The following is a 144,179-nucleotide window of genomic DNA, read 5'->3' on the forward strand; positions in this document are numbered from 1 at the left end:
TTCGATAATAGATCAGATATCCGATCTAGGATCGGATATCCGATATAGGATCGGATATCCGATATAGGAAGAGGACATTTGGGGGGAAAACTTGCTAAGGTTTCCCTCCTTTGCCACAATAATATTAATATTATGAAAATATTTGGAGGCAAACGACTTCAATTTATAACTAAGTTAATAGTATATTAGTATTAGTATAAAATATCAATAATATTAATATAAAATAGTATTAATATACCTATAGTATCAATATTATTATTATACCTATAATAGTATTAATATAGATATAATAGTGTAAATATATAGTGTTTATCTATATTAAGCTACAATATATAGTATTAATATATATTATTATTATAGCTATAATAGTATTATTATTATTACTATACATATAATAATATTAATATTTAGTGTTTATTTATATAATAATTATTATCCTAAAATAGTATAAATAGTATATCCTAAAATATTACGTTATATATACTAAAATATTACGTTATTATATAGATATATTAATAACATATATATTAATATAATAATATTTATAATATATATTATATTTAATAAAAATATTACGTTGTTATATATATATATATATTATATTATTATACATATTAATATAATAATATATAATACAAAGAGGGTCGTCATTTAATGGGTCAAAGGGGGTCATAGGTAACCCTATGACCCCCTTTGACCCATATGTACAATTCGAATATGTCCCTAGGGGTCCTAAGACCCCTAGAGACATATGTCGTCATTTAAAGGGTCAAAGAGGGTCATAGGTTACCCTATGACCCCATTTGACCCATATTACCCATTCAAATATGTCCCTAGGGGTCCTACGACCCCTAAAGACATATGTCGTCGTTTAATGCATCAAAGGGGGTCATAGGTCACCCTATGACCCCTTTTACATATCTTGTCGTTTAATGGGTCAAAGAGGGTCATAGGTCACCCTATGACCCCCTTTGACCCATATGAACGATTGGAATATGTCCCTAGGGTCTTAGGACCCCTAGGGACATATGTCATCGTTTAATGGGTCAAAGAGGGTCATAGGTCACCCTATGACCCCATTTGACCCATATTACCCATTCGAATATGTCCCTTGGGGTTCGTGGACCCCTAGGGACATATGTCATCGTTTAATGGGTCAAAGAGGGTCATAGGTCACCCTATGACCCACCTTGACCCATATTACCCATTCGAATATGTCCTTAGGGGTCCTAGGACCCCTAGAGACATATATCGTCATTTAATGCGTCAAGAGGGTCATAGGTCACCCTATGACCCCCTTTGACCCATATGAATGATTCGAATATGTCCCTAGGGGTCCTAGGACCCCTAAAGACATATGTCATCGTTGACCTATGACCCCCTTTGACCCATATGAATGATTCGAATATGTCCCTAGGGGTCCTAGGACCCCTAAAGACATATGTCATCGTTTAATGGGTCAAAGAGTGTCATAGGTTACCCTGTGACCCCATTTGACCCATATTACCCATTCGAATATGTCCCTAGGGGTCCTAGGACCCTTAGGGACATATGTCATCATTTAATAGGTCAAAGAGGGTTATAGGTCACCCTATGACCCTTTTTGACCCATATTATCCATTCGAATATGTCCCTAGGGGTCCGAGGACCCCTAGAGACATATATAATGTTTAATGGGTCAAGAGGCTCATAAGGTGACCTATGACCCCCTTTGACCCATATGAACGATTCGAATATGTCCCTAGGGGTCCTAGGACCCCTAGAGACATATGTCATCGTTTAATGGGTCAAAGAGGGTGATAGGTTACCCTATGACCCCATTTGACCCATATTACCCATTCGAATATGTCCCTAGGGGTCCTAGGACCCCTAGGGACATATGTCGTCATTTAATGGGTCAAAGGGGGTCATAGGTCACCCTATGACCCCCTTTGAATCATATGAACGATTCAAATATGTCCCTAGGGGTCCTAGGACCCCTAGGGACATATGTTGTCATTTAATGGGTCAAAGGGGGTCATAGGTCACCCTATGACCCCTTTTGACCCATATGAACGATTGGAATATGTCCCTAGGGTCCTAGGACCCCTAGGGACATATGTCGTCGTTTAATGGGTCAAAGGGGGTCATAGGGTGACCTATGACCCCATTTGACCCATATTACCCATTTGAATATGTCCCTTGGGGTCTGAGGACCCCTAGGGACATATGTCATCGTTTAATCGGTCAAAGAGGTTCATTGGTCACCCTATGACCCCCTTTGACCCATATTACCCATTCGAATATTTCTCTACGGGTCCTAGGACCCCTAGAGACATATATCGTCGTTTAATGCGTCAAGAGGGTCGTAGGTCACCCTATGACCCCCTTTGACCCATATGAACGATTCAAATATGTCCTTAGGGGTCCTAGGAACCCTAGAGACATATGTCATCGTTTAATGGGTCAAAGAGGGTCATAGGTTACCCTATGACCCCATTTGACCCATATTACCCATTCGAATATGTCCGTAGGGGTCTTAGGACCATTAGGGACATATGTCATCGTTTAATGGGTCAAAGAGGGTCATAGGTCACCCTATGACCCCCTTTGACCCATATTACACATTCGAATATGTCCTTAGGGGTCCGAGGACCCCTAGAGACATATATCATCATTTAATGGGTCAAGAGGGTCATAGGTCACCCTATGACCCCCTATGACCCATATGAACGATTCAAATATGTCCCTAGGGGTCCTAGGACCCCTAGAGTCATATGTCATCGTTTAATGGGTCAAAGAGGGTCATAGGTTACCCTATGACCCCATTTGACCCATATTACCCATTCGAATATGTCCCTAGGGATCCTAGGATCCCTAGGGACATATGTCATCGTCTAATGGGTCAAACGGGGTCATAGGTCACCCTATGACCCCCTTTTGACTCATATGAACGATTCAAATATGTCCCTAGGGGTTCTAGGACCCTTAGGGACATTTGTCGTCGTATAATGGGCCAAAGGGGGTCATAGGTCACCCTATGACCCCCTTTGACCGATATGAACCATTCGAATATGTCCCTAGGGTCTTAGGACCCCTAGGGATATATGTCTTCGTTTAATGGGTCAAAGAGGGTCATAGGTCATCCTATGACCCCCTTTGACCCATATTACCCATTCGAATATGTCCCTAGGGGTCCTAGGACCCCTAGGGACATATGTCATCGTTTAATGGGTCAAAGAGGGTCACAGGTCACCCTATGACCCCCTTTGACCCATATTACCCATTCAAATATGTCCCTAGGGCTCCTAGGACCCCTAGAGACATATATCATCGTTTAATGGGTCAAGAGGGTCATAGGTCACCCTATGACCCCCTTTGACCCATATGAATGATTCGAATATGTCACTAGGGGTCCTAGGACCCCTAGAGACATATGTCGTCATTTAATGGGTCAAAGAGGGTCATAGGTTACCCTATGCCACCATTTGACCCATATTACCCATTCGAATATGTCCTTAGGGGTCCTGGACATATGTCGTCGTTTAATGGGTCAAAGGGGGTCATAGGTCACCCTACGACCCCTTTTGACTCATATGAACGATTCAAATATGTCCCTAGGGGTCCTAGGACCCCTAGGGAGATATGTCATCGTTTAATGAGTCAAAGGGGGTCATAGGGTGACCTATGACCCCCTTTGACCCATATGAACGATTCAAATATGTCCTTAGGGTCCTAGGACCCCTAGGGACATATGTCGTCGTTTAATGGGTCAAAGAGGGTCATAGTTCATCCTATGACCCCCTTTGACGCATAATACCTATTCGAATATGTCCCTTGGGGTCCGAGGACCCCTAGGGACATATGTCATCATTTAATGGGTCAAAGAGGACCTATGACCCCATTTGACCCATATTACCCATTCGAATATGTCCTTAGGGGTCCTAGGACCCCTAGAGACATATATCATCGTTTAATGGGTCAAGAGGGTCATAGGTCACCCTATGACCCCCTTTGACCCATATGAACGATTCAAATATGTCCCTAGGGGTCCTAGGACCTCTAGAGACATATGTCATCGTTTAATAGGTCAAAGAGGGTCATAGGTTACCCTATGACCCCATTTGACCCATATTACCCATTCGAATATGTCCCTAGGGGTCCTAGGACCCCTAGGGACATGTCATCATTTAATTGGTCAAAGGGGGTCATAGGTCACCCTATGACTCCCTTTGACCCATATGAACAATTCGAATATATCCCTAGGGTCCTAGGACCCCTAGGGACATATGTCATCGTTTAATGGGTCAAAGAGGGTCATAGGTCACCCTATGACCCCCTTTGACCCATATTACCCATTCGAATATCTCTCTTGGGTTCCAAGGACCCCTAGGGACATATGTCATCATTTAATGGGTCAAAGAGGGTCATAGGGTGACCTATGACCCCCTTTAACCCATATTACCCTTTCGAATATGTCCCTAGGAGTCTTAGAGACATATATCGTTGTTTAATGGGTGAAGAGGGTCATAGGTCACCCTATGACCCCCTTTGACCCATATGTACGATTCAAATATGTCCCTAGGGGTCCTAGGACCCCTAAGGACATATGTCATCGTTTAATGGGTCAAAGAGGGTCATAGGTCACCCTATGACCCCCTTTGACCCATATGAACGATTCGAATATGTCCCTACCCCTAGGGACATATGTCGTCGTTTAATCGGTCAAAGAGGTATGAACGATTCGAATATGTCCCTAGGGGTCTGAGGACCCCTAGGGACATATGTCATCGTTTAATGGGTCAAAGAGGGTCATAGGTTAGCCTAATACCCCATTTGACCCATATTACCCATTCGAATATGTCCCTAAGGGTCCTAGGATCCCTAGGGACATATGTCGTCATTTAATGGGTCAAAGGGGGTCATAGGTCACCCTATGACCCCCTTTGACCCATATGAACAATTCGAATATGTCCCTAGGGTCCTAGGACCCCTAGGGACATATGTCATCGTTTTATGGGTCAAAGAGGGTCATAGGTCACCCTATGACCCCCTTTAACCCATATTACCCATTCGAATATGTCTCTTGGGGTCCAAGGACCCCTAGGGACATATGTCATCGTTTAATGGGTCAAAGAGGGTCATAGGTCACCCTATGACCCCCTTTGACCCATATTACCCTTTCAAATATGTCCCTAGGAGTCCTAGAGACATATATGTTGGGCCCACTTGCCATTGCACCAAAAGCCATGACTGTTAGTGAACATAGAACACCACATAATTAACCACCTGTGGGCAGGGGAGCGCGTCGCATCACCCAGCAATCTCCCCCTCGACGCGCAGACCAGGTGCTTACGCAGGTCGGGATGGCACTGGGGAGATTTGAACCCATGACCAGGCCAAAACCAGGCTCTGATACCAATTGTTGGGCCCACTTGCCGTTGCACCAAAAGCCATGACTGTTAGTGAACATGGAACATCACATAATTAACCACATGTGGGCAAGGGAGCGCGTCGCATCACCCAACAATATATCGTCGTTTAATGGGTCAAGAACCTATGACCCCCTTTGACCCATATGTACGATTCGAATATGTCCTTAGGGGTCCTAGGACCCTGGGGACATATGTCATCGTTTAATGGGTCAAAGAGGGTCATAGGTCACCCTATGACCCCGTTTGACCCATATGAACGCTTCAAATATGTCCCTACCCCTAGGGACATATGTCGTCATTTAATCGGTCAAAGAGGGTCATAGGTCACCCTATGACCCTCTTTGACTCATATGAACGATTCGAATATGTCTCTAAGGGTCTGAGGACCCCTATGGACATATGTCATCATTTAATGGGTCAAAGAGGGTCATATGTTACCCTAATACCCCATTTAACCCATATTACCCATTCGAATATGTCCCTAGGGGTCCTAGGACCCCTAGGGACATATGTCATCGTTTAATATGTCAAAGGGGGTCATAGGTCACCCTATGACCCCCTTTGACCCATATGAACAATTCGAATATGTCCCTAGGGGTCCAAGGACCCCTAGAGAAATACGTCATCGTTTAATGAGTCAGAGAGGGTCATAGGTCACCCTATGACCCCCTTTGACCCATATTACCCATTCGAATATGTCCCTAGGGGTCCTAGGACCCCTAGAGACATATATCGTCGTTTAATCGGTCAAAGAGGGTCATAGGTCACCCTATGACCCCCTTTGACCCATATGAACGATTGGAATATGTCCCTAGGGGTCCTAGGACCCCTAGGGACATATGTCGTCGTTTAATGAGTCAAAGAGGGTCATAGGTCACCCTATGACCCCCTTTGACCCATATTACCCATTCGAATATGTCCCTAGAGGTCCTAGGACCCCTAGGGACATATGTCGTCGTTTAATGGGTCAAAGGGGGTCATAGGTCACCCTATGACCCCCTTTGACCCATATGAATGATTCGACTATGTCTCTGGGGGTCTTAGGACCCCTAGGAACATATGTCGTCATTTAATGGGTCAAAGGGGGTCATAGGTCACCCTATGAGCCCCTTTGACCCATATGAATGATTCGACTATGTCCCTAGGGGTCCTAGGACCCCTAGGGACATATGTCATCGTTTAATGGGTCAAAGAGGGTCATAGGTCACCCTATGACCCCCTTTGACTCATAATACCCATTCGAATATGTCTGTAGGGGTCCTAGGACCCCTAGAGACATATGTCGTCGTTTAATGAGTCAACCGATATGAACGATTCGACTATGTCCCTGGGGGTCCTAGGGACATATGTCGTCATTTAATGGGTCTAAGGGACCCCCTTTGACCCATTAAAGGACGACATATGTCCCTAGGGCTCTTAGGACCCCTAGAGACATATATCGTCATTTAATGGGTCAAAGAGGGTTATAGGTCACCCTATGACCCCCTTTGACTCTTATATATTAATAATATACATACATATATATATATATATATATATAGATACATATACATGTTACATTATTATATTTAATGAAAATATTACGTTATTATATAAATATATTAATAACATACATATTATTATAATAATATTGATAATATATATTATATTTAATAAAAATATTACGTTGTTATATAAATATTATATTATTATACATATTAATATAAGAATATATAATGCATATTACATTTAATGAAAATATTACGTTATTGTATATATTAATAACATACATATTAATATAATAATATATAATACGTATTTTATATATATATATATATTACGTTATTATATTTAGTAAAAATAATAATAATATATATTATATTTATAGATTGTAATAAGATTAACATAAGATATTATTATATATTACTAGATTATATCTTGTATGTTTACATTACGTTATTATATATATATAATATATTAAAATATGCTTTTACATATTAATATAAGTGAAATAATTTAAAAATAAAAAACTAGAACGTTTAAATCGAATTTCCCTCCAAAATTTGAAGATTTTTGGAATTTGACTACTGAGCCATATCGGATATCCGATCAGGCTTGGTATTTACCAAGCCTGCCCGGTCAACCCCAAAGACGTGTTTATAGAGAGTTTTAGTGATACTTAGACTTCAGGTAGCCGTCTGACAATGTTACTTTGATCGAAATTGAATGAAACGAAATAAGTTTTTTAATATCGCTCTCTAGATTCCATCAATATAATTTCTGTCAAATTCTGAGTTCGATAAGTATTTATTAGTTAATTATCAATGAAGATTATTGTAAAGTGCTGATTGACATACTGAATGAAAAATAGCTATAACTTTCAAACAGTATAACATTTTTTAAATCTAAAAGTTGCGTCACATTCTATACTTCGCCTAGTATAAGAAAAAAATAAAAAAAGAAAAATTTGATCAAATTTTCTATTAGTTAGGGTGGTCAGACATAGGACTTTTTTTAATCCGAAAAAGTTTTGGTAGAAAATTCATATTTAATTATTTATTTAGAATAAAAATATCAAAAAATATGCATCACATCCGGGCATGAGTCTAGTTTTCATATCTATAATTATATTAAAAAAATATTATGATTTGATTTTGATTAAGGTGGTCAAACATTCACCTACTTTTTATTTTTGCCCTGAAATTTTCTTAGTACTGCATTAAAATTCAAACTTTTGACCAATCAATTATTTTTTTCTCCTGATAAGGCCTAGTATTTTAGAAACTAAATTCAATTTTCTACAAATTATTTTCTTACAACTTTTTTATATAAAGTCTATAACCACTTCAAAATTATGTGTCAAGTTGACATAAACCTGATTTGCTAATTTTTCACCGCCACTTAAGGCCATAGTTTGGTACACCATGATCTTGCACATACCCAATCTAAGTTCTCTAAATAGGTATTGAAAACACAAACATACATTTAATTAAATTATATAAGTACATATATATAAATAATACAATAAAGAAAAAACTTACATGTGTTTGAGTTAAATGTAGTCATCCATTGTACCATCTACATCCTCTCTCTTTTGCAATGCATCTATGATTGTCTCATGCTCATCCATTGAAATTGTCCATAATACCTTATTGGTGGGTCTCCCTTTGTATCTTTCTAATTTGATATTTGTTGCCACAACCGAATGAGAATAGTGTAAAATCTTCTTTTCGGTTTAGTAGTCTTCAAATGTTGGCAAACCATTTCTTCTTGTTAGGTACCTACATAGCCAGGTGCCAACTACAATGACAAACCAAATTGGATACTCAAAACCATCATCATCTACTTGATGACATGTCAATTTTTCCTTAGGTTCCACACATCTAGCTAGCCAATACTTAGTCTATTTATTGTTATACTAGGTGCAATAATAGCATAAACATGTCCTACAAGATAAGATAAAGTACAAAAATAGTTTAATCACATGAGTGTACATATATAGATTATATAAATTGAAGCATGAGATCACAACAAAATCTAATTAAATTGTGCATACTAGGTTCTATGAGGTTTGAAATACGATCATAGTCTTCTAATGCAAAAGTAACATTCTAGCCTTCATTTACTATATCATCTTCAAAATGCATGTCAGTAGGTGCTAATGATCTTTGTTGCCAATCTTCAACCCATTCTGTATTTTCACATTCTTCCCATTCACCTACAAGACAAAATTGACAAAAACAAGCAAGCTCTCTAGTCCATATAGTCCAAGTGTTAGAATTTGAACTCCTAAATGAATGCCATTTAGCTGAACCACTAATTGTATCACAATCATATCTTGTAAGGGTTTTTTTTCTTCAACTAGGTAGAAGAAATATTTGATTGTAGAGTTCTGACTTGATCCCATGTATAAATATTTGTTACACCATTCAACAATCTCATGTGCATTTTTGAATTTAGCTTTTTCTTCAAATTTTAATTGCTCTCTACTAAGGGCTCCCTTTACTCATGCACCAACACCATCATGTTCTCCTTTACCATGTCCAACCTGAAAAAAACTCCACACATGCTGGATGTTAGTTTGCCTATGTGTCCTACTCAACCAATAGAACATTCTAGCATTTTTGAATTGTCTTGTACAATTATCTAACCATATCCAATGTTTTGTCATTTGAATTTGTCTCTCTTTTAAATTATCATAAAAGACCTTGAAACAATATTGGACAAACTCAAATGAATGGAGTTTATTATCACTCATATAAAAATGGTACTCTCTCAATATTTTTTGATCCTCCTCTATACTATTAGGTGCATGCCTATAAACTATATGAACATAAATTGCTACTTGCATTGAATTGTAATATTGTGGTTGTACCTCTTCTTATGGTGCAAGCGTGTAGTTCTTTGCAAAGTTAACAACTAAAAGTATAGTACCAATTGAAAATGTATTCTTACATATGTGAATTGTCCATCAAGCCATCTAGAATATTGAGAGTGTTTAACATATTTTTGTATGATCACACTCTTAAACTCATCTATAAATGCATGACAACTAACTTTAGCTATAACTAGATCACACCTTCTTCCAATCTTTCCATCCTTCAATGGATATTCAATAGTTTTGAATCTTTTTACCTCAACTAATTGTTGTCCAAAAGTAGTCAAAGCATTTTCATGCAAACATTCATCTAAAAAAGAAAGATTGCCACACATATCATATGTACCAGAAAGACATGCATTGAAAAGAAAGTATTGATCATTAGGTGGCTTACAAAACAAACTTGATATAAAATATTTTATAGTTTGAGGTGGTATTTTTATACCACATTCCCACAACATTTCTTTACTATGCATGGTACCATGTATAGATCAAAATACATCATAATGGTAACAAAATTGAATATGAGTTTTACAACATGTGATTTTTCCTTGTTAATCCTTACATACCATGGTTTACACATTTCAAAAGATCTTTGACTAATGGTAATATTTAATACCTTACCATCTACAATTTTTTTAAATAATTTAGTTTGAGTCATGTCCAAAAGGTGTTTAGGATGTGGATCACGTATTTTTGACCATATTCTCAATTTAAGAACATCTCTTAAATTAGGTGATACTCTTGTATTATCATGCTAAAAATTTTCAATCAAACTTTTGACTTCACTAGTAAGTTTCATATAACATCTCGGGAGTCTACCACTAGAAGTCCATAAAATATTTGCAGGATCACATTCAAAGTTAACCCTTCTCTTTACAACTCTTTCTAAAGTCTTATGATTTACATTAAGATATCCACTTATGTTGTTAATCAATCTTTTGTCAGATGTTGATTTGTTAACTAAAGCTGTTGTTATTGCTTGTCGTGTTGCATTCTTATCTTTAGACCGACTTCTCTTTCTGATAACATCAAAGGAACTAGCAATAGTGGATACAACTTGTTTTAAAGACTCATTTTTATTCTTGGGTTTTGCATACATTCCCAACCTTCTCATTAATTTTGACATTTTAGACATTCTAATTAGTTGCAACATTAACTGACATTGAAACCCAAATGTCTTATTATAAAAGAAATGCCTATACAATCTATTAGCATGTGTCCTAATTTGTCTGCATGAAACGAATCCCTCAAGATTATCTAACACATCATTAGGAATATGAAAATTCTATTCAGACACTTTACTATCATTCTGACATGTTTGTTCAGTAGTTGGTGTTTCTATGTCTACATTCATGCAATTTTTATTTTCAGACACTTTACTATTTTCATTGTTATTTGGGATTTGAATATCATTTTCAATTTTTCTTGGTATTTCTTTTAGGGCATGCATTTCAATTGGAGATTTTTGTGCATGATCATTTGACAATTGCTTCTCATGAAGAAAATCTAAATTGTTTAAATTGTAACCTGCTTCTAAAAAATCACCAATTTCATCATGAGAGAAAATTTGAGGGTTTGGAGACACACCTGTATTGAATGCATGATTAGAATGTGCACCTAAATTTTCTTGTATTGGGTTCTCTTCTTTGACCTCTTCATCCATCGTGGTATCCTCAATGTCTTTCTCCTTTGAAACATTGGTCAAGTCTCTAATTCTCTGTCTTCTCTCTTGTTGATGTCGTACTTCATTCTCTTTATTTGTTGCAATCTCCTCATCTATCAGAACTTTTGCTTTCTTCTTTCTCCTTTGTTTTGATCCCATGTTTGCACCAATTTTGAAATTGAATCAGTAGTTTGCAAATTGTATAAGAGGACAAGAAAATAGAATAACTATGACAGAATTTGCTGTTGTAGATCAAAATTATTATTCAATCATTTCAATCATTGAAAGTCAGTTTGTGGGGCAACTTTTAGGTCCCAATGGGTACATTAGAAATGGGTACATGATTTCTTAAAAATTAGATACTTGTTTACAAATTGGGTACCAAATTTTAAAAAGAACCGGGTACTCAATTTTTAAATAATTGCGTATAATGGTTGAAAGCAATCAGGCACCCAATTTTTGAATTGCAAATCAGGTGCCTGATTCTTGAGACATGGGCAGGAATTTGGTATGGCACCTAACTTTTGTATGGGGTGTTGCCTTGGGGAAAGGTATAGCATAGGCTTGGTCCCACCAAGCCATGCCTTTATGATCTTTTTTCTTGTAAGGCATTTAATCGACAATTTCTAGTATTGTCGTAATTTTTTTATAGTTGTCCCCATTGAATTTTTTGATGAAACAAAAACCCATTATAGCTCTTACTATTCTGTTCCAAAAATGTAAATTTTATAGTGTTATTAGTTTATTTTCTATTTTTCAATTATTTATTAATCAAAACTATCTCCTAAATGTTAAAAAGTGACATTCACTAAAACTTTAATAAATTTTTTATTTTATAATTTTTCTTAAATTAATTTATATGTCCTCAATCTAAATACAATTCTTTTGAGGTTAAAAAAAAATTGAAAAAAGTGAGATTTTGATGAACTTATGTGGTCCATACATGAGAGGTTTTAAAATTTATCTTTATAGCCAATTAATAATTAATAATAAAAAAATTATTCAATAAAAAATTAAGGAAAAATATTATCATCAATCTTAGATGTATTAGTGTTAAAAAAAATAATATTGAAATGAACTAAAATTAAAAGAATTATCAATTAATCCAAGAGAGTTTGTGAAAATAGTTACCATAAACTTGGATCCAACGAGAGAGAGTGAAAGAATGAACAATCACCAATGAATCAACAAGAGGAGACAAATATTTGAAAGGGGAAAGCAAAGAAAACCCCTTGTGAATAATATGAATGAGGCAAATGCCTAAAGAATGAAAGAAGGAGAGAGAAGAGAGAAAATGGAGCCACTGGCTCATTACAAGAACTACATAGTGATTGTGTGTTGTGAATGAGAGAGAAGCATCTCTTATAAAGAGATGAGAAGAGGAGTTATTTGTAATTCCCAAGTGAATGATTGCCACATTCATAAGTGTGTGCATAACAAGTGTCATAATCCTGTTAAGGAGGAATAACTATTTTCCTTAATAAAGGAATTACAAAATAGACTTGTCCTCACATGTGGACTAGAGGACAAACAACATAAGGGATACCTTGGTTTATCCCATTTAATAAATACAACCAAGGAAAGATTACCAATTCTAACACCCCCCTTTAATCTTTACTTGGGGAAATTACATCAAAGGGTATTAAACCCAGATTTTTACAATGAAACTCTAAGTAGCAACAACTTGAACTTTGAGAAGTCTTCATTTATGCAAAAGGTCTCCTGTGAGTGTAGGTAGATCTTCATAGAGCCAAGAGAGAAGTGGATAGGTTATTTGAATGTACACCAAATAAGTCTGTCTTGTATGTGCTTGGATGGATTCCCTGAAAAACATAGACACAAGAAGCAAGAAAACTATCCACAAAGAGTATTTCATTTTATATTCAAATTAGAAATCCTTTTAAATAAGGATAAGAAAATTTTCATAGAGAAATAGAGGAAAATAAAACATGTTACCACAAAACAATGGAGATAACCTGATATCAAAATGAAGTATATGCTGAAAATATTATCAAAAAGTTTGATCAGAATTCTAATGAACGAGATATTATACTAATGTACTAATGACCACAGACAAGGCCAACTAATGATACATGCATCAACATTGCATCAATCATGTGGATATAGACAGTCCACTTAATGAATCATCCCACTGCAAGTTAATGGGTGATCAATCCATAACATGCATGACTCATGATCTAAGCAATAAAGTATGCAGATCATTATCACATTAATATATGAAAATAAAGTAAAAAAGAGAGACATGCTGATCAAATTAGAATTATCATGATTTGTTAGGATACTCAAACGAATGGATTATGAGGGTGTAACAACATATTGCCTTCAAATTAGAAATCCATCTTGGACAAGTAACTTCATTGCCACGAGGAAAAAAAAAATCATGGGTCAAAACAACTTTCTCAAATAGAGTCTCCAATATTGGAGTGCTCCAAGATATGGTAGCCTCGTCACGTATACACTCAAAAATGAGCAAGGTGTAGGAAGTCATACCATGACTAAATCAAAACTAGGAGCATACACTAAGGAGATTTGAAATGGGAAATCCCCATAAAATATCATCCTCGCATTGAGGAACAAAATGGAACAACATGGAGATAAACTCCACAAATATCAACCTTTCAAAGTAGAGCATATAGAATCAAATGGAGGGAAACTCCATATAAATATTAATCTTTCAAAGTGGAACCAATAGAACCAAATGGAGGGAAACTCCACATTAAATGAGTGCACACCAATATAGGATGAAGGTATACTCCATGGGCCAGATAAGGAAACTATGTATCAGTTATACTAAGGGGACCTACATAGTTATCCTTGAAAAAATTGGCTCCCTATGCAACTCAAAACAAATATCATATAAATCATGTATATCAATGGTATAAAACCATAAAGTGCCAACATGGGAATAGAATGATCAAAATATCATAATAAAGTCGAAGGAAAATGTGTAAGATAACTCATAATCCAATCAAAATGAATTAAACTTTATTTTCAAAATGCAGAGATCCAAGGATGATCAAAATAAACAAAATATGTATATCAGGTATAAAACTCCATTGAGGGCAAACATGAGTACTTAATTCATTTTGAGGTATAAATCAATTTCTAAATTATTATAGTCATAAAATTATATATTTATCTGGGTATATATGTGTGCACCCATATATACTTAAATAAATATATGTAAATGATAAGTCATAATATTGAGAGGATCCTTCTAAAAAATATATATATCAAATAGAAATGAACATTTTGAATAAAGACAAAATCTCTTATTAATTTTTTGATAAATGTGAAATAAAAAAAACTAATCACAATAATTAGTAATGACTGCCAAAGAAAAATAGAGCACTCTTTTTTGTTTAAAAAAAAAAACTAAATTTTTAGAATGATGAAAGCCGAAAAAGCATCTTACATGAACAACTAAACAAAACTCTTAATTTTGTGCATACATGAATAGAGATGTTAAAGCAATGATTAGAAAAATTTAGTAGTTACAAAAGAATATAACTAGAATAGATAGTTGCAAGTAAGCCAAAAAAGAATCCGCTCACATGCATTGGGCAGTCAAAAATGTAATCGAATAGAAAAGAAAAAAACTTCTATAAGATGCAAACAAAGAGAATGAAGTAGAGAGAAGCATTTAGAGTTTTACTCAAAAAAAAACTTCAGTCGAGCTGATTCTGGGTGAAGGTAAAGCATACAAAAGTAGTGCATGCAAAAGTATCTTTTTGTCATGAAAAAAAAACTTATATTCCTTATGTATTTTTAATGCAGGTTGCAGAGAGGAAATAGATCACAAAGTGTTGAATCTCTGATTGATGATTCCCATTTTAGCATGAGAATTTTTGCTGGAGTCAACATACCTGAGAGGAGATTTTGATGAACTATTTCAAGCAATGCCTGGAGAGGTGGAGCATGCAATAAGGAGCATAATAGGAGATGGGGTGTTGAGGCCAAGAGCACCACGACCTATTTATCAAACACAATTATTGTCCATATTGTACTCAAACATATATGATATTTTACCTGAGTATAGGATGATGATGAAGATAGAAGAGGTTTGTATTAATCCACCTTTTGTGAATGCAACCATACTAGATGAGGCAATCAGTGGATATTGCATGGTTCAAAGGCATGGGTGGGAGGAATAATTTCCATCAAGAAGTTTGATGAGGATAAGGTACGAATGACTCTTTTGGATACAATGAGGATAGGTCTGAAGCTAAGGAATCGCTTGTATTTTGAAAGGGAAATGATTCATATTGCAGGGCTACTGCTAGAGGACATGGTGGGTAGGGCATTTGCATTATTTGATGCAATCTTAGTTGTGGTTCGATATTGTGAAAATCGAAGGGTTTATCCTCAGATGAGGGCCTCTTTTGGGGATGACAACATAGGGATTATAGTGGAGTCGGTGGGTTCTACTAATCAGGTGTAGGGGGTTGGGCCTAGAGGAGAGGGTTAAAAAAAAAGTAAGGCATGCAATAGGTTTAGGTTTCATCATGATAGCAAGAGAGAGAAAGAACATAAACATTTATGTACTCATTTTATTTGAAATAGACTTACTGAATACATTGTCTACATGAATTCATTTTAACATAGAAAAAAAATGTTGCGACATTGTTAATTTGCAACAACTTTCTTGTTAGTAATGATTTCTCTTTATCAGGAAATGCTGCAAACGAAAGTTTTGGTTATGATAATTATTCTTCCCTTATGAGACTTTGAATAATATTCCAAAAATTTAATCAAGAGTTATAAAAAACTTGTCAGAGAATAACAACTTAGAATAGTTGTTGTAACAGGTGAATAATAATGCAATCCTGCAAGAAAACGTTAGAGGAATAATAATCCTGCAACATGCAGAACTGTTACTAAGGAATCTGCAAATATCCTTAAAATAGAAGGTTAAAAATAGATTTTTCAGATGTATCTAACTAATACAAATTATAATTATTAAAGTCAAACGTACAAGTTATAAATGAATTTCACAACGTAATAATTTATAACTTAAAAAAAAATTAAACTACAGTAGATAACCAAACTTATAAATTAGAGCTTTAAATGTGATCAAAAGCCATATAGAGGTTATAAATTAGTTTTATAACCTACAATATGACCATTTGAAAAATTTAATAAAAGAAAAGAAAATATAAGATTAATACTACAACTTGATTAATAAAAGAATTACTCAAGGTTTATTAATAAAAAAAACTTTGGATTAAAGTTGGCTTAAAAAAAGATAAACAAAAAATATAGCTATATTAAACTTTATGAGCACAAAAAAAATTATCTTTGAAAAAATTTATATTAAATATTATAATTTATAATTTGAAATTATTTATATAACCATTCTAAAATACTTAGAAATGAATTAAATATATATTTTTTTTAAATGACAAATGAAAAACTTTATTTAAATTCAAACATTAAACCTTAGTATGATTAATAATGAATAAAAAAAACTTAAAACAACCAAACTTATATATTATAAATTAATTTTATAACTTATAATTAATTTTATAACTTATAAGTTATAACCAAATTTTACGTCTTGAGAATCTTAAATAATGTTTTTGAAACAGTTCAAAATATGAGAATGTCAAAGGTAAAGTTATAAATCAATTTTATAACTTACACTATGACCACTCTAAGAAGCTTAAAAAGAAGCTTACTTAATAAAATAATAAATAAAATGTCATATTAAATTTTGGTTATGGTTCAAACCTTAAAGCATTATAGCAAACCTAACCATTGTTAATGACAAAAAAAAATTTGTTTAAAAAAACATCACTCTATTAAAAAAAAACTTTATATTAAACCTTGAAAACTATTATATTAAAGTTTGCTTTGAATAATAAAAAAACTTATAAAAAAGTCAACTAAAGTCTAAGAAAAAGTGAAAAAAAAAAAACTACTCACGCATGTAAAGGAAGGAGAGAATGCAGCGAAAAAACAAAACAAGCAAGCAGACAGATTCATCTGTCAACAAATTTCTTAAACCCTTGCTGCAAAATCTCCTATAATGGTGAAGGACGAGGACTGTAAAGCTTCAAATGATTCGTTTCACGTTTGGAGCTTTCCAAAGCTCTGCAACGCCTGTAGAATTACGAGCTGTTTGCTGTACTGTAAGGCGGATTCTGCTTATTTGTGCATGGATTGCGATTTGAAGGTTCACGGCGCAAATAAACTGGCCTCAAGGCAAAGACAATTGTTTCGATTGATTCAGATTCATCTGCCGTCCATAGTTCTGAGGCAAACAGAGTTAAATAAGGAGAAAAAAGAAGGCTTTCCAGGGCGCAGACAAGGCGCGAACAACTGATTTGCCGGGGGGAACATATGACAAAATCTACATGTGAATTTGCGCTGCTCATAGTCTTAAGACACAGACACTTTATGAAACCATTGCATGATTGGAGGGTCCTGCCTGCGGCTAGTCATGATCTGTGGAATGGTGAGACGCCTTTCTTCTCTGGAAACTGTGATCGGTGAGCATTTCGTGGTAATGGAAGATGAAAATGCATGAGAGAAAGGAGGTAGAGGGGTTTGAAACAATAACAACCACCTCACACCCATAGCTAAAAAAAATCCACGAAGGAGAGGTAAGAAAAAATCAAGGACTAATAAAAGAAAATGTAGACCAAAGAAACAAACGTTACTTTCAAAAAGAAATGCAACGCAAAGAAAAAAAATGCAACCAAGAAGAAATCAACTAAATATATATATATATATATGATTTATTTAATTGAAGTTAATGAATAAAATCATAAATAAGATTTGAAAGTAATTGAGAATTTCTAAAAAGAATATAGATATTAAATTTTTATTTTTTTAAAAAATAGATGAGAGAAAATAATAATAATATGAATAGAAGTAAATCTAATTGACTATAATGTAAGTATTAACTAATATTATTTAAGTGTTCCCTACAATCAAATGTTAGGGAAATAATAATGTAATTTTAAAATTAAAAAAATTAAACTCAAATTAATAAATGGTACTAAGAGTAGAAAAAATAATTTTTAAATAGAGTTACCTAAGTCGAAATAAGGTGAGCTTCAATCACAAAACTCAAAACAAGGGTTAGTTTGCTCTGATACCATGTTAGAAATAATAATATTGAAATGAACTAAAATTAAAAGAATTATCAATTAATCCAAGAGAGTTTGTGAAAATAGTTACCATAAACTTGGATCCAACGAGAGAGAGTGAAAGAATGAACAATCACCAATGAATCAACAAGAGGAGACAAAGATTTGAAAGGGGAAAGCAAAGAAAACCCCTTGTAAATAATATGAATGAGGCAAATGCCTAAAGAATGAAAGAAGGAGAGAGAAGAGAGAAAATGGAGCCACTGGCTCATTACAAGAACTACATAGTGATTGTGTGTTGTGAATGAGAGAGAAGCATCTCTTATAAAGAGATGAGAAGAGGAGTTATTTGTAATTCCCAAGTGAATGATTGCCACATTCATAAGTGTGTGCATAACAAGTGTCATAATCCTGTTAAGGAGGAATAACTATTTTCCTTAATAAAGGAATTACAAAATAGACTTGTCCTCACATGTGGACTAGAGGACAAACAACATAAGGGATACCTTGGTTTATCCCATTTAATAAATACAACCAAAGAAATATTACCAATTCTAACAATTAGGCAACTCCTTTTAAAAGGATTTGCAAAAATTTATTTATTTGTGTCAAATTATGGTGTTTGTACACAAGCATGGTATGGTCCGGAAATAGGCATTTTGAAAAGGTGATTTTTAAAGATTCATATAAAAAAAAAGAATCTATCATATCGCTAGACAAATAAATTACATATTCAAAAACTAGATTCCGAGCATTAAAATTTATATTTCTGGAGTTTTTTTATATTCAATCTGTAAATGCCTCAAATTTTGACATCAATTGACAAAAAAATTCAAAAACAAAAACACTTCCACTTTTTGGCCAAAAGTGAGACCCAACTTCTTGCACTGGCCCAAAATAAATAAAAGGATATGTCTGAGAATTACATTTGAAATGAATTCCCTAGTAAATAATCTACATAATATCAAGATCACATACTCAAAACTATAATAGGAAAGAATGTGAAACATATATGACACATTATGGTTAGAAAAGATAATCTTATAAATGCATCATAATTGAGCACTAACTAAAAACATATCCCTAAACTTTAACTTGAAATTATAGCATCCTAACCCTGACACCTGTCTCATTGGCCATAAAAGAAAAAATAAATTTTAGTGTTTTGCCTTGCAGAATTTTGGGCATGACACTTGGTTTGTAATAGGCATCATACATGTTCATTTTCATGGTTATGATATGGTATTTCATCTTCTTATCGAGTCTAACTTCTTCTTTTATTAGTATTTTTCGAAAGACTACATACTATTGTAATGAGTTTCTCTTAACTCATTCTTAAAAATCTTTATTTCCATCAATTACTATTCAGAATTTTTTCTTTTCTATTTTTTTGAAAAATATTCTAAAGTTAACATGTTAATTTTTTAAATTATTAAATGATCAAAATCATTTATCTTAGTAATGATTGGCTAATAGATTTAACGTCTTATACACAAATTTCACAGAACAAGCCAATATTTTAGGAGGTACTACCACATTTTTAGAACATATCATTTTTAAAAATTTATTAATATTAAGAACACGTGTTATTGTACACAAACATATTTTATATTTTTCTTAAATCATTTAATAAATATAATGTATTTGTATTTTTCTCTTTTAATTCTTTTACTTAGTCTAAAATTATTTTGAACATTTTAAATTATATTAAAACAATACTAAAATTAACTTTAAACTTAATAGAGATTTAATTTGACATTCAATTCATTTAATAAATAGTTATTTCACTATATTATAAATAAAATAATATGTATAAATATATAATTTTAATTTTTAATCTTTGGTAATTTTACATTGTAATTATATATATTATGTTAAATAATCATTATTTATAAAATATAATATTTTTAAAATAAATATATAAATTAATTAATTTAATTTAAATTATTAATTGTAAATTTATTCTATTATTACTAAATTAGTTTTTATTAGAACTACAATAAAGTATTAGGCAAATACTAGCCACTACGTGGCACTTGTTATAATTATTCTCTGCACTACATTATTTATGAGATTTTTTTTTTGAAGAACATACAAAGCAAATAGGGTTTTAGTTTGTCAAAGAGGTGTTAGTGGGAGTAGTAATTTATTTATACTTTCTAGCTATAGGTATGTTTTTGTTCACCTTTCCTGAAATATTGAAGCAATAAAAATATTGTGGGCTAGTTGTTTCAAAATGAATTTAGTAAGAATGTTTACAATTATTTGAAATAAGTCTTCTTTCTTTGTCTTTCAAAAGAGAATTTTAGCAAAGTTTTTTTGTGTTTCTCCATGGATTGAGAATGGTTGAGAAGGATAGTTATTTCATTTATTTTGGTTATCAATTATGGTTTGCGTAACCAATATAATGTTGGGAATTTTGTTTTCTTCTATGAAAGTTTTGATGGGATTTCTTCATGATTACCATAGAAGTTATCATGGTACATTAAGAATGTTTATTTTTTAAGCAAGTAACAGTTTGTTCTAGAAATAGTTTTTCTATCAACCTTAACTATGGGTTTTGATTTAGTTTGTGAAGTTATTAGATATTGAAATTAAAACAATTTCATTCATTTTTATCAAGGAATTTAAATGGAAAGGAATAGTTTATGAAGTCATTTGTGTACTTCTACTATTTGTGAAGATCATTCAAAGACAATATTTTTTAACCTTTTTTTTTTTTTTTTTTTGGGGTAAACGCTTTGACCTGGAGCTATGAACTAGTGAGGCCACAAACGGGGGACCTCATCCCCATGAGATTTGAACCTTGATGGCAAGGATAACAACTCAACAACTTAACCATCACAACATGCCACTATTGGCAATATTTTTTAACCTTGTCTTTAAGGGTCTGTTTATATAAATTATTATCAGTTTTATAACTTAATGCTATTTCAAGTGAATGCAAATATTTCAAAGTATGTCCCTATGTAAGGGAGTATGGATGTGTAAAAATAAGATGTAGAACCGAAACACATATTCATATTGCCTTTTATGTGGATTGTTTGGTTAAATTATTTAGAGAAAAAATAAGAAATTATATATACATACATATACATATATACAGACACACACACACACACACACACACACACACCCACATACATACATACATACATACGTATATATATGTATGTATGTATGTATATATGTATGTATATATATATGTATGTATGTATATATATATATATGTATATATATATATGTATATATATATATATGTATATATATATGTATATATATATGTATATATATATGTATATATATATGTATATATATACATATATATATATATATGTATATATATACATATATATATATATATATGTATATATGTATATGTATGTTTATATATATGTATGTATATATGTATGTATACACACACACACACACACACAGAGGCATGTTTACACAAAACATACAATTATGTATATAAATTATTTTTGAAGAAATTCATTGTAAAAGAAGAAAATGGTTGAATCCCAAGATGTTTTAGTTGATATTGTAAAGATGAATTGTTGCTCATTAAAGATGAAAGGTTCTATCACAATGGTTTTTCCCCCTATGATAAAATTGAAAGGTTTTGAGGGTTCCCCACTCAACACAAAATATTTTCCCTCTCTTTTGTGAGTTTTTAAATCTTATTTGATATCTTGCACTTTGATTTTTTCATGTTTAGTTTAAATATTCATAGTTTTATTTAAGTTAAATGTGCATAAATTTAAATAAAGTTTGAAAAAGGTCATTAAATAATCTATTATGTTTCACCTTTCCCTCTCAGAGTAGTGATTACTTTCAATAAGAAATACTTCCCTAGAAGAAGAGATGACCAAAATATAGAAGGAACATGCAAGTGAAACCATTAGAATGACTAAACTACTTGAGAGAATGACAACAACTAAAAGAGCCAAAGAAATGCTTAAAACAAAAAAGAGAAACACTGAACAAACTATCAAAGACAAGGATGCAATTATTTAAATAATACAACTTGAGAATAAAAAATTGAATGAAATAGGTGATGAGAACATGAAGATACTTAATGATAATGAAAATATGAGGCAAGAGGTTGAGAAAATGAAGAATAGTTTGAACATTGAGAAGTAAGTCAGTAAGAGATTCACAAGGTTTGAAAAAAGCATGAAAAAAGTTGATGACTAACTAAAGAATCAAAGAAGACCTAAAGACACAACTGGCCTAGGATACACCAGTGATAGAAAATTTAAAGTTGGAGAATAATCCAAATTTGGAGCTAAGAACCTATCATATAAGCCTAAGGAACCTAACAACACATAAGGTAAGAAACCTACCAAGCCTAATTTTATAACTATGGAAAGTTGGTCCATACATCAAATGTTTGTAGAAGAAGATCGACTAATATTCTAAGACATGTACCATTTAATGGATATTGTTAAATTTGCAACAAGTTTCAAAACCAATCATATGGATTTAGATCAAGATCTAATAATAGATCAACCAACTTAGAATTTTTGTAGGTTATCTACACATGTAATCATTATGGGTACAAAGCTAAACAATGTAGATCAAGAGTTTTATTGATAATAATACCAAACAAACTAATAAGTATATTGAGAGAAAAAGATAATAATATTTCTATGTGTACTATTTATGGAAATTTAGGACATGTGAAAATGAGAAAATAATTGATGATCAACCTATTGTAGTAGTTAAGGTTGAAATTGGCAAACTAAAATCATTGGGAGGAAACATTGTTGAAACTTGAACCTATTAGAAAAGAAGAACAAGAAGTCAAACCAAAAATTCACTTACTAGTAAAAGAAAAAAAAATTTGAAGATGATGAAGTAAGAACTGACTCAAAAAAATAAGTTATCAGTCTGGGTAAGAAGAATGGAAAGAAAACATTCAAGTTGCCCAAGACAGTTATGGGGATAAAAGTAAGCACAAGAGAAAATAGATTTATAGGAATAACACGTAGTACTAGATTTTCTATACTATTTGATGATGAGAAGAAATTGATTGAAAATGTATCTATATCACATTTAAATGAGTTCAAGAAAAACTCTAGTGACATTAAGGGTAAGATTCCCAAAGAGTAATTTGAACTATTGAAAGGCATCTTCCTATCAATATGAGGAGCAACATAGAATGAAGATTCTAAAGAAAATAATGTCAACCATGTCTACTAATGATGTTATGGTAGCCATGGACAAGTATAAAGATAAATTTAGAGGTAAAAGCATCAATGATATGCTACTTTCTGATCTCAAATAAAAAATGGAAGAAGAAATGGTTGAGATATAGAAAATGATATTTAACATTGATCAACCACAAATATATGATGGATATGGACCATCCATTGTAGATGAAAGACTTAATATAAATGAGTTAGTTGGATATACAAGTTTATATAACATGTAAGAGATGAATTGGACCTTCTGAGGATAAAATTGAAGAAGTCATAGAGAAGGCCATTACAAATTCAAATATCATAGAATTTGAAGATGAAACTCTAAAAATGCCACTAAATCCTATAGATAGAGAAGAAGACAATAAAGACACTGACATCAACAAAGGAAAAGAAATAATTGGAATGGAGACAACAAGAAGTTTGAAGAACCTAACATTTAAACTATGGAATTGAATGAGCCACAATTACAAAGTAGATAATAGGTTACATAAGAAATTAATAATAGTCTAAAGGGACTTATGATGAAGTCAAAGACATGGATCGAAAAAATAATGATTTAAAAGCTAAAAATTAGTAGCACCAATAAGAACAGAATAAGGAAGAGAGAAAGAATAGGAAACATAGGAGAAGGACATAGGCGAATACAATAGATACGATCAGGACAAAGTAACATAATCACAGGTCCTAAGTGATGTGCAACTGGTGCCACTATGCATAAGAAAATAAAGAGGTAGATACTGAAAAAGAAAAATCAGAGGAGAAACATGAAGTAAAAAAATATAAAGGAGAGATTACTAAATATGCTACACCAAGTAGTCCATAGGTAGCATAGAGGATCGAGATAATAATAAAAAGAGGAAAAGAAAAGATGAAGAAGAATTTGATATTCTAAAAAGAGTTCCCAAAAAGATGCAATACAAGGATAAATTATTATATTTGGAATAATTGAAGAAGAAGGATTAGGAAGATGAGTTAAAGAGGAAGAAAATGAAGAGGGTACTTAGGAAGGCCTTGACATATTATCTAATTTAATAGTGGATTTTACAGTTTATGAAGAAGAATGTTTAATTGATCAATTGAAAACTTATATTGATTACATTAACATCTCTTATCATGAATTAGAAATAGAATTAGAAAAGAAAGCTTAAAAGAGTTTGGAGAAAGAGATGGAGAAATTATTGCAAAAGATGGCTTTAATCAACGTAGAATTATTTGAAATCACCAAGGAAATGTAAGAATCAATAAGTGCAGATGGAAAGTTGTATGGAAAATTGTGTATGCTTACTCACTTCAATCCAAATATTGAGGACAATATTGCAACACTTCACCATGAGATGTCATTGCATATATTCAATCTACTCCTCAAGCTCACAAATGATGGATTATACATCGAAGATGAGGGAGATTATGTTAAGAGAATATAAATTACAAGAATAAGAGGCAAGGATAAAGATGAGAATACTAGAATTACAAGGCATAGTCACTCTGTATGTGGATGTCATGCAATCCTACCTGAAGTGAGTAGAGGAGTTGGTACAAAAACCAAAGCTAAGCACCATAGATAGTATGGATGAATTTACATCTAACCTACAGGTTCATATAGTTATATTGAAATCTTTTAAGGTCTCATAGGAACACCTTTGAATAGTTCAATTGATAGTTATAAGTTTATTTTTGATGAACCGTAAGAAGTAATAACCCCTATGTACATACACATTCTACTATCTTTAACATTGTTGCCAAAAAAGGGGTTAGAATATAGGGGAATTTATATCAAATAAGAATATAGTACATTTATTAGCTCAAGGGGAGAACACATATTTTGAACTTGGAAACTTTTGAAACAATGTAAAAAATTGGTAAATAGAATTCCTATTTTGAAATATTATGAAAGTTTTGGCCCATCAATGCCAAAAGGGGAGTTTGTTAACAAGAAAATTATATATTGGTTACTGACAATGATTTTTGTGATAAGTATAATGCTCGTACCTACCTAAGCATTTATTCATGTTTAGTTCAAAGGTTTAGCTCAATTTTTTTGGTTGGTATACCTTTGGATTTCAGTATAAATTATGTATAAGTTGAGATTTACCTAGATAATATAATAATTAATCAACATTAGTAACTAGTACTAACATTAATATGGATTGAGATTATATTCCTTGAAAAAAAAATATTAATGCTATAATGCTATGAAATAATTAGAATGGGATATTTAATAGTGTTTTTGCCTAATAGGTACCTCCTCTACTTCTTCTTTACCATCTTTTGGAATTACAACAAAACACATAACCTCAAGCTTCAGACCTTGGAGAAGCTCTTTTCTATCAACAAAACATATTTTGGTAGCACTACATACCTTTTCTTCTTTCTCCTTAAATGACTTAAACTTATGTTTCGCTCCATTCTTTGTCAGAGTGTAGCCTACCTTGATATGTATGACATATGGCTATATGCATGATATCACATAACACCTCATCCCAGTGGCTTCTAATCTTGAACTTCACTAAGAATTTCTCATTACCCATGAGATTTTGGTCATCTTGTACTCAAGAAATATGGTATGGATGTGGGTGTTTCTACCTCTTCAGCTTCAACTTCATGATCATATTTTCTAAGACTAGATTACTAGTGCTACCACCATCAATGATCACATCACATCACTTATCTTCACATTTTCACTTGGTGGGAAACAAACTCCTCCTTTGATCAACTTCATTCTCTCCACTAAGAAAGACTCCTATTAACTAGGACTTCTCTTTCAGCATCTTTAGAATGAGATGATTTGGCATCTTCATCAAAATGTACAACTCTAGCCTAGCCTTCTACTCTCTAATTTTTCCTTCCTTGGTGTTGAGAAAATTCAAATTCTTTATGCCCTTATTCTCTACAATGAAAGCATTGTCCACAAAAACTTCCTCTTCTAGATCCTTTCCCTCTGCCTCTTCCTCTCTAATCTCTATTGTTTTCATCGTGGAAATGATTGGAATTATTTTCCCTCTAGTTCAAACTACTAATACTTGACTGATTATTATTCTTTTCAACATCATTTTGGTCTCCATAAGATCATCTATTAGATCTTTCACCATGACCTCTTCTACTATTCTTGTTATAAAAAATTTCACTCCACTTTTCCTCAACTTTAAGGGAAAATTGGTATGCCTCCTAGTTATTGGTCATTTGAACCAAAATAAACTCCTCTCAAATGCTTGGCCTTAACTGATTAAGATAACGACCAACTTTCTCCTTATCAATATCTGCACGATTGATTCTAACGAGAACTTAGTGGAACTCTTCAACACACTCTTGACCAAATCTTCCTGCTTCCTTTAACTCTTGCATTTTCTTGAACAAATCAGGCTCATAATCCATGGGAATGAATTGTCTCTTCAATTTAGCTATCATTTGGTCTCATCTGGTGATTTTGTCCTTTCCTCTTCTATTTCACTTCAACTAAATCTCCTACCACTAGATGTATGTATGTCCCTTAAGTTTTTCCTTCACAAACTTTACCCTATCAAGATCCTCAATATCTTCTTACTCAAAGTAATCTTCTAATTCATTGATCCAATCGATCAATTCCTCTAGCTCAAGATTTCCCAAAAAAGTGAGAATATCAAACTTCAATCCTTTTCCAATCTTAGAAATGACCTTAAATGTTTTTTCCTCTTCTGGGTTCAAAACTTCATCTTCTACTATTTGATCAACATTTTTGTAATGCCCATATAAATGAATGACATATAAATCCAACTCAATGGTGTATGACAAGGATGACCATACAAAGCATGATAAGATTCCATCCCAATAGAGCTGTGATATCAATTATTATAAGTAAAATCAACTAGATAAAGAAAATCCTCCAAAAGAGTCTATCTATCCATGATATACATCCCCCCTCTAGAACCTGATTCACTCTCTTGGTCTGACCATCTATCTCTAGGTGATAAGTTGAGCTAAAGTTCAACTATGCTCCATAATCATGTTGCAAGGATGTCCAAAATGTAGATGTGAATAGAGGATCCCTATTTGAAATAATATTTCAAGGAATACCATGCAGTCTCATGATATCATACATGAAGACATTAGCTACTAAAGTTTCTATGTAGGATGACCTCATCAGTGAAAAGTGTGCCACCTTATTCAACTAATCAATGGTGACCATGATAGCATCATGTCGATGAGAAGTTATAGGAAATCCTATAATGAAATCTATAGAGATAATATCCCACTTCCATTAATGAATTAGACTAGGCTATAAAAGCCCTACTTGATGCTAGTGCTCTAGCTTGAATCTTTGACACTCAAGACACCTAGCCAAAAAATTAGAAATATCATACTTCATTTCTATCCAAAAGTATAGACTATTGGAAATATTAAGAAAGGAAAGTTACTAAGAGGGGAGGGGTCAATTAGTAACTCTTAAACTTTTTAACTTCAATCACCCAATTAATCCTTCACATATATTTTGATCTAATTGCATGCATAAGAAACTAAAAACATGAAAGCACACATAATACTTTAACACATAGATTTGGTGACCCAGAAACATTCCAAATAGAAAGTAAAATCAGGGTGGGGATGATACCCACAAGGTTTAGTACTGTAGTATAAATTTGGCTAGTCAAGGCTTACATTGATTGCTTTTGATGATTTGTTCTATTAGGAGCAATAAGGACTACTAGGTCCACCTTGTTAAAGGATTTACAAACATACAATGAAGTATGTACTCGGTAAAAAGATTTACATAAGACTATTAGGTCTACCTCGTTAAAGGATTTGATTGATCCACTTGTTAGGATGAAGCAATATCTAATCTTTGATCTACAACTTGGTTTTCTTTGTGAGATTTCTTTGTGTGTATAAATCACCTTACTATCACTAGTAAATTTGAACTTAATTTTTGATGAATTTTGGTCAAAATTTTGATGCAGGTTGGTCAAAATTTTGACCAAGCAGTTCATGGTAATTTTTCTCATTGGAATTTTGACCAACTTGCACATTGCTCAAAATTTTGACCAATACATTTGTCGAAAAATTTAAATTTTTGTTAGCTCTAATTTGTCATTGTTGGTTGAAATTTCCACCAATGTTTGGTCAAACTTTTTTTAGAATTGGTAGAAATTTTAACCGATTCTTGGTAGAAAACTATCAAGAATTTTTTCACCCATGTTTGGTCAAATATTTTTTATAATTGGTGGAAATTTTGACCAAGTCTTGGTAGAAAACTATCAAGAATTGGTGGAAATTTTGATCAATTCTTGGTAGAAAACTATCAAGAATTGGTCAAAATTTCCACCAATGTTTGGTCAATTTTTTTTTTATATTGTATCAAGAAATTGTTTCTTATCCAAGCCATTTAATTTGCAACCTTTTAAATATCTGCAAAGATAAAGTTGGAGTAGGAGAATGTTTCTTCACAAAGGTGTCCTCTGATTGTAAAACAAAGAAGAACATAAACATATAACATGGACATGTATTCTTTGAAATGAAAGCATCCAAAAATGTAAGAAAAAGCATAACTATTGAAGTGTAACATGCCTCATTATCCACTCTTGGTATTGCCAAAGTTGACAGAAATGATTTCAACTGTGAATAATGATATATTATATAATCAAAGTAACAAAGGAATTTCATATTCATGAAAGTTGGTTTTCAAAGTACAGTACAATATATTATAGTACACAAGTTGAAGAAGAAAATTATCCTAAACTAAACACCACTATATGAAAATTATGCATTTTATCCCACAAGAACTTCAACACTAGAACAACTACTTTTGAAGTTTACAATAGTGCATAACATTTATATAGAAAAGAGGTAACAAAATTTCATTAAAATATAGCATATGCCCTGTTGTGTGTGTTGACCATAGATGTTTCTATGCTTTGCTCTATAAGATGACCTATAGCATTTAACTATGAGTAAATCTAAAATAAAAAGTTTCCAAAACTATGCAATCTACTTGGCATTTGCTAATAACAATAGTTATAAGAAATATCTTTTTTTCACTGTTCTATGAAATTTTGGATAAATATCCTTAGTATTTTGTCATTCTTCACTTTTCAAGTTGGATTAGATAGATTGTTAAAGATGTGACTGCATGTCTAAGCTTTTCCTTGAAAACTAGACTCCCAAACATGGATCTAAAGACAATTTTTTCTACATGGTCAATCTATAATGTAGCATCCTCACATAATTTTATAAATTTAAGTCAATAAAATTTTAAGTTCGTGAAGAAAACTGGAAAATAATAAGATCTCTATCTCTCTATACTAAAAACTTTGCATAAATATCCTTTAGTATTCTATCATTCTTCCCTTCCCAAGATGGATGAGATAGATTGATACAGATGTGACTCCATGTCTAAAATTTTAGTTGATGACTAGACTCCCAAGCATGGATCTAAAAATAAAATTTTGTCTATAGTGTGAATCTATAATGTAGCATCCTTACTTAATTCTATAAATTTATGCAAATAAAATTTGAAGTTTGTGAAGAAAACTAGAAAATAGTAAAATGACCGTGTCCATGCTTGGAATTCATGATAATCACAGTTTCAATAGAAAAAACCAAATGAAGAACTCGCCTATAAAATACTAGCTAGACCAATTTGAATTATCAATTGAATAGAAAATTAATCTTAAGATAAATCTTTTGCTATTTTCATTTATATTTTACAGTAACCTCCTTCCAAGTAAGGGAGTGCTTAAATACCTCTAATTGGGCAAGTTCAACTTGCAGAGATGAACATGGAGAAGATGACTCAAATCTGTCTAACTACAAAATATGATTGCTATATAAAAGTACGTCAAAATAAAATCTAGTATATGATAACCAACATACAATCAAAATCATTCTTTGGATAATTATATTTGACATTAAGACAATTAACAAAAAAGACCTTGATATCAAGCATACAATTGAAAATAGCCATTAATTTTGAGTATTCATTTGCACATAATCAAATAATCAACCTTAATCCATAGTTTCCATCAAGTTATGGCATTTTCTATAAAAATAAAAAGTCTGGATGTGACAAAAATGTGTAAGAGAATCCATATGGTAGATAAGCCAGATAGCATCTCATAGACTTGACCAAAAACACAAAATGGTGCTCTTCAGATTTTCCTATCAATGTCTTATAACAAATTCCAAGAATTGTAAGTTTCTCCTTGTTGAATTTATCTAAAAATTGAAGGTTTTATATGTAGAAAATTTCTAATGCCTAGAAGTCTCTAACGTAAAAAGTACATTATCTAAGTTTTTGTTTAACCTAATTAACCACTTTGAAATATTGCCTCATCTTGATGATGACTTATGTAGTTTGATCTGAAATATTGATTTGAAAAAGTCCACACTGTTTCAAGTTGTAAAAGAAGCGTGCTAATTCAAAATTAGATATTTAAAAATCCATCTACCCTATAACCAATGAAGTGACTAGAATGGTACAAGTCTTTTTTGTAAAGGATCTTTTGTTCTTTCTTAACAAAAATGAATCTACACTTTGCATACCAAAGCATTACATAAATCACTACAGTGCAATAATTGCATCCACATATTCCTAAATATAAAGCAACACCAACCATACATTGCTCTGAATGCATCTTAAAGTTCGATAACTGAAAAGAAATTATTTTTTGATCACTAACCTCAACTTTAGAATGTACATGAGATTGGTGTGTACCATTGAGGAGCTTTGCTTCCTTGTCAAAAACATTGGCAAGGATGAACACATATCTTCTTAAAATGTTGCATCTGAGAAGGAAGATTATTGACACCCCCTTTTCTTCAAAATAAGGTAGAGCTTGTTTATTATATTCCATAGCATACTGCAATGAAGTAAGAACTATAAAGATTAGCTTTAGATATCAACTTCAATTACTTTAGTAGTTGATCAACATCCTTCAGCATGGGCAATTGGATTTTACTTGAATCTTGTTACTATTGTTTAATCTATAAGTTTTCATGGTTTAGCTTCCCTATCAGAACTATTACTATATTTTTCAATAGATGTTTTAGGGTTTTATAATTCAATATTTAGAAAATGTCAAGTTTCAAATTGCATATGATGTTTATGATTGTCCATTTGAAATATTTAGGGTGTAAAATTATTAAAAAAATGCAAGAAGTGATGTGTTCTAGTCTTGCATACTATGTGCAAGTACTATGCATGAAGATAAATGTAGTGCTTGCCCCTAGGTCGCATTTTGTTATCATTATCAAAATTTTTTAGAGCTGGTTTTATGCTGATGGTTAGTAACATTGTTATGAGATTATCAGATATTGTGCTATGGATTCAGTTTATTATATGATGAGATTACTTGGTACTTTATATTTCATGTATGCATAATGATTATTATTCAGTGATTCCAATTATTGATGATGATTGGTTAGATGGTTTATTATCACATGTGTTTTATTATGGATACTTACCCCATACTTGCATGTGTATGGTGTGCGTGTTTTCCTTGCGTGTTTGCTTTTGTATGGCGTGTCTGATGTGGTTAAGGAAGGGAGTCGTAGTCACCTGCTAGTTGGGATCTACACGATGCACCACTTCCTGCCATTGCCTATTTAGTTTAGTATATTTGTGCTTGTACATGCATGGTTTTTATGCAGGTTGTAGGTACCGGGTATCAACTTCCCTGAATTGCCAGGATGAGCGTACCCTATCACACTATCTCAATGATAAGAGAGGGGAGATAAATTCTCAAGTCCAAATCCCAACCCTTAAGCTATTTGTTCTAATTGGAAAATTAGGACAAGTATCTGAGTTGAGTACCCTTTGAATGCGTCGGATGATGTAATTCGTGATATTAACCTTGGATTGGTTTTGTATGTATTTTGGCTATGATGGGTTTTTCGTATTTTATTCTATGAGTCTTTGATGTATTTTCTATTAATTAAGCCTAATTAAAAGATTTAATTAATGGTTTAATTTAATGGAAAATTAATATGATATTTTAATATTTATTTTATTTAATTAATTGGGAAATTAATTAAATAAAATAATTAAATTTAAAGATAAAAGTTACAAGTTTAAATTTGGAATGTGACAATATTTATTTTAATAATAATATATATTTAGAGTTCATTTTTAAATAAATGACTAAATAATATTATTATTAAAGTTAATAAATATTTTAGCAATAAGTTTTGAAAATGAAATTTAAAAGTGGAAAATATATTAAAATTATTAAAAGATATATTTTAAGATTGAAAAGTGGAGATATTAAAGTTTGTGCATGAGATTTAATAAATAAATAAATAAAATTGGAAAGAGTAAAAGTAAATATTATATTAATAATCGTGCATTATTTTAATATTTGCTCACATAGGAGTTGGCAAATTCTCGGGAGTTGTCATGTAGACAACACAGGGGTTTGCACTCTAAGAATGCACTAAGTTGTCTACACTTAGAAGTTAGCATTTTATTTGAGCACATGGTGTCTACAACCTTAAGACTTATCTAGAAGGTTGGAGAAGACCCATGCTTGGTTGTCATGCTTATCTTCTAGTTGTTTCTAGAGACACTCTAGATGCATCTTAGAGGCCTTTAAATAGAGGCTCTCCTAGTGTGTTTGAACAAGCTTAATGGAAGCTACAAGCTACAAGCTTCAAGCTAAAATGGAAGCTTCAAAGCTTACATGCATTGGAGAGGCTCTTATATTCATTGGTTTTCTACTTGCTTCTATGCTTCTTCTAGCACTTCTAGTCACTTGGAGGTTTTGGTTGGCTTGGATCTTGGAGGAATTGTGAATGATGGAGAAGGAAGGGATTTTCTATGGACTTCTGAGGCATGGCAAATTAGCATCAGTGTCCAGGTGCACTCGTGATATTCTCATATTCTCTTTACACTATTTCTCTTCCTATCTTCATCGTGTCTGTTATATGTGTCTGAATACTCTCTGCGATTGAATTTGAAATTGGAATCTAGATATGCTATTTGGTTGAGAAGAAAACATTAGAAAACCCTAGATCCAATTGAGGAAGAAATTAGATCTAAACGGGTTTGGGTTCGAATTAGAATCAAATTGAGAAATGATGATTTCAAATTTATAGTTAAACCTGTTGGATGGTTTAAAGGATATGTTAGAAAACAATTATTTTAAAAGAAAAATTCTTAATCTAAGAAATTTGAATGCCCTTTCTATTTTAAAAATATAGGTACATTTTACAAATCCGCAGACATTCACGTATAAACATATATATATATATATATGTGGGAAATCTTTGTATTAAATCTGATAACGCAGTTGGTAAAATGTTATTGGAAACGATTTTTTAAATGCTTTAAGAAAAATATATATAAATATTGTTTGGGAGGGTGGATTACCACCCCCCCCCCCCGTACCCTCTGCTCTGTGCAGGGTACCCGCGCATCGCAGGGTACCTGCGATGGTGACATTGATTTAAATAAAAAAATAATATATTGAATGTGCATTTCAGGAGGTAATTTACCCCCATCCACACCTTATTGGCCGTAGCCTATGGTACTGCGTGCAGAACTACCGCATGAGAGTGACAATTCCGCACGACACGATACCCACGCCAAATATATGCAATACGTGCCGGGTTCGGCTAAAATGTTTATTTGCTTTTGTTAATTGATTGCCATAATTCAATACTTATATGATGATATTTATCAGTATTTAATGTTTATATATATATATATATATATATATATGTATGTATGTATGTTACTAGTATTTAAATACTATTATATGTTTGATATTTGATTAAAAAAAAGAAAAGTATTAATAATAAATTATCAATTATTATTTTAAAGAAGAACTTAATAATTAATCAGAATTTTCTAAATGAATTAATGGAGGATTTTCATAGGAACGATTGTAGATAGAACTGATGGAAAGAGATATATTTATTAAATAATATTTAATATATATTAAATGACATTTAATATATATTAAATAATTTGAGATGGTAATTTTATATTATGAGATGATTTTAAATTAAGTAATTGGACAATGGGTCATCGTTACATTTTGACCTTGTTATAACATAGCTACGATTAGAATTATTGTTATGACTAATATGTTATGTATTAATTATTGATATATCTTAATGGTGGTTAGAGTTATCTAATGAAGTTTATGTAAAGGTTCTCTAGATTAATAGTTTTGATGAGTTATTATTTATTAATGAATGTTGGGTCTAACAAACTATTAATAAATAATAGTATAAATGGTTAATCCGATAGAGTTAATCTAGAAGAGGTTACTTAATGACTGAAGTTTTGCAAATGATAATAATTTTTGGATTTGGATTATAATTGATTTTAATCAATTGATGTTCATTGAGTTGTCAATATAATTATATGCGATAGAGATTTAACTTGAATGGTTATCATTAATATGAATTGTTAAGAAAATATTAGTATGACGAATGTGGTCATTATGGATAAGATTTCCAAAATAACTTGTTATTAATAGTATTATTGAAATATTAATATTTGGATTGAAGTTGAATTTTTACGTACAAACTATTGCTAGTCAACTGATAATCATTGGGATTGGTGGTATCGTTGTGCAATTATTAATTAGATCAATTAACTAGAGTTAATTGGATTTAATTAATAATTATGTTATAGAGATTTAATTGATATAATTCTTTTAACGAGATTGTAGAAATATTGATATTGAAGTTGATAAGTCTTATTACAATGACTTGAATGATGACTTAGATATTTTAACTGTTATTAGTGACGATTTGATTATTATAATGATTATAATTAAGAGGCCTAAGCGTTAGAGATATTTAATTAATTTTTAACCATTAAAATGTTAAAGAGTCATTGATTGTGTACCTATGTTAACTGATTGATTTAATTGATCATTTTAATAAAGTTATAATTCTTCTTATTCAAAGACTAGTAATTGGTTCTCTTATAATTTAACGATTAATGATCCTTGATTATGTGAAAAGTTGTAGTAACATTAGAGAAGAGTTAATCTATTAGAATATGGATCATAGTTAAATAAAGAGAACAAGTTAATTAAGGGTCAATGATGATCATTTTAGTGAATATTTATCCTTAAGTTATTCTTAGAATGTAATTCTTATTAATGGAAGGATAATATTTTCGGGGAAACAAATGGGTTGACGTGTAGGTCAAATGAAGAACCTTACACATTTATATTTGAAACGAAAACTGAAGCTCTACACATTATTCAGCTATGTGATTTTAGTAAACCAAAACATGTGTTTGCATTGTGTATTCTATATGCTTCTTATTTTGGGTTTTGGGTTGACTAGTGTTGACCAGTTATAGGACGTCTACCAGAGGCTCAGGGGTTATGTGATTGTGATGTCATGATGATGTCTTAATTTTGATCTTTATAAACCCAACCATGGTTATGTGATGGTATTCTCTATGAGATGTTGTATTTATTGATTTGTTAATGCTTTTCAGTCTTTAGGTGTGAAGTTGAGATTCTTATGTATCTGAGACACTAGACTTAACCATTTTTGAGTCATTGATCAGTTATCCTTGGATTACTTTCTAGTCACCATGATGGGACTAAAATGTTGAATTATGATGTCATGTTGTGATATGTTTTGACTCAACCATTATGGAGTCTTTGATCAGTATGATTTTGAGATATTCTTGGTTGCTTGTTGAGAACCAATGGATATTGTGATTGATTTTGAGATATATTTTGGTTATTGAGAACCAATGGATACTTATGATTATCAGTGATGCCTTCAGTTGCCAATAGAGAACTGTTGTGGTCATGATTTTCTATGGATGTTTCCCAGATGCTCATGGAAATTTGATGATTCTTATTATGGATATTTGATGCTTATATTGTGGATATTTGATGATTCTTTTATGGATTATCTTTTGGATTTATGTGCCTAGGAGAGGTTGTCTAGGTACATGACTATGGGAGTGGCTTGCATAGGGGTCCGAGGCCCAAAGTGGTTAGTACCAGGGTAACCTAATGCAAGTTATGTAATAAGTGATAATCTAGTAATTAAAATTTATGGGGGGAAACATGATAAAAAGATAAGTTAGAGATATTTGAACCACCCATGCCTTGAGTGCTTGTATAGACTAAGGATGGGAGAAGTGCCTCATCTTCTTGAGAGGGCTTCTTGGTTTCCACATGTGCCACATTGAGGGTCCATGGTTCAGAGTAACCAGTCTAGGGTAACTCAACGCTTGAGGGTCCGGGGTCTAATGAGAGATCAGTCCAGGGTAACTCAAGTAGCCATGTGATGACACTCCCTAGTATGTAGCCTGAGTCTCCTCTATAGATTTTGTGTACCTTTGATAGTGTACTTATTGTTGTGCCTCTGGGATTAGATGTCGGTTTGTGATTAGAACCTTTGAGTTAGTATACTTTTAGGATTCCTAGACTTATAGCGATTTATGCTATGTGATTTTGATAGCCTATTTGGGACTTGAGATTATCTCCTCAGCATGGTGGGAGTGGACCACTTAGGTTCCACACGGTTGGGTGGTAGTGTATTTCCACTCTTATCATTTGAGATCCGTCCGAGACACCGTGGCTGGAGCATTCTTGGTTGGTATTTATCTTCATTATGTTCTCGGATCATTATGATAGATGATAGACCCTATGATGGATGTATTTACTGGTATGTTTCTTATATTGATGATTTGCATATGTTAGATGATGTTATCTTATGCTTTAATTTGCATGTTAGTAGGATGTTTTAGGAGTGACATTCCTACTATGATAATAGCCGATGATCTCTTCGGTGCTTTGGGATGTTACGCACGGAGGGATGGCTAGGATCCACGATGGTCTAATGATGCTATTTACGGTTGGGAGGAATCGTGCACTTAGTTATTTATGTTTGTGATATATGGTTATCCTTTATGATGGATGTTTATATCTTTTGTGATGATTTATCATGTATGGTTTTATTTATGTTATTGCATCATGGATTAGAGTTAGTATGATGATGTACTTTATTTACACAGATGTTTATTCTTTTAAGCTTTTCATACCTTGTAACATGTATAGTGGATGATTGAGCTAAACTAAAATGTAGTTACAAAAAGGACACTTGTATATGGTTTAAGAATGTTGGATGTATCATTGTTATTTCATAAGGATGTGATGTTAGATGAATAGTTAATTTAGATGTGATACAACGTTAAGGGATCTTTAAAGAATGTAATCTATTATGTTATGTTTACTTTCAGTTGGATGTAACTATTGCTTCCGTAGATGTTATGAATGGTTTTACTTTCATGTTTAAAAAAAAAATTGTTTGGCAAAATTAGGTTAATTCTTTTGGATCCCTTGGAGGGGCATTACAATAAAGGGGCCTATTTTTGCTACTGCCTTCATTCCATTGACTATGATAATTATATGGACTTCATTATTCATCACCAAAACATCTACTTGGGTAGGTTGTTTTTCTTCTATATTGTTTAAATACATACATACATACATACATACATACATACATACATACATACATACATACATACATACATATATATATATATATATATATATATATATAAAATAGACTACATATATATGTTGATCTAATTGAACCAAATTGAATGTAGTGTGGTAGGAGGAATGGTGATAGTAATAGGATTATATGGTGTTCTATGCGGTAAAGCTATGGACACAATGTTCCCCACTTTTGACAGCACAGAGATTTTAGGCATAAACTACATAATATCTTATGAATACATTATAGTGGTGTCTTTGTTCTAAGAACAACAGTTCATTGTAGATAATACTCCAACACTTATTCTATAGAACAGTGAAAGATTATTTTTTTGGTAACATATATTCTAAGATTTTTGTTCCCTTAACTTTTGACTGCTAAACATAAATTGGCTTGATTGTGTCTAAATGGATGTGACCCTCTTTAGAAATTGCTTAAAACAACATTGATTGAATTTGTTGCTATCATTATTGAACCAATAAACTGCACATATTGGAAAGAACAATTACATAGATTTATATCTCAGAGGGGAAAAATCCTTTATTAAGAGTTGAAGAAAATATATATAGTATGGTATCTTCTATACACTGAATATTTTGGAAAAGATAGTGTAGTACAGATTTTTCTTGTTATGGTGAGACATTACTGCTTATTGTTTCCAATAATTTGTTCTCCATATGAAACTTATCATGTTTGGATTATACTATCTGCATATGTATAATAAACTCTTAGCAATGAACAAAATAGTATACTAAATGGTGAATTGGATAGTATGTTGAAAGTTGCTGAAGTGAATAAGACTATTCAAAATGTCAAAATATATCATTGATATTCACAGGAACAACTATATATATATATATATATATATATATATATATATATATATATATATATATATATATATATATATATATATATATATATATATATATATATATATATATATATATATATGTAGCAAATTGTCTAATATGACCATCAGTGTGCAAATATACACAAATATACAACTATCGTGCTAAGACTTATATTGAATATGCAACAACTAACCTTGAATATAGTATTATAACACTTTCCAAAATTTCTTTTAACTTATCATGATATTTATTCATGGATGGAAACAACTATATGTTTTTAAGTTACATATATCAGACTTAGTTATTAATCAATGGTATGTTTGATTTAGTTTGACATCTATGACACAATAGTGCATGGCTAATAGAGTTCTGATTTCTTTCTTTTTTATGATTCTCAAGCCTTCTTCCATTAGTCTATGTCTACCAATTCCTGTAGATGTTCAAAGTCCTAGATTTTTGAATGTGCATGGATGTTCAAGTATTGTTACTAGTCACAAAACACATTGTGTTCTGTTTCACAAGTAAATTTCCTCCTACAACAAGAGAAATGACTTTGATAAATCTCACAAGTTGGTTCTGATAAATATTTTTGATAAATATTTTCAAGCTTTGAAAATGATAACCCTTTTTACAAAGATGTTCCACAAGCTCACCAGATCTAGATTTGTCTATGGATTATAGATTCTTCTTTTAAAGTTAATGTTTATGGTAAGTTTCCATATATAGACAAGAAAATACACAAATGATCAATGTGTTGTCTAGCCCAACACCCTGGATGCAAATTTGACCATACTGTCAAACTTTGGTCACACATTTAACCATACTATTAGGCTTTGGTGTTGGCCCAAAAAACCCTCATTTCAAATGATTTCAAAAGAAAGAAAGTGTATGCTACACATCAACCAATTTTCATATTCAAGGTGATAAAACTAAAAACATATAAAGCTTTAGTTGTATCAATAGTCTTCAAAATTTTGATTCAGATTGGTTGTCAGTGCTCTACTTACACATAAAATGGACAATTCATACCAATTTTATATTTATATTTTTGGAGATTGAAAAGTGAAATTATTATCCTATATTTATTGGTAAAATCTCTTAAGTTGCATTTAACTATTAAAATATTTATAAGCTCTACTATTAGCTCAATTTGGGTATCATTTCATGAATCTTTGAGGCCTAAGATTGGAAGGAATGGTTCCTTCTTTACAAAAGTTAAAATTTTTTACAAAAATAATGTCTGCTTCCTATAGTATTGGCTATCAAAAACTAAAGTTGTTCAGAGGTAAATATTTCCCCTTTACTAGTCTTAGATTTTCCTTTTGTTCTCTCTACTCGTATATGCTCATATGCTTGTTTGAAATTGATAATATACTCATTAAAATATATTTCTCTAATAGTACCACTTAACATAAAAGGGGGGTAAATAAAGAATAAATAAACTACCATCTACCTTTTTGCATCACACTACTCTTTCAATTCCTACAACCAAACATAGAAATATGAGGAGTGAGGACATAAGTCAACTATACTTATGTAGTATCACAGATCTAGAAGTTACTCTAACAAAACAATAATATTAGATTTATCACTTTTATGTTTTTTATATGTTCTATGATGAAAGCTTCATCCTTAAAATAAATTTCATGGCAAAGCAATGATCAAGTATCTAAGATCATTAGTTCAAACTTTCAAGTCCACAGTGCCAATATTGTAGTATTTTTCTCATTTCACTAAATTGGCAAAAACCTATGTCATTAAGTCCAACACTTGCCCCCTCTCTTCATTTTCTTTTTTGTTTTTGTGTAGTATATAAAGGAGGAGATTCCTACTGACCCTTTCTATAAAGATCTAGGGCATGTGGACGGAACATAGTAGCAAGAAAGGAATGAAGGGCCTATCCCATTAGTTGAGAGGGGAACCTTCCTAATCCCACAATTTTAGTTTCTATCATAAAAAGTGGTACATGGCCTGTGCCCTATTTTCATTCATAAGTTTGGAATTAAGATGTCAAACTTGTATTTCTCCTCCAATATACTAATAAACCCCTCCTCTTTTCATTGGAGGCCACATTGATGAAATTGAATCTCCAAACCTTAGAGAGTTCCCTTTGAGATTCTATCTAGTCTGAATCTAGACATCATTCAATGCAAGAAAGAAGCCAATGGAAATGAATCATATTCACTCTTCTTTTTGGTTTTTTAGAAGTTAAGTTTGTAATAGTCACTTTCCTTTTTACACTTGAAGTTCAGTTAATGCATTCCACTTGTCAATTAAAGTGGAATCTAGTGGAAAGCTCGGGTAATCTTAACTCAAAGCTATGACTTTGTTAGAAAGTAGGGTTTGAACTTGAAAGGTCCCATAGCTTAGGTCAACCTCCAAATAGAATAGCAAAGTCTCTAGGACCAAGAGCATGTTTACTAAGAACATCAATGTTTTTCAAATCACTTCCATTGAAAAGACTAAGGGAAAAAAAAAAATAGCAAATTTCCAAGGAATAGGTATTAAATACTTGTCAAAAGGTTAATAAAGAAGGTATATTGGTAAATTAAGGAGAAAATTATTAGAGTGGGAAGCTAAAAATAGGATCATGAATGAATTAAGTGTCATGGAAAAACATAATTTAAGACAAACAAGAACACACCCACCTAGGAGAAAGCAATTGGAATAATGTTCAATGATACTTAGAATTTACAATGGCCTACATTACAGCCTTTGCCTATTTTTGGCCCCTACCAGGTATGCCAGAATATATACCTAGCATTGCAAGTTTGTTCAAGGTACAACTAAGACATAACTGGGAAAATTCACTACCTAGAGGAAAAACCCTGTGTACTAATGGAAAAGATTGGAAAACATGCATTTTCACGAAGAAAAAAAGTAAAGAGAAGATTTTTTTGGACCAACTAATTGGAGCTAAGGTCCATCTGTTATCTTCTTATAAATGTTTTTTATTTGTTTCAGTCATAGTGAAGATGTCAAATTTTCTATCATCAATGCTTTTTTTCTTTCATAGTTAAGCTCTTCAAATATTATTTTAATAAATCAAAAAATGGCCACAAGAAGGCTTTTTCTATGCATGAACTTGTGTTATACATATGAATTTTGAGTAATATCTATGACACATCCATCCCTATTTTTGATATGTGGAAGCTCATTTTAGCCTATGTTAACAAGATGCCTGAGATTGTAGGTAAATATGTGAGTCATCTAGTGAATACTTAAGCAATACGAATATAAATAACTTATCTTTTTTCAACCAAAAAAATAGGAAATTGTTCACAAATTTTACAATGTAGCTCATGATCAAAATTGATTATTTATACAATGTCTCGCACTTGAGAATTCTTGTCAAAAAAAAGTGAGCAATAGAATCTCCACTAGTTATAGATTTGTCATCCCACTACTATCCAAAAGAATCGAGTAATTTGTTTTCTATACAAGTGTTGCAATCTGATTGAAAAGATCATTGTTGAGATAGGGATACTTTTGAAGAAGAATGTTTCAATCATTGTTTTGTCACTGATGTCAAACCTACTATTTTTTGGAAAGACAATTGCTTATAAGATCCAAGTACTATCACGTAATTGATTGATGAAGACGATTTAATCAATAAGATGTAACAACAACAGCTAGAGGAAAGGTTGAGTTATGATTATGTAATGAAGTATAAGGATTAGTTAAGACAATGATGAAATGATGTATTGATAATCTACTCGAAGATATAGAGGTTGGCTACACTTAGAAACTTTAGAAGAATAAGTTATAAAAAATCTATCAACAAAGCTTGACTAAAGATAGTAGTTGGCGCCAAGCAAAGTTAGTTCAAGCCAAGCAGAAAATTAGTTGGTGTTGAGCAAAATGTAATAGGTGTCAAGTATCAATAAAATCTAGTTGATTCTTAGTGAAAATGCAATAGGTACCAAACAATGTATGTGTCAAGCATCAGAAGATCAATAGTGCCAAGTTGTTGCATTATTTGAAAAGTCAAATATTCACCAAATCTGAGCTGATAAGTTTGTTATCTTGGATTTTGTGAACCAAGTGGAAGATAAAGATGATGAGCTGGTGGTACAAAATTTGAGGTTAACCATTTTTAGGTGATTTCAAGTGGATTCTACATGAAGTTTCTAGAAGAAACAAGATATGGGGTAGATACATTGTATCTTACCTAATCTATCAAAACCCTAATTTGGATGATGGAAAATAGAGTGAAAAAAGTATTCTAATTTCCTATAAAAGGAATGACTAGACAAGAAGAAAATGGGTTGTGTGCTAGAGTATGTAGAAGAGCAAAGAATTGAGAAGGTCAAGAGGACCAAAGGGAGAACAGAGTGCAAAGACCCTGCTTTGTCAAGTGACCACATGAGTGAATGTGTTGGGACAACAAGCAAGAAGGCTTAAGGAGATATAAGTTTGGAGAGAGAACAAGCTATCAAAGATGCAATGACTAAAAGCCAAGTAGAATTTTGAACTGAACTAAGATCTGGAATCTACAAGATATGTTTTATGTTGTATTAGATCAAAAACCCTTATTGTTACTCTCTAGCAATTGTATCAGTTAGGGAAAAATCCTTTGGACTAAGGTTGACTTAACAGTCATTAAAATATCCTTTAATAGGGTGGCATTCCAAGTGAATGACCTAAAGTCCTTTAACTAGGCTCACTTATAATAGGGTGATTGAAATCCCTTAGCCAGGTCACACTTAACGTTGTGTTTTGTAACCTTTAATAGGGTTGGCCTTTCATAGGGTATCACTTCAGAAGATTGAAAAAGAAGTAGCATGTTACTGGTGGTTTTTCCCAAATTTGGTTTCCACATTAAATCACTGTGTTATGTGTGTTAATCTTTCATTTTTTATTGTTGCATGTTGATTTATTAGTAACTTGCATGTTTAATGGGTTCACTAGGCTAAGTGAAAAGTTTTATTGGGACATCTAGACCTTGAATAATTGATTCACCCCCCACCCCGCCCCACCCCCCCAACCCCCCCACCCCCTCTTAGTTATTCTAAAGAATTTCTAACAACAAGAAGCATGGAGAAACATCAACTATTTCTTGCTATAACAAATATCACATTAGTGAGCCCTTTCTTACGCAATTTCAAACTTGAATTCATGTCAAAACATTCACACCTAACCAACCATCAATCCTTAATCTTGAGTACCTAAATCATTGTTCAATTCAAGAAGATGGGACACTTGTGTTGAAACTTGTTATATAGGCTTTTAGTTTTAGTCACATGGCACTAGGAGGGAATCATATTACTCCATCTCCAATCTCTCCATAAAGGACCCAAAACTTTTGTATTTAGTTTCAAAAAGTAAATTGAGAAATGACATTGCTATGCTATAACTAAGAGACAAGATGGTTCAAAAATATAAAAAATATAGATTATTACCTCTTTGTTTTCTCCTAATGTTGCTCTTTCCTACCCACATCTTTTCCAAGCCTCGCCAGTTGATGGATTTGATTGTATTGCCTTACCAATGCAAAACCAAAAAATTAAATCATTCAATGTAGTGACAATAAGAATTGATTGAGTATTGTTTGCCTACCTATGTATTTTACAAGTTGAGTTGGAAGAAAACCAATCCATTGAGTATTAATTGAAAACTAATCCCTCAGGTACATCTACAAGCCATATCGACATGAAAGGCTCTTAACTTGAATTTGAACCTTAGTCTCTACTATTGTAAATAAATTTTCTATTATTTACACTAGAATAGAACCTAATGAATCATTAAATTAATGAAGTATTTTTAAGACTTAATCTAGTCATGGTGTTTATTATTTGTGTTTTTAAGGAAGCCAATTTAGTAAATGTGGGACACAATATCACCCATAGCATATTAGTGAAGATATGATGTTGGAGTTAAAAAAAATTTAAGAAAATTTTGAAATTATGCTTTTTTATGTTTATAAATTATTGTTGATATAAACAAAACAATTTAAATCAGAGGTCAAGATTATGACAAGAGTTTCTCAGAGCTCTAGTGTTTTGGCATGTTTGTTCTATTGAATAGAAAATGCCAACATTGAGGTTGAGAATTGTAGGTTATATTTATTTTTTGTGTTGAATAATGGATGATAGTAAATTTTGCAAGCCTATACCAAAGTTAATTATTTTCTTAATTTTAGTGCCTTACTATTATCTTGATGGGAAAATTGATAACACACTCTTAGTATTATGTTATTTTAGTTTTTTGATCTCAAATGAATGAACTTTAGTAGGGTTCAAAATGATTTGAGCACTCAAACCTTGTTTCAACAAAATCCCCACCCATTTTGACAACTACAATGCAACCCAATGGATCATCAAAGAATACTTATCAGACATTGCTACAATTTTCAGTATTTAAAAAAAAATTTGTTTCTTAAGCCTATTCAGGCATATGAGTGAAGGTATGAAGTTTGATTCAATTGTTTCCATGTTGATTAAATTAACCTTAATTCGGTTTCACCATAATGACAATACTCAAGATTATTGTTGAACCTCAGAGCTCTGGTGTATGTGTTATGTTTGTTCTATTAAAAAAATAGGGAATGCTACAGCTAAGGCTAATAAATTTGGTGTTATACATGTTTGTAGTGTTGAGTAATAGATGCAAGCTATTTTTCCAAGTCTATTTGAAAGAGTCCATTGAGGAGTTCTAATTTATAAAAAGAAGTCAATACTCGATCAACTTCTAAATAGTATATTAGGATTAAAATGTCTTTCCTAAAAATTATAGAATTTGTAGTACTAAAAAATGGATGCACCATTCGACCATGGGTTTGTCTATGAACATAGTGTTTGATGCAAAAACATACAATGACCATGAATTAAAGAGCACAATCAATCGTGTAACTTAAAGCACATTGTGATATTGATATCATGATTTAACTCTGTAGTTTTTGAGTGAAACTTGTAGACACCTAAATTTGATTACACCGCTTTGGTAATCTAATTTAGCCATCTCTAAAGGAATCATTAATTAAATTCTTATTTAATTAATCCTCTGCCATCCCCTAGCTGATTAATTTAATTAATCATCTACAGTCCTAATTGATAAATCAAATAACCTATTATTTATCAATTTAATCCTATTCTTCTATCTAATTCCAAAATCCCCATTTATTAAATAAATCTATTTGATAAATAAAGCCCTCAAATCTAATAACCCCTAAACTATTCCTAAAACCCCTTTTTAGCCTAATCCATCCCATCCACCCATACTAACTAAGCTTAGACTCTAACTCACCCACCCTCATGAATGCCATCCACTTGCAAATCTCTAACAAGCTTAATCTAATCCTAAACCATCTCTAAATCCCCCCCTAAACTTGTCACATTCCCTAAGCAAGCTTAAGACTTTCCTAAGCCAAGCAAAGTCAACAATCTCAACTCCCTCCAAAATATCCCAACCACTAAGCCTTCAATGCTCTTACAAAGGACATAAAGACTCTTACAAGCCCATTCATTGCTCTTACAAGCCATAATGAAGGATCTTTATGAGGATATTATCTCTTGAGCCTCCTTTGTTGACTCATCCCTCCCCTTTCCTCCATCCACTCACCCTGTGACATGTGTCACTTCCTGATTGGTGCTAAACAAGCACAATCCATGTGCTCCCCTTTGAGTGCATCCTAGCCCTCCTTAAGCTTTTTCCTTTCCTTCCATCTTAGCCCTCCATCTCTCAAGCCTCTTGCCTATAAATTGAATCCCCTCCCAAGCCATTTCATCACAACCTTTTGAGCTAAAGTTATAATGCTAGTTTGAGAAGCAAAATCCTTAACCATACCCTTATAATGCCAAATTGAGAGCTCACAAAGCTACCAATTTGCCATTACCCATCCATCTCCATTGAAGCTATTTTGAGAACCTTGAGCATACATACCAATCATTTACATAGACTCATCTACCAAGCAAAGAGCTAATTCCTATTGGGAGAGTCCATTCATTTGGCTCACATTCCTAATTAGGGATTTCTCTTTAGTCTCTCTTATATGTTATATTAGTTTTGTTAGTTAATGCTTTGTTCTTTTCATAGATTAGTATTCCTTTGCTAACATATTAGTGTATACATTTTGGCACGCCTGGTGGGACCCCACTATGGGTCATTTAATCATCTATTTCTATCTATATATTGTTTTTTGCTAATAATCTAATGTTTCTTGTTGTTTGAGTGAGTTGTAGGGTTTAATCTTGTTCTTGTAGGTTAAAGAAAGCATTAGGGAGAAAAAAAAAAGCTTCAAAAATCAAATTCCAAAATTTTTTTGAAGAAAATCTGTGTGTTTTAAACTAAGTTCTGCACAGTGTCGTCTCTGCAGATCGGCGTCTCCGACTGGACGACTGTCGTCTCCAAATCTTGAACTGTCGTCTCCGAAGTGAATCCTATCATCTGCGCAAATCAGCATCTCCGAGTTTCAACATCTTCGCCAAGCTTTGATCATCGTCTCCGCCTCTAACCATCATCTCCACCTGGCCAATTTTCTTATTCAAAACACACTCTGTTGTCTTTGCATCACACTCTGTCGTCTTCGCCGCCACCAAAGCTCAAACTGTCGTCTCCGTTGTTGCCAATAGTCAAACTGTCATCTCCACTGCTGCAATCCATTAACTGTCATCTCTGACACTGCCAGCTACCTTCTTCATCAGACTGTTGTCTGCGAGTTTTGACGTCTCTACAGATCAGCATCTTCGCAGATCAGAATCTCCACAGTTTAGCATCTCCACCTGATAAACTATCATCTTCGCTTGTCTTCGTAGGATTTAGACCATTTTAAGCATTTTTATGCCTAGGAAAAAGAGAAAAAAAAGTTAAATTTTTTTTCCCATAGTTAAGCTTTCATTTTGGAAGATTTTGGGTGACTAATCAATTTTCTTTTTTGTCTTATTGCAAGTTGGAGTAACTTTTTGGGTGACTAATCATGTTTTTTAGGTTTTTCGTGGAATGAACTTGAATGATTAAACACATTTTTCATTGAATGTATGTTGTTCAAAACACACTCTTGAATGCCATGGATTAAAAGCAATTTTCCTTGGAATGCATGCTTAAAACAAACAACTCAATCTTGAATGCAAAGATCAATTAACCATTACAATATCAAACACTTCATTTGGAGCTTTTAAAATTGAACAAAACAAATCTCTTTTCCACATGCCATTTAGGCAAAGTTTGACTTTTGGATAATTAAGAAACTTCGTTAAGTTAAACACAAATTTGCAAAAATCAATTTGAGTAGTTCTTTGGACTCACCTCTTTTCTAATCACCCATCAAATATTAACCATTGGTTGCAATCTCAGTGCCATTCATGGGGATGGGTCTACTTGAAAAAGGTGTTAAATGTTTCACAATCTAACTCACTCACTTGGTCTTTGAACGTTTGCTTTAACTTTATCAAAATTCTTAAATGACCAAAACTCTAGACTAAATCGATCACATTTCAAAATTTGGATCTTAAAATTGAACAACTCTTGACGTGGAGGGCCTCTGGGGACGCACTTGAAATCGAATCTCACACATCTTTGTTTTGGGCTTAAAAAAAAAATCACACCAACTCTTGAATGCCTTAAAGGAAATTAATCGGTACTTGACGTGGAGGGCCTCCGAGCGTGCGAGTTTGCTTTTTGTTGACCCTAACTCTTCTTCTTGTTTGCATTTTTCGATCTATTTACTTTTGTTGGCACTTCAAAGTTGGAATTGAACATTGTCTCTTAAACATGAGTGCTTGCAAAGTCTAGATTAGTACACATAAGAGTCAGTTGGTAAAATAACGTGTTTTTTAGCCTAAGGTCATCCAAGTCTTCTCTCCCCTTGTCATCTTTCGAGGCCATCTTGGGTGAATAAGATTGGGATCCAAAACCTTTTTTTTCTTTTTAGGAGGCCTACTTGGGGATTTCATCACCCCTTGGGATGACCTCAACTCCAGCATTCCGGTGGAGTATAAGAATCGAGAGGTGAATCGAAAGACACCTCTCTTGGAATCAAGATTTTGTCACTCAGGCTAAGCCTCAAGGAACTTTATACCCTTGAGAAGTTAAAGAGGAGAAGTGGGTTATCGCTCCTCTTGGCTATGTGACATCTTTTTGTTTTCATCTACAGATTTGAACCTCACGTACCTTGGGTATATCGAGGACTCCCTAGCTAAACCAACTGTCAGCATTATAGACAACCATCTAGGATGTTAATGTGTTTGAAGTGACTGATCGAAACATTTGTAAAACATACACACTCCTTAGTGCAAGTATCACATTTTGAGAATCAAAAACTTCTATCTGGTTGTTCCTATCTATTGCTTGATTTTTTTTACTTGTTGAATGAATGTTTGCCAAACTTGGTCAATCCTAGCTTAGGGCATACTTAGCGTAGTCACTACCTATTCTAGAAGTTGAAAAAGTTGAAGCAAAACAACTAAGATATCTCAAAGCCAAGCAGATCCAAGAATTCATGTCAAAACAACGCAAACCCAAACAGAAGTTTCAAAAAGTTAAACTCAAGCCATCTCAGGCATACCAAGAACTTTCAGCTAAGAGAAAGGAACTCACACCAAGCCCTCAAATTGCCAAACTCCACAAAGTAGAGGACAGAGCTACCGACGAAGCCCTTCAAGATGCCTGGTTAGATCACACCATCCAATTTAACCAACATCCAGGAGTTAACAATGCTTATGCCTTACCAACTAGGCATGATTTCTATGATTAGACCCCCTTGATTCTCCACATCTTCTTGCACAAGCTTCACTTTTTCATTAGAGTCATCTTTGTAGGAAAGCTAGCCATCTTTAGCCCTCCCCTCAAGAATTTTAGCTCATTCATCTCATTTAGAACCAAATCATCTAGCTAGCAATCCAAAAACTTCACATCCAAGCCTTCAAATTGTTGTCACCTTGCCAGAAGTTAGCCATTCCTAAACATCTTCCAAATCCACCAATCTCACCAAGGTTATCCCTTTGACAAAGCTTTGTCTAGGGTAATCTAGCTTTGTCACTTGTTATCCCTCATCACCTTGAGCTAAAGGTTGGGATCCACAAGTGGTCAATCTCGTGTTCTTCCTAAAGGATCATCAGTCTATCCTTAAGTTGACACAATCACCACCAAGCTTGCACATAGGAAAGCAGACCTTTCACAATTTGGCAACATATCTTTAAAGTTAGAATCCCCAACCCCATCCTCCTTAGGTTTTTTCATATAGCTTTGCCTCAAACTAAGAAATCATTTGCATAGATAAGCCTTCCCCTTTTGCATCCATCAGCATTGTTGCATCTCATCATTAGGAACATTCTACATTTTCATGCCACCTGTCACTCGCTTAGCCAAGAAGAAAGAAACAATGGAGCCCTATCATTTGGATCGAACAACATCACCCGCCTTGAGCACTCAGCCATACTTTAGCCCAGAAAAAGCTACACCATCACCTATTGACATTGAAGCTTTCATGAACCAACCAGGAAATGCAGTATTGGTGAACGCCATTATAGACAAAAATAAAGAAACAATCATGGCTAACTTTCGAAGGGACAACATAGGAGCCTTCGACTTTGGAAGACCTCCTCCATTATTAGATCCATCTCACCCATTGTTTGGGTAGCTACCACCACCCATAGGCTCTTATGATTCAAATTATCCTCAATATGTGCCAAAAGAAGAGCCTCAACCCACCCCATATGATCCAACAGACCCAAACATACCAGCCTCCACTCAAGTTGAGATCTCCCTTCTGCAAGCCAATCCAGCCACCACCACTCCACCTTTGGTCCACACCACTCCATCTCAAACCCCCTTTGCTCAAAACACATCATCATTCACTCCCTTCACTATTGCTGCTACTGCTCTCCAACCCAGCCTTCCAAATCCACCCATCTCATAAATCAGTGCTAGTATCTTTGGCCAACCACAACAATATAAAACTGGGATGCCACCCATGGGGCCAAGTAATCAACCGTTCATCACCCTAGCTTGTTTACCTCAGCTCAAAACACAATTCCATCATTTCCACTAGATCCTTGGAGCTCAGTGCCATCAGCCACAAATCCACAAGCTACTACCCTCACTCCACAAAGCTATCAAACCCTACAAGCTACTACCAATGTTGTGCCAAGCTCTCAAGTAGCCCAAGCTCCTACCACCACTCTACCAAGCTTTCAAATCCAGCCATCAAGCTATCAAACCCCATCAGTTCCATTCTCAAGCTTTCAATTCCCACCACCTCCACCACCAACTAATCCATTACCTCCCATCACCAACTATTTCTCTATGCCACTTCTAGGAGGAAATCCACCACCACCAACCACCAATTACTTGGCCTCTTTTTCCATGCAGATACCTTCCCAAATGGGGGCACAACCCACATATATTGGTCAAACTCCTCAAAACCAAAGTCAAGTTCCATAAGCTCCCCAATCCTTTCCCCAAAATTCACAACCATCTTATGCCATACCTCCATAAAGCAATCCATTTATCCCACAGCCAGCTTATGTTTCTCAATCCCAACCTCAAATCCAATACCAACAGCAAGCCTCACACCACATGTAGTAATATGTGCCACCTCCACCTCAGCAACCCATCATCCACCATTTAGTTGCCCAAGCCATGTACAATCCCTACCAGCCCATTACTCAAAGCCATCCATATTCCATTGCCCCATCTAGCACATATCTACCTCAGGGCACTCCTACAATGGGGGCACCCCAACCATCACCCATTAATTCAGAATCGGAAGCCATGAAGATAGCTTTGAAGAACATCCAAGAAGGAAATGATCCAAAAACCTTCAAGTTTGAGAATGTGTGTCCTTACCCATTTGACAGAGCCATTACCATGACACCATTTCCCAAACACTTTGAGGTACCCAAATTTGACAAATTTAGGGGAAAAGGAGACCCTGTCACACATATCAAATAATTTTACATGCACTGCCAAGAAGTGGCATACAATGATGTCTTCCTCTTGCGCCTTTTTTCCAAAAGCTTGGTGGGGACAACTCTTGAATGGCTTTACAGAATCCCCTATGGTGCAATTAAAAATTTTGCTGAATTGTCTAAGGCCTTTGTAGCCCAATATGCCCATCTTGTTGAAACAGAGCTCTCAGTAGTTGATCTTTTCCATACCAAGCAAAAAGTTGGAGAAAGCCTTCCCGAATATTTGCAAAGATGGAAAACCCTTACCACCCGCATATCTTGCACCTTGCCAGAGCACCATTTGGTGAAAATTTTTATTGATAATGCCCATCCTAGCTTGGCTCACCACATGACCATGTACTGTTTGCAGACCTACAAAGATATCAAAGAGAAAGGAACGATCCTTGAACAAGGACTCATTAAAGATGGTGTGGTCAAGATTTACAAGGAGGCCAACCAAAATCAATCACATTCCAATGACAAGTCTAGGTATTGGAACAAAAAAAAGTACATTGCAATAGATGGCATCATTGACATGAGGCATGTGAATATTGTTGGTCCTTCTCAAAACCAGTCTAACCCACCATATCAACCAAACAATCAACAAGCTATCAACTACCAACAATAGAATCACTAAAGCTATCAAGGCCACAATTCAAGACCCAACTTTCAAGGGTCTAGCAATCAAGCTAATGCCATCAATGTAGCTGCAAGACAAAATCCCAGATTCCAACTTGCACCTAGAAATTATACACCCCTTGGTGAGCCATTGGATGTAATTTTTGAGAAATTAGTTAAGGAGAACCTCATCAAATTTCCTCCTACCCAGCAAATTGACCCAAGCCAATCCAAAGCTACATGGTAAAAAGACAATGAGTATTGCAAATTTCATAGGGTAAAAGGTCACACCACCCTTAGATGCATGAAACTGAAATATTATGTGCAGGACCTCATTGATCGAAAAGAAATCACCGTTGGTGCCCAAACCTCTCCCAATGCAGGCTTACAGATCTATCAAAATGCTTTTCCTCCTCACAACAATCAAAATCCTGGAAAAGTGCCTATCCAAAACAACAAAAACACCAACAACCGCAAACCAAACCAACAGCATGGGAAGAACAATGACCGCACTTCATCCTATATAGAATATTTTAGCCTCATAGGTTGTATATCTGAGAAAGAGCCTTCTGTCAATGTTATCAATATCCAAGGCCCAAACAGTGAGTGTGTAGTCACCACTAGAAGAGCGTGATTTAACATTGCAGGTCCACTAGTGTCACCAACATCATCAGCTCCATCAAAAAGCCAGTACAATATCTTGGAACACCTTGGGAACATGCCAGCCCAAATCTCCATTTTAGACCTTTTTTGCACTAGTCCTGTGTACAAGAACACCCTTGATAGTGCTCTCATAGAATCCCGTGTCCCTTCAAATATCAATGCTACTGATTTTTTTAATCTTGTTGGACACCTATCATCCTCATGTGCCCTATCATTCAAACCCACCGACATACCCGTGGTCGAGCCAGATCACACCCTCCCACTCCGCATAGCCGTCATGGTATCCAATTTTTTTCGTAAGAAGAGTAATAATAGATAATGGATCAGCCTTGAATATTTTCACCCTAAAATTCATAAAACAAGCTAGGTATACTAAGGCAGATATCATCAGTGAGGTTATCACCATTAAAGCTTATGACAACTTGGAAAGAACCACGGAAGGAACTATTTTGTTACCAATCAAGGTTGGACCAGTCATTCAAGAAACACTCTACCATGTTATTGATCTAAACCTACCATTTAACATCCTCCTCGACCGCCCATGGATTCATGCCATGAAAGCTATTCCATCCACTTACCATCAGTGCATCAAATTTTCGCATCAGGGCACTGAGGTAACCATCCATGCCGATCCAGAACTCTTTGCTTACTGCAATGCAGTTGAAGCTTCATATACAAACCATTGCCCTAGAATTGATATCGCCACATCCATCGCCAGCTCATCCCAGACTTGTAATGACCCAGAAACCATCCTCACCTCCACCCTATCTACCATAAAGATCAATAACAAAGGTTGTGGAGAGTATAGTCTATCAGATGCATTTGCTGTTGGGGCACTCCCACTTGATCCACATGCCCATGGATGACCAACATATCAAAAAGCTAAGGAGATTCCACCTCCTCGATACAAACAGCTTAGCCCAACAACCTTTGTATCCTCAAAAATCCCTCTTCATGAGGAGCTCACTCCAGATATCAACAATTGGTTACATAAGGATGCACCTCAAAGAAATCAGGCATGCCTTGATCACTTTATCCAAAAGTATCCCCAAGAACATAAGCTCATCACTGACAAATGGAAATATCAAGGTGGTGGTCTAGGTCCAGAAGAAAGAGGCATGCAGTGCCCCATCGAAGCACACAAGTGGGAAACAAAGTTAGGTCTTGGCTTTGGCATACCCACAACTGGGGGCACTAATGAGAACGGTCATGCTTTTTTGAAAATTCACCATGACCTTGTAGAAATTGAAGACATTCCTGAGGAAGTTGAAAAGAGAGCCTACGATGATATCCCAGACCAAATCTCCCTCAGAGACTCTGTTCTCCAAGAACTATCCATCCACCTCATTGACCTACCACTCACCCATCCACAACTCATAGATTGGGACCAACCAAGCGTCATACACATTGATGAGTTCACATCAGTGGAAGTGCTTCTGAGATTCATGGGAGCTGAAACACCTCACAAGCAAACAAAGCTAGACTCATCATATATCTATAAGCTAGATCCCAAGGGGTATTTTGGAGAAAATCCCCAACCTAGTTCCGATACACCAAAAACTAGAACTAAGGTAAAACTAGGACTAGCTAAGGCAGTGAAGAGAGCCCCTCAACAAGAAAATCTAGCACCACAAGTAGAACACGAGGATTTAGCATTGCCTCCTCAAGACAATCGACTAGAGGTGTCTTCTATTCTAATTGAGGACACTATAGAAGTCAACATCGATTCTTTAGAGATCCCCAGACTTGTTCACATTATTGCATCCTTATCACAAGACCAAGCTGATCTCCTCTTTGAGGTTTTAAGAGAGAACATTGGCCAATTTGCATGGTCATATAAGGACATGCCAGGGATGGATCCAAAGCTTGTAGTTCATCATCTTGCAGTCGATCCAAAGATTAAGCCCGTCAGACAAAAGATTAGAAAAATGCACCCCAAGGTGGCATTACTGGTCAAAGTTGAATTAGAAAGAATGTTAGCTGCTAAGGTTATCCGACCTATCGACTACTCAAAGTGGATCTCCAACATGGTCCCCATCACTAAGCCTTCTAGTGACATTTGAATCTACACCGCTTTTAGAGATCTTAACAAAGCTTGTCCAAAAGATGATTTTCCCTTGCCCAACATAGATATGATTGTAGATCTTACAGCTGGACATGAAATTTTGTCCCTCATGGATGGATTTTTTGGGTACAATCAAATCAAGATTGCAGAAGAGGATCAACATAAGACAACATTCACTACCCCTTGGGGAACCTTTTGTTACAACATGATGCCTTTTGGCCTAAAGAATGCAGGGGCTACCTATCAAAGAGCTATGACAACCATTTTCCATGATCTTATCCATAGCATTTTGGAGGATTATGTGGATGATATCTTGGTCAAATCTCATACATTCATGGATCATCTTGCTAACCTCGAGAAAGTCTTTGATAGGTTAGCCAAATATCGTCTCATGCTAAATCCCAAGAAGTGTGTCTTTGGGGTCACATCTGGCAAGCTTCTAGGCTTTATAGTTTCCAAATGAGGTATAGAGATTGACCCCAAGAAGGTCAAGGCTATCTTAGACATGCCTCCTCCCCAGACACTGCGACAACTTTGCTCTCTTCAAGGAAAGCTTCAATCTGTTCGACGCTTCATCTCCCACCTTGCAGATAAGTGTATGCCATTTACACATTTACTGAAGAAGGATTAAAACTTCAAGTGGGACCCTTTATGTCAACACGGCTTTGATCAGCTCAAGCAGTACCTCACCAATTCCCCTATCTTGGTTCCACCAGTTCCTAGTCATCCCTTGATCTTGTACATATCAGCAATGCCTACTGCTCTAGGGGCACTTCTAGCACAACTCAATGACTACAGCAGAGAAAGAGCCATCTACTACATTAGTAGAACCCTGGTTGGTTATGAACTCAATTACACTCCTATGGAAAAAGCTTGTTTGGCAGTTTTTTTCACAACTCAAAAGCTTCGCCACTACATGCTAAGTCATACCATCCAACTAGTCTCCAAGATAGACCCACTCAAGTATATGCTCTCTAGAACAACACTTAAAGGCCATTTGGCCAAATGGGTTATGCTCCTTAGCAAATTTGACATCCAGTATGTGGACAGAAAAGCAATCAAAGGGCAAGCTATAGCAGATCACCTAGCTGATGCACCTCTAATAGATGCATATCCTTTGATCACAGAATTTCCAGATGAGCATATCTTTCTAATTGAAGAACAACCCCCATGGAAGCTTTATTTTGATGGTTCATACACATCTCATGGATCAGGGGTAGGAATATTGTTGGTCACACCTCAAGGAGATTATATTCCAAAAGCCTTCAAGCTACAATTCCCTAGCACCAACAATATAGCTGAATATGAGGCTCTCATAGCAAGATTGAAGATAGTTGTAGAATGGAACATCACTGAGTTAAAAATCTTTGGTGATTCTCAACTCATCATCAAGCAAGCCCTAAATGAATATCAAACCAAAGATGAAAAGCTATTACCCTACAAAGAGCTAGTTGATCAGCTAACCCAGAATTTTACAAAGCTTTAGTTTACACAAGTGCCTCGAATGCAGAACAAAGTAGTAGATGCTATGGCTACTATCGACCCACTCTTGGAAATTCCCCAAGTGGTTACACAGTATGAGTTCTTAGTCGAGCAGCTCCTCATGCCCACCTATGTGAATGATTACTCAAATCGTGTTTGTATCTTGGTTGGTCCCCAATCCCCTTGGTACCATGAGATTCACGCTTACCTTAAAGATGGTATCATATCCCCTCACCTCACATGTACCCAATGCCACAACCTCATTCAAAAATCATCCCGCTATGTTATCATAGCCAATACCCTATATCGTTGAGGTTATCACGATACTCTCTCTAAGTGTTTAGACCAAAATGAGGCTATGATGGTGTTAAAAGAAGTACACTTTAGACTTTGCGGTGCCCACACGAGTGGTATTTTCCTATCGCGACAAATCCTTAGAGTAGGCTACTATTGGCCTACCATTGAAGAAGACTCCTGTGACTTTGTCAGAAAGTGTCTCCCATGTCAACAGCACGCAAATCTTGTGCACGCTCCAGCATAGGATCTATAGCCTATTGCACCACCTTAGCCTTTCGCTTGTTGGGGCCTTGATCTTGTTGGAACTATCACACCTCTCTCATCTGATGGACATAAATGGATAATAAAAGCTACAGACTATTTCACTAAATGGGTGGAAGCGATCCCCCCAGTCTCAGCTATAGGAGTTCAGGTCTCCAAGTTCATCTTGTACCACATTGTTTGCCGCTTCGGCATCCCATCCACCATCTTCACTGACCACAGAGGTAACTTTGAAAATATCAACATGGAAGAATTATGTACTTCCCTCCACATCCATCACTACTTTTCTATCCCATATTTCCCACAAGGTAATGGCCAGGCAGAGGCAACTAATAAAACCCTCCTCAAAATCCTAAAGAAAGTTGTCAATGATTTCGAAGATGATTGGCACCTACAAATAAATCCAGCCCTATGGGCTTATCGAACCTCCTTCTATACATCCATAGGCACAACTCCATACTCCGTAGTCTATGGTGCCGAAGCGGTACTACCTATAGAGGTTGAACTTCCCTCCTTGTGCATATCTTTGCAAGGGCAAATATCAAATGAAGAATACAGAGTAGCCAGACTCACCCAGCTAGATCTCTTAGACGAGAAGTGACAACAAGCCTATGATCACCTCATAGTCTACCAAACTCATCTCAAAAGGAATTTCAATAAGAAGGTGCTTCCACGACACCTTCAGCTGGGCGACATGGTCCTCAAAGAAAATATGAAAGTCTAAGCAGATCGAGAAAAGAAAGGCAAGTTTGAACCTACCTGGCTTGGTCCTTATGTTGTCACTGCATCCTTTGGCTTCAGAGCCTATCAGCTATCTACACCAAAAGGAGAACTCTTGAATGATCCTACTAACATCATTCATCTCAAGAAGTTCTATGTTTGAAGATCCTCGGTATACCCATCTTTTTGAAAAATACAAAAAAAAAAAAAAAAATAGTAAAGAGAAATAAGCGTCCAATGGTGAAAACTTGGCAATTCAAGCACCTTGGATAGGTACCTTGGTGAAAACCTGGTAATTCAGGTGCCTTGTGTACTAATACTAATCCATTATCTATCAATATCATCCATTCACCCACCATCCCATAAAACACTTGCTTGTTCCCTTGGTGTTCCAACCAAATATCCAAAATCTGATGAAACTTGTAAATACCTCCTATACAGCTTGTAAATCTTGTACCAAAGCTTGTATTATACCTTGTAAATCTTGTATCATAGCTTGTATCATAGCTTGTATATTCGAAATCTTGTCCAAAACTTGTACCATATTCCAGCTTGTAAATAATCTTGTATCCTAGCTTGTATCCTATCACATGCACACACAAAACCCCATTTTCACTTAAAGCTTTTCACAAACCATCTACCTATCTGCCTACCAACTATTACAGACATCCCACCCTTCATGAACATTTCCATCTCAAAAAAAACCAAAACATGAACAACCTTGTACATTTGTAACATATCTTGGTCTGTCAGCTTGTACATCCTCTTTAGCTTAGTACCATTGTATCTATCCATCTTTTGTGTCAGTTCCTTCTTGATCAACATCTTGCACACATCGCACTACCCTTGGTTAGCTATTCCAATGCATCCTTTAGCGAGATTTCCTGTCACCAAAGTGTTATCCTTCTTAGTTCAGCTTGCCAGATGCATCACTCATCCAAATCCATTAGCTTAGGTGCTCTCCGATAGATCCTTGTAGGATATAGCTTTCCTCATGTCTGGTCTTGGTCTGTTAGTACCTCATCCTACCCATCTCGTTGGAAAATAGTTCTCTTTTGGATTTTCACTTTCTTTTGATTTGGAATCTTCCCTTTGGGTCTTGAAGTATCTTTTCCAAGCAATCTTTTTGTTCCCTCCTCAAGGTTGTCATGATCTTCCATATCATGGTATACTGCGAATGGGGCAATCTAAGCGTAAGGTCTTGATCAGGTCTTTTGTTTGTTTTTCTTTTCTGCTTGTGGATTTCCCAGTGTCGGTTCCACACTACTTCCTCTTGGACTCATGTGTGATGTTGGGGCAATCCTTGTGTGTTTGTTTTGAGTCAGTTTGTCAGTCCTCTGGACGGTTGGTGAAAAGACCTTGATGTTCTTGGTAACCTTGGCAATTAACCAATAGTCCTATAGCAAATCTAGTGCTCAACTACATGGTGGTACTTCTCTTTGAAGTATCCCCTCGCTCAAAATGCTTCAATGGAATCCTTTCATCTCCATTATCCCCCATCCGTATCCAACATCCATCTCTCCTACCCTAGTTTGTGCAATTGTATCTCTCAGAATCAATCATCACTCTTAGCTTTAGGGATTCACAATCCTAGTCTTAGGGATCCACCAATCCAATCAATCCACCAAGCCTCATCTTTCGAGATCCACAATCCTAGTCCTAGGGATCTCTGAAACCCATCTTCTGCCCATCTGACTCTTTGACATCCGGTTGCATCAGCTTTATAATCCCCTCATCCTTTTCCTATCTTGGATTCCCTTTTTATAGTGCTCCACTCCTCCATCTCCCCCAAAGTCTTAAGCTTGCTTCCTCTTGTGCATCTGATAGCCCTTTATCATTCTCCCGTAGTGAGAGTTTGAGCTAATTCAGCCCCTTCTCTTAGCCAATCTAAGTCTCCTTGCTCATCTCAGATTTCTTGTACTTTTCAAAATTCATTGAGCCTCATTCCTCTCTCCACCGCCTTCTTGAGGAGGCATCATCTAAAGTCTAGTCTCTCCTCTTCTTATCCAAGATTGGGGCAACCTTGTTGCTAAAACATCTTCTTCATGTCGTCTTCATTCGAACTTCTTTGAAATAGTGTTGTCTTAACACTATGTCAAAGAGGGGAAAAATGTAGACACCTAAATTTGATTACACTGCTTTGGTAATCTAATTTAGCCATCTCTAAAGGCATCATTAATTAAATTCCTATTTAATTAATCCTTTGCCATCCCCTAGCTGATTAATTTAATTAATCATCTATAGTCCTAATTGGTAAATCAAATAACCTATTATTTATCAATTTAATCCTATTCTTCTATCTAATTCTAAAATCCCCATTTATTAAATAAATCTATTTGATAAATAAAGCCCTCAAATCTAATAACCCCTAAACTATTCCTAAAACCCCTTTTTAGCCTAATCCACCCCATCCACCCATACTAACTAAGCTTAGTCACTAACTCACCTACCCTCATGAATGCCATCCACTTAAAAATCTCTAACAAGATTAATCTAATCCTAAACCATCTTTGAATCTCCCCCCAAACTTGTCACATTCCCTAAGCAAGCTTAAGACTTTCCTAAGCCAAGCAAAGTCAACAATCTCAATTCCCTCCAAAATATCCGAACCACTAAGCCTTCAATGCTCTTACAAAGGCCATAAAGACTCTTACAAGCCAATTCATTGCTCTTACAAGCCATAATGAAGGGTCTTTATGAGGATATTATCTCTTGAGCCTCCTTTGTTGACTCATCCCTCCCCTTTCTTCCATCCACTCACCCTGTGACATGTGTCACTCCCTGATTGGTGCTAAACAAGCACAATCCATGTGCTCCCCTTTGAGTGCATTCTAGCCCTCCTTAAGCTTTTTCCTTTCCTTCCATCTTAGCCCTCAATCTCTCAAGCCTCTTGCCTATAAATTGAATCCCCTCCCAAGCCATTTCATCACAACCTTTTGAGCTAAAGTTATAATGCTAGTTTGAGAAGCAAAATCCTTAACCATACCCTTATAATGCCAAATTGAGAGCTCACAAAGCTACCAATTTGCCATTACCCATCCATCTCCATTGAAGCTATTTTGAGAACCTTGAGCATACATACCAATCATTTACATAGACTCATCTACCAAGCAAAGAGCTAATTCCTATTGGGAGAGTCCATTCATTTGGCTCATATTCCTAATTAGGGATTTCTCTTTAGTCTCTCTTATATGTTATATTAGTTTTGTTAGTTAATGCTTTGTTCTTTTCATAGATTAGTATTCCTTTGCTAACATATTAGTGTATACAAAACTCACACACATGATTCTTGAGTAGTGGTTCACAAGAACCCATCTCTTATGAGAATGAATGAAATTTTTAACACTAATTGCATCTAGGTGATGCTCACAGAGTTGAAGCACCAAAACTTTCACTGGGGTCACCTATCCTAGTGCTACTCTAGCTCAAGCACACATAACCATGAAGTTTCCTCCAAGGTTAAGCCCACACTACTTGAACCTCCATATTCAAGTGCACTTGAGCTGGAGTGGTATTGGAATGGGTGACCTCCGAGAAGTCCCAAACCTTTGTAAGCATCACCTAGATGCAATGAGTGCTAATTGTTCCATTCATTCCCATGAGAGATGAGTTCTTGGTGAAACATGGATCAGTGTGTTTGAATCAAAAACTACACACTTGATTCCTGATAGCAATATCATAATTTGACTTGCTATGGAAAAATCTTCTACTTATTAGTTAAGACACATTATCTGAATCAATTCCACAAAGACAATAGTTTCTCAATAAAAAATAGCTCATTAAGAAACATATATTGTCTGAGCTCATTCTCCTATCTACTATACTTATACAATTTGAGCTTCATAACATTAATCTAAAAGTTGCACTCAAAAAAGAAAAACTCTTTTCAAATAGAACTCCCAACCTTAAATCATGATATTTGCAAGTTTGAAATATTAGTTCTCAAATTGTTTGCCTACGTTCTTTTTCAAAACAACTATTATCTTCACTTTCCAAAATCATCCTACATCAAACTCTTTGAGTTTAACAATACCAATTATTTGTTTTAATCTTAATTACATGGCATATTCTTTTCAAAAAATTCTTCCAACAATTCCAAGTTTCTCAATCACCTTTTTTTCACTGCCTCATTTTCATACTCATCTACTTTTTCACCTTTGTAGTTGTTTTTCACTAACTTGTATATCACTAATTTGCTCTTCACATTGCCTATTATTAGCCCTTAGTTTCCATTGGACATTTCAATTCTTTATGATCATCACCCTTGTGTTGGTAATAAATTATTTCTATGCTTCCTCCATGTCACCAACCATATACTTTACCTTCTATTGTGTTCATGTTTTGGTTTTGAGAATGATATTTTCTATCTTCAAGACTATATGTTGGCTTTTTTGTTCTTTTTGTCTTATCCACTATTACCACCTTAATTGTTTTGTATTTTTGCATCTACATTTAATGCCATTAGGGTTGACTCTTCCAAATTTCATATGATTATAACTTTCTTTCCTTTTTAGGTAAGGAAATTTCAATTCATTTTGGAATGTGTTATACATTAAGTATAACAGCCATAATTGGACATCATTTGAGAATTTTCTTATAGTGCTCAAGCTTCACACATTTAAAAATAATTCATTGCCAACTCATCATTTCATAATCAACATTTGTTCTTCATGGCCCTAATTAGTTCTACACATTCCCCTCTCCATACATCTTTTTGTGCAACTTTTCCACCACACATATATTTTCTTTTGAAATAGATACCAAATTCTATGTTGATATCTGAAAAGAACTTTCAATTGCAAAATATGCTGATGCAAAATAACTAGAATGTGATTCATGTTAGATTTGGGTATATATTTGTGAGCTAATGACATGCACTCTTAATTGAAAAAATATTAAATCCCCACAAGCCAAATAGAGAACACCAATATGTGTCAGTCTCAAGAGACAACATTGAAAGATATTATCATAAAATGGAATATTATAGCCAACTTCTTGTAAGTATCCCATGACTGAAATAGAGAGGAAACTAGTACAATAAAATCCATAATTTAAATTAAATTTTTTGGCTAAATCTGTGATTCACATTAGACATAGATCTATCTATTTGAAATCCCCACAAAAATTAATAGTAAGAGATGAATCAAAGAAATGATCAAATTAATCTAAATCATTTTTCTTCTAATTGAAGAGACAATAAAAACCTACAAACATAGGGAAAATGAACAAAGATTCTCCAATAAATAAAATGATTTTGAACATACTAGAAGGGATATTGCTCACCCTAAACTGCCAATGTCAATGCCAGAAGAATGAGCTCACAGCTGTGGATAATGGAGGTGGTTGGAAGCCATAAAATGTTTCAAAGAAACATCCTCTAGTTTTTATTGCATCATCCAAGCAGAGGTAATAATTTATTTTGATGGCATATCAAATGATTTGTGTGCAATTTGTAAGAGATTCTCCAAAGAAGTACAATTTCATAATCTTTTGATGACACAAATCCAATGGGCTACAGTTTTGTGGCAGAAATGAATTACATAATTACATTCACAATCTAGTGATCTCATGCTCCATTTGACAATTTGCATGCAATATGTTGTTCACTACTATCACTAAGTAATAAATTAGACGAATTCATCAATCAAAGGGGGAAAAACTTTGGATGACTTCCTTTGGGTCCTTGGATGATCTTTGGGATATGTTGAATATGTATTTGAAATATTGATTTGAGAATATGTAAAATCCATCTAAAACCATAGTGGAAAACTAATTGCACAACATAGATAGCTACACTTTAAAAAGTGTCTTCTAGATAATGGTAGGTAGCAAGCTGCAATCGAAATAATTTTATAATCTAGATGGTGCTAATATGAAAATCCTTCATGCTAAAAGCATCCTAATTTGGGTAGGAGGTATTTAAGGACTGCACCTTACTAGCCCAAAAAGAATGAAAAATAAAACTTTGACTATTTTGAAAAGAGAATTCCTAACTTACATAGAACAAAGTACTATTTCTACTTTCTTCTTATTTCCAAAACACAAAAACATAACTAGCATCCTCGCTACTCTATTACATTGTATTCTCCAACTAATAATAGGCATCAAACTACAATTGAAACAATTCCCTTGTCCATTGACATGATCTTGTAGGCTATGGTTTAGTTTAATGTTAAATTGTAATTTGACACACTAATCATCAAAATCACTAAGGTTCAGACCTAGATGCATGACATTATGAAACATTTAATAACAATATGTAGTCTAGGATTCAGTCAGAAAACATAATCTGGATGACTTGATTTCAGACCTTAGATGATCATAAGAAATTTAATGTCCTCTTCAAATGATTCATAAGAGTAATTTGTCAATTTAAAGGGGGAAAAAATTCTTCAAATGATCCAACTCCCTAAACTTGTATTACATCTTTCAGATACATGCATCTATGTACAAAAAGAAAAGAATAAAATGAGGATACATATCTATCAATCTAAGATGGCAATGGGATAACGGATTATAATGCATCACAATGGAGCTTAATGTTAGATTTTGACGAATAACTATGCCTAATATTTGAATTATGAGGATCAATCAATGCTCATAAGAACATTTTGGAAAAACAAATTAGAAAGAATCAAAACAAGAATACCTTTAGAGAGCTTATTTTACAAATTATAGGTTTCTCTTTGGAGATTCTCTTGTAGATTTCAATGGAACTCTTATTTTGCAATTTTTAATACGTGAATGCAGAGGGAGTAGTGGGTTATAGATTGAGTTCAATAGTCAAGGGTGTGGGGGGCAGATTTGGCTATGTTGGCCCAGTTCTTTTCTACCCCTACTATTCTTTTCCCTAGGCCTACATGCAAGGAGCCCAAGCGTATAGAGCCAACTCTATACAAAGCTACCAAAATGAGAACAACCCACCTAACATGAATGAATCCCAATTTTTCTGCTACTCACACTCATACCCACAAATGAATGAATTTTTTTCTATTTTACCTGCGCATGAATGAATGAAAGATTTTCTTTTTTTCTAACATTGATTTGATCAAAATTCAACTTGGGAAAACATAGGTTGGTCAAAATTTCAACCAAATCGGGCATTAAATTTTTATTTTCGACCAATGTAGGAATGAAATTAGAAAAGAAGAAGGAATCATAGCTTTGGTCTAAAATTTTGGTAGAAAAATAAGTGCAAATGTACTAGTGTGTGATAGGTATATCTTTTCTGCTCCTTATACTGTTGTAGCCTTTGTAATTCACTCTTCTACTCTTCTCTAATTATATTTGATTACATTGCATTCCTTTGATGAATTTGGTATGATATAATACATTACATATAAACCAATCCAATTACACAATTACAAAGTTAGCCACAATACCAATTTACACAAATATTACAAAGTTTGCTCAAATGTATACACTTAAGTTCTAAAGACTAACTCAATGAGGTTCTGATACTTGGCATCCAATGTCAATTCTTGACATCATCATGCACTTGGTAGAAATATAATTTTGGTCCATACTAATCGCTTCAAAGTAGTCTTGAACTTAGTCTATAGTAGTGACTTGACGAATACTATGAAACTCAGCATATAAACTGAGTCACTTGATACACACTACCTGACCTGGTCAATGCTTCCACTATGAGCTTGGTATAAACTGAATCACTTGATTAACACTAAGTGGATCGATCACCACTAGATTCACATCACATCAACTACAAATTTTGTAAGCACTACAAAACTTAGTTTATGTTGGTAAACTTGACATACACTGAGATGCTCGATTTGCATTGTTGATATTCACAATAGTTGTAACTGCTCAACACATACTAAAATTTGTCCAAAGGACTCGGTAGTAACTATAGAACTTGGTGACAATTGAAATGACTGGTTAACATTGTTAACTATACAATAAAATCAGTAGATACTTCCAATTTGAATAAGTGTATGTCACTAATAAAAAACTTGACTGATATGTCAACAATCTCTCCCTTTGGCATTAGTCACAATAATACTTATCAGTCAAAACTGAATTCAAAAAGTTCCTAAATACCTATATCCATCACCTTGTGATTCTAACTAGGTAGAGTATACTATTTTTGAGATTTTTCAAAATTGTTTTTGTAAGATATATTTCTATACAGTATACTAATATACACTTGTTGTACATTCTTCTTTCCTTACTCACATCTTTCTCCCTCATTATCTTTATAATTTTTTACATTTTTCTCCCCCATAATGTTTTACAATACATTTTCTCCCCCTTTTGACATTAATGCCAAATATTTATTCTATATATTTACATAGTAATGCCAAAATGAGACAAGAAGTCTGAACGTACCTTGAGAATAATCACCAAGGTCTTGTCCCAGTTGTCCTGCAAGACCTTACATGTGTGCAATGCAATCTACACTTCTATTGGCAACTCAATCATATGGTCTATAATAGTGAAATTATTGTCATGGATGAGGGTTTTTGAATGTGCAATATGCTTTTGTAGTATAGTGATGTTAGGGAGAATCATATTCTAGATATCTACCAATGTAGATCTGATTTTGGCTTCTTCTCTAATCAATTCTTCCTACATATCTATCAAAAATCTAATCTTCTTGAAATGGGCAGAGCTTGAACTTCAGTCAAGCTATAACTAGTGAGAACTTGCCTTGAGATCTTCATCAATCTTAGACAATTTTTCCTTTATTTAATTTTTTTCATCTATGTTAACCTCATATCTAAGAGGTTTTACCCATGCAATTCTAGGCCTAACTACTTGAATGTATACCTTGTCACTATCTACCATAAAACAAGCATCATCCTTATAATCATCAACTAACTTCTTTGGAATCTTGAACCTATTTTTCATCTTTTCCTTAAATGCATCAAAGTAGTTTTCCATGATACTGGCATAGTTTTCTCCCATTTTGGCAATGTACTCATTGATTTGATAAAGTACAGGTACATCTTTTCTATTGTACCTTTTGATGGGAAAAACTTTTGAACATAGAAGAAAAAACATGTCAAGAGGGAACCAAAATTACATGGATTGTTCTTTTAAGTCCTAATGCTCTCCATGTTCTTGTTGAACTAATTCAACAGCAACTCGGCAAGGTCAAGAGATAGGTTATTCTTGAGTACCTTGTATGCCAAGTCTACTACCTCACACGATACACTGTTTAATCTACTTGAACTCTAGATCTTGTTGGAAATGATATGAGTGCTAAATTTTAATTCCATATCAGTTATGTCACTTATCTTCATACCTTTTTTTTTCGATTCAGCTAGGGTTTTCTTCTATAGTTCAACCCAAACTAGGGTTTTGGTCGTCAACATTGGGAGACCATTGATCCTATGGATCATCTTATTAGTGATTAGAATTGGTTTCTCTAACCATATTTGACATTATGCATATGACTAAGGATAAACCTTATCCATTTTACTTGGAAGTCTTGTGGAATGTGGGGAATATGTGTTAAACCTTTTTTCTCGAGATGTTGATGCTTGGGTTTCAACACACCATCAACACATAGCTCCTTAGGACATTCATCCATTTCTAGTGTACCTATATCTTGTATAGCACATTCGAAATGTGAACAGATATCATTAATCAATAGTACCTTAGGAGGGATTTAAGATTATGCTCCACTCGGATCTGGGTTTCTATAATGGTATTTGTAAGCTTAAAGTCTAGTGCTTTCCATTCAACTCCATGAACCAACATATCTAAACCTCGTTTTGCTTTGTTGTTACTAGATGCCATCTTTTCTTGGTAGCATTTGAGAGAATTCAAAAACTTTCAGTAAAAATTTTCTCAAATCACTTTAATGCTCTTGAAGATCACTCTACATAATAGCTCTTGAAAATACAAGGTGAAAATTACTTTTATTTCATTCTTTTTATCAAAATTTTCCATAAATGCTTGGTATGAATGTTAGACCAAATTGATAGACTATCATCCACTTCCTACTCGGTGAAGTCTTTGTGGCTTGGTAACCATTTGAGATTTAGTTACTCCCAACCTTGCTCAATAAGATAGTAACCCAACCTTGCTTGGTAATATCTTTTATTAGTTGCTTGGTGATCCCTTTTTCAGCTTGAATGCTGATTTGGATCATTTTCAACCTGTCAACTAGAATTGTTATAGATATCTTCATTAGTAGCCTAGTTCTAGTTCTTCTTTGAGAGATCAAGTAGAAATGGTGGAGTCACCCAATTCTTGAGTGACTTGTTCATCATTGTTTGGACTTTCATTCTTGGTAGACTTTGGAACCCATTGCTATCTCATCTGTTTTCTAATGTTATCAGCCTTTGTCTTCTTTTCATCTTCAATTCTTTCAGTATTCATAAAGTTCTTAGTAAGATGACCAAGTTCTATACAAATGAAACATCTTTCAATAGAATCTCTTTTCCTCATTTGATGCTTTACACAATTCATTCTAATGTGTCCAAATTCTCCACAGTAATGACATCTGCACTAGGTGTTGTAGTCTCAACCAAATATAGCTCTTACAATTTGTTCTGCTAGATTCAATATCTTTGTTTTGCATTCTAATGACTTGTGTCCATGTTTCTTACATTTGTGACATTTTCCTTCAAATCTTGGTTTCTCTTTGCATTTATTAGCCTTATGACCATGCTAATTACAATTGTAGCATTTTCCATTGAATTTTTCTTTCCCATTGCTATAATATTTGTTTGATGTATGACCTATCTTACAATAGTGATTGCAAGTAGGTCTTTGATTCTTTTGAGCTCCTTGCTTGGAAGATTCACCTTCTTCTGTATATCCAACTCCTACTTTTCCATTTTGTCTAAAGATATTTTTCTCAGTCAATTGATTCTTATCTACTTGGGATTTCATCATTGTTTCATTGGTGTGCTTTTTAGAGTTTAGATCATTCTGCAATTTTTCATTTTTTGACCTTAGATTCATGATTTCTTCATTTGCATTAGTGAGCTGATTAATGAAGTCAATCTTGTTGGCCTAATTTTTCACCATTCAAAATTTTTGCATATTATAGTGAAAATTTAGCTACTTATTTGAAATTAGGGTTGTGTTTCAAGATTTGTTTGCCATAACTCAAAAACCCTTAATTCTATGTTACCCTAATATTGTTTGTGCTCCATGTTTCCAAGGGTAGGGTTTTCATTTGTTTGAATTCAACTATGTGCAAGAATTTTTAGTCTCTCTAAAATATTTTATTTCAAATTTTCCACGTATATCTTTTAAAAAATCTTTTCCTAACCATTTTTCCCCAATCACCTCTATCCTAACCATGGTTATTTTATCTAGTGTTTTGCAAAGCATCTTAACTATGATGGTTTGTTTAGGGCTAACCGTCGATCTCTCCAAGATCAATGGTGGGTGCATACCTACAAGATAGATCTGCTCAACTTTTCAAGAATGCGAGCAAGCACCTTTGTGCCATGTAGCAGTTGGTGATGTTGGGTTATAATTGCACTGCAAAGACTAAGACTTGTCAGTACCTTGTCAGAAATTTTTCAAAGCTATTAGTATGGTCAGAGCATAGGAAAATTTCCAAAAATATCATTGGTCAAATCATACCTTGGGTTCACTCTTTGGCATCACATCTATATGTCATTGATCTTTGGAAGATCAACGATGAGTACTTTACTACTTGACAAAGTTGATCAAAGTTTAGATAATGTGGGCAAGCACTATTTTTACACTTGTCCCAAAATGATGACAAGTGAAGTATTATGAGAAGACCTTAATGTGTTTTCTATCCACCATAGATATAAAGAGAGATCAATAGTTGGTGCTTCCCCACTTGATCAAGATGCAAGAGATTTAAATAATGTAGGAAAGTGTTGTGTAGAGATTTAAATAATGCAGGAAAGAATTGTGTGGACACATGCCCACATTAATGTTAGTGCCACACTTTGTAAAATAAACCATCACCGCTAACAGTTTTTTTCTTTCTATACCATAGGTGTCATAATTTTGTTAGTCATTTGTTCTAAAATGATCTTTGATAACATCAAATTTCTCTACCATTTATCTTCAATTGATTAATGGACAGTGCTTGCCCGCATTATGGAGATGCAAGATAGCTAAATAAAGTGAGTAAGCACCTATTTGATGTGTGGAAAAGGTTGATGTTATGGACCCACTTCTTGAAAGGTAGTAAGAAGTTTTCTTGTGTAGCGGTTGTCAGAATGTACTATTATATGTGGAAATTTTCTATTGGCTAGAGAAGCTAACTGAGTTGTTGCAATAATACAAAGTTATGTGATCATCAACCTTATCAAGATCAAGGGATGGTACTTACCTGCATTACCAAGATGCAAGAGATTTAAATAATGTAGGGAAGTGCTAACTTGATCCATGGCAAAGTGGGACCAAGTGCAACCAAGGTTTGTTGACGTGTGATAGGCTGGAAGAGTTGTTGCACCAATTGGATTATCTTTTTGTCACATGTTGCAGTAAATTTTTTTATTGTCCTGACTGTTTATCTGAGGGAAGATCAACGGCTGGTGCTTGCATGCATTTTCAAGATGTAAGAAATTTAAATAATGCAAGGAAGTGCCTATTTAATGCATGGCTAGGTTTTTAAAGCTATAAAGTAGTTTTTCTTTTGAAATAGGGTCATTCGATGTGCTCAAATCGATGGACAAGATTCAAATTTGAATGCAACATGGAAATAATAGCTAATGGAAGTTAATGTTTCTCAAAGCTCATTCGTGTGATCTCAATGCATGAATATAATTCACAAATCCACCATAACTGAATAAAAAAAGTGTGAAAAGTTATCAGAGTGCAAAGAATTTTTGGAGCTAGGGTACAAAAATTTTACCAGGTGTTCAGTGAATTACAATGATTTTCAATAGAGAAAGAGGCAAAATTCAGTAGATAAGTACTTTGCAACCTCTAAAAATCAAGGATTTGGTGTTGTGTAAAGCTTAGGGTTTTCAAAATGACTCCACGAAAGGAATTCTCTGGACATACTGATTATCTCAAGAGATCTATCCATGATTATTTTCTTAAGCAATTTCCCCCATCTATGCATGAAATAAAAACTGGTAGAGATTTCATTCCTAAGAACCCAAGTTGATAGTTGCAAAGGGTTTTTATGATAAGGTAAATACTTTGAGAGATGCCCATATTTCCGTGGGAGGGTTAGAATTGTTCAAAAAATGGTTTTCTAAAAGAAAATTAGATACCCCTTTAAGTAATGTCTGGGAGTTTGACATTGGAAAGTTAGTAGTCCTAGGGGTTTTCTTTGATAGTGATCTATTGGTTGACCTAGCCAAGAAATATGATCACATTACTAGATTTGTGAGGAACTATGCTAGAGAAAATCTTTTCAAGGTTTCTCCTGACTTAATTAGGGAGGTTTTTAACCTCAACCCTAACTATACTGTGCATAAAATCATTGACATGGATGACCTTCAAGCAAGGTATAATGCATAGAGGATGTACCTAAGGATGGGGCCTTTGCAATTTTTTTTTTCCAGAATTGGTACATTACCCTTGGTTACATTGAACACCCCAAAGCCATTAATGAGGAAATACTTTAATCCTAGGGCTCAAGCTTTATATTTTTCCCTCTGCCAAATCTCTGGGATGGATGAAGGGGAACACGTCCTAGGCTCTATTGTCCTTATCATGGCTCAAACATTATAGTTTGGAATGAGCAATATTTTGGATTTTGCCTCTCTCCTAGCAGAAGAAATTCACAATGGATTGGTAGGAATATCAAAAGGGGAGATAAACAAACCTTTTTGCTGGTACTCCCTGCTCATGCATGTATGCCTTTTTAAGGGAGTTACCTTTTTCTCTAAAGGTATGGAACTAGAATTGACGAGAGATGGTGAGAAGAATCCAATCCAATTGTGGAGTGTTGATATGACATAGGAGGCTAGGAATGCCAGTTTTGTAAGATTTAACGGGTATTTTGCATCCAAGCTTAGATTTCTATTGAGAGGGGATAGCCCTAATCCCACAATCACTATTAGAATTGGTTAGACCCTAGGACCATGCAAAAGGACTTTTGGTTAGTCACAATTGGGGGGATATAATCCCATATAATGTTTCTACAGTGATCAGAATATATGGTTTTTTGGGGAAGCCCCATGTTCTACCATTCCATGTGCCATTGAAGATAGGGATAGTAGAATTATTGTGGCAAATTGAAACTATTGAAGAAAGAGATATGATTGGTAAGGGTAAGGGCACTTTCTTCCCAATTGTTACTATAGCACATGATTTTTTTTTTGTAAGAAAAGGTTGGAGACATCTCAGTTTATTTTTGAACAAGTATAATATGGCAGAGTCTCATGCAAGATATATTGATCTAGAAGGATATTTTGATCTTCTAAGAGAAAGAAAAAAAGCTACCCATATGACACAAGAGGTATATTTTCCAAAAGATATTATCAGAAACATTTTCTCCTTACAAGATTAGGAGGTAAGGAAAGAAAAATGGGTAGTATTGAGTAAAACTTTGGAGTTCATTAATGCTTTTGATTTTGGCTATGATCCTTTGAAAGACAAACAATTTTGGGGAGCCAAAATGCATGTATTGATGAATAATTTTTCTACAATAATGCAAGCTATGAATGAGAAGAAGGATACATATGTCAAATCCTATCCTGACAGAGTAGCAAAGACGAAGAGAAAAATAAAAAGTAGGATGATAGTTGCTCCAAGTCAGTATACATTGCAAAAGAGGGCAGGGTATATAGTAGTATAGATCATACAATAGGCTCCCCCTCATAGAAGACCAAGGCCAAAGAGCCCACCTATAGTGAGTGCCCCAAAGAGGTAGAAATTGGAACAAGGATCCTCTTCTTGCATAGAAGAGTAATCCCCAAGTCAAATCCCAATCAAAATAGATGATGAAGCATCCTTAAGGGAGCAACTTAGAGAAATTGGTGGAGAAGGGGATGTAATTGTTACCACTGTAGACATGGAAAAAGGAGTGCCTCAAGAGCCTCTTGTACCCTCCTTAGACTGTACAATCATTGATTATCAAGGTAAGGAGAGACACCCAATTATAGCTCAAGCTTCATAGAAATTTATTGATGATGAAGATTTTGTTAAATCTAGGGCATTTGCACAATTTTTGTGGAGAAAGAATATAGGAAATTTTGAGAAGATATGTGAGAAAATAAAATCAGAACAACCTAGCAGACTAGACTCTATTATTAAGGAAGAGGTAAAATCCAAATTTTTGAGTGATATTGTCTAGTTTGCACCTAAGACCAAGAGGCAGATAGTTAAGGAATCAGGGGTCCTAGTGTTGCCAGAGTGGGGCATAGCTAATACTATGATTTTTGACTCAATCAGAAAAGAGAAAAATGTGCAGTAAAATAGAGTAAGAAATTTTGTAGGCACATAGGGGAATCAAATTTAGTGATCACCACCAAACCCCAGTAATTTGGTCAATTAAGAAGAGAGATAAAACTAGAATACAAGAAATTGCTAGTGCAGAACATACTGGTGCTCTTACAGTATATAGAGCTGGTGAAGTAAGTAGCCAAATTTTTTTTGGAATGGCTTAAGAAATGATAAAATTTGGGGATGTGGTGTTTGGGAAAGAATGGGTATAGGTTTGTAGAGCTTAATGCTAAATTTGAAGAAGTCCTAAAGGCCTATGAGGACAAGGGAAAGAAAATACAATTACTAGAGGAAAAGGTCTCTCAAATGGACAAGCTACTTGGGAAGAGAAAGGTGGGGGAATCTAGTAGGCAAAGAATTGTATATCCTTGGCCATTAACTAAACCATTCAAGTCCACTCCCATTATTAAGATCCCAAACACTCCACAGAGTCCTAAATTCTACATTGCAAAAGAATTTGAAGAAGAGAGAAATAAATTGTATGAAATTAGTGTAGAATTAAATAATCAATATGAAGAAAAGCTGAGGCAAACAATTTTGTTCCTAGTAGATAGAATTGAAAGGCCAACATTTTATGATAGGTTTGCAAGAGTTGTATTTATTTGGGATGAAATAAAAAGGGATGAAGATAATTTGAAACCCATTGTACAAAAGTGGGGTGAAAGAAATAATGATATCACTACTATGTGCATATTTGTCATCCAATTGCCCTGTCATCAAATAGAAAAGATATCTAATTTATTAAATAAGCTAGAGGATTTTGATAATCAATAGGTCTCTATCTAGAAGAGAATAACCATTTGTCTCACCAAGTACATAGCTGAGAAGTTCAACCTTTTTCCTAGTGCTCTAAAAAGGTTGATAGAATAAAGGAAAAGGAAGAATGGATAAATGAATTAGATGAAATATTGTACCAGAGAATGAATAATATTATAAATTAGAAAGGGCATATACTATGGGAAATGAACAATGAGGAGTTGGTTAAAATACAGTTATTTTATAAAGCTACCAGAAAGGACCTCGTTGAGATAGAAATAGTTGGAAATTCTGTAATAAAAATGCAAAGGGAATTCCTAAACTTTGATTGGCCTAATGAAACTACTTTCAATGAATGGAAGGAACAATTTTTGTCTGTAGAACATATGGTAGAAGATGATGGGGTGGAAGAAGATGTAGATATAATTGTTACTTTAACAGTTCATGTCGAAGACAATGATAACCCTCGAGTTGAGGTGACCTTGTAGGTAACAGAATAGGACACATCACTTTCAAGCCTGATAGCCACCTACTCTGAAGAATCAAATTGATAAAGGATCAAATCATGGATTTTTTAGTGTTCCAAGAAATGTAATAGAAAAAGGGCCTACCAAGAGAATATTATGATGTATAAGTTTTTCTATTACACACAATTTTGTCTTTTTGTGATAGTTGTATGTAAATATCTTTTTTTAGGTGATAATTGTTAGTTCTCTATGCCTGAAGCTTGTTGCATCTCACACTATATAAGTGAGATTCCAGGGCTAGAGAAGGGTCTAATTTCTAATATAATTTTAGCTTATATTGTATATTGGTCGGTCCAATTATAATAGAAAATTTTATGATGTATTCTCTCTATAAATACTTGGGAATATATTGATGTTATAGGAGTGTAATGTATTTTCTAGAGGTTTTTCTAAGTTTATTTACAATTGTATACAATTTTCAAGGAAGATTAATACAAATTTGAGCTGTCCTCATATCTATTCTTTCTGAATTTTGTCTCCATTACTGTACCTAGTTATTCAGATGTTGTGTGAGAAAAGCTTGTCCAATTGAGTGCAATTCATTTAGATTGTATGTTGATTCATTAATGTTGTTGATTTTATGAATCAAGTAAATGCTTTAGTGAATTTGAGAGGGTTTCTATGGTGATAGGATGGATGTTTATAAGAATGAATTCTAGTAAGAATTTCTTATAGTATTGTTTGTAATACAATTAATTAGATCCTTAAAATTGGAATAGACTCTGAATCCCAATGGAATAGGCATTGATCTAGTTAATCTAGTCTATAGATAGGTGGATCATGAATAAGTATCAAATCCAAAATCAATATCAAATTTATTTTACTTTTTGAAGAGCTTCATAGATGGTCGACACTTATTTCCATATAATTTCTAAGTTTAACTAAGCTATTACTACCTAGGAATATTTGTGAAGTTGAGAAGAATTGTGACAAAATATGCTTGTGAGGGATGTATATTGAGATAGAATGAAAAAAATATATATACAAAGTAGTGATAGTGAATGAGAATCATAATCAAACTAAGAAAATTTTCATTCACTAGCTTCATTTGAATCATCCCCTAGGCATACTCGCCTCGATTTTGCAAAGCCTAAAGAGTAGAAAGCCAATATTGGTTTTGTTGAAGTTGGATCCAAATAATATGCATACATAATTGTTAATGGGAAGTAGCTGATCTTTAGATTTGTAAGCATTATTATCTTGGTATTGAGCCTTTGTTGTTTGTAGTTGAAAAACACCAACAAGTTTGCTGAAGGGATAAATGTTGAATCTCATCATCTTTTCCTTCTATTTCTTCTTTTACCATTTTTTTCTATTCCATGACTTCACATAACCTTACTAAATGAATTTCTCATTCTCTTCTTAGTTTTCTCACTTCTTCTTGTAGTGAACCATTCTTTTCTAGGAAATCTTTGATTGCTTCATTTTCTTCATCTAAGCTACTTTTCAAATGAAGGTCTTCAATTCTTTCTTCAATATAGAGATGATCATTCATTTGAATTGCAAGATCTTTTCTTCTTTTTAGGGATTGAGAGAGTTGCACCTTTGCTTTCTTGAGTTGAAAAGCCATTTCCAAATCTATCTTTTCATTGTCAATAGCCTCGTCAAGTTTGCATCTCCATGGCCTTTGACCTTTTTTCAAGTTGCTAAAATTTCTCCTAAGAACCACAATTCTCTAATACCAATTGTTGGAAATATTAAGAAAGGCTAAGTTACTTAGAGGGGAGGGGTGAACAATAACTCTTAAAACTTTTAACTTTAATCACCCCATTAATCCTTCACATATATTCTAATCTAATTGCATGCATAAGAAACTAAAAACATGAAAGAATACATATCACTTTAACACATAGATTTGGTGACCCAGAAACCTTCCAAATAGAAAGTAAAACTAAGATGGGGATGATGCCTACAAGCTTTAGTACTGCAATATAAAGTTGGTCATTTAAGGTTTACATTGATCACTTCTGATGATTTACCCTTTTAGGAGCAATAAGGACTACTTGGTCCACCTTGTTAAAGGATTTAAAATATACAATGAAGTATGCACTCGGTAAAGAGATTTACATAAGACTGTTAGGTCTACCTTGTTAAAGGATTTGACTGATCCACCTATTAGGATGAAGCAATAGTTGATCTTTGATCTGCAACTTGGTTTGCTGAGTGAGATTCCTTTGTGAGTATAAATCACCTTACTGTGATAGTTAAATCTTTGTTGCTCCTTATACTACTATAGCTTTTGTAATTCACACTTCTTCTCTTCTTTGATTATATTTGATTACATTGTATTGCTTCAATGATTTGGATATGATACAAGATAATACATATATACCAATCCAATTATACAATTACAAAGTCAGCCACAATACTAATTCACACAAATATTACAAAGTCATCTCAAATGTAGATTCTTAGGTTCTAAAGACTGACTTAGTGAGGCTCTGATACTCAACATCCATTGTCAATGCTCAACATCATCATGCACTCAATAGATGTAGAAGCTTGTGTTGGATACAATTGTTAATTGTGTATTGTCCTTGATGTTACACAAATGTCATATCAGCCATTAGACAGAGTCTACCGAGCTCAGACAGTTAGCAAAGCATTTCATAGTGACTACTGAGAATTTTTGAACATTACAAGAAAAGTTAGTTTTTATTGAGCTCACTCGGTAAGAGAAGAAAAGTTAACTTTTATCGTGCTCACTCGGTATGTGAAGAAAAGTTAGCTTTTACCGAGCTAACTCGGTAAGAGAAGAAAAGTTAGCTTTTACCGAGCTCACTCGGTAAGTGAAGAAAAGTTAGCTTTTACCGAGCTCACTCAGTAAGCAAAGGAAAGTTAGCCTTTAATCGAGCTCACTCGGTAAGCTAAGAAAGGTTAGTATTCACCGAGTTAACACGGTCTCCGAAGGAAATTGCAAAGTTCGTAGTGTTTACTGACCTTCACTTGGCTAACACTGGGAAAACCATTCTAGAGCAGTGGTCACTGAGGTAGGTCGGGTAGCTAAGGATTTTATTGTTTCGAAGAATTAAGTTTAACTATTTTATGCAGCCGACTAATTTTATGTTTTTCAGTTGTTGTAACTTGTAATTGAGCCAACTTGACAAACTGTAAGGTATATATGAAAGGTCAAGTTGTGAATTCAAACTATGTGTGTATGGATGCATAAGAGTGTGAATGAATAAATAAATGAATGTTGAGGAAGGATTAGATATCCCTATGAAGTTGCAAAGTTGTATTTGATCAGTGAGGATCCAGTAAAGCAGAAAAGAGATATATATTTAGCAAAGATAAGTTGCATATATTTTAGATCACTTCATTGTTGCTTTCTAATCATTGTAACAGTGATTCAAAATCTCTTAACAGAGTTTGTTTGACAGCCATTTTGTAAATCCTCTAACAAGGTGACAGTTCAGTTGAATTGTTTTAAAGACCTCTGACAAGGCCACTTCTAACAGGGTGATTAAATCCTCTAATAGGGTCACACCTAATAGTGTGTTTTGTAACCTTTAACAGGGTTGGCTCCTAACAGGGCTCACTTCAGAAGAGTGAAAATTGGTAACTAGTTACTTGGTGGTTTTTCCCAAATTGGGTTTCCACGTTAAATCTGGTGTCTCTTGTGTTCATGATTATTCCTTTATGCATGCATGTTAATCACCTTAAATGCTTAAATAAGTTAACAGAGTATCTATCAAGTTTTAGCATTTTTTTGTATGGTTACCGAGTGCCTACAGTAATTTTGTTTTAAGACATCTAAGGATCTATGGAAATATTTTGTGGTAACTGATTCACCCCTCCCCTCTCAGTTACTCCATCTCTATTTCCAATAGCTTGGTCCATACTAATCACTTCAAAGTAGTCTTGAACTTGGTCTGCACTAGTGACTTGGCAAATACTATGAAACACATCATATAAAATGAATCACTTGATTCATACTACCTAACTTGGTCAATGCTTCCACTACGAGCTTGGTATAAACTAAATCAATTGGTTAACACTGAGTGGCTTGGTCAACACTAGATTCATAGTTACATCAACTGCAAACTTGGTAAGCACTACACAACTTAATTTGTGCTGGTAAACTTGGCATACACTAAGATGCTTGATTTACATTGCTGATCTTCACAATAGTTGTAATTTCTTGGCACATACTAAATTTCTTCCAAAGGACTTAGTAGCAACTGTAGAACTTGATGACAACTAAAATGCTTGATTAGTATTTTTAATTGTACAATAATCTTGGTAGATAATTACAATCTAAATAAGTGCATGTCACTAATAACAAACTTGACTTATATGTCAACATAGGCATCACAAATCTACATGAATCCTCTTGACACCTAGATGTGTCAAGTAACATGCATGATGAGCCTCTAATAGGATCAATATACAAATTTCATCTAGTAGTGGTACATAGATCCTTCCTAAATAGCACAAAAGTCCATCTAACTCCAAAAGATAACCCAAAAGCCTTCCCTCCAATGGTCTACCGAAAGCTATCTCCATGCTCACTTCCCGATACCAAGTATTTGTAGGAAGTGCCTGAAGCATACAACTCCCCAAATCCACACTAAGAGTCAAAGATAGTGCCTCACATCTCCTAAAACTATAAGCATCAACCACCACATTCTTCTTTCCCTTAATATATTTCACCTCAAAGTCATAATCACAAATAAACTCCATCCAATGCCTCTACCTAGCAATTATATTATACTACATAAATATATACTATAGACTATGATTATTGCTATGAAGCTCAACATGGTGTCTTGACAAGAAGTATCTCCATCTCACTAGGGCATGAACTACCACAACTAACTCAAGATCATGCATAGGATAATTTAGATCATGATCCTTGAGTTTGTGTGATTCATAAGAAATTACCCATCCATCCTACATCAATTATGCTTCAATCCCCTTTAGGGAAGCATCAATACACACCATAAATTCACCTGTTGGATCAAGCACTTCTATTATTGGTGCACTAGTCAAAATATCCTTGAGCTTCTGAAATGCTTCCTTGTATTTCTTCATTCAAAAAATCTTCTTTCCTTTCCTCTAAAGGGAAGTGATCGAATACATGCTCTAGAAAAGTCTTGGATGAACCTGCGATAATAACTAAGTAGACCCATGAAGCTACGAATCTCTAACATAGTAGTGGGTGTAGGATGATCTACCATTGCATGGATCTTCATAGGGTCTACTGAGATACCATCCCCTAATATGATATGCCCTAAATACTCTATCTATGATTAAAATGAATCATGTTTTTTTGAGTTGGCATAAAGGGTATTATCTCTCAAGCACTGAAAAACCAATCATAGATGCTCCTCATTTTCCTCCTAGGATCTAGAATATGTTAGAATATCATCCACTAACACAAGCACAAATCAATCAGGATAAGAATTGAATACCCCACTCATTACACACATGAAAAATGATGGAGTGTTCATCAACCCTAATGGGACCACTGTGAACTCATAGTGCCCATAGCGAGTGTGGAAGGTGGTCTTGTGAATGTTAGCATCTTGAATGTGAAGTTGATGGTATCCTAACTTTAGATCAATCTTAGAGAACAATATGGGTGCCTTAATCTGATCAAATAAATCATTAATCCTTGGTAAAGGATAACTATTCTTAATCATCACCTTTTCAACTATTTATAGTCAATAACAAGCATAATGAACCATCCTTCTTCTTCACAAATAGTAGTAGTGCTTCCCATGGAGAAACACTCGGTAGAATACAACTCTTGGCTAGAAGGTCCTCAAGATGTAAGCACAACTCACTCAACTTCTAATTAGTCATCTAATAAGGAGCTCTAGAAATAGGCTCTACTCCTAGAATAAGATCAATGTCAAAATCCATATCCCTTTATAGAGGGATACCCAAAATCTTACTAGGAAAGACATCCACATATTCCTGTAAGATAAGATGATCTAGAATCATCCCTGTAGCATATTCTTCCTCTAGTTTACTCACTGTAATGGAAAACACCTGACATTCCTTACAAAAACAATATTTAATTACATGGTAGAGATCATCCATAAAGATATATGTCTCTAAATACCCACAATCTCTAAGTCCTTCCTCTGATCATCTTTACAAAAAATGGTCTTCTTTCTATAATCAATAATAGCTCTATGAGAGCCAAGCCAATCCATACCCAAAATTATGTCATAATAACAAAGAGGGATGACCTAAAGGTCTACTAATGTAAAAAACCTAGGTTTAGTTCACACTACTTCTATAAGAAATTTTTGGGAACCCTGGCTCCTGAAGCTAGTTTCACTTGCCAACCCAAGCCCTTCTTTATTGCCTCTAGCTTACATTTAAGAACTGTGGATCATGAAATGAAAAAGTTCATAGCACCTAAATTGAACAATATGGAGATAGGTGTAACTTAGGTAGCTCCCATAGTCTTGACCATGGTCCCCTGATGATTTTACTGACGGTGGTCCACAACTACAAATACTCTATAAGATCTACTAACATCTCCAATTATAGGATTAGATTTAGATGACCTAGGTCCTAAATAGTGAGATTTACGTTGTGGGTAGTTGGCTACAATGTGCCCAAACTATCCACAAGAATATCATCATGTGCCTCTACCAGATCCTCTCCCTATTGGAGGTGCACTCAACTATTGGTGGTTATCCCTACTAGAAAAAGATTGGTTTCTCTACATAGGCTAAGTGTTATGATTTTTCCTATTGCATTGTGAGTTATAGTAGTTCTTAGAGTTAGAATTTCCACCACTAGTGTGTCTCAAAGGTCAGGATCCTTTCTATTTCTATTATTGTTGAGATTATTATTGTTTTTTATTTCCTTAGAATAAGGGGGTTTCTTGTTGCCACCTATGTTCTGGTTACCCTTGGACCCTAATGCTAGAAGTGATCCCACAAAGACACCATGTCCTAGAGTACCACTTTTCTCTACAAGTATGGCCTAATGTACCACATCCTTGAGGGTTCTAGGTTGGAATTCCTTAACACCCCCAACTAGATGATTATTAAAACCCATGATAAAATTTTGTACCATCAGTGGCAAGCTCTCGTTGATCCCTACATAGGGCATTAGCTCATAGAATTTCTTCTCATACTCTACTATAGTCATAGTGAACTATCTCAAGTTGTGAATTTCATCTTCTCTCACTTGATGCGATTCCTTTGGTAGGAAACACTTACAGAAGTTTTCTAGAAATAACTCCCATGTGACGAAGTCCATATTGACACCCAACTTCTTCTCTTCAATGTTATACCATGTGGCCCCAAAAAGTTCCAAGTGGGTGATGGAAAACCTTGCTTTGACATTAGAGTCAAATTATTGTATAGAAAAACACCTATCTAGAGAAACAACCACTCCTCAGCCACATATCCTAATCCCAAACCATTGAAGGGTTTGATCTTGGACCTTTGAAGGTCCTTCATCTGAGCAATTGCAATCGAGTTATACCTTTCATAATGAAGGTCTCTCTAAGGAATCCTAGACCTATGTATCTCCTCATTCCCTACATGGTGTGACTCCTGATGATCAACACACTGAGTAGGAGGTAGGTGATCCATAATAGTCCTTATCATTTGTCAAAAGTCAACCTCTAAATTTTCCTTATTCTCCCCATTATGTTCCTCATGTTCTACTCTTGAATAGGACTTTCCAAAATAGCCTCATGCACACTAGTAGTGACAAAATCTACTTGTGAGGGATGTATATTGAGATAGAATGGAAAATATATATATATATACAAAGTAGTGATAGTGAATGAGAATCATAATCAAACTAAGAAAATTTTCATTCAATAGCTTCATTTGAATCATCCCCTAGGTATACTCGCCTCGATTTTGCAAAGCCTAAAGAGTAGAAAGCCAATATTGGTTTTTTTTGAAGTTGGATCCAAATAATATGCATACATAATTGTTAATGGGAAGTAGCTGATCTTTAGATTTTTAAGCATTATTATCTTGGTATTGAGCCTTTTTTGTTTGTAGTTGAAAAACACCAACAAGTTTGCTGAAGGGATAAATGTTGAATCTCATCATCTTTTCCTTCTATTTCTTCTTTTACCATTTTTTTCTATTCCATGACTTCACATAACCTTACTAAATGAATTTCTCATTCTCTTCTTAGTTTTCTCACTTCTTCTTGCAGTGAACCATTCTTTTCTAGGAAATCTTTGATTGCTTCATTTTCTTCATCTAAGCTACTTTCTAAATGAAGGTCTTCAATTCTTTCTTCAATATAGAGATGATCATTCATTTGAATTGCAAGATCTTTTCTTCTTTTTAGGGATTGAAAGAGTTGCACCTTTGAATTCTTGAGTTGAAAAGCCATTTCCAAATCTATTTTTTCATTGTCAATAGCCTCGTCAAGTTTGCATCTCCATGGCCTTTGACCTTTGTTCAAGTTGCTAAAATTTCTCCTAAGAACCACAATTCTCTAATACCAATTGTTGGAAATATTAAGAAAGGCTAAGTTACTTAGAGGGGAGGGGTGAACAATAACTCTTAAAACTTTTAACTTTAATCACCCGATTAATCCTTCACATATATTCTAATCTAATTGCATGCATAAGAAACTAAAAACATGAAAGCATACATATCACTTTAACACATAGATTTGGTGACCAAGAAACCTTCCAAATAGAAAGTAAAACTAAGATGGGGATGATGCCTACAAGCTTTAGTACTGCAATATAAAGTTGGTCATTTAAGGTTTACATTGATCACTTCTGATGATTTACCCTTTTAGGAGCAATAAGGACTACTTGGTCCACCTTGTTAAAGGATTTAAAAATATACAATGAAGTATGCACTCGGTAAAGAGATTTACATAAGACTGTTAGGTCTACCTTGTTAAAGGATTTGACTGATCCACCTATTAGAATGAAGCAATAGTTGATCTTTGATCTGCAACTTGGTTTGCTGAGTGAGATTCCTTTGTGAGTATAAATCACCTTACTGTGATAGGTAAATCTTTTTTGTTCCTTATACTACTATAGCTTTCGTAATTCACTCTTCTTCTCTTCTCTGATTATATTTGATTACATTGCATTGCTTCAATGATTTGGATATGATACAAGATAATATATATATACCAATCCAATTATACAATTACAAAGTCAGCCACAATACTAATTCACACAAATATTACAAAGTCATCTCAAATGTAGATTCTTAGGTTCTAAAGACTAACTTAGTGAGGCTCTAATACTCAACATCCATTATCAATGCTCAACATCATCATGCACTCAATAGATGTAGAAGCTTGTGGTGGATACAATTGTTAATTGTGTATTGTCCTTGATGTTACAAAAATGTCATATCAGCCATCAGACAGAGTCTACCGAGCTCAGACAGTTAGCAAAGCATTTCATAGTGACTACCAAGAATTTTTGAACATTACAAGAAAAGTTAGTTTTTACCGAGCTCACTCGGTAAGAGAAGAAAAGTTAACTTTTACCGTGCTCACTCAGTATGTGAAGAAAAGTTAGCTTTTACTGAGCTAACTCGGTAAGAGAAGAAAAGTTAGCTTTTACCGAGCTCACTCGGTAAGTGAAGAAAAGTTAGCTTTTACCGAGCTCACTCAGTAAGCAAAGGAAAGTTAGCCTTTAATCGAGCTCACTCGGTAAGCTAAGAAAGGTTAGTATTCACCGAGTTAACACGGTCTCCGAAGGAAATTGCAAAGTTCGTAGTGTTTACTGTGCTTCACTTGGCTAACACTGGGGAAACTATTCTGGAGCAGTGGTCACTGAGGTAGGTCGGGTAGCTAAGGATTTTATTGTTTCGAAGAATTAAGTTTAACTGTTTTATGCAGCCGATTGATTTTATGTTTTTCAGTTGTTGTAACTTGTAATTGAGCCAACTTGACAAACTGTAAGGTATATATGAAAGGTCAAGTTGTGAATTCAAACTATGTGTGTATGGATGCATAAGAGTGCGAATGAATAAATAAATGAATGTTGAGGAAGGATTAGATATCCCTATGAAGCTGCAAAGTTGTATTCGATCAGTGAGGATCCAGTAAAGTAGAAAAGAGATCTGTATTTAGCAAAGATAAGTTGCATATATTTCAGATCACTTCATTGTTGCTTTCTAATCATTGTAACAGTGATTCAAAATCTCTTAACAGAGTTGGTTTGACAGCCATTTTGTAAATCCTCTAACAAGGTGACAGTTCATTTGAATTGTTTTAAAGACCTCTGACAAGGCCACTTCTAACAAGGTGATTAAATCCTCTAATAGGGTCACACCTAATAGTGTGTTTTGTAACCTTTAACAGGGTTGGCTCCTAACAGGGCTCACTTCAAAAGAGTGAAAATTGGTAACTAGTTACTTGGTGGTTTTTCCCAAATTGGGTTTCCACGTTAAATCTGGTGTCTCTTGTGTTCATGATTATTCCTTTATGCATGCATGTTAATCACCTTAAATTCTTAAATAAGTTAATAGAATATCTATCAAGTTTTAGCATTTTTTTGTATGGTTACCGAGTGCCTACAGAAATTTTGTTTTAAGACATCTAAGGATCTATGGAAATATTTTGTGGTAACTGATTCACCCCTCCCCTCTCAGTTACTCCATCTCTATTTCCAATAGCTTGGTCCATACTAATCACTTCAAAGTAGTCTTGAACTTGGTCTGCACTAGTGACTTGGCAAATACTATGAAACACATCATATAAAATGAATCACTTGATTCATACTGCCTGACTTGGTCAATGCTTCCACTATGAGCTTGGTATAAACTAAATCACTTGGTTAACACTAAGTGGCTTGGTCAACACTAGATTCATAGTTACATCAACTGCAAACTTGGTAAGCACTACACAACTTAATTTGTGCTGGTAAACTTGGCATACACTAAGATGCTTGATTTACACTGCTGATCTTCACAATAGTTGTAATTTCTTGGCACATACTAAATTTTTTCCAAAGGACTTAGTAGCAACTGTAGAACTTGATGACAACTAAAATGCTTGATTAGTATTTTTAATTGTACAATAAGCTTGGTAGATAATTACAATCTAAATAAGTGCATGTCACTAATAACAAACTTGACTTATATGTCAACATAGGCATCGCAAATCTACATGAATCCTCTTGACACCTAGATGTGTCAAGTAACATGCATGATGAGCCTCTAATAGGATCAATATACAAATTTCATCTAGTAGTGGTACATAGATCCTTCCTAAATAGCACAAAAGGCCATCTAACTCCAAAAAATAACCCAAAAGCCTTCCCTCCAATGGGCTACCTAAAGCTATCTCCATGCTCACTTCCCGATACCAAGTATTTGTAGGAAGTGCCTGAAGCATACAACTCCCCAAATCCACACTAAGAGTCAAAGATAGTGTCTCACGTCTCCTAAAACTATAAGCATCAATCACCACATTCTTCTTTCCCTTAATATATTTCACCTCAAAGTCATAATCACAAATAAACTCCATCGAATTCCTCTACCTAGCAATTAGATTATACTACATAAATATATACTATAGACTATGATTATTGCTATGAAGCTCAACATGGTGTCTTGACAAGAAGTATCTCCATCTCACTAGGGCATGAACTACCACAACTAACTCAAGATCATGCATAGGATAATTTAGATCATGATCCTTGAGTTTGTGTGATTCATAAGAAATTACCCATCCATCCTACATCAATTATGCTTCAATCCCCTTTAGGGAAGCATCAATACACACCATAAATTCACCTGTTGGATCAGGCACTGCTATTATTGGTGCACTAGTCAAAATATGCTTGAGCTTCTGAAATGCTTCCTTGTATTTCTTCATTCAAAAAATCTTCTTTCCTTTCCTCTAAAGGGAAGTGATTGAATACATGCTCTAGAAAAGTCTTGGATGAACCTGCGATAATAACTAAGTAGACCCATGAAGCTACGAATCTCTAACATAGTAGTGGGTGTAGGACGATCTACCATTGCATGGATCAGTAGCTGAGCACTGATGGGTTACAATTACAAATTAGGACACCAGGCTCGAGCTCATCAAAGGTAGCCAGGAAACTTCACTATGGAGTTCCTAAGCTTGATGAAGAAATAAAGATTCCATATTATGAATCTAGCACTCTCACTGAAGAGAAGATCAATGAAATTCAGAGTGCATTGGACAGAAGAAGGAGACAAGAAACACTAAGAAAAGAACACAAGCATAAGCTTACCTTAAATGAAATCAAAGACATATTCACAAAAGCTTTTTGCTTACAGTCTCTAGATGAGTCAAGACCAATTATAGAGCAACTATCTGATATAGTTGACCAGGTGACTAGTGAAGACCAGGAAACAAACGCCAAATTGCTAGAATGGTTAGAAAGGAAGTTCCAAGGCAAGGTAAATAATAAAATATTCGGTGATATAGCACTGTCACAAGAAGAACTGGAAAAGAAAATTAAAATAGTTAAAATTGTACTAGGAAACATCTTTTCCTTGTACAAAAAAGTTGTGTGATTTTTCCACATTCACACAGGACACTAGCCAAAAAATACTAAGCTTGGAGAAAATCTGAAGATTTCTAACATACAACTCTCCACAGATCCAGCTCAGAGTGAGAAGCATTTTGCCCAATCGCTTCACACACAAAGAGAGTTAGCTGTCTTAGCAGTAGAGGAGGCAACCACAAAAGCTAAATTGATGCAAATTCAATCCTCAATAACTCCTCATTTGGAACTACTTCACAAGGAGTAGATAAATGCAGAGACAGTCCTCAAGAAAGATCCGAATCTTTCTACTTCTGATGGACTTGTACACCTAGCAATAGAGATTGCCATCTAGCATAAGTCATTGGATGTCGCACTAGCAAATTGGGATGCAGCTCTAAAGGTACTCCTTGAAGTAAATAGTACATTTTTGGCCAAGTATGGTATTTCCTTGTAAGACCCTTGACATAAGTGTCAAAAAGGGGGAGAATAAATTTTGGGGAATGATAAGAAGAGATTAAGTAATGATAAGAAGAGATTAAGTAATGATAAGAAGAGATTAAGTATGGGGGAGTTAAGTACAGGAATGAAATGATATGTATGATAAAAGGGGGAGATAGAAAATTTTGCGAGACTCTTTGACAAATTTTGTTTGATTAGTCTGAATGAAACAGGATAGAAATCACTGAGTGTACATACAGGATCAACTATCAAGGAGTCATAAGGATCTTAGTTAAGTGTTTTTACCACTCATGTCAAAGGGGGAGATTGTTAGTTTAAAGAATAATTTTGACAACTGAGTGTCAATACACTTAACCATTTTCCACTAAACAATGCTGAGCAAAGAGTAGGTGCCGAGTAATATGAAGTGTCGAGCTACATTAGGTGTCGAGTGTTAACAAGTGCCGAGTAACAGTAAGTGTCGAGTATTAACAAGTGTCGAGTGTTAACAAGTACCGAGTAATAGTAAGTGTTGAGTATTAACAAGTGCTGAGTGTTAAAAAGTACCGAGTAACAGTAGGTGCCGAGTGATACAGTTTTGTGTAGGTGCCGAGCTATCTAGAAAATAGCATGTGTCGAGCATCAGCAATGCTTCAAGAGCCGAGTAACTTAGGATATCAACATAAGAATTTGTGATTGCACAAACTATGATGAAAACTATTTTTGTAGCTGACATAAGACAAATATAGAAAGATATAGAGATAGGATCGAATATTTTAAATTTCCTATGTCAATTTGCATGCAACCAATTGGAAATTTGGAAAGGCATGCAACCAATCAACAAAAGACAAGTATTGAGCGAGAAATTGAGATTCAATGTGGATCATAGATCCATATCTAACCCTAATTCTTTGAAGTATTTTTAAGGAAGATGAAAGTTTCATTGAACAGAGAGAATGAGAGGAGACTTAAAAAGTAAGAGCAGCAATTCATTAATCGATTGATCAGAACAGAGCAAGATAGACAAACAAGAATCAGATCTCAAAGGATCAAAATTAGAGCTAGAACAAGTACCTGCATTTATTAATCAAGGATTGCAAACAATCAGGTTTATAATACCTAATACTCTCTTACCATTGTATTAGAAAGAAAATCCTATGTAGATAGGTTGGCTTAACAGCTATTTGTAGATCCTTATCAAAAGGTGATTAAATCCTTTAATAGGGTGACACTTCATGTTAAGTGTTTGAAATCCTTTAACCAAGTCACTATTGACACAGTGTAAAGCCTTTAACAGGGCAGGCCTTTAACAGGGCAGACCATCAGAAGTGGTTGAACAATATTGCTGCAGTAATTTTTGTGGGTATCATCCCCACCCCAGTTTTACCTTCTTATTCTTGGAGGGTTTTTGGGTTACCAAATTCTAGTGTTATGTGTTGTTGATGCATGTCTTAGTTTCATATTCTCTTGATGTATTTACATGCATGCAATTTACTTTCAGTTAAATGTTTTATTGGCTAAAGTATGATACTTCTGATTCACCCCCCCCCCCCCCCCCCCCCCTCATAAGTATTCTTTCCATAGTTGAATATTCCAACAACTACGGGACTATTTTTGAGACAAAAATAGAGAACTCCAGAAATCTTTGGCCAAATACAAGTGCCTTATCCATTGGGAAAATAAACTCACCAAGAAGAGAAAACTAGGAGCTACTTGCAGAGAGACCAAAGGGGAGCAGGGAAAAGCTAGCTAACAAAAAAAACACCCAAACTACCAGCAAGCATGAAGCTTGAACATTGTTCAAACTACCACTACACACACCAAAAAGGTATTTACAAAATATATACAAAGCTAGGAAGAGAACCTACCACAAAACTAGCAGTAAGAAAGAAATCACTTGAAAACATTTACTGGCTGGGAGAAGTAGGAGCCTTCATGTATTAGCAAACCTTGTCTCAATAGAGTAGCTCCATACCATTTCCTTCTGGTGAGCTCTTTAATGCTGATACTCAAGCTCATAGTATGCAAAAATTTTGGCAACCCAACATTCAAGAGATGGTGCATAATATTTTAAAATGTTATCATCAAGATTCAACTCTTGCACATGACCCTTAATGTCATGGTCAACTTCTAGCCATAGAAATGCTTCATCCAACATGGGGTCAACCCTTGAATATGTGTTTTATTCATCTCTTTCAAAGATCAAACTATCAACAAACATGCCATATATCCCATCTTTTTCTCTTTTCAAAATGTTATCATGTGTTTTAGCATTTCTTTCACATTCCAAATCAGCAAAACCATGTATAGATGAATGCAAAGAAAAATGATCAATGAAGGCTCCATTCTCAATCTGATTTGAACAAATATGTAAGTCATCATTAAAGAAATGATCTGGCTTGAGTGAGGATATGAATGTGCCCATAATTTCATCTTCCTCATTAAGAAGAGTGTCTTTTGACATAGCAGCCAAGTCATCATTAGATTGAAAGTCAGTGTCATACCTTTTTTCCTCAAGAAGAAAATCAGCACAAGGAGTTCCATCAAAAGTCATCTTCATCCCACCTTTACAAAGAATTGGATCATCATCAAATGGGCTAAATTGACATAGTTCTTCTAGCTAAAGAGATAACAAGAATTCATCAATGATTTTTTCTTCTTGATCAAGGAATGTGCCTCTCCATGCTTCAGCTAGATAATCTATGGGTTGAGTGGTAACTTCATCATATTCATCCTAAGAGGGAAACTTTTTCACATGCACTCTTACCTCATCATAATTACATATTTCATCCTCAAACCAATCAAATCTTTCCATGGGCTGATTACTATTTTTCATGCATGAGGAATCATCTTTAGTTTTTATGAAAGTGGGAAGTTCACTTTCAAGTTGCATTTTAGTTTGAAATTTTTTTACAAAGAAGATTCTTTAAAGAAAGATTACCAATATCAATTTCACCCATTTCATCAAAAGTGAAAAATTGAAATTTTGGCAGCAAGTTGTCTAATTTTTCACAAATAGGAACTTTTGAAATGAGATGACTACCAACACTTTCAAATCTGAAACTTTCTAAAACTAGAGAAGAGAAAGATTTAGAGGCACCTTCATCAAAATCAGCATTAACAATAAGGTTAGCTACTACACTATTTCCAAATTGAAAAGGTTCCAGAATAGGGTCTTTTTTAGTGTTCATGTTCAAAAAGCCAATATTCTCACAATTTAAAGATTTATCTTTTGACAAAGTGTTACTAGAAATAATTTCAATGGAATTCTTAAGGAAAGAATGATCACCATGACCTTCCACTAGAAAATTTTCTACATGAGATGAAGAAACATATTGAGGCAAGATTTCACCATTATTGCTTACCCTTTCTCCATTGATATCGCATATATTTGCATCCATTGAAATTGGATTAGCATGAGGCTGGAGTAACTCTGAGTGTATCTCTTGGTTATTCATGACAAGGTGATTGAAGTACATGGGTGAAACTGAGATAGCCAGAGCTTCATCATCCTCCACCTCCAAATGCTTCTTCAACCGAGCCACTTTCTCCTCAAGTTCTTGCAAGTCTTTCAACTTGTGAAATCTCACGCAGAGGCTTTTCCATAGTAGCCAAGATAAGTCATCATCTTCAAGGCTTATATTATTTTGGATACCCTGAGAAATACTTTCTTCAAAGCTATCCACAAAATCATGTAACACTTTATCGTCAATTTGATAAAGTTCTAGGAGAGAAGGGTTTGGCCTCGATCTTCTCAAGAATTTTGTATCTAGCATGGTCTTCATAGAGTCACCAATCTCCTGCCCATGGAGATAATCATAAAATTGAGGAAGAAAATATTAGGCACTTAAATATTCACTTCAAGATCCCCAGCAAAGTTGCCAAAAATATGTTAGTGAATAGATTGTCCTCTAAGAAAATACATGCAAATATAACCCTAAATGCCCAAGTGAGAAAACTAATCAGCACTAATAGTTGGGTCACTTCACTATTGAAAGAGTGTAAGCACCCTTTCAATTTATCTGGGCACAACTCCCCATATATGGTTTATTAAAAATTTAGATATGGATGCTTTTAACTAGAAAGCACAAAAGGAATACAAACATCTATTTGTAAACACAAAGTAGATGCAGAAACTTAAGAAATTGAAAAGAAAAGAATAGCAAATAACAACAAATGACACAAATTTCACTTGCCAAAATGTTGCATTACAAAGCAAAGGAAAATAAGATTACATTTTCCATTCTCTTGAGAAAGTATAGAAACAAAGCTATGAAGATATCTTGCAATCAAAATGTATACAAGAAATAGTGACAGTAAAAGTACATTTTATAGAAAACTAAAAGTGATGCAAAAATCATGATTAGTGGAAAGAGGTATGCTCAAACTATAGATTTTGATATATATTCAAGTTCCAAGTCTCCCTTCCCTAAAGCATAAAAGATGCAAAGACCTTATTACACATTTGCAATTAAAGTCACCATTAAAGAAAGTTGTAACTCCTTCTCTGTAATACATAAACAAATCAAAATTCTCCTATTTCTAACACACAATTCTGAAAAGGAAAATGAACACTTGCTCTGCTTCCCATGGCTTCACAAGAAAATGGAATAAATCTGAAAAATTCTCCTTTTTGTTGTAACACAAGCAGTCTACAGTCTCTGAGAGAGAAAACTAGAACCCTCTGCTTTGCTATTGTTGGCTTATTTATCTCTTTCATTTTCCCATAACATTTTAGTTATAAAACTAATCCTAGGGAATGCCCTTATCTACCTAACCTCATATCATTTTAATATAATGACACATATCTTACGGTTTTAGGAATAGTAAAGTGGGTAGGTAGTTATAATTTTTAATAAAACATTATAATTTCATTTTCTCTTTTCCCACCTTTTACTTAAGACACCAGTGGCTTTTATATATATCAATATTTCCCAACTGTATTTGAGAATAGTAGATGTAGATAAGGAAACCAACTTTGACCTATTGGCATTAATAATAAATTCACCTTATATCGGGGACATACATTTAGTTTCTTAAGCATGGTGATTATTTATCAAACTAAGTGCTTTATTTAGTTTCCTCAATCCAACACTCCACTAGATTACTTGAACATGGAGAAGTTGAGCCTTAGCCTACATATATGGTGTACAATTTCACTATTTATGACCTTCTAATGAGAAAATCCATGCCTTCCAACTAAATTTTTGCTTTGATAGTCATGATCATGACTAAGTGGATTATCCATGCCTTTAATCTCACCAGTATTATAGCAAAATAAATTTCTTTATGAAAACCCAATACTATATCATCATAAATCACTTTACGTATCCCATGCTTAAGCTGATTAGAGTGTAAATCTAACATCCAACCTTTAGTTTAGGTTCCAAGCCAATGTATTGAGCTCCTGTCATGTCCCCTTTTCAAATAATTAAAAATAATAATCTTTTCTAAGGCAGGCAGGCCCAAAAAGGTGAAGTTTCGGAAAAAGGGGATAATATTTGGAAGCTAATGGATTAATAAATGAAAATTATTATTAAAATATGTTTTATTAACCCCTCTTGGACGTGATTTAGGGTTATGCCCTCTTTTAAGGGGGTTTGGAGGCATTTTGGGCTCATTCCAGAAGTTGATTTTTACCTATTTCTTTGTTGTTCTTCAGAGGCTACCAAATCTGTGGAGAAGGAGACCCAAGATTGGGATTTTGCAGGTTTCAAGGAAGGCTAAGGATGGGAGTTTGAAGCCATTCCATGTGCAAGCTCATGCAGAGTTTGCCTATGTGCTGAACTGTGCAGATTTGTGGGTTTTCGGGTGTGTTTTTTGTAAGAGTTTGGTGTTTTCAGTTGAGTATTTCATATCAGTTTGGGTTGCTGCTATATATCAGAAAATTAGATGTTAAAATAGATCTGAATATATTTATGTGGTTATGATTATACTTCTATGATAGATTATCAGTGCTTTTGTGGTGTTTACGACTATTTTGTGTTGTTTTCGGGAGCTCGATGAGCATTGTTTTGGTCCTCCATTTCAGAGCTATTGTGTAAATGTTATATAGATCTAGAAATGTCATTTTCTATGATTTTATGCTGCTGAAATTTCTATAAAAAATTTCCACTTTCAGATTTATTAATAATATGTAAAGCTGTGAAGTTTTTGGCACTATTTCTGGCATACCCGATTTGGGGTTTATTGAGAAATCGGTGGATCTTTGAAATATTGGTTGTTTGATCTTAAAGATCTGATTAGAGGCTTGAAATATCATATAAAATCAATACAGGGACATTTTAGTGGTATCGGAGCTATGATCTTACTAGCTTGAGGGTTTGTAGAAGTTTGCATGTTAGTTTTGACAACTACCCAAATCTTGCATGTCATAATTTATAGTTGCATGTTGCTTCTAATCAGCTGCATGTCAAAATTTATGGTTGCATGCTACTTCTAATCATTTTCATGTTAGTTCTTGGTGAATTTGGTGGTTGCATGTTGCTTCTAATTAGCTGCATGTCAAAATCTATGGTTGCATGCTACCTCTAATCATTTGCATGTTAGTTCTTGGTGACTTTGGTGGTTGCATGTTGCTTCTAATTAGCTGCATGTCAAAATCTATGGTTGCATGCTACTTCTAATCAATTTCATGTTAGTTCTTGGTGTTTGAAGAAGTTATAACCTATTGGAGTTACACTCTACTTTATCTAGAATGGACAGGTTTAGTACAGAGTCTCAGAGGACATGATCTTGGACAATTGATATCCAGAGTCAGAACAGTAGAAAGGATGGTTATTTAGACATTCGAGATAAACTTAGGAAAATAATCCATGACATGTCTGAACAGTTGGTTGAGCACCACCATATGATGAATGACATGTTTTCTGACCCAGCTAAGGTGGATAAGTTGATTGGATTTCTATTTGGAAAATTTTCTCACAGGGCAGATGACACAATTACCAAGAACTTGTATGAGGAGTTTGAGAAACTAGCTTATAGCCAGGCAAAGGTCTCAGATTCTACTCTGCCACAAGAGGTAGTGGGTTTAGATGATGATTATGAGGATTTTTTTTTGCATGATGGTGAGATACCTGGTAGAGATGAGCAAACATTGGGCATTCATGGCTTTGCTGAGAAAGAGTACCAGGCATAGTTAGATGCTTCATCACATGAGGTTGAGGCACGTAGCACTTCACATGATTTGTCCAGCCAGATGAAGGTGAACAAAGATAGTATTGTGACTTCATTATCTCATCATGATAGGATGTGAGATATGATAGAGGATCACATTTAGATGATTCAGTTACAGGGTAGACATAAGGGAGTTCAAGCAAAGTCTTCTTGTGTTGACTTGCAGGCGATTAGGGAAGGAATGGGAACAATGAAGTTGAGTTATTTACATCTTCTATCAGATCATGACCATCTTCTTAGCCTTGTTGAAGACTATTCAAATGCCTTGAGGAGGAAGGAGGAGGAAGTTGAGAGGCTTTCTCATGAGCTTGAGGACACTTGAGCTTCTTTTTCGAATACTCCATTGGCATTACAAGACTGGGAGAGACATGGGGATAAGCATGGCATGGAGTTGAGTTTAGTTTCATCTTGCACTCTTGATACTCAGCTTTCTGCGAACGGTAGATCATATGTGGTCATTGATAATGTTGCAAGTTCATCTTGTATTCACATCCAGGATACAGGGACAATGTCAGACAGGTATGTGGAGTTAGCTGGTATTGGTCATATTACTCAGGTGAGGAGTTTGCTTGAGTTACCAGTTGATTATAGTTTACGGATATGGACTCAAGATTTTTATATTGGCATTTGGGATTCAGTTGACTGGAAATCTTTAACATGTTTTGGTAGCACTGACTGTTTGGGTGCTATCATGGATTTGATTAGCAGATTGCATGGTGTTGTCTTTTTCTTGTGCCAGGAGCTTATGCGATGTTGGTATTAGTTTTTATACACTAGTGTTGGGCTTTGTTCATATATCCAGTTGACCATTTTTGCTGGAATGTGTTGATGATCTTTCATATTTGGTAGTGTGTACAGATGAGTCTCAGGATCATATTGGCATTGATTGCATCCAGGAGGATGCAGTGGGCAGTTTTGAAGACTTAGTTTCCTTGGTGGTTTCTTTTGGTACAGAGGAGTTGGATAGCAATGCTACAATTTTTGATACTCCATATGTTGATATGAGCTTTGGAGTTGATTCGCATGATATGGATGGTAATACTCTAGAGACCAGTAACCTTGAGGATGCTCCTTTAGATAGTGCATCAGAGGAGGTTTGTAGGATACAGTCTAGCAAGTGCCATCATGTGTCTAGTCAGTTGAGAGTTAGTGAGCGAGACATTGCTATTGCTTGCCAACATTTTGATGCTACTCGTCAATTGTTATCAGTTTATGGATGGGTTTCTCCTACTAGTGATGAGCAGGGAGGCAATTATATTTCCTTGATAGAGTTCCACTCTTTATGGGAGGCTATCTGGATTTTGAGATAGGATTATATGCAGTTGGTAGCCGACAGAGATTATCTTATGGAGTGGGGCAGTCTAGCATACAATGCATTGTTGGCCAAGGAAGATGAGGTAAGTGAGCTTACTCAGTAGCTTGAGGTGGCTTCTGAGATTCTTGAGAGTACACAGTTGGCTTTCAAGGAGTCACAGTTTCATTTGGCTAAGATGACGATGGAGTTAGAGCAACTATAGTCATTACTAGATTCTATACAGTCACAAGCTATGGTTTTTGGTGATCCGAGGATGTCCATGGTCGAGATTGTCAAAGATAGTGGAGATGGGGATGCATCCATTCTTAATACTAACATTGGCATATCAGGTTCATCCCCACTAGAGTCAGGTTCAATTGAGTTGGGTGTTGCAGCAGATTGTTGTGGTATGCCTGACATGGTGGTGACCTCTAGTACTAATGGCATGGAGACTAGAGATGTTGTATCAAAGACCATGTGTGATGTTGGTGAGCTGACAGTTGGCATGGTTCCTACTAGTAATACTACTCCCTTGGTGATGTCTTCAAAGGTAGTAGTCAGTTCCAACTTGGTTAGTGATCGATTGTAGTTAGTTACATTTGGATCGTAGTCTAAGCCACTGACTTAGATTGGCGCATTCTATCGGCATTACAATGTGAGGTATGCTAATCAATTTACCTTTGATGACCATGTTGATGAGATGATGATATAGAGATGTACTTTGGTTCCTAGTGCTTATCATCAGTTATGGGATAGTTTGATGCCTCAGGATGAGAGTCGTGATGGGCACGACATGGTGATAGGTTCTACAGTTGACAAATTGATAATACATGACTTAGAGCAGGAGTTTTGGAGTGATGCTTCAGTGGGTGTTGTTATTGATTCTACTCCTTTGGCTATGACATCTCCTGATTTAGTTGGTGATCAATCATAGTGGGTTGTATCACTTGTTCATGGTGAGTTGTTGACTAAAGTTGGTTTTCTTTATCAACATTATATTGCAGTGTATGTACATTAGTTAGCATTTGATCCTTGTGTTGAGGAGTTGATGGCAGGCAAATTTGGTTTGGGTTCCATTTCTTACTATTTATCTTGTGATGGCTTTTCATCATTAGGGGTGCATGGGAGTTATGGTTATGAGATAGTGGCCAGTGATCTGTAGAGTTGTGTTGACTGCAAGAGTTGTACAGTGTGTGGATTCTCCATACTTGGTATAGTTTCATTCGAAACCGTTCACCATTGTTGCAGAGTTGGATTGTACATTCTGTATAGGCCAGTGGGATGCATTGATGGTATTTACTATGTTGGCAATTTGATTTGTCCACTTTACTTGGGTTTTGATGTTCTAAGATTTTGTGTCTCATGGGTTTTTGATTGTGGAAGTTGTGATTTTGGAGTTTGGTTGAGCCGGAATTATCAGTTTGATTATGGATTCCTCTTGGTTATATTGCAGAGGATATTGTAGGAGCCTGTGTTAATTGACAATAGTATAGTTCAAGACTACATTTGGGATCCAAGTGGATTGATTGGTTTATTGTTCAGCCATTGCTTGAGGACAAGAAATATTTGGAAGGGGAGGACTTGTCATGTCCCCTTTTCAAATAATTAAAAATAATAATCTTTTCTAAGGTAGGCAGGCCCAAAAAGGTGAAGTTTCAAAAAAAGGGGATAATCTTTGGAAGATAATGGACTAATAAATGAAAATTATTATTAAAATATGTTTTATTAACCCCTCTTGGACGTGAGTTAGGGTTATGCCCTCTTTTAAGGGGGTTTGGAGGCATTTTGGGCTCATTCCAGAACTTGATTTTTACTCATTTCTTTGTTGTTCTTCAAAGGCCTCCAAACCTATGGAGAAGGAGACCCAAGAATGGGAGTTTTCAGGTTTCTAGGAAGGCTAAGGATGGGAGTTTTAATCCATTCCATGTGCATGCTCATGTAGAGTTTGCCTATGTGCTGAACAGTGCAGATTTGTGGGTTTTCGGGTGTGTTTTTTGTAAGAGTTTGGTGTTTTCAGTTGAGTATTTCATATTAGTTTGGGTTCTTGCTGTATATCAGACATTTAGATGTTAAAATAGAGCTGAATATATGTACTTGGTTATTATTATACTTCTATGATAGATTATCAGTGCTTTTGTGGTGTTTCTGGCTATTTTGTGTTGTTTTCGGGAGCTTGATGAGCATTGTTTTGGTCCTCCGTTTGGGAGCTATTGTGTAAATTTTATACAGATCTAGAAATTTAATTTTGTAGGCTGTTATGCTGATGAAATTTCTATAAAAAATTTCCACTTTCAGATTTATTAATAATATGTGAAGCTGTGAAGTTTTTGGCATTATTTCCAGCATACCCGATTTGGGGTTTATTGAGAAATTGGTGGATCTTTGAAATATTGGTTGTTTGATCTTAAAGATCTGATTAGAGGCTTGTAATATCATATAAAATCAGTAAAGGGACATTTCAGCTCCACTATGAATTCAATGAAAGAGAAGTGGTGAAACTCAATTTATATTCCTTTATCTTTATCTGAGTTTCTAAATCACAAATTATGAGCCAGGAGTTGGCGACAATATTCTACCACACTATTTGTATACATTGCTGATGTCTTAACAATTTGAAACCAATAAAGTTTGATCTCCCATGCCTTCATTAAATTCATTGAGAGTAGTGTGAATTTTCTTGAGTTAGTATCTTCAACAAAGTAGAGTGATTGAAGGTGTACCATGTTTGAACAATGACTTTTAGTATTTAGTCAAATAGATTTCATATATGGTATGTGCTCCCAACCTATGGCCTTTAAAACTTATCATAATGTTATCACCTATGAAAAAACTGATGGGCTATTGTGAGGGTAACCTCATCATTTTTTGAGACCTGATATTCATCAAAGGTGAGCTTGATTTCCTATCACCATTACATCTGTCAAAACTACTTTTAATATTATTGGAAGATATGGCTATCAGAGATAGTGTGAATAACCAAAATGTCAAACCAGTTATTAACACCAATATTGCCATTTCTCTATTTCAATGACATTGCACGTTTAAGTGCTCCAACCAGACACATGCACTTAGGCCGTGTTCATTATCTCCAAGCATAGATAACATTTGACATTTTCAAAATTTTCTCTCTCAAATAATACTCACCAACCCATGAGTTTCATTTGTACCCAAGCATAACATAGGTTCTCTCCACATGACATCCTTGGTGGAGTTACACTTGGCATCATAGATTATGGAGATAATAGTATTCTTATCAATAATGTATTCTGCTAGGAGTTGTGTTTCTCTTCCATGTAGAGCCAATACAATGCATGCATGATGTCGAGTAGTGAAACCACATATACATTGAATCTTGCCCCTTTTGATGTTAAACTATAAACTACAATCAAAACCACCAAACTAATTTGTGCCACTTAGACAGGATCATAATGGCTTCAGATCTTTACACGAACACCTAGATTTCTAATTATGAACTAAGCCTTGCTTGTACTCATACCATGTTCATATGTTTTTTTGAGAAAACAATTGACATAAGCAAGCATATTGTGTTGGGTTTTACATTTGAAGGCTCTAATTTTATCAGGGTGGACTAGATTTGGAATGCTTGCCTTGGTTGGAGGGTGAGATCAACATTCCAAAAGCCAATACAGATATTCATTTGGCCTAATTACATTTTGATCTTGAGGAATTATAATAATTTTATGTTGATGATCACAACAATAACATTCTAAAAAATCTTCCTTTTCAAAAGATCTTTGGTTGTTTTGTCTCATCCTCTCATTACTTTCCTAGAGCATGACCTCAAGCCTCATGAACCTGTAACTTCAAACTTCATACCTAAATAAGCATTGCTAAATGAATGAATTATGCTTTGATTTGAGTTGCACTTTTGAAATATACCTTCCAATTGGGAGCCACTTTTGTGGTGTTGAACTTATATCTGAATATGAGAACTTGAATCATTACATTCTAAATCCTTGGAACCATTCTTTAAATTTGAACTTTGAATTACCGAACCTTTATATTGCTGGTCTGATAGAACTTGAACTTGAATCATGAAAGAAGATTAAATTTAGATTTTAAACTGAACATGGATTCTAAACTTTGCTTGAACTGAACCACTTTGAACCACTTTAAAAAAAAATTGAAGTAGTTCAAAGAGGTTCAAAACTTGAAATTGAAAGGTTCAAGACTTGAAACTAAAAGTTTGAAATCGAGGTCCATATATGTACCAACAGGGGCTCTAACTATGGGACTATTTTTAATGCAAAAATAGAGAACTCCAACAATCTTTGGCCAAAAACAAGTGCCTTATCCATTGGGAAAATAGACTCACCAAGAAGAGAAAACTAGGAGCTACTTGTAGAGAGGGAAGAAGGGAGTAGGGCAAAGCCAGCTAACAAAAAAAACACCTAAACTACCAACAATCACAAAGCTTGCACATTATTCAAACTACCACTATGCACACCAAAAAGGTATTTACAAAATATATACAAAGGTAGGAAGAGAACCTACCACAAAACTAGCAATAAGAAAGAAATCATGTGAAACCATTTACTGGTTGGGAGAAGTAGGAGTCTTTATGTATTAGCAAACCATGTCTCAATAGAGTAGCTCCATACCATTTCCTTATAGTGACCTCTATAATGTTGAAACTCAAGCTCATAGTATGCAAAAATTTTGCAACCCAACATTCAAGAGATGGTGCATAATATCAAAAAATGTTATCACCAAGATTCAACTCTTGCACATGGCCTTTAATGTCATGGTCAACTCACAGCCATAGAAATGATTTATCCAACATTGGTTCAACCCTTGAATATGTGTTTTCTTCATCTCTTTCAAAGATAAAACTATCATCAAACAAGCCATACATCCCATCTTTTTCTTTTTTCAAAATTTTATCACATGTTTCAGCATTTCTTCCACAATCCAAATCAGCAAAACTAGGTATAAATGAATGCAAAGATAAATGATCAATGAATGATCCATTCTCAATCTGATTTGAACAAATACTTGAGTGATCATTAAATAAATGATCCATCTTGATTGGTGATAGGAATGTGTCCATAATTTTGTCTTCCTCTTTAAGAAGAGTGTCTTTCGACATACTAGCCAAGTCATCATTAGATTGAAAGTCAGTCTCATACCTCTTTTCCTCAAGAAGAAGATCAGCATGAGAAGTTCCATCCAAAGTCATCTTCCTCCCATCTTTATGAAGAATTGGATCATCATCAAGTGGGCTAACTTGAGAGAGGTATTCTAGCTAAAGAGATAACAAGAATTCATCAATGATTTTTTCTTCTTGATCAAGGAATGTGCCTCTCCATGCTTCATCTGGATAATCTATGGGATGAGTGGTAACTTCAGCATATTCATCTTGAGAGGGAAACCTTTTCACATGCACTCTTACCTTGTCATAATTTCATATTTCATCCTCAAACCAATTAGATCTTTCCATGGGCTGATTACTATTTTTCATGCAAGAGGAATCATCTTCATTTTTTATGAAAGTGGGAAGTTCACTTTGAAGTTACATTTTAGTTTGAATTTTTTTCACAAAGAATATTCTTTAAAGAAATATGAGCAATATCATTTTCACCCATTTCATCAAAAGTGAAAACTTGAAATTTCGGTAGCAAGTTGTCTAATTTTTCACAAATAGGAACTTGTAAAATGAGATGACTACCAACACTTTCAAATTTCAAACTTTCTAAAACTAGAGAAGAGAAAGATTTAGAGGCACCTTCATTGAATCAACATTAACAATAATGTTCGCTAATGCACTATTTCCAAATTGAAAAGCTTCCAGAATAGGGTCTTTTTCAGCGTTCATATTCAAAAATTGAATGTTCTCACAATTTAAAGATTTATCTTCTCACAAAGTGTTACTAGAAAACATTTCAATGGAATTCTTAAGGAAATAATGATCACCATGATCTTCCACTGGAAAATTTTCTACATGAGATGAAGAAAGATCTTGAGGCAAGATTTCACCATTATTGCTTACCCTTTCTCCATTGCTATCACATATATTCTCATCCATTGAAACTAGATTAGCATGAGGCTATAGTAACTCTAACCATACCTCTTAGTTATTCATGACAAGGTGATTGAAGTACACGTGTGAAACTAAGATAACCAAAGCTTCATCATCATCCACCTCCAAATGCTTCTTCAATCAAGCTACTTTCTCCTCAAGTTCTTCCTAGTCTTTCAACTTGTGAAATCTTGCACAGAGGCTTTTCCATAGCAGCCAAGACAAGTCATCATCTTCAAGGCTTATATTATCTGGATACCCCAAGAAATACTTTCTTTAAAGTTGTCCACAAAATCACGTAACACTTTATAGTCAATTTGATAAATTTCGGAGAGAGGTAGGTCTGGCCTCGATCTTCTCATGACTTTTTAATATAGCATGGTCTTCATAGAGTCACCAATCTCCTACACATGGAGATAATCATAAAACTGAGGAAGCAAATGTTAGGCACTTAAATATTTTCTTCAAGATCCCCAGTAGAGTCGCCAAAAATTTGTTAGTCAATAGTTTGTCCTCCAAGAAAATACATGCAAATATAACCCTAAATTCCCAAGTGAGAAGACTAATTAGCACTAACAGTTGGGTCACTTCACTATTGAAAGAGTGTAAGCACCCTCTAAATTTATTTGGGTACAGCTCCCCATATATGGTTTATAAAAAATTTATATATGGATTCTTTTAACTAGAAAACATGAAAGGATTACAAACATCTATTGGTAAACACAAAGTCGATTGAGAAACTTAAGAAATTGAAATGAAAAGAATATAAAATAACAATAGATGACACAAAGTTCACTTGCCAAAATGTTGCATTACAAAGTAGACGAAAATAAGATTACATTTTCCATTCTCTTGAGAAAGTATAGAAACAAAACTATGAAGATATCTTGCAATCAAAATGTATACAAGAAATAGTGACAATAAAAGCACATTTTAGAGAAAACTAAAAGTGATGTAAAAATCACGATTAGTGGAAAGATGACTGCTCAAACTCTAGATTTTGATATACAATCAACTTCCAAGTCTCCCTTCCCTAAAGCATAAAAGATACAAAGACCTTATTACACATTTGCAATTAAAGTCACCATTAAAGAAAGTTATAACTCCTCTATAGTACATAAACAAATCAAAATTCTCCTATTTCTAACACACAGCTCAGAATAGGAAAATGAACACTTGATCTACTGACCACGGCCTCACAAGAAAATGGAATAAATCTAAAAACCTCTCCTCTCTGCTATAACACATATAGTCTATAGTCTTCGAGAGAGAAAACTAGAACCCTCTACTTTGCTATTGCTGGTTTATTTATCTCTTTCATTTTCCTATGACATTTTAGTTATAAAACTAATCCTAGGGAATGCCCTTATCTACTTGACTTCATATCATTTTAATATAATGACACATATCTTATGGTTTTAGGAATAGTAAAGTGTCGAGGGTAGTTATAATGTTTAATAAAAAATTATAATTTCATTTTCTCTTGTTCCAACTTTTACTTAAGACACCTGTGGCTCATATATATATATCAATATTTCCCAACTGTATTTGAGAACAATAGATGTAGCTAAGGAAACCAACCTTGACCTATCAGCATCAATAAAAAATTCACCTTATATCGGGCACATACATTAGTTTCTTCAGAATGGTGATTATTTATCAAACTGAGTGCTGTATTTAGTTTCCTCAATCGAACACTCCACTAGATTACTTGAACATGGAGATGTTGAGACTCAACCTACACATACGATTTATGATTTCACTCTTTATGAGCTTTCGATGAGAATATCTATGCCTTGAAACTAAATCTCCACTTTGATATCCATGATCATGACTAAGTGGGTTATCCACGCATTTAATCTCACTAGTATTATAGCAAAATAAATTTCTTTATGAAAACCTGATCCTATATCATCAGAAATCTCTTTACATATCCCATGTTCAAGCTTATTAGAGTGTAAATCTAACATCCAACCTTTAGTTTAGGTTCCAAGACAATGTATTGAGCTCCACTATGACTTCAATGAAAGAGGAAATGTGAAACTCGATTTCTCTTCTGTTATCATTACCTGAGTTTCTAAATCACAAATTATGAGTTGGGTGTTGGCGACAGTATTCTACCACAATATTTTTATACATCAGTGATGTCTTAAAAATTTAAAATGAATAAATTTTGATCTCTCATGCCTCATTAAAGTCATTAAGAGTAGTGCAAATTTTCTTGAGTCAGTATCTTCAACAAAGTAGAGTGATTGAAGGTGCCCCATGTTTCGAACAATGACTTTCAGTGTTTAGTCAAACAGATTTCATATCTTCCTTTATATCGAGTTCATGGTGATTTCAAAGCTTCTTATACATTTGGTAATGGATTATAGTTTGGTTATTGAGATTTAATGTTATATTGAGACCTTGGATTTATATCAAAAACTTACTAGCTTGTTGTTTGGACAACAAATTTTGTATATTTTTAGAATAAAGTGATAAAATGAGTACATGATCTCATTTCATGGAAGAAAGGAGTATTTTTAAGGGTTTTATGTTATTCATATTATCCTCTCATGAATACACGTCATAATCTTATTCCCCCATAGTAGCACAAACCTAGAATCAGTAAACTAATTTGTTGTTGCATGCAATAACCATGAGTTAGCATACTAGTAGCCCATTACAGAGGTGATCAAGTTTATATATATATATATATATATATATATATATATATATATATATATATATATATATATATATATATACATGTGTATATATATATATATACATGTGTATATATATATATATACATGTATATGTATACATATACATGTATATATATACATGTATATATATATGTATGTATATATATGTATATATATGTATATATATATGTATATATACATACATATATATGTATATATACATACATATATATGTATACATATATATATATATATATATATATACATGTATATGTATGTATGTATGTATGTATGTATGAGGGTTGGCATACATCCATGAGGTATTAAGAAATATTTTCAAAGAATGGAGTAGTTGATGTATTGAAGATTGGGAGGTTATCACCTTATACAGCAAGGGAACCTGCATTATAACAAGGTTTGTGAATTCTGTCATAAACAACATAGACTTGGTATGTGGACAATATATTTTTATTAAACCATATTGAGATCTGATTGAAAAGATCATTGCTGAAAGAGATTATTGAAAGAGGGAGATTGTGGAAGTAGAAAATATGTTTCAATCATTGTTTTCTCACTGATGTCAAACTTGTTATTTTGTTGGTAAGACAATTGCTTATAAGATCCAAGTACTATTACTTAGTTGATTGATGAAGAGGATTTAATCAATAAGATATAACAATAGCACCTAGAGGAAAGGTTGAGTTATGGATATGTAGTGTAGTATGAAGATCAGTTAAGACAATGGTGAAATGATGTATTGTTAATCTACTTAAGGTTACAAAGGTTGGCTACACCTAAAAACTTTAGAAGAACAAGTAATACAAAGACTGTCTGCAAAGCTTGACCAAGTTGATAGTAGGTGTAGGTCTATAAAACTAGTTCTTAAAGGACTATAATGAAGAATCAAAACATTCAAAACAATAGATTTAACTCACATATATGATTAGACAAAAGATAATTAAAGTACCAAAGTAGCCTAAGAATGTACAAACCTCTTAAACCAAGAAATCTTCCCTTTCATGCGTCGATGTGTCTATAAAATGGATGTGTGCTCAATGATGTTGCTTAATCTTCAATGGAGGATATGATTCAAAATGGATTTGTGGATGGATTTTTCCATTATGATGGTATTTTATTAGTCCTTAGGCTCTCAAAATAGCATCATAACATTAGCATAGAAGTGGATGATATTTTTGAAGGGAGAGGGTTTCATTTATAGGCCAAGGGGTAGTGAGATGGAGGTTTAGGATGCAAGGAAGGGAAATTGGTTAAGGAGGGCTAGGATGCAAGGAGAAGAGAGCACATGGATTGTGCTTCTTCAAAGCTCTAGCCTTGTGACAAGTGTCACAAAGGGATTGGATAGGGAAGATGGTCAAGATAGGTGGTTAGAGGGAGTTATGAGGGAAGAAAAGGGAGGATGAGGATGGAAAAAAGGTGTACAAAGTCTTTAAAGAGCCTTTAAGTCATATAAGAGTTTTTAAGGATCTTGGATAGGAATGCAAGACTTTAAGGATGAAACTTTGACTTTGGTTTGGTTTGGCTATGATTATGATTGATGAAGGAGATATGATTATGATTGATGAAGGAGCTATGATTATGATTGATGTAGGAGCCATGATTATGATTGATGCAGGAGCCATGATTATGATTGATGCAGGAGCTATGATTATGATTAATGAAGGAGCTATGATGATGAAGGAGCTATGATTATGATTGATGAAAGAGCTATGATTATGATTGATGAAGGAGCTATGATTATGATTGATATAGGATTAGATACCATGGGATTGATAGGAGATATGATTGTGATATGGATAAAATTGTTAGATCATGATTGTAAGACTGATTGGATGGGATGCTTGGATAGGATGGAATGTTTTGATAAGATGGGAATGTGAAGTAATCCATTGAAGTTTGAGCATGTGGGTGTTCCAAAGGGGAGCACCCCCATGTAGTTGAGCACTTATTTTGATATAGGAATATTGGGGATATGCCAAGGTTACTAAGAACATCAAGGCCATTGTACCAATATTACATAGGACTGACACAAAAAAAACATGCAAGGATTGCCCCAACATCACACATGAATCTTGCAAGAAGCAAAGTGGAAATGATATTGGGTAAGCTACAAGAAAACAATATTTCCCAAGTGCACCATGTAACCACAAGTGATCACATGTTTGGATTATGCAAGGGTCATATCAGACTGACTCACAAGCAGAAAAGAAAATGTAAATCCATGAAAAAGTAACCTTTTGCCAAAGAGATTGGTAGGACTAGATACTTCGGGACCAAGATTAGATAAGAGGAAGGATGCATCCTACAAGGATCTATAGATAATATCAAGGACTTGGAACAAATGGGCAATCAGAGCTTTTTAGGACAAAACTGTGATGACAAGGGATCTCGTACAAGGATTTACTAAAGCACATAACCAAGAGAACTACGAGTTGTGAGAAAAACCTAAAATTATATGGTGGAAACAAGGTATATACAATGGGCCTAGGAGAAAGAATGATTCTAGAGGATATACAATAGACTGAACATGATATTTACAAATTGGAAAGAAAAAGAAAGACTTGGGATGAGAAGATAGTTGAAAAAGCTCAGGATGAGGAGTAGTAGATAACCTTGGGATGAGTAGATAGAGAGGATGAAAATCTTGGGATGAGAAGCTAGTGGAAAGAGATAGGATATAGCATACTATTACTATAGGGGAGGTGAGGTGTGGGAAGGATGGAGGTAGTTTCCCACTTGACTTGTTATGATGGCGATTATTGAAACTTGTTGCTGAAGATATTGATAGCATTTAATGGAAGCTATGGAGAATGTTGTTGGATCTATAAAAGGTGAGAAAATCTGATGAAATCCAAGCAACAAAAAGTGTTAGCTGAAGCATAAGAAAAGTGTGAGTGAAGAATTAAGCTATGAGTGAAATACCGATGGCCGATTCCTAAGAGTAGAGGCAACAAATGCAAGAGGTGATAGAAGGAGGAACATGGGGATGGAGTGAAGAGGAAAATGAAAGCCAAGGAGAAAGGAAGTGGTTGAGGGGATAGAAGTGGTGTATAAAGTAGAGCCAACAAGAAGGAAGAGAAATCTTGCCACATCAAAGTGTGTGACATTGTAATCTGGGAGTGGTGGAGGCTAGCAAGATTAATCCAACTCAAAATTAGATAGAAGAGGAAGAAGAAGATCCAACCTTGCTACAGCTATTAGTAGAAGGTGTGATGCAACAAACAAAGTTGAGGGAAAAAGAGAAAGAGACAAGCTTGCCAAGTGTAGGAGTGTTGTCAGAGGGAGTGGGTGCAAAAGATCAACCATCTATAGAAGAGACTCTTCTAGAAGGGGAACAAAGATTCGTGATGCTACCAGCAGTAGTCTTATGGAAGAAGGGAAAAAGTAGTCTAGGGGATATGATGCAAAGATTTGGGTAACAAAAGGGTGACCCAGTGTTGTGTGCATTTCAGCCATTTTGAGCATTGCAATCCAATACTATAGTACAAGTGCCACATGATGTAGTGGTGGTGATGGAGAAAGTGTTGGCAATGGAAAAAGAATAGGCTGACTAGGCATAGAAAGATGTGAATTTCTTTCAGGGCCTGATTGAAAGAGCATGAGAGGATGGTACATGGATAGAAGTTGAGCACCTGGGGATGATGTTAATGATGGAACAAATGAGAGTGGAGACTATGGAGGCAACTTTGGCAGCTAAGAGAGTAGCTATGGAGAGATGTGAGAATGAATTAGTGCTCTTGTGGTTGTAAGTAGAAGCGTTCAGGGAGTCAATGGTGCAGACCAATAGTTTAGCACGGAGGTCACAAGAGCAGCTAAATGCAAGTAATGCACACATTATGTGGTACCAAAATTAGTTGAATACAGTGAAATATGAGAGGGAGTCAATGAAAATGCTAGCAAATAGATATGAAAGAGAATGTGATCTTGCACAAAGGACAACAACTATTCTAGGAGAAAAAAGATTATGGGCAAAAATGAAAGATGTCATGGAGTAGTCTGTGAGGGTTGCACAGGAGGTGGCATACTACATGGGATTATATCACCAAGAGGTCCCTTTGGAGCAAAGGAGAGGAGTTGTATACTTTGAGAAACATTTTATGGAGCAGATAAACACACTCTTGAGGCATGGTAACATCCCAATCCCAATGGATACACTTTGGGTAGGTGTGAGGATGACTCTAGGGGCATCATCATCTAGGACTGGGTCTAAAGGAATGCCATTGATTAGACACCCTATCTTGCCACCTCCCCAAGGGAGGCCAAAATAAATAATCTACCAAACATTATTAGTTAAATGGAATGTTGTTGTTGCCATCGTAGGAGAATAAAAAGTTTGTGCTTGTTGTTGTGGCAATCAAAGGGACAACAAATGTTGTTTGTAATGCAATTTCATATTTTTTTGTTGGGATTTTATGGTATATCTGGATTTTTTTGTGTTTTTGTCAAATATTTAAATGTTTTTTGGATGTTTGATATATATTTGAACTTTTTTTTTTTTTTGTCGAATATTTAAATGTTTTTGGGATGTTTGATATATATTTGAATTTTTTTTTTTTTTGTGATAAATAATGGGATGGTTGGACTCTTGTAAACGTGGGAACAATGCAATCTATAGATTAAGGGTAACCATGACTCATAGGCAAGAATGTTTGTGTGTATATTAATAACTATCATAGACATAAATGAGACAAAATGTGGGGATGTTTCTCTAAGTGTGTGATGAAACAAATGCTTATGAGACATGGGAAAAGGCATTGGGACCTACAGAAGGCTTGTGATGGCCAAAAGAGGTCAAGAAGGGCCTTGAAAAAGGTATTTGGGCCTAAAAAGATGTCTCACAAGATTGAAAAAAGCATTTGGGCCTATAAAGAAGCTTTGGGGGCCTAAAAAAGGCATTGGGCCTGAAAAAGGCGTTTAAGGCCTAAAAAGGCACTAGAGTGAGGAGCTAAGCTCTCATGCTTACACCTACTTATTCTGTGCCCCCATTTGTATGAGGATGAAAGAGTTTGATGGATATCTAGGCTTTCCAGACAACATCAATATATTTGCTGAAGGGGGTTAGACTAATAATGGCCACTACAACTTAAATAAGACTAAGGAGCCATGGGGAATTGTTGCTCTTGACAAGAGGAAGGAAATAGAGGCACCTTTTGTGCTATCCGCGTTGTGCCAGATTTTCTAAAGTCTAACAAAATGTTTCAAAACATTACTACTCTACTTCTTAATATCAGCGAGGTATGTGGGGTTCAAATATTTGATGTCCTGTTGTAGAGCCTAATTGGGCTAAAGTGAGGTAGAAATTGATAGGAATTGTGGGGTGTTGTTAATGTTTCAATCTTTTACAGCAATGTTTGGCAATTATGACCCCCTTTTGAATGCTTTCGGCTATTTGTGGAATTTTTTTGATATTTTTAGACAATTTTTGAATTTTTTTTGATATTTTTGTGTGATTTTTGAATGTTTTATATATTTTTTGGCAATTTTTGAATTTTTTTGGTATTTTTGGGTGATTTTTGAATATTTTTTTTGGTAATTTTGGGCAATTTTTGAATTTTTTTGGTATTTTTGGTATTTTTGGATAATTTTTGGGTTTTTTTTGGGTAATTTTGGATGATTTTTGGATTTTTTTGGTAATTTTGGATGATTTTATGAATTTTTTTATTTTATTTTATTTTATTTTAGGCATAGAATTTCTTGAGGTGAATGATATTGGTGGGATCATTCAGGACTTCACCCTCAAGTGTGGATAACTAATAGGCCCCTGAGCCAAAAGATGTTGTGACCACATAAGGACCAAGCCATGTGAGCTCAAACTTGCCTTTCTTTTCTCGGTCAGCTTGGACCTTCATGTTTTCTTTGAGGACCATGTCTCCTTCTTGAAATTGGTATGGATGGACCTTCCTATTCAAGTTGTGCTTGAGGCAATTTTGGTAGACCATGAGGTGGTCATAGGCCTATTGCCTTTTTTCATCAAGTAAATCTAGCTGGGTGAGTCTAGCCATTCTATAATCCTCATCTATTCTCTAGCCTTGCAAAGAAATTCATAGGAATGGGAGTTCAACCTCAATAGGTAATACTGCTTTAGCACCATAAACCAGGGAGTATGGGGTTGTGTCTATGGATGTACAGAAAGAGGTGCGATAGGCCCATAAGGTGGGGTTGATTTGTAAATGCCAATTGCAGCTAGAATCATTGACAACTTTTTTTAGGATTTTAAGTATGCTTTTATTAGTTGCCTCCACCTGACCATTACCTTATGGGAAATATGGGCTTGAAAAGAAGTGATGGATGTGAAGGGAAGTGCACAATTCCTCCATATTTATGTTTTCAAAATTTCCTCCATGGTCAATGAAAATGGTAGCTAGGATGCAAAAGCAACATATGATATGATATAGGACAAATTTGGATACCTGAACTCCTATAGTAGTGACAATGGGAACTCCTTCAACCCACTTAGTGAAATAATCAATGGCGGTGATTATCCACTTCTGTCCTTCTGAAGAGAGAGGTGCCATAATACCAGCAAGGTCAAACCACCAACATGAAAATGACCATGGTGGTGCAATAGGTTGGAGATCTTAAGCTGGGGCTCAGATTAGATTAGCATGTTGTTGATAGGGTAGGCACCTTTTTACAAAGTCACATGCATCATGCTCTAGAGTGGGCCAATAATATCTGGCCCATAGGATTTTCTTAGCTAGAACTATCCCACTTGTGTGAGCACTACAAAGTCTGGCATGTACTTCTTTGAGAGCCATTGTAGCCTCATTTTGGTCTAAATAGTGTGAGAGAGTATTATGATAGCCATGAAAATATAGGGTTAGAGCTATAATAGTATAATGGGATGCTCTGTGAATAAGGTTCTCGCATTGGGTTTGTGTGAGATGGGGAGATATGATACCATTTTGTAGGTAAGCATGAATTTCATGGTACCATGGGGATTAGGGACCAACCAAGATGTAGACTCATGTTGATTCATCATTCTTGTATGTAGGTTCATGTAGTTTCTCAACCAAGAATTTGTATTGCGTAGCTTCACGCGGTATTTCCAAGAGAGAACCAATAGTAGCCATGGCATCTGCTACTTTATTTTGGAGTCTAGGTACCTGTATGAACTGGAGTTGAGTAAAATGCTCCTTTAATTGATCAACCAATTCCTTGTAAGGTAGTATCTTGTCATCCTTGGCTTGATATTCATTCAAGGCTTGTTTAATGATAAGCTGAGAATCACCATAGACCTGTAGCTCTGGGATATTCCATTCAATGGCAATTTTGAGCCCTGCAATAAGGGCTTCATACTCTATGATGTTATGGGTACATAGAAACTGCAGCTTGAAAGATTTAGGAATATAATTTCCTTGAGGTGTGACCAAGAGTATGCCCACACTAGAGCCATAAGATGTATAGGAGCCATCAAAATATAGCTTCTAGGATGGTTGTTCTTCTATGAAATAGAGGTGTTCATCTGGGAACTCCATAATGAGAGGGTGGTCTGCAACCAAGGGTGCATCTATCAAGTGATCTATAATGGCCTAGCCTTTGATGGCTTTTTTTTCAATATATTAGATGTCATACTCATTGAGAAGCATAACCCATTTTGCCAGACATCCTATGAGTACTGTGCAAGAGAGCATATATTTCAATGGATCAATCTTTGAGATTAGCTACACAGTATGACTCAACATGTAATGGAATAGCTTTTGGGTGGAAAATACCACTGCTAAGAAAGCCTTCTCCATTGGTGTGTAGTTGAGCTCATGTCCCACTAATGTTTAGCTGATGTAATAAATAGCCCTCTCCTTCCCTGCATCATCAAGCTGCACTAGAAGAGCACCTAATGCTATGGGAGTAGTTGTGATGTACAAAATGAGTGAACATCCTATAACTAGAGGAACCAAAATAGGTAGATTAGCCAAGTATTTCTTGATGAGCTCAAAGTTATGCTGGTAAGCAAGGTCCCATCTAAAGTTCTTATCCTTCTTGAGCAGGTGCATGAATGGTTGACATTTATCAGCAAGCTAGGAAATGAACTATTTGACTAATTAGAGTTTTCCCTATAGAGAACGAAGGTGTCTGAGTGTCCTAGGAGGAGCCATATCCATGATTTCTTTGACCTTTTTAGGGCCAATCTCGATATCATGCCATGACACAATGAATCCAAGGAGCTTTCCTGAGGTGATGTCAAAGACACATTTCTTAGGATTAAGCATGAGACGATATTTAGCCAATTGATCAAACACTTCCTCAAGATGAGATAAATGATCCAAAGCATTAAGGGACTTGACTAAAATATCATCCACATAATCCTCAAGAATCTTATGGATTAGGTCATGGAACATGACCATCATGGCATGCTGATAGGTTGCCCTGGTGTTCTTTAGCCCAAATGGCATAATGTTGTAGCAGAATGTGCCCCAAGGTGTAGTGAATGTTGTCTTATGTTGATCTTCCTCTGCTATATGAATCTAATTATATTCAAAGAAACCATCCATTAGTGATAAGAGTTCATGACCTATGATGAGATCCATAATCATGTTGATATTTGGTAATGGAAAGTCATCCTTCGAACAAGCTTTGTTAAGACCTTTGAAATTAGTGTAGATTTTGATATCACCAGAAGGCTTGTTAACAGGTACCATGTCAAAAATCCATTCGAAATAATTTTTTGTGCGAATGATTTTTTCCTCTAGCAACTTTTCTAGCTCTGCTTTAACTAATAAAGCCACCTTGGGGTGCATTTTATGGAGTTTTTGCTTGATCGGCTTGGCCCCCAGCTCTACAGCCAAATGATGCACCACTAGCTTGGGGTCCAACCCTAGCATGTCCTGATATGACCATGCAAAATGACCCACATTTTTGCAGAGGACCTCAATGAGGAGATCTACCTACTCAGGTGATAGAGAAGCTACAGTGTATGTGATATGTGGTGTCTCTATCAAAGTGATATTTACTGGTCGAGTTTCCTCTATCAAAATTGAAGATATAGGAGGCCTATGCTCTTGTAGGGGAAGGATGAAATCTCCATCTTTAGGCACCTCAAAGAGATTTTCATCATTAGATACATCTTTTATTTTTATTTCATTTTTTGAGTCATTCAATGGTGCTCTAGAGGATTTTTCACCAGAGCAGGGTTTTCCTTTTCTTTTTTCCTTTTTCTGTTTCCTTCTTTATTTCATTTTTGCGACTAGAGATTTCCTCCTCCCCAAAGTTACCTATGGGATCTAGCTTGTAGACATGTGTCGATGATGGTGGAAACTATTTATGTGGCATTTATGCCCCCATGAATTTAAGGAGCACATGCTCGGTAGAGAATTCGTCAACATGAATGACACTTGGTTGGTCCCAATTTATTAGTTTAGGGTGAGTGATGGGTAGGTCTATGAGATTTAGGGATAGTTGGAAAAGCACAGAGGCTCCTAGGATAATTTCATCAAGGAATATATCATTTTAGGCTTTCTTTTCTACTTCCTTAGGAATGTCTTCAACCTCAACAAGGTTTTTCTGGATGTTTGTGAAGGCATGACCTTCCTTCAAAGTGCCCCAAATCACAGGGAGTCCATAGCCTAAGCCTTTGGTTTTCTATCCTTGGTGTGCCTCTATAGTCTTTCTCATACCGAATTCTAGATAGCCTAGACCACCTCCTTGATAATCCTAGTGTTTAGTAGTAAGGTGATGGGACGATGGGTATTTTTGTTTGAAGTGATCAAGAAGTTCTTTACTTTTTTGGAGGTAATTCTTTGTACAACCATGTACTAATGTTAGGAGCGTTTTCCTCTCCATCAAGGATACCGTTGGTAAGAAATGTGGTAGATCCTAGCTATTTGATCTAAGGAGTCATATCTATTCTTGGTATCTGATAGGTTGGGTGCCCTCGAGTATGTGCATCAAGTAGTAAAGCACCAACAACAAAAGCATCTATGAGACTTGTAGATGCTCAAAAATGGTTCACATCTACAACCTCATCACTTCTTCATACTAATTTGTTCCATTTTCTCATTCTACTAACTTTGATCTTTTGGCCTGATTGACCATATTTTGTCATTTATATCCTCTTTCAGATCAATTTTATATCAACTCGAAATCATATCAAATCAACTCGGAATCATATCAAATCAACTCAGAATCATATCAAATCAACTTGGAATCACCCCAAATCAACTCAGAATCACTCAAAATTGGTCCTAATCAACCCAAAACATATAAAACATCCCAAATCAATCATCATTCATCTGCTCCTAGGCATTGTTGTGGCTTTCAGTGCCTTGGAAACCTATCAACTTATCAATCTGACCTTAGTACTGTCATGGCTCTTAGTACTAGGTCAAAATATCATTCATGTCATTCAATCTTTGACATTGTTGAGGCTTTCAATGTCAGATCATGGTATCATCAACCATTTTAATAATATTGACAGTGTCTGTCAGTGTTATTATGATCAAACCTTATCAATCAATTTCAATCCTGTAGCATTTACATGTGTAACTAGGTTGCTTTTCCCTCTAAATTTATCAAACATTGAGATCTCAAAATGTTTAGGAAAAGGTGTCATTGTGATGGTTTCTTCAAATAGATATGGACAATCATTTTCAAATTTGAAAGTTTTTTAGTCTATCCCATCTTTGAGGGCTTTTAGAGCATTTTTCATCTCTTCCCACTTAGAGTTTACAAGTAGAGAAATGGGCAGCCCCAGTCTAGTGCCCCTGATGTAGGATGCATAGCTGATGTTGAAGGTTAATACGAAAAACCCTGAATACCATAGGGTGGTGGTTGGAATATGGGTTGCACTACTACTGGGATAGATGGTATGGGTTGTTGGAATGGGGTTTTTGCATACTGCTACATCTACTAGATAGATTGTTAATGAGGGATTTCTGGTGGAGAGACATATGCATGGGGTATTTTCCCAGCTAGATAATTATGTAGGGATTCTTGGGCATACTATTGGTGTGATGATTGTGGCTCAAAAGGTGGTAGTGTTGGAAATGCCTAGGTTATGCTTTGGAAATGTATACTTTTTCCAACATATGTTGGTTGTACTCCTATGTGAGAGATCAATTGTGTAGTAATAGGTGTAAGGTAATTAATGTGAGGTAGAGTGTGCGCAACAGGGTATTGTAGTGGAGGGATGATTTGGCTATTACCTAAGGGTGGCATAGAAAAATAGTTGGTAATGGGAGGTAATGAATAGACTTGAGAAGAAAGGGATGAATGTGACTGAGGTATGGGCATGGATGTAGTGCTAAAGGGGATACTAGTGACGTCTTCCTCTTGCACCTTTTTCCCAAAAGCTTGGTTGGAGCAGCTCTTGAATGGTTTTACAGAATCCCCTATGGCACAATTAAAATCTTTGCTGAATTGTCTGAGGCATTTGTAGCCCAATATGCCCACCTTGTTGAAATAGAGCTATCAGTAGTTGATCTTGTCCACACTAAGCAAAAAGGTGGAGAAAGCCTTCCCAAATATCTGCAAAGATGGCAAACCCTTACCGCCCTCATATCTTACACCTTTCCAGAGCACCATATGGTGAAAATGTTTATTGATAATGCCCATCCCAACTTGGCTCACCACATGACCATGAACTATTTGCAGACCTACAAAGATATCAAAGAGAAAGGAATGATCCTTGAGCAAGGACTCATTAAAGATGGTGTGGTCAAGATTTACAAGGAGGCCAACCAAAATCAAACACATTCAAATGAAAATTCTAGGTATTGGAACAAAAACAAGCACGTTGCAACAAATGGTGTCACTGACACCAGACATGTGAATATTGTTGGTCCTTCTCAAAACTAGTTGAACCCACCTTATTAACCAAACAATCAACAAGCTATCAACTACCAATAGTAGAATCACCAAAGCTATCAAGGCCACAATCTAAGACCCAACTTTCAAGGGTCTAGCAATCAAGCTAATGCCATCAATGTAGCTGCAAGGAAAAAACCCAGATTCCAACCTGCACCTAAAAATTATACACCCCTTGGTGAGCCATTGGATGTCATTTTTCAGAAATTGACTAAGGAAAATCTCATCAAATTTCCTCCTACCTAGAAAATTGGCCCAAGCCAATCCAAAGTTGCATGGTACAAAGACAATGAGTACTGAAAATTTCATAGGGTAAAAGGTCACACTACCCTCAAATGCATGAAACTGAAAGATTATGTGTAGGACCTCATTGATCGAAAAGAAATCACCGTTGGTGCCCAAACCTCTCCCAATGTAGGTTTGTAGATCTATCAAAATGCTTTTCCTCCTCACAACAACCAAAATCCTAGAAAAGCACCTATCCACATCAACAACAAGAACACCAACAACCACCAGCCAAACCAATAGCATGGGAAGAACAATGACCACACTTCATCCTATATAGACTATGGTAGCCTCATAGGTTGTATATCTGAGAAAGAGCCTTTTGTTAATGTTATCAATATCCAAGGCTTAAATAATGAGTGTGCAGTCACCACTAGAAGAGCATGATTTAACATCGCAGGTCCACCAGTGTCACCAGCACCATCAGCTCCATCAAAAAGCCAGTACAATATCTTGGAACACCTTGGGAACATGCCAGTCCAAATCTCCATTTTAGACCTTCTCTACACTAGTCCTGTGTACAAAAGTATCCTTGAAAATGCTCTCATAGAATCCTATGTCCCTTCAGATATCAATGATACTAATTTTCATAATCTTGTTGGACACCTTTCATCCTCATGTGCCTTATCTTTCAAGCCCATCGACATACCGTGGTCGAGCCAGATCACACCCTTTCGTTGCGCATAGCCATCATGGTATCCAACTTCACCGTAAAAAGAGTAATGATAGATAATGGATCAGCCTTGAATATTTGCACCCTAAAATTCATAAAACAAGCTGGGTATACTAAGGAAGATATCATCAGTGAGGTTATCACCATCAAAGCTTATGACAACTTGGAAAGAACCATAGAAGGAACTATTTTGCTGCCAATCAAGGTTGGGCCAATCATCCAAGAAACACTCTGCCATGTTATTGATCTAAACCTACTATTCAACATTCTCCTTGGTCACCCATGGATTCATGCCATGAAAGTTGTTCCATCCACTTACCATCAGTGCTTCAAATTTTTGCATCAAGGCACTAAGGTAACCATCCATGTCGATCCAGAACCCTTTGCTTACTGCAATGTAGTTGAAACTTCATATGCAAACCATTGCCCTAGAATTGATATCAACACATCCATCACCAGCTCATCCCACACTTGTAAGGACCCAGAAACCATCCTCATCTCCACCCTATCTACCGTGAAGATCAATAACAAAGGCTTTGGACAGAATAGACTGTTAGATGCATTTTCTTTCGGGGCACTCCCACTTGATCCACATGCCCATGGATGACTGACATATCAAAAAGATAAGGAGATTCCACCTCCTTGTTACAAACAGTTTGGCCCAACAACCTTTGTATCCTTGAAATTCCTTCTTCATGAGGAGCTCACCCCAGATATCAACAATTGGTTACATAAGGATGCACCTCCAAGAAATCAAGCACGCCTTGATCACTTTAGCTAGAAGTATCCTCAAGAACATAAGCTCATCACTAAAAAATGGAACTATCAAAGTGGTGGTCTAGGACTAGATGAAAGAGGCATGCAGTGCCCCATCGAAGCACACCAGCGAGAAACGAAGTCAGGTCTTGTCTTTGGCATACCCACAACTGGGGCACCAATGAGAATGGTCACGCTTTTTTGAACATTCACCGTGACCTTGTCGAAATTGAAGACATTCCTGAGGAAGTTGAAAAGAGAGCCTACAACAATATCCAAGACCGAATCTCCCTCGGAGACTCTGTTCTCCAAGAACTATCCATCCATTTCATTGCCCTACCACTCACTCATCCACAACTCATAGATTGGGACCAACCAAGCGTCATACACATTGACGAGTTCACATCAGAGGAAGCGCTTCTGCAATTCATGGGATTCAAAACTCCTCACAAGAAAACAAAGCCAAATTTTGCCTATATCTATAAGATAGATCCCAAGAGGTATTTTGGAGAAAATCCCCAACCTAGTTTCGATACACCCAAAACTAGAACTAAGGTGAATCTGGGACTAGCTAAGGTAGTGAAGAGAACCCCTCAATAAGAAAATCTAGATTCACAAGTAGAACATGAGGATTTAGCATTGCCTCCTCAAGATAATCGACCAGAGGTGTCTTCTATTCTAATTGAGGACACTAGAGAAGTCAACATCAGTTCTTTATAGATCCCCACACTTGTTCACATTACTGCATCCCTATCACAAGACCAAGCTGATCTCCTCTTTGAGGTATTAAGAGAGAAAATTGGCTGATTTGCATGGTCATATCAGGACATGCTAGGGCTAGATCCAAAGCTTGTAGTTTATCATGTTGCAATTGATCCAAAGATCAAGCCCGTCAGACAAAAGCTTAAAAAAATGCACCCTAAGGTGGCATTATTGGTCAAAGCTGAATTAGAAAGAATGTTAGTTGCTAAGGTTATCTGACCTATCGACTACTCAGAGTGGATCTCCAACATGGTCCCCATCACTAAGCTTTCTAGTGTAATCAGAATCTGCACTGATTTTAGAGATCTTAACAAAGCTTGTCCAAATGATGATTTTCCCTTGCCCAACATAGATATGATTGTAGATCTTACAGCTGGACATGAAATTCTATCCCTCGTGGATGGAATTTTCGGGTATAATCAAATCAAGATTACAGAAGAGGATTAACATAAGACAACATTCACTACCCCTTGGGGAACCTTTTGCTACAACATGATGCCTTTTGGCCTAGAGAATACTAGGGCTACCTATCAAAGAGCTATGACAACCATTTATAATGATCTCATCCATAGCATTTTGGAGGATTATGTGGATGATATCTTGGTCAAATCTCATACATTCATGGATCATCTTGCTAACCTAGAGAAAGTCTTTGATAGGTTAGCCAAATATCATCTCATGCTGAATCCCAAGAAATGTCTTTTTGGGGTCACATCTGGTAAGCTTCTAGGCTTTATAGTTTCTAAATGAGGTATAGATATCAACCCCAAGAAGGTCAAGGCTATCTTAGACATGCCTCCTCCCCAGACACTGTGACAGCTTTGCTCTCTTTAGGGAAAGCTCCAATCCATTCGGTGCTTCATCTCCCAGCTTGCAGATAAATGTACACCATTTACACATTTATTAAAGAAGGATGAAAACTTCAAATGGGATCCTTTATGTCAACGAGGCTTTGATCAGCTCAAGCAGTATCTCGCCAATCCCCCTATCTTGGTTCCACCAGTTCCTAGTCGTCCCTTGATCTTGTACATATCAGCAATGCCTACTGCTCTAGGGACACTTCTAGCACAGCTCGATTACTACAGCAAAGAAAGAGCCATCTACTATATCAATAGAACCCTCATTGGTTATGAAATCAATTATACTCCTATGGAAAAATCTTGTTTGGCAGTTGTTTTCTCAACTCAAAAGCTTCACCACTACATGCTAAGTCATACCATCCAACTAGTCTCCAAGATAGACCCTCTCAAGTATATGCTCTCTAGAATAGCACTTATAGGCTGTTTGGCCAAATGGGTTATGCTCCTTAGCGAATTTGACATCCAGTATGTGGACAAAAAAGCAATCAAAGGGAAAGCTATAGCAGATCACCTAGCTAACACACCTCTAATAGATGCATATCCTTTGATCACAGAATTTCCAAATGAGCATATCTGCCTAATTGAAGAACAACCCCCATGGAAACTTTATTTTGATGGCTCATACACATCTCATGGATCAGGGGCAGGAATATTGTTGGTCACACCTCAAGGAGATTACATTCCAAAAGCTTTTAAGCTACAATTCCCTAGCACCAACAATATAGCTAAATATGAAGCTCTCATAGTAGGATTAAAGATAGCTGTAGAATGGAACATCACTGAGTTACAAATCTTTGGCGATTCTCAGTTCATCATCAAGCAAGCCCTAAATGAATATCAAACCAAAGAAAAAAAGCTATTACCCTACAAAGAGCTAGTTGATCAGTTGACCCAGCATTTTACAAAGCTTCAGTTTACACAAGTGCCTCAAATATAGAACAAAGCAATAGATGCTATGGCTACTATCGGCTCGCTCTTGGAAATTCCCCAAGTAGCTACGTAGTATGAGTTCTTAGTAGAGCAGCTCCTCACACCTGCCTATGTGAATGAGGTTTCAAACCATGTTTGTATCTTGGTTGGTCCCCAATCCCCTTGGTACCATGAGATTCATGCTTGCCTTAAAGATTGTATCATCTCCCCTCACCTCACACGTACCCAACGCCAAAACCTCATCCAAAAAACATCCCACTATGTCATCATAGCCAATACCCTATATCGTTGGGATTATCACGATACTCTCTGTAGGTGTTTAGACCAAAACAAGGCCGTGATGGTGTTAAAAGAAGTACACTCCAGACTTTGCGGTCCCCACATGAGTGGTATTGTCCTAGTGCGACAAATCCTTAGAGCAGGCTACTATTGGCCTACCATTGAAGAAGACTCCTATGAATTTGTCAAACAATGTCTCCCATGTCAACAGTATGCAAATCTTGTACACACTCCAGCACAAGATCTACAGCCTATTGCACCACCTTGGCCTTTCGCTTGTTGGGGCCTTGATCTAGTTGGAACTATCACATCTCTCTCATCTGATGGACATAAATGGATAATAGCAGCTACAAACTATTTCACTATGTGGGTGGAAGTAGTCCCCCTAGTCTTAGCTATAGGAGTTCAGGTCTCCAAGTTCATCTTATACCAATTGTTTTCCACTTCGACATCCCATCCACCATCTTCACTGGCCATGGAGATAACTTTGAAAATCTCAACATGGAAGAATTGTGTACTTCCCTCCATATCCATCACCACTTTTCTAGCCCATATTTCCCACAAGGTAATGGCCAGGTAGAGGCAACTAACAAAACCCTCCTCAAAATCCTAAAGAAAGTTGTCAATGATTCCAGCTATGATTGGCACCTACAAATAAATCTAGCCCTATGGGCCTATCGAACTTCCTTTCATACATCCATAGGCACAACTCCATACTCCCTAGTCTATGGTGCCAAAGCAGTACTACCTATAGAGGTTGAACTTCCCTCCTTGTGCATATCTTTGCAAGGGCAAATATCAGATGAAGAATACAGAGTAGCTAGACTCACCCAGCTAGATCTCTTAGACGAGAAGTGACAACAAGCCTATGATCACCTCACAGTCTACCAAACTTGTCTGAAAAGGAATTTCAATAAGAAGGTTCTTCCATGACACCTTCAGCCAGGCGACATGGTCCTCAAAGAAAATATGAAAGTCCAAGCAGATCGAGAAAAGAAAGGCAAGTTTGAACCTACCTAGCTTGGTCCTTATGTTGTCACTACATTCTTCGGCTCCGGAGCCTATCAGCTATCTACAGTAGAAGGAGAACTCTTGAATGATCCTACTAACATCATTCATCTCAAGAATTTATATGCTTGAAAATCCTTGGTATACCTAGCTTTTGAAAAATACAAAAAAAATAGTGAAGAGAAATAAGCATCCAATGGTGAAAACTTGGCAATTCAAGCGCCTTGGATAGGTACCTTGGTGAAAACCTAGTAATTCAGGCACCTTGTGTACTAAGACTAATCCATTATCTATCACTATCCTATCCCTCATCCATTCACCCACCATCCCATAAAACACCTGCTTGTTCCCTTGGTGTTCCAACCAAATATATGAAATCTAATGAAGCTTGTAAATACCTCCTGTACAACTTGTAGATCTTGTACCTTAGCTTGTAAATCTTGTACCCCAGCTTGTAAATCTTGTATCATACCTTGTATCATAGCTTATATATCCAATCTTGTCCAAAATAAACCTTGTACATTTATAACATATCTTGGTCTATCAGCTTGTACATCCTCTTTAGCTTAGTACCATTGTATCTATCCAGCTTTCGTGTTAGTTCCTCCTTGAGCAGCATCTTGCACACATCACACAACCCTTGGTTAGCTATTCCAATGCATCCTTTAGCTAGATCTCCTATCACCAAAGTGTTATCCTTCTTAGTTCAGCTTTCTAGATGCATCACTCATCCATATCCATCAGCTTAGGTGCTCTCCGATAGATCCTTGCAGGATATAGCTTTCCTCATGTTTGGTCTTGGTTCGTTAGTACCTCGTCCTACCCATCTTGTTGGAAAATGGTTCTCTTTTGGATTTTCACTTTCTTTTGATTTGGAATCTTAACTTTTAGGTCTTGAAATATCTTTTCCAAGCAATCCTTTTGTTCCCTCCTCAAGGTTGCCACAATCTTCCATATCATGGTATACTGCAAATGGGGCAATCTGAGTGTAAGGTCTTGATCAGGTCTTTTGTTTGTTTTTCTTTTCTACTTATGGATTACCTAGTATTAGTTCCATACTGCTTCCTCTTGGACTCATGTGTGATGTTGGGGCAATCCTTGCATGTTTGTTTTGAGTCAGTTCATCAATCCTCTGGATGGTTGGCGAAAAGGCCTTGATGTTCTTGGTAACCCTAGCAATTAACCAACAGTCCTATAGCAAATCCAGTGCTCAACTACATGGTGGTACTTCTCTTTGAAGTATCCCCCCGCTCAATACACTTGAATGGATTCCCTTCATCTCCATTATCCCCCATCCATATCTAGCATCTATCTCTCCTACCATAGCTTATGCATCAATATCTCTTTGAATCAATCTTCACTTTTAGCTTTAGGGATCCATAATCCTAGTCTTAGGGATCCACCAATCCAATCAATCCACCAAGCCTCATCTTTTGAGATCCACAATCCTAGTCCTAGGGATCTCTGAAACCCATCTTTCACCAATCTGAATCTTTGAAATCCTGTTGCATCAGCTTTGTAATCCAATCATCCATCTCCCTATCATGGATTCCTTTTTATAGCACTCCACTCCTTCATCCTCCATCTCCCCTGAAGTCTTAAGCTTGCTTCCTCTTGTGCCTCTAATAGCCCTTTATCATTCTCCTATAGTGAGAGTTTGAGCTAATTTAACCCCTTCTCTTTGCCAATCTATGTCTCTGCTCATCTTGATTTGTGGTGCTTTTCAACAAGCCATCGAGCCTCATTTCTCTCCCCTCCACCTTCTTGAGGGGGCATCGTCTAAGTCTAGTCTCTCCTCTTCTTATCCAAGACTCAGGCAACCTTGTTGCTAATTTATCTTCCTCGTGTTGTCTTCATTCAAACTTCTTTGAAATAATGTTGTCTCAACACTATGTCAAAGAGGGGCAAAATGTAGACACCTAAATTTGATTACACCACTTTGGTAATCCTATTTAGCTATCTCTAAAGGCATCATTAATTAAATTTCTATTTAATTAATCCTTTGCAATCCCCTAGCTAATTAATTTAATTAATCATCTATAGTCCTAATTGATAAATCAAATAACCCAAGCCATTTATCAATTAAATCTTATTCTCCTATCTAATTCCAAAATTCCCATTTATTAAATAAATCTATTTGATAAATAAAACTCTCAAATCTAATAACCCCTAACCTATTCCTAAATTCCTCTATTTAGCCTAATCCACCCCATCCACCAATACTAACCAAGCTTAGCCACTAACTCACCCACCCTCATGAATGCCATCCACTTGCATATCTCTAACATCCCTAAACGAATCCTAAATCACCTCTAATCCCCCTCCTAACCTTGTCACATTCCCTAAGTAATCTTAAGACTTTCCTAAGCCAAGAAAAGTCAACAATCTCAACTCCCTCAAAAATATCCCAACCACTAAGCCTTCAATGCTCTTACAAAGGCCATAAAGACTCTTAAAAGCCCATTCATTGCTCTTACAAGCACTTATGAAGGGTCTTTATGAAGATATTATCCCTTGAGCCTCCTTTGTTGACTCATCCTTCCCTTTTCCTCCATCCACTCATCCTATGACATGTGTCACTCCCTGATTGGTGCTAAAAAAGAACAATCTATGTGCTCCCCTTTGAGTGCATCCTAGCCCTCCTTAAGCTTTCATCTCTCCTTGCACCTTAGCCCTCCATCCCTCAAGCCCTTAGCCTATAAATTGAATCCCCTCCCAAGCCATTTCAATCAAAACCTTTGAGCTAAAGTTATAATGCTAGTTTGAGAAACAAAGCCCTTAACCATACCCTTATAATGCCAAATTAAAAGCTCACAAAGCTACTAATTTGCCATTTCCATCTTCATTGAAGCATAGTTTGAGCATCTTGAGCATACATACCAATCATTTACATAGAATCATCTACCAAGCAAAGAGTTATTTCCTATTGGAGAGTCCATTCATTTGGCTCACATTCCTAATTAGGAATTTCTCTTTAGTTTCTCTTATATGTTATATTAGTTTTTTTAGTTAATGATTTATTCTTTTAATGGATTAGTATTCCCTTGCTAACATATTAGTGTATACAGTAGACACTTGGGCCATACCAAAACTCCAAAGTCCTAAAAAAAATGAGGCTAAAGAGCTTTGGCTAGTTACAAATGGATTGATAGTGATGTTGGGTGGGATGGAAGATGAGGTATTTGACCCTAGTGGTGGCATTTGAGTAGTAAATGGACTAGGTGTGTTGTGAGGTGGAAGGGGAAATGCAATGATGTTAAGTGCAAAGGTGGTGTTTTGTGAAGTAGGGATAGGGATGGTGGAAGCAAATGCAAATTATACACTTGAGGTTGGTTGGGATGTGGTATGAACTAAGGGTTGAGTGAGGATGGGTTGAGTATTTTGTGGAAGGGGAGTAGTGACCTATGTTGAAGGGATATTCGGGTTTGCTAGTTCTGTGTGTGTTGGTTGATACCTTTTGTTTAGTGAAAAGGAAGGATCATGAGGGATAAATGACCTTGTAGATGGTGGTTTCCATTTGAATAGAGGGTGTGCAAGATTTGTAATGTTGGGAGGTGGTGGTTGTCCAAAATCAAAGGCACCAACATTGTCTCTTAAGAAGTTAGCCATGATGGTTTCCCTATTTCTATCTATGATGGCATTAACAATAGTCACGTGTCCAAGTTGGTTCATAAAACCATCAATATCTATGGAAGAACCTATTACCTTGGGAGTTTGTGATGGTGGATCTAGTGGTGCTTCCAAATCTATGGGTTATGGTTGAGCCCGAGCTCTGCTATTACTAAGACTAGGATCCATATTTTTCTTCTGTCATTTGTTCTTACCAAAATGTGTGATTGGTGGCATTAAATGCTAACTTTTCTAAGGATAGAATGCAAAAGAGATGGTGATGAATGTATGTGACAAGATGATTTACCTAGATGTGACCAGGGTGGAAGGATTTCCTAAGATGCAAACGAGGATGTGTAAAAAAAATGCTTCTAATAGTATCTAGGAAGCCTAAATGATATGGTACTACATGGAGGAGATTGTGTTTCCCTTGAGTGTGAACTTGAATATATGGTGGTGATAACAAACCCTAAGGTAGCCTTATGACCATTGGGAAGACAAATGGGATCAAGTGTGTAGCCCAACATTTTTCTTAAGGTGATGAGGGACACAAGTGATAGTTTATCCTAAACAATGTTTAGTTTTGAGGATAACTATGATAGTGAGATGGATGAAGATTTCTTTTATGGAAACAAAGCTCAAAATTGGTGATGCTAAATGATCTTGTTTATTTTTTTAATGGAGATTTTTCTTTGCATGATACCTTTTAGTCAAGTAGGATATATAACAATGGTATTTTGAGAAAGGTAACCTTTGGACCAAAGAAGGAAAAGTTTGTTTACAACTAGACTTTTGTCAATGACTACTTTTTGAGATAACAAGGATATTTTTTTTTAAAATGGGTGAAGTTGGGCCAACAAAACCAAAGTTGTTGTGAATGTACTTGCTAACAAATATTTTTAGGATAACAAATATAAGACCTTTTTTGATGCTATGATTTGTGAAAAAATAGTTTCTCAAAGGACAAAGCAACTTTGAGAAAGAAAAACAAGTGATCTCTTTACCGAAAGGATTTGATAGTAATCATAGAACTGTGTATGTTTTACAAATTTTTTTCATAGGTCTTGAGCACAAATAAGACAATTCAAACACACTCTTTAACCTAAGGTCAAATTTTGGTTGTAACATGCTATTCAATAGCCCACAACTTGATGTCTCCTAATTCTAGTGCAATATGTCCCTCTCATCGAAGAGGTGAGTCGATACAAGAGTCGATTGACAAATGATACACATCAAAGAATCTTCAAGGCATGGAAATTAGAATTTTCCCTTCTATGGGAATAATTACCCTTGGAGTTGAAACCTAAGTGGCCTTATGCCTCTACCAAGGGAGCACAATGGTGAGTAATCTTGAGGGATGTTGTTTCTGTTGCACCAAAAATAACATGCCAAGGATAAAAAGGTAACTACTAAGTTGGTTCGTAATTAGGTTTGTGGTGTCAGCCAAATGGTTGTTACATATGTGATCCACTTAAGAATATATTCTGGACATGCTAAAATCATGGGAAAGTTTTCCCACCTTAGGCTACCCCCAAAAGCACACTGCCCAAACTTGCCTGATTGAGTGAGAAAGTTTACCATTCTCCTCATATATATATCAGCAAGATTATTTACTAGTTTGAGCTTCTCACCAAAGGGGATACACTTCCTATAGGTGGATGAACTCACTAGAAGCACTCCTAGGTTGTTGTGAATGGTCTTGCTAGCAACTTTGGTACATGCATCATGTATTTAAATGGTTCTACTTTACAAAAAATAGAGAAGTCAAAGATGTGCTAAAAGGCACAATCTCAATACACACAAGACACTTGATTCATTCTATTTGTGATTCTTTTAGATTCTCTATCATATAAATTGAAGACACATGTGATTAGCATTCAGATGTTCATTCCAACTTGACAACATCACCTACAAATGTAAAATTGAGTCAACAAAAGTAAATAATGCATGTGAAAGCTTTTAAAAAGGAGGGAATAAGAACATATTCACTTTAGAGCATTCAATATTGAATGAAGTTCATTTTAAGCACCAAAGTTGAAGTGCATTGATTTACAATGTTCTTTAATAGCCAAAATTAAATGTTTATCACATTCCTTCTTTTTAACCTTTAGCATTCAAGAGTGTGTTAATCATGCATTCCAATGAAAATATTAGATTTTAGGCCATGGCATTCAAGATTTTATTTTAGCAACAGGCATTCAAAGATAAGTGTTTAAACATTCAAGTTCATTTTCCAAGAGCACTAAACCATGTAAGGAGAACCTACAAGAAACATGGTTAGTGGTTTCATAGAAGTCTTTAGCTAACAATGCATGAGTTAGCAAATATCCCTACACAATCACAAGTTAGGGTATCAAAAAAGTGAAATAACCTTGAAATAAAAATATTAAGACCAAATTTCAGTAATTGATAGCAAAAAAAAGTATCTAAAAGGTTGCAAAATATGATAAAACCAACACCATTATGACGGGCTCAGAACTAGCTTTCTGACAATATTTCATTTTTTGAAAATGGAGTTTGAATGCTCAAGTTATGAGCAAAACATCAAACACTACTTCTTAAGGCTTTGAAAGGCTTGTAGAAATGATGTCATGTTAACATCACCAAAGTGCAAGTTTAAATTTGATGGCCATATGGCTGTCATAGGCAAAAAAATGACCTACTGACATGGTAGATCCAATGGGCACTGGCTATGCATAATTAGGCAGTGACTTAACATGATGATGTTTTATTGAAATGGTTAGGACCCAATGAATGGGTGCAAGTGGGAGTTGTAGTGGTGGTGGTAGTCTTCAAAGGCCACGAGTTGTGAGGAGGCCACAAGAGGTGTTGGAGGTAATGGGAAAGGGTGGAAGCAGCAATGGAGGCCACAAAAAATGGGTATAGGTAGCAGTGGAGGGTTGTCCGAGATGAAGAGCAAGTTGTGGGAGGAGCACAGAGGAAGTGAAGTAGGGATGAAGGAGGCCACAAACAGAGAAGGTAGGCAGGGCCGCATGGATGCAGTGACTAGGAACGACATTTTACACTTTTTAAAAAATTTTTATTTTTAAAAAAATACATATATATGAATATGCATACTTTTACCAAACTTTCACCAAAAAAAAGGTGTACCCCAAAATTTTATTTTTAATTTTTTAATTTTTTTATAATATATATTAAAGAAAATTTGAGGAAAAGAAGGTGAGATTTTTTAATATAAAAATATTAAAGAGAATTTGAGGAAAAGAGAAGATGAGATTTTTTTTTTTTTTTAATAAAATAAATAAATTTCACCTTGTGATTGTGGGTGATCCCATCGGGCGTTCCAAAATGTAGAGCTATAAAAGTAGTGTTTAAAGCAATATAATGAAGAATCAAAACATTCAAAACAATAGATTTAACTCACATATATGATTAGACAAAAGATAATTAAAGTACCAAAGTAGCCTAAGAACGTGCAAACCTCTTAAACCAAGCAATCTTCCCTTTCATATGTAGATGTGTCCATAAGATGGGATGTGTGCTCAATGATGTTGCTCAATCTTCAATGAAGGATATGATTCAAAATGGATTTTTGGATGGATTTTTCCATTATGATGGTATTTTGTTAGTCCTTAGGCTCTCAAAACAGCATCATAACATTAGCATAGAAGTGGATGATATTTTTGAAGGGAGAGGGTTTCATTTATAAGCCAAGGGGTAGTGAGATGGATGGTTAGGATGCAAGGAAGGGGAATTGGTTAAGGAGGGCTAGGATGCAAGGAGAAGAGAGCACATGGATTGTGCTTCTTCAAAGCTCTAGCCTTGTGACAAGTGTCACAAAGGGATTGGATAGGGAAGATGTTCAAGATAGGTAGTTAGAGGGAGTTATGAGGGAAGAAAAGGAGGATGAGTGTGGAAAATAGGTGTAAAAAGTCTTTAAAGAGCCTTTAAGTCATATAAGAGTTTTTCAAGATCTTGGATAGGAATGCAAGACTTTAAGGATGAAACTTTGACTTTGATTTGGCTTAAGACTTTCTTAACCCTTGGTTAAAGTTGTGCACATGCTTAAGGAATGGATTAGGCTTAGCTTAAGATGAGATTAAGAGGCAAGTGGTTTGGGATTTAATGAGGTAGGTTAAGTCTTTATTTGAATATATTAAAAGAGGATGTTAAGTCTTTTATTGAATATTAAAATCGAGGATAAAGTCTTTGTTTGAATATTAAAATGGTTGGTGGGTGAAAGTTTTGACTTTAAAAAGGAGGATGAAGTCTTTGTTTGAATATTAAAATGAGAGGTGGGTAGCAGTCTTGACATTGTCTTGGGTTAGGAATTCTTAATCTAGGATTAACATTTTGCACATGGTTAGAGTGAGGATTAGGCTTGGATTAGAGGGTGATTATGGGGCAAGTGGCTTAGATTTCATGGGATGGGTTAGTTAGGTGGCTAAGTGAGGTTAGTATGTGTGAATGGGTTGGATTAGGGTTTAGGGAGGCTTTTAGGATTTTAGATATTTTATTAAATGATTTATTTAATAAAATGGGGGTATGGAATTAAATTGAATAGATTTGAGGATTTATTCAATTTAATAGAGAAATAGGGATTTAATTGATATATTGATTTTGGGTGATGATTTGATTTTATCAATTGGACTATAGTTAATTAAATTAACTAATTAACTAGGGGATGATAATAGATTAATTAAATATTTAATATTTAATTAATGATGCCTTAGGAGATGACTAAATAGGGTTACTTGAGTGATGTAATTAGATTTAGGTGTCTACAGTAGGTGTTGAGCAAAGTTAGTGCAAGCCAAGCAAAAAACTAGTTGGAGCTAAGTAAAAGAAAATACTAGTGTGTGCTAAGTAAAAAAGTTGATGCTAAGCAACACAATATGTGATGTGCATCAGTAAACATTAGTTGATGCGTAATGAACTCACAGTTGATTTCAAGCAACATAGTATGTGCCAAGCATCAGAAGATTGATAATGTCAAGCTACTGCATTATTAGAAAAGTTTTGCAAAATTTGAGCTAACAAGTTTATTTTCTTGAAGTCTGTGAACTAGGTGGAAGATAAGGATGATGAGCTAGTGGTACATATTTTGAGGTAAACCATTTCTAGTTGAATTCAAATGGATTCAAGGAGAAGTTTCTAGAGGAGACAAGATATAGAGTAGATACATTTTATTCTACCTAATCCATCCAAACCCTAAAATGAATGATAGAGAACAAAGTGGAAAAGTATTATAATTTCTTATTTAAGGATTGTCTAGTCATTAAGAAAAATGGAATTAAGGGGGGGATATTCAGAAGGTCAAAGAAGACCAAGGAAGAATAGAGATAGAGAGTCAAGAATTATGCTTTCTCAAGTGACCACAAAAGTGACTACATTGGTGTACCAAGCAAGAAATCTTAAGGAGATATATGCTTGAAGGGTGAACAAGCTGTTAGAGCTACAAAGAATGAAAGCCAAGTAGAATTGAGGACTAAATTGTGATCTAAAATCTGCAAGATAAGTTGTAAGTTGTATCAGATCAAAGCTCTACTATTACTCTCTAACAATTGTATCAGCTTAGAGTAAAATCCTTTGGACTAAGGTTGCCTTAATAGTCATTAGAAAATCCTTTAACAAGGTGGCATTCCAAGTGAATGGCCTAAAGTCCTTTAATTAGGCATACTTCTAATAAGGTGATTGAAATCCCTTAACTGGGTCACATTTAATAGTGTGTGTTGTAACCTTTAACAAGGTTGGCCTTTCATAGGGAATCACTTTAGAAGAGTGAAAAAGGAGTAGCATATTACTGGTGGTTTTTCCAAAATTGGGTTTTCACATTAAATCACTATGTCAAGTGTGTTGATGAATCTTTATGTTTCATGTTTTTATTTGTTGCAAGTTGATTTAATAGTAACCTGCAAGTTTTAGTGATAAGCTTGGATGAATGCACATATATGAATGTTTAATAGGTTCACTAATTTAAATGAAAAAAGTTTTATTTATACATCTAGATCTTGAATAACTTATTCCCCCCCCCACTCTCAGTTATTCTAAAGAATTCTAACAATTGGTATTAGATCCATCTGCTGACAAGATTAGTTTGATTGTACTAGAAGCACAAAGATCAAGATGTCCAAGAAAGAAGTACCCAAGCTTAATAGATACAACTTCCCTACATGGAAAAAGTCTAATGAGACTACATGTTGGAGGAATAGGAGATCATGCACAATCTACCATCTTAGTGGAACATGTTGATCCTACTAGAGTTCCTATTACTAAAGATATGAAGAAGAAGAAAGAACTGTTAGAGTAAATAAATTATTAATTATTAATTATTTATTATATTTAATTAAGCTTACTTATGTAAATGCATTTGATTTTTTAATTGTAGTCTAAGAGTTTGTTATAAGTTGTTGACAATACAGGAGTTTTTTCTTGGAAAGAGCGAAACAACATAATTTTTGGGGAGAAGGAAACAAAGGCATACATTATCTTCCACAAATACCTCAATGCTTTGATTGAAATCCACACCAAAATCAAAAGTCCTATCCCACTTCTCTACACTAAGGGCAAGGAATAAAACAAGAGGGGAGATTGTAGTTGGATTCTTCCACTTGAGAGATTTCATAAAGCTAATTTTGATAGAGCGGCCAAAGGCAACCTAGGAAAGGTAGGGGTGAGAGGCATCATAAATTCTTTTGGTAAAGGGATTGCTATAGTTTCTGCCCCTCTAGGAATAAAAACTAATCATTATGTAGAGGCTATTGCAACTCATCAAACAATCAATCTGGCTAGAGAAATGGGAGTTAAAAATATCTAGCTAGAAGGAGATTCAAAAAATGTTATAGATTACCTTAACAAGAAGAACACGCCAAAATGGATGATAAAAAATATCATGGAAGATTGCATCCAACACCTTAAGACCTTCAAAAAAACCTATGGGGCTCGTGAGCATTGGGAAGCCAATCAAGTGGTAGACAGGTTGGCTAATTGGACACAACCCTACAACTTGACTAAGGATCTAGAAAGTAGACAAAAAATAACACACTTTCAAAAAAAATAGAACCTATTTTTGACTCCAGATGTGCCTGAATGGAGTGTTTGAAATTGCAAAATGAAGGATTATGCACGTACAGTTGCCAAAAAATGCAATTTCTGAACAATCCGTGCACCAAAATTAGAAAATAGCTACACCACTAAAAATTTTAGGAAATTCTACCCAATTTTTAAAAAATCACACCTTATTTGGAGTCCAAATATCCAAGTTATGGCCTTCCAAAGTCGGACTGCAAAAAATAAAATCAATCTAGAGAGGGGTTGCATCAATAAATGACGGGGTTAAATTTGATGGTCATATGACTATCATAGTAGTTCAATTTGGCCCTGGAATAACAGTTAGACAATCGTTAATTTTAGGCTTAGAAAATGATGACGTAGTGATGTGCAGGACTATGATGATGTCAGTAATGATGTCATCTATACAAAATTGTATGGACAAGTTACATGACAATAATCTGTACTATACAGACTATTGATGTGGTAGCTGACTCAATGATGATGTGTCCAGTACTATGTAGGATGCTAACTAGACCTAACTTATAGGCTTGTGTGGATCCAACTGGGTTGATTACGCAGGTGATAGCTCACCACTAACTAGGATTGACATGGCTTGCACAAGCTAATCATACATTATTGCATGTCTTCATAGTGGGCAGGTGACTATACACTAATTATGCAGGTAGGAGCTAATTAAAAGATGCCATGTTTCCTTCTTTGACAAGTCTGCGTAGGGTGGTATTGTTGGGTTTGTCAGCATATCAAAGCTTGACACATGTTTGGATCTCAAGTCACTATAGGTTGCCGAAAATGCAGAGTGGGGGCCAAATTTTTAAAACTGCCAACACCGTATTTATGGGAAATAATCCCACATTGCTACAACGGTTGACTTCACAATAGTTTAAAAGGAAATGGTTGTGCATTTCAAAATGAATTCAAGGGCACCGATGGGAGAGTTATTTGTGCTGCCAGCCAATTCTAGTCACCAGAATTAAATTGGTGCTCCATCCGATAAAACTTTGTGGCCAAATTTTGTAGAGGACACAAATTTAGAATTAATGCCCACCGATATTAAATAAACCTTGCAAAATTAAATAAAATTCCTCTAAAAATATAGAGTCAAGCCGGGGTGTCAGTGCCTAGTTTGGCCAAAAAAAAATTCTTTGCCTCTACTAATAAATCCAAAAATAATTGCAGAGAATTAAATTGAATGTAGATCTGAAACACAAATAATCAGATCAATAAAATGATTATACCCAAACTGCAAATTGAGGCCTCTAAGTTTTGATTTGCATAAAAAGTTTGCCTCACAATCAACTTTCACACAACATAGGTAAATTTATAGTTGATCTTCACCAAATCAACACTCTAGATGCAATGATGAGGTCAGATCTAGCTCTAAACGATCTGAATTTCTATGAATCCTCTGGATTTGACTTGAGCTATTGAAGCATGAATGGTCTCGAACAACTACGTGTAGAGAATCTCCCTCAGCTCTAATACCATGTAAGAATTTGGCTTAGGCTAGAATTCACCCAAGACCAAATAACTCAAACACACTAGACAATAGAAAAAAATAGGTAGAGTATGATCAAAATGACAATATTCATTCAATATGCCAGCTTAGCCAACTTGAGAGTACACTAGGAGTGCCTATATATAAAGGCCTTAGGAGAGCTTCTACAATGCATAAAAGTCAGCATCATGATAAGTCATACAACTAGGCACATATCCACTAGATATGTGTTATCCTCCATTAAAAATAGAATTAAGAGCGATGATTTGAGGATAAGCTTACAATGGTGTAACACACAAATTAGTGGTGTAGACAACATGTGCTAAATTAGGAGTGTGAATAACTATGTTGTCAACATGACAACTTAGTGAATGATGCAAAATACTAAGTGTCTCACCTAAATAAATAATAAAACAATGCAAAATAATTAAATAATACATTGACCTAAGTAAACATAAGTATAAATAGTAAATACCCATTTACACCAACACCTCCTCCACTATGTTGTCTTCCTTATCTTTCTCAGTGGCTTCTACCTTATTTGCATCTTCATCATCTTCAGTGTTCTTTCCCCCAAAGGGATCTTCTTCTCCATCCTCGACAATAGTCAAGCCATATATCAACTTCCACATCCTTGTTGATTTATTGACAACATCCTCAATCTTATTCTGCAGGATGTTAAAGGCTCTATATTTTGGTGCAAATTTGCTCCCATGTTTCTTATTTGTCTTATTTATTAGTCCTTTTGTCAATTCTAGCATCACTTGTGCCAATGTGGACTCTCTTATTTCCTTTTCCATTTTCAAACAATAATGCAACTTATTTTCAACAATTGCATATAAGTCATTTGGCATTTTATTTTCTAATTTAAGAGGAGTATTCTTGAATTCTGCCCACACAATGATCTAGAATGTTTTCTATCTCCTCCTTCTTAGAAGTGGGAATTGCACATGGCTCTAACATCAGCTCCTCATCTGCACCATCATCATGATACTCTATCAAGTCTGCAATGTTGAAGATAGGAGAAATGTGAATTCCATCTGGCAACTCCACCTCATTTGCATTTTTTGAGTCACGTTTCTTCAGAATTTTGCAGGGGCCGAATTTCTTCATCTTCAGCTTGTTGCAAGTTCCTACTAGAAATATCTCCTTTCTTAAGTGTACCATGACTAGATCCTCTACTTGGAACTCCTTTTGTCTTCTCCTTTGATCAGCCCTAGCTTTATACTATTGATTCATCTTGATAATGTGTGCCTGGACCTCCTCATGTTGGTGCTACATATGTTCAACAAACTCTTCTACTTCAGCACTTGTCCTCTCCCCTTGCTCCATCTTCCTCAATTCTGGTTCAATCCTTGGGCTACTTCCATATACAATTTGGAATGGTGATTTACTAGTACTCCTATTTATAGAGTTATTGTAAGAAAATTTCTCTTGTGGTAGAATCAAATCCCATCCTTTGGGCTTATCCCCAACTAAACATCTTAGCAAATTGCCCAGACTTTTGTTTACCACTTATGCCTAGCCATCAGTTTGCGAATGGTGTGTGGAACTAAATTTCAAGTCCATTCTGAACATCTTCCACAATGTTCTCTAGAAATACCCCACAAATTTAGTGTCTCTATTAGAAACTATACTCTTTGGGAGGCCATGTAGTCTTACCACCTCTCTAAAAAAGAAGTCTATAATATGGACAGTATCATGAGTTTTATGGAATGGAATGAAATGTGCCATTTTAAAGAACCTATCAACCACCACAAATACTGAGTCATTACCCCTTTGTGTCCTCAACAATCCAACAACAAAATTCATACTTATGTCCTCCCATGGCTTTGATGAAATAGGAAATGGCTGATAAAGTCCAGTATTGTGACTAAATCCCTTGGCCACTTGAAAAACCTGACAACTCTGTACAAACTTCTTCACATATTGTGAAATATAAGGCAAAAAATAATGTTCTCTAAGAATGGCAATGGTCTTATCTCGACCAAAATGTCCTTCCATCCCTCCACTGTGTTTCTCCTTAATCAGATTTTCCCTCATGGAACTCCTTGGAATACACAATTGACTGCCCTTGAACAACATACCATCCTGAATCAGATAGTCTAACCACTTAGTTATGTCTATAGCAATAGGTTCTTTACAAGCTTTCCATGCTTCAGCAAAATTAGGATCCTCAGGGTATAGATTCTTGAGTTCAGCAAACCCAACTACTTCAACCTGCATTACTGTAAGCAACAACTATCTCCTACTTAATGCATCTGCAACCCTATTAGATTTTGCACTTTTATGCTTCAACACAAATGTATAGCTCTACAAGAACTCTACCCACTTCATATGCCTCTAATTCAATTTACCTTGGCTATTTAGATACTATAATGCCTGGTGATTAGTATATAAAACAAATTCCTTTGGCAATAAATCATGCCTCCATTTCTTTAAGGCCTAAACTATTGCATAGAACTCTTGATCATAAACAGAATACTTCTTTTTCGCATCATTCAATTTTTCACTAAAATATGCAATATGCTTACCTTCTTCTTCAGCAATTCAAAACTTCTCACAACTGCCATAGTCCATTTGAACTCTTCTCTATCCCCTCTTATTGTGTCAATTATGGGTGCACATATGCCACTAAAATTCTTAATAAACTTCCAGTAGAAACTAACCAAAGCATGAAATGATCTCACCTCAGTAGAAAACCTTGGAGTACTGCAGGTACTACACATGGCCTTAGGCTCTCTCAAATCAAACCCTTCTTCAATAGCTCTTGAACCTATCTGTTTAGCTCCTCAATTTTAGTAGGAGTCATCCTATGAGCCACCTTGTTAGGCAAACAATCTCCAAGGATTAAATCTATCTGATGACTGATTTGCCTTACTGATGGTAGTCCTTCTGGAACATTATTAGAAATGATATCTCCAAACTCACTTAATAAATCTGAAACTTCAAGTGGTATTTCGCTACTACCTTCCTTATCTTTTCTGGGAATCAAAGCATAGCACATACACTGATGTTTCATGCCATCTAAAAATTTTCTTCCATCAACAAGACAGATCCTACCATTGTTGCATACCTTTTCACCTTCCTTTACCACAGGCTTCAGTTTGTGGCGAACTCCATCCTTTGTTAGAAAGTATGTGTTTGCATGACCATCATGTATTGCATGCTTGTCAAATTGCCATGGTATTAACAAAAATAGATGGTAGACATCCATTGGAATAATATCACAAAGAACTTCATCATGGTAACTCCTGTATCACCTAGTTTAGTAGTGTAAATTGAATACTAGCTATTAAGGAAAGCATTAACCATACTAAACAAAACTAACACTTAAGATAGGACCAAAGAAGAAAAACTTGAAGAAAGTAGACCAAAGATGGTAAAATCCTCAAGTGCTTCTAATGATGATGAAGCTACGTCCCTGATGAGAGAGGATGTATGCTCACATTGTGCTCAAGCTCCAAGTAGATGGGTGATAATCAAATATGGGTGTGGATGAGGGTTTCAAAAATGGAGGTATGGAAGGATTTCAACATTATGTTAGTATTTTGGTAGTTTTTAGGCTCTCAAAATAGCATTATAACTTTGCATGAAAGGTGGATTCTTTTGTGAAGGGAGGAGGTTCAATTTATAGGCCAAGGTTTGGAGAAATGGAGGGCCAAGATGTCAAGATGATGAAATGGTGAGGGAGGGTCAAGATGCACTCAAAAGGGAGCACAAGGATTGTGCTAGTTTAGCACCAATGGGGAGGTGACACTTGTCACAAGGAGGATGAGTGTGAGAGGATAGGATAAGGGTTGGTCAAAGGCTTGATGAGGGTGGTTGAGTATGTAAGAGTCATGAGTGAGAATGGGAGAGGTGTAAGAGTCATAAATGTTGGAGGGTGAGGGTGAGGATGATATTGCTGACTTTGGCTTGGGTTCACAAGTCTTAACCCTTACTTAAAGTTGTCACATTTTTAGGAGGGATATTAGGATTAACTTAGAAGGGGAATCAGGGGGTAAGTGGCTTAGATTTGATGGGATGGGTTAGTTAGGTGGCTAAGTGGGGTTAGTATGGGTGAATGGGTGAACTAACTCAAGTATCTCTTTAGATGTATAGTTTTTTCTTTTGAAACTTGACTTTGTCATCTTTCCTAGTTGACATTGTTTGCACATGATATTATCAGGCTTCTTCAATTTTGGTAAACCTCTGACTTTCTTCATTTTACTAATGTTGACTAGATTGTCAAAGTTAACATGACATAATCTTCTATGCCATAACCATTCATCATCAAATTTTGCAATTAAACAAGAAACATTATCTATATCAAGGTAAAATAGATTACTCTTTGTTTGATCTCCTTTTCCTATCAGTTTACCATCAATATCATAGATTTTTGCAGTTTTGTTTCCAAATTCCACTTTGCATCCGGGTAAAAGCATAGATCTGTGTCACCATTTGTGATACAAAAACCTATTTTGGTCAAATCTCATTTCTCTATCAAAACTCAATTTACAAAAAAAACTAAAAATACCCTTTTATAGATCTCAGATTCAATATCATCATAATATAAATTTTTGAGTGTTTTGATTAGTTATAATATGTTATAATCTCAAAATATTATAAGTTGATATTTCAACATTTCAGAAGATGCTCTCTCAAAAAATGAAAAAAAATAGTAAATCATATCAAATAAATAAATAAATTATATTTATCACTAGAGGAGAGAATCCTCTTCATGAATATATAATTTTTTTCAAGAAGGTATAGATTTGATAGGGAAGTTTTGACGGGAGGAAAAAACTATTGGATTCTGACAAGGTCGAACTTGAGTACTTATAACAAAGAAAATATACATCAAAAATAATTATTTCTTTTTTTGTTCACTAGCTATACATGTCATCTATAAAATATTTTCAAATTAGAACAAAAAAAGATGATTTGCACATACTTGTTTGATGGGAACTACATCCTATATTTTTTTCAGTTAAAAAAGGGACTTCAAAATAAAATAAAATGAATAAATTCTTAGTCAAAAAAATTATAAAAATTATAGGCATAAAATTCATACAATTCTACACATTTCATCAATTCACATCATCTTCATATTTTAAACACAAATACCATTTTTTTTGTCATTAATGTTGAACTGTCACATTCTAATATCACATTTCTTTATAAAAGGTGACACAGGTTTGTGCTTTTACCCATCCTATATTGCCTAACTATGAGACACTCAGTAAATTGTAGTTTAATCCTTCAACATAGTATGCATTATCATATGAGATTTGCTCTGTGAGCTTAATGGAACCTTTCCCTTTGATTTGACATGGAGCATCATTACCAAATCTATCACTATTTCCATCATACTGAGTAAAGTTAACAAACTTACTTTTGTCTCCTATCATGTGATGTGAGCATCCACTATCTATGATCCATCTATCATTCTTGTTTATACATGTCACCAGTGTTGTGGCTTCTTCTTCATCAGATTTGTCCTTCATGGCTACATAAACAACTTCATCATCATTGTCATCAGAATTTTCTTCAACAATATAACACTTCTTACCTTTTTCTTTGTAATCTCTCTTGTCATTATCTCTTTTGTTCTTGTATTTTTTGCCTTCCTTGGAATCCTTTTTCTGTGGACATCTAGCAACAATATGACCTACTTCATTGTAATTGAAGCAAATGATAGGCATCTTACCTTTGAATTTTCCTTTACCTCTATGAAATATTCTAGCTAGTAAAGCTTCTAATTGATCCACATCTTCCTCATCTGTGCTGTTGTCACTGGATACATATTTCATCTTTCTTCCCTTCTTAGATTTCACCTATTCAGCATCTTTCAGTGATAGCTTGGCCTTGAAAGTAGATTCAATATTATCAGGTTTGTAGTTGTCAAAGTTAGATAACTCAAATGCAGTGAGTCTTCCTATGATACCTTCAAAACTTAGATTGTTTCCTGGCACACATCTTAGTTCCTGTATTGCTGATACTCTAATGGCATAGATAGGGAGCAAGGTTCTCAAGTACTTACTATTAACAACATCTTCATCCAATTGACCACCCAAACATCTTATTGCACTTACCACTTCCTTTATTTTTGCACCATACTAAACAACGTTCTCATTTTCTTCCATTTTCATATCATCAAACTTTCCTCTGAGACTTTCTCTTTTTGCTCTTTGAACATTCTGATCTCCTCCATAGATGTCTGATAGGGCTTTCCACATTTTGAATGTAGTGTTACATCCTTTGATATCATCAAATTCAGCATAGCTGAGTGCAGAGGCAATCTCCAGCATTGTCTGGTTATGTTCTTGCTTGTTTTTCATATCTTCTATAGTAGGAGCACCTATTGGATCGACATGTTCAGTAACAATTGAATTTTGGGCATAATCTCCTTCATCAAACTTTTCCATGCAACAAAGTTGTCTTTTTTGAGCTTGGAAACTTCTCTCTTAGGGAATTTGATCTTTTTTGCTAGTGGTCCCTTTAAACTGAATCAGCAGTCCGACTCTGATACCAATTGTTAGAATTCTTTAGAATAACTGAGAGGGGGGGGGGTGAATCAGTTATTCAAGGTCCAAAATGCCCTAATAAAATTTTTTCACCAAATGTAGTGAGCCCATAAATCTTTTAACCATCCAAGCTTAAATCAACCATGTTAGCAAGTTGCAGTAAATCAACATGCAAAGATAAAACATGCAAGATCAACACATGACACAATGATTTACGTGGAAACCCAATTTGGGAAAAACCACTAGTAACATGCTACTTGATTCTCACTCTTCTGAAGTGATGCCCTATTAAAGGCTTACAACACACTATTAAATGTGACCCTGTTAGAGGATTTCACCAAACTATTAGGAATGGGCCTGGTTAAAGGACTTTAGAACATTCACTTAGAATGTCACCCTGTTAAAGGATTTATCTCATGGCTATCAAACCAACCTAAGTCCAAAGGATTTAAACTAACTATTACAGTTGCTAGAAAGTAACAATAATGGTCTTTTGATCTGATATAACTTACATCATACTTTGCAGATTTTAGATTACACTTTCATTTCAATCCTTATGCTTGGCTTTTATCACTTCAGCTCTGATTGCTTGTCTTCCTCTCAAGCTTCATCTCCTTGAGTCTTCTAACTCATTGTACCAATGCATCCATATCAGGGGTATTTTTACTGAACCGGAATAACTATGCTCTCTTTTCTCTTTTGCACCTCCTTCAGCATTTCATGCTTTCATGCTTGACCACCTCTCTCTCATCCTATAGTTTTCTATTAACTTATGACTCCTTAAATAGAAATCTGACTTGCCTTTGCTGATCAATTCTCCCTCTCCAATTTTAGGGTTTCAAAAATGGATTAGGTAGGATACAATATATCTACCCCATATCTTGTTCTCTTCTAGAAACTTCGCCAACTGTATCCTCAAAAATGTTCTACATGGTGTTCTGTGCCACCAGCTCATCATTCTTATCTTTCTTTTAATTTACAAACTTCTAAGTAACAATCTTGTCGGCTTAGATCTGGCGAATCTTTGATTTCCAAAATAATGCAGCAACTCGGCATTATTTAGTTACTGGTGCTCGGCACCTCTATGTTACTTGGCATCATTGAGTTACTAGTGCTCGGCACATGCTTGTCTCCTGGATAGCTTGGCACTTGAACAAAATTGTATCACTCGGCACATGTTGCACTCGACACTTGTTATCACTTGGCACCTGTTGCACTTAGCACTTGTTATCACTCGACACCTTTTGCACTCGGCACTTGGGTGAATTTTTCCCTTAGGCAAATTCTTACATGGTATCAGAGCTTGGAGACTTTCTCATCACATAGCCATTCGAGACCTCTTTCTTGCTTCATCACCTTAGCCTAAATTTGAAGTACTGCAAAAATTGGAAGCGTCTAGCATCAGATCTGACCTTTCCATTGCGTTTAAAATGCTAAATCGGTGAAAATTGACTATAAGCATGCCTACCTTGGCCCATAGTCAACCGTGAGGAAATTTTTTTTTTGCAAACCGGCACCCGATGGCACCGATTTGCAACTAGCATGGGCTATCAGATCTCATACTGCACATTTGTTGTGGTGAATGCATTATATTTGTCGCAGGGTTTTTTGATTAATTTTGCAAAATCTCCACTGCAATTTCTGCTCAAACATTGCCGACGCACAGTCATCGGCGGCCGACAACATCTACCGGTGATAGAGTATTTCTACCAGCCATTCATCAAATATCGATGTACTTTGGGTTTACTGTTTCGTCAGTGGTGTGTTGATTTTAAACAACACTAAACTCACGATCCCACTGATGTGGGACTAATTCGCATTTTCGGTGCTGAAGACTCTGACCACTACGACTAAATCTCCCAAAATCTGGCATTTATGTTCAAACTCTGGCAACACTTGAATATCTCATCGCCCCATTTTTTGATGACAGCCCCAGCAAATTCTTTGGCCGCGCAGACTGTAACTCTGAGTTTCCCGGTGACACATTTCGTTCCCGGCGCCTGTGACTGTTCTCGCGTGTTTGAGCTCTTTTCGATAGGGTACATACCCCCAATCCAGCATCGCTGAAACATTTTTTTGGCATTTTTTTCCTCCATTTCTGTGCGCAGGTGTTTTTTGGCCATTGTTGCACAATATTTGTCGACGCTACAGACAGCCTCCAGCTCACTGCACGATTTCCTAGCTAGGGTTCCATATTTCTCGACGAGCACATGTTTTTTGACACCCTTTCTAACCTTTCAACATCCGTTAAACAATCTTTGACAACTATACCTACACTTTGGGTATCAAAGAATTGTTCCCACCTCCAGTCTACCACGCAGACTGTAGCATCCAGTCAACATACAGTCAGACGCTGACCCTTTTGACTATGTGCCACATGGCCCTGCGGTCACATAGGTTGCCACATCAACATAATCACCCAGTACTGCCATGTCACCTGTGGAAATTGGGTTTCTCTGCCATGTGTAAAATCTGCACAGTACGGACACGACAGCCCATTCTGCCACGTCAGCACAGAGTTCTTTTTTGCTGATGTCATCATTTTAGTGTGTGAAATTTGACGCCTATTTGAATGTCATTCCCAACTATTTTTCAACTGTATTGACGCCTATTTGAATGTCAAATTTAACCTCACAGTTTCTCCTCCAGACTCCTCTCCAAATTGCTTTTCAATTTGGTAGCCTGACTTTGCGAGCTCGTAACTTGATCATCCGGACTCTGATTCAGGTGCAATTTTTTTTGAAATCAGGTAGAATTTCTTGAATTTTCCATTGGTGGTCTTGTTTTTTGGTTTTGGTGCACAAATTTTGCAAAAATTGCATTTTTTGGCAATTGTACCTGCATAATCCTGCCTTTTGCAACTTTAGAAGCTTCGTACGAGCACATCTGGTCACTTTTTTAGGTTTCATTTTTTTGAAAGTACATATTTTTTTGTCTACTTTTTAGATCTAAAGTCAGATTCTAGGGTTGTGTGGACAAATTTCTCACTTTCAGAATTAGGCGTTCTTTAGCATTATATAGCTTTGATTCTTTTCAGAATTGTTGTAAAACTAAGCTACAATGCTTAAGTGACAGATTTAAGCCTTATAAGGCAGTTCTAAAAGCCAAATCAGTAAGTCCACTTTGTTCATTTTGACAAGTGGCTCATTGTAAATGCACTACTTATAAAGTGCCAACAACATCTTTTTTGGGGGGGGTCTTTTGATTGAGTGAAAATGGGGGGTGTGCATAGTGTTCTTGTGTCTCTATTTTGTGCTCTTTCATTTCTGCATCATGGGTTTTAAATGTCCTCCTTTAACTTCACACAACTATTCTACTTGGAAATATATTGCATGGAGTAGATTAATGGAAAAAGGATATAGTTTATAT

Source organism: Cupressus sempervirens, chromosome 2 (assembly GCF_028749045.1).
Source record: "Cupressus sempervirens isolate cs-2001-9-10 chromosome 2, ASM2874904v1, whole genome shotgun sequence".
In the NCBI taxonomy this organism is placed as follows: Eukaryota; Viridiplantae; Streptophyta; class Pinopsida; order Cupressales; family Cupressaceae; genus Cupressus; species Cupressus sempervirens.